This window comes from Microtus pennsylvanicus, chromosome 10 (genome assembly GCF_037038515.1).
Source record: "Microtus pennsylvanicus isolate mMicPen1 chromosome 10, mMicPen1.hap1, whole genome shotgun sequence".
Taxonomy (NCBI): Eukaryota; Metazoa; Chordata; class Mammalia; order Rodentia; family Cricetidae; genus Microtus; species Microtus pennsylvanicus.
Genome location: NC_134588.1, coordinates 25,930,815 through 26,073,259, shown reverse-complemented (window position 1 = coordinate 26,073,259; position 142,445 = coordinate 25,930,815). Strand labels below are relative to the sequence as shown.

Sequence of the window (142,445 nt, the reverse complement as noted above, 5' to 3'; positions counted from 1 at the left end):
ATTTTATTCAGGTGTGAAGAAAACCCCTAAATTTCCATGAAAATAAATGTACCTGAGGAGATGTGTCACCAAACATACCTTTGGGTCTATTCCTCTGTTCTTAAACCAGGCTTCTTAACTCTGTGTGTCATGAAGTTGCTGAAAGCGTTCCTTTTTTGTTTAAACAGAAAAAGGGGAAGTGATATGGGAGTGTCATATATCAATCTGTTGATTTCATTGGTTAAGCAATAAAGAAACTGTCAGGCCCATTTTGATAGGCCCACCCTTAGGTGGTTGGAGTAAACAGAATGGAAGGCTGGGAGAAAGAAACTGAGTCAAGGAGTCGCCATGATTCCTCCACTCCAGGCAGATGCAGGTTAAGATCATTCCTGGTAAGCCAGCTCGTGGGCTACAGCAGATTATTAGAAATGGGCTAGTCCGGGTGCAAGAGCTAGCCTAGAAGAGGCTAGATAGAAATGGGCCAAGCGGTGTTTAAAAGAATACAGTTTCCATGTAATTATTTCAGGGCATAAGCCACGTGGGCGGCTGGGGTGCTGGGGACGCAGCCCCGCCGCTCGTACTACTACAAATTCTACTCTGAGTAATATTTCTAAATATTCACAAGAGCTAAGAAACCAATCATGTTAAAATACATCTATGGGATATAAAAATAAAGTTCTGCTTCTTTGTTCATACGTGCACACAGCAGCCCTGGTTGATGTGGGAGTGTCATATATCAATCTGTTGATTTCATTGTTTAAGCAATAAAGAAACTGCTAGGCCCATTGGATAGGCCCACCCTTAGGTGGGTGGAGTAAACAGAACAGAATGCAGGGAGGAAGAGGAAGTGAGGTCAGACTCCGCAGCTCTCCTCTCCGGAGCAGACACTTCAGAGAGACGCCATGCTGCCCGCTCCAGGGAAGACGCACGCTATGAAGCTCCAACCCAGGATGGACTTAGGCTAGAATCTTCCCGGTAAGCGCACCTAGGGGCGCTACACAGATGATTAGAAATGGGCTAGTCCAGGTGTGAGAATTAGCCTAGAAGAGAATGGGCCAAGCAGTGTTTAAATGAATACAGTGTCTGTGTAATTATTTGGAGCATAAGCTAGCCGAGCCGAGCTAGGCGGCTGGGGATTTGGGGACGCAGCCCTGCCGCCCCTATTACTACAAATGACGCCCAGACGTGGGGCTAACTAAACCCACTTAAAAAACTTGAGAAAGCTTAAAAATAAGGGAGAGAGAGTTTAACACAGATTTTTGCTGTTTGTTGGTGGCGTGCTGTAGAGAGATTTCCTGATTCGGCAACAGCAGCAGAAAAAACGCTGTGTCATTTCAAAGCATGGCTTCCTGGGGCTGTGCCGCCAGTGCAAACTCTGGCTTTATGTTTGTGTTCCCGCTTGGGATCTGAAGGAGAGTGCTCTGAGACCTTGACGATGACTCAGAGCTCCCCGCCTGCTCCTGGGCAGAAGGCAGAATCAGGCTTAGGCAGGCGGAAGAGCATGGCGGATTCCTGCTGCCATACAGAGATGTGTTTTCAGACTGCGTAGTGCTCTGCGTGTCAGATTTGGATATAACTTGGATGAAAAGAATTTCTGTGCTGCACGCTCAGTCTCAGAATTAAAGTGCTGAGTGCCGCTCCTACCTGGTAGCCCCAAGAGGCTTCCTGACTCAGCTTTAGCTGCAAAGCCTGCAGCTCATTAAGAGGTCCTGCCACAAAACACTTAAACAGTGTTGATGAAAAGCTGAACACATGCTTTTTGGTTTTCAGCCGTAGCAGGAAAAAATCTCCGCGTTTAAAAATGCCGGCTTTCTGGGCCATCCTGCCAGGGCAAACTCTGACTGTTTGAGGCAGGAGGGCCGGCTACTGAGAGAGGACTTGAGTGTTGTCTGTTGTAGCTCGCTGGCTGGCAGGGACCTTGAATTGCTATAAACATGGCTACAGCCAGTACCTCAGCCACGAGGCTGGAAAGCTAAGGATCTAGCTGGCAAAGCCACGCCTTTAGTCCTACTGATATTGCTTTGCAAATTAAAGACTCGCGTGGTCAGAAAAAGAGAGATATACAGTAAAGAGAGATTCAAAGACAGAAAATTTCTGAATGGTTTACTGTGTGTTAAAAATATAGTCAGACTAAAAGTTAAAATTCTTAAAGTAAACCTCTGACTTCAAGGTGTGGTGGCACACGCCTTTAATCCCAGTGCCTAGAAGGCAGAGACAAACAGATCTCTGTGAGTTCAAGGTGTAGTAGTGTACGCCTTTAATCCCAATGCCTGGGAGGCAGAGACAGGCGGATCTCTGAGAGTTCAAAGACAGCCTGGTCTACAGGGTTATTCCAGGTCAAAGATATGCGCTCAAAAAGCAAAAAGTTAACCTAGAAATGTTGCAGCTTAGATTCTTAAGCGCCTAGTGATTTAAAGGTGTAAATCAAAAGTGCTCCTGGATAGTAAAAAATTGCAGATTCACAATAGGACAGATTCAGACCACTAAACGAGTCACACTGTTGGATGAATGTACGTAGGCTTGAGAGAGAGAAGAAAAGGAATATAGAGAATAAAGTTAATGGTTAAAAAAAAAAAAAGGTAAAGTCTTTAAAGAGACAGAATAAAGTAAAGTGATAGAGTAAAAATAAGCCGCGTAAAGATGAAAAATTCACAGAGAGTCTGGATTCTTTGTATTATTGTGTTTTCTTTAAAATTTTTGACTGTGAAGGAGCTAAGTACAGAGAGATATTTCATTACATGGGCTGCCAAGCTAAACCAGAATGGATATAAGGGTATTACGATTTCAGAATTTGGGTCTAAGGATATGATGCTTTGGAGAGAGTCTTCTTTTGTTTTCACAGAGGATGAGACTCTATGGATTTCTTCTATTCCGATTTGGTATGATGGACCACGTCCTCCTGAAGGGTTGCTGTGAACATCTTCAGAAAATTGCCTTGCTCAACTGCCAACTGAGATAAACCTGGCACACAGGTTACACCCTAAATAATCTGATTAACGACGCCCCCATTCAGCAGGAAGCAGTTTGGAGAGAAAAAACTGCGCCCATGTTCCCAAATATGGTTTATAAACGTTCTTTTACATTTAAAGGGGGATATGATATAGGTATGAATAATTTGCATTAGTATAGATTTTGCTTTATTTATAGAGATTTAAGGTCAATTTTGTTATATGTATAAATGTTTCTGATGTAACTTTTACTTGATAACTGTTTTGTTATATGTAATTTTGCTATGTTAAGGTTAAAGCCTTCCTTTTTTGTTTAAACAGAAAAAGGGGAAGTGATGTGGGAGTGTCATATATCAATCTGTTGATTTCATTGTTTAAGCAATAAAGAAACTGCTAGGCCCATTGGATAGGCCCACCCTTAGGTGGGTGGAGTAAACAGAACAGAATGCAGGGAGGAAGAGGAAGTGAGGTCAGACTCCGCAGCTCTCCTCTCCGGAGCAGACACTTCAGAGAGACGCCATGCTGCCCGCTCCAGGGAAGACGCACGCTATGAAGCTCCAACCCAGGATGGACTTAGGCTAGAATCTTCCCGGTAAGCGCACCTAGGGGCGCTACACAGATGATTAGAAATGGGCTAGTCCAGGTGTGAGAATTAGCCTAGAAGAGAATGGGCCAAGCAGTGTTTAAATGAATACAGTGTCTGTGTAATTATTTGGAGCATAAGCTAGCCGAGCCGAGCTAGGCGGCTGGGGATTTGGGGACGCAGCCCAGCCGCTACCCCCTATTACTACACCTGGTAAGCCCTGAGTATGAATCATATTTTGAGATATCTGTGAGCATTATCATGAGATATACCAGGGACAAAGTTTCAGTCCCGCCGTGCTGTGGTGACTGTATTTGCTGTCTGTCACCGACGAAAATGATGTTTGATTGAAGGCTGGTGTATAAATGTCCTTCTTCCCACCCGCCTTCTCCCAGGGTAAGAACTCACTGGGAGATGAGCTCCCAGGATCCTGTCTTGCCCATTTAGGTATCATTTAGAGTGATCTAATTCCAGTGACTGCCCCTAAAAGGTTTTTCCATGCTCTTTATGAAATTAAAAGGAAAATAATTGTGTGAATCCTGAGTCTTCCTGGTGCGGAAACCTAATTCAAAACTTCCTCTGAATCCTTGTACTTGACTCCTGCCTAAAGGAGATCCTTCCCAAAGACAAACCTGCAGGTGGAGTTGTGTAAGGGGTTAGCCAACTCCGGAACCTGAGAGACGATGCCAGAAAGAGGGTTTGTGCACGTAGAAAGGGAGGGAGCGAACTGGACTGGTGGAATGCAGCGTGATGTAAAGACGCAGGAAGGGGAAATGACGTCATTCACTTTGGCAGTGGGAGGACAGGGAAGTGAAAGTTCCCTTCTGACAGAGTCAGCTCTTTTCTTTATCCCTACCCTGCCTGTCTCCCCAACAGTCTGCAGCAAAATTCCCAGCGCGTAAGCAAGGGAGTGGTAGAGGCTTCTTTCTACCTGCCTGGGCACCCTGTGAGCTAGGCTTCTTCCTCCGGACGCAGAGATCCGTGTGTTTCCCTGCAAAATGATGCAACAGGGCGGGAAGCCCAGATGTCAGCAGTTATGACATCATGGACCAGGAAAACCCTGAGTGGGGAACTCGGAATCCAGTGTGGGAGAAGGAATCTCTAGGTTTCCTTCTTGTTGTGAATTGCTAGGGAACTCGGGTTTGTTTTATAAGAGGGGCTTCTCCCCCTTGTTTTTCTCTGAATAGATACGCACAGCCAGTTTAGAAACCCCGTTCTTCTAAATTGACTTGATGTGCACATGAAATGTGAGTTAGGATAGAAAGACAGGGAAAATTATGGATATGAAAAGAAAAAGGCGCCCCTCAGCCTGGGAGGCCTCTCTCAGCTGTGAGTCGAGAATCCTAACATAATTAACGACATTTGCTTAAGGTCTTTTCCCTTTCCTGCCCTAATCATACAATTTTCTTGGAACTAGAAACTCCAGTTCAAGCAATCCTGGTGACACCTGGTTTTCCCTCATCAGATCCTAAACCTTTGCGAGTCACCTCCGGAGCCACTCTGTGATGTCATTTACCAAAAAGAGAGAGAAAGGGGGGACTGAGATTAGGGGAGAGGGTGGAGTACTTCCAGGGAATTCCAATCCAGTTCAGTAATTCTGCTCTCTGTGCGACTATCTTTGTTCAGAGGGAACACGCAACCAGAGGAAGTCACAGCCTTATTCATAGCTCCATCCAGTCATCCCCTCAGGCAGGACTTGTTGAGGAAGGTGTTGGCAGGAACCCAGGTACAGTGAAGGGCCTTGGGACTTGAGGAAATGGGGTGCCATTCGACAGGTCCCAAGGGCTTTCCAATCTCACCTCTACCACCTCATTTCCTCCATGTGTCATATATATAACTCACTGGGAGCCTCTGTCTGAGACAGACTCGCAGGAGACCAGAGGTAGCAGCCTTTCAACTCAGGTAAGAGACTTCCTCAAATAATTCTGGGGATGAGCCCACCCCACCCCATCATTTACCCAGATAGATTGAAAGCCGTGCCCAAAGGAACGTTTTCCGGAATGATGAGGTCTCTTAGGGGACCAAGAAGTTTCACTGTTACCTCTGTATCTGTAGGTGATGGTGGCACATCTCTTAAAAGTGGGTGCCTGACAGATGCTGGTCTGAATTTGTGATTGTGTTGATGCAAAAATTGTAGTTCTCATCTTAAATTGAATAAGGGAGAGAATTATTAGGGAGCCACTTTAAGTAATCATGGTTACCCTAAATTCCATGTTCCAACATTTCATGAAGTTTTTTATTTTCACAGAACAAAGAAAGTAGGTTTTAAAAATAATAATTAAAAATATTTAAGGCTAGGGCCGGGCGGTGGTGGCACACGCCTTTAATCCCAGCACTCGGGAGGCAGAGGCAGGTGGATCTCTGTGAGTTCGAGGCCAGCCTGGTCTACAAGAGCTAGTTCCAGGACAGGAACCAAAAGCTACGGAGAAACCCTGTCTCAAAAAAAAATATTTAAGGCTTTCTCTTACATAGGCCTGGCTAAAATAAGGGTCTCGAAAGACCTGTTGGTTCATGTTTGTTTTTAAAGAGGCAATAGTGGTTAAAAAATATTCTTAAAATCCTCAAAGTGCACTACCATATATACAGAATCTATCTAAAAGCACAGACATGTGTTATCCTCTTAGTCTTTGGAATAAAGAGTTTAGTATCTGAAGGGAGAGCAACTACCCAATAGGAAAAATGTACTCTGGGGTAAGAGTAGTCATCTCACAGTGAATTTACCATCCCAAACAATAGGGACCATGTTGTACAGCCAGAATAGGGATAGGGACCAGGGAGATCACACCTTGACCAGAATTGTATGATTGTGTATGTCTTGCCCTTAAAAATAGTTTAAGTTTTTGTAAGTTTTAAAATCTCATGTCATTTGTCTGAAAGAAAGGTTTAGGACCATTAGCTATCTCTGTTTCTTTACCTGTGTAAATTAAATATACTTTTTTATCTTTTATCATTATTTGCTTCTGAAATTTAATTTTATGAAATTTTAGTTTTACTGCAAGCCAAAGGAAGCTGGGCCAAGCAAATAACGTTAATTCACATGAGCACTTACTTAAAAGTCAATTTGATACTAAGTAAATTATGTTAAAAATCAAAGAAACAAAAATCACATACCGACACTGTAGAGATACAAACATATATAATCACATGAAAGATATATTTTAAGAAATCAAGATTTTGAGTGTTATTGTTTGTTGGGATTATACTTTCTATATCCTTAAGGGAAATAACAGCCAAAAAAGGTGGTGGCGCACACCTTTAATTCCAGCACTTGGGAGGCAGAGGCAGGTGGATCTCTGAGTTCAAGGTCAGCCTAGTGAACAGAGTTTTAGGACAGTCAGGGATACTCAGAGAAACCCTGTGTCAACAAAACAAAACAAAACAAAAAAGGGAAACAAATGTCTATTAATTTATATATAGTTTAGCCTTAATAAAAAGCTAATACTTAACAGTTTTATATTAAGAATATTTTGAAGAAATTATATGAATTTTATGTTATTATATTATTAGAACATATTAATTATATTATAATATCAAAATTAAAATATATTATTGCATAATTAATATATTATTGCCAGTATATAAGATTAAAATTATATAAGTATGTAGTTATAATTTTTTTAAAAGAGTGTCCTTATCAAAATCTATGAATATAACATTAAAATTTTAGTTGAATGGAATCTTATGACTAACAAATGCTTTGTGTAAACAGAATTTTCAGGTTTGTGGAACATCTAGTATTTCCAATGACATCATCTTAGTAGGCTAAACTGTCTAGAGAACTCAGATCTATAAAGTGGTATGTATTCCTGAGGCCTTAATGTATGATCACAACACCTCCATTTGTGAAATCACATGGGCATTTTAAATGGGCATGCCAAAAAATAATTTTAGCACATAATAAAAAAATGAATTTACAGAAAAGGAGAACTGAAGTGGACATAGTGTGTTAAAACACCCTTTTGATATGACTTTATGAAGACAATCAAAAACATTCTAAAATAATGTTCATGGACAGTTATATGAATTAGGTGAACCTAGGCTAGAGGAAAAGGGTAGAAAGTTTATCTCTACTCCTCTAAGATGTGAGAAAGCCTTATTGATGCGGAAGAACCAAAAGTGAGCTCTCTCTCTCTTTCTCTCTCTCCCTCCCTCCCACTCCCCTCAGCCCCTCTCTCTCTTTTCTAGCTGAACAGCTGAGGAGGGAGTGTTTTTTTTTTTTGTAAGTGTATCTCAGGCCGCTTTCCAGGAATTAACTTGAAGGTTACAACCTGTGCCCTATCAGGTAGGGCCACCCTTCCTTAATAGGGCAGTTAAAAGCCAAACACACAGTGGAAAGTGAGAAAGAACATCTATTCAATAAGGTCACATTAGGAAGATGGACAAAGAGACCCAGCAAACCTCTCAAGTCTATCTGGAGGGGCTGAAGGGAGAACAAAGCTCAAGTAGAGAAACCAAGGGGTGCACACTTGGGTTGTCCAGGTCAGAGTGTGGTCATGCCATCCTGACTTGCTATTGTCCGGGCTTCAGTCTCATCCTGTATGGTGGTACAGTTGTTAGAACTGTTTGAAACCCTTTGGGAGAGATAGATGTTCTCTCCGGCTTGTGCACTTTCCTTTTCCCAGGATCAGATTTCTGGCAAATTCCCATCTTTAGGGTCCATTATTTCAACAATCTGATAGTTTGATCGAGAGACACAAGTGTCTCCTTAAAATATCTTTATTTCTGCAAGGCCACTTATGTGGTGTGTGTGTGAGAGAGAGAGAGAGAGAGAGAGAGAGAGAGAGGGAGGGAGGGAGGGAGGGAGGGAGGGAGGGAGAGAGAGAGAGAGAGAGAGAGAGAGAGAGAGAGAGAGAGAGAGAGAGAGAGAGAGAGAGAGTCCAGGCTTTACAATGATGTTCCTCGGAAAAAGCCATGTGTTGTTACTTATGACCAGGAGCCGAGTCTGGAAGGGTCTAGAACATCTATTTCTGGTGTCAATGGCACTCAAACGTTTATTGGGTTCCTGGTTAGGAAAACAGAAGCAAAGGAACACAGAAGCCGTATTTAGCAGGACGGATGCGTCAAATGACAGACAGGGCAGCTCACCAACCAGGCTTGAAGGTGGTCTCAGGATAAACCTCCAGGGATGTCGGGGAGGGACAGTCACAGATGGAGCTTCATTTATCCTTTCCTTTCCTCCTCCCACCTCTCTCTTTCTTTTTCGTTATTTTGAGACAGGGTTCCTCTGTGTAGCTTTGGAGCCTGTTCTGAAATTCACTCCCGGACCAGGCTGGCCTCGAACCCACAGAGATCCGCCTGCCTCTGCCTTCCGGGTGCTGGGATTAAAGGCGTGCGCCACCACCCAGCTCATTTGGTTATCTTTAATAACTGAGGAGTTTCTATAAGGGTCTGAGACGGTTGGCTTTCAGGCTGGAAGAAATTTCAGGACTGGTTTGTATACTAAATACACTTTGATATAAATATGAGCGTTAAAAGGAAAATAGCACTCAAGGAAAGCTGTACTCAGGGAGGAGATGAAGGAAGAAGGTCAGAGAAGGGGAAAGTAGGGAGCTAGCTCAGAATTCATCTTTAGTTTTGATAAAAACACTTCAAAAGCTTTAAATTAATTTTTACTTTGGCATCTAACTTAACTACATATAGCTTTCTCAAAGAGCTCTTTCTGTTATGAATTACCAATTTCATCAGGTTTTTTGCAGATCATTTTACATTTTAATTAAGGCAGGTTGCCTATTTGTGATTTTTTTAAATTTTTTTACTTTCATTTCATCACCTAGGACTTTGTTAAGGATACAAGATAAACCAGTTTGGAGGAAGTAAATGTTTCTCCTCATTTTTCCAACTACTTGCAAGTTAGTACTTACCACACATAAAGCCGGGTAAAGTACCAGATGGTAGATTATCTTCAAACCTTTTTGTGGAGTTCTCTCTCTCCCTTTCTCTCTCCGAAAGATTATAGGTGTGTGTGTGTGTGTGTGTGTGTGTGTGTGTGTGTGTGTGTTTCCTTTTCTCCTGGAAAATTCCCTCTTTATCTATACTAGTGAGTGAATTTGTGTTTTGAGTCAGTTTTTTTTTGTGTGTGTGTGTTGCTTGGGGAATGACTTTCTCAGTTTTTACCCGGAGATCGTCTTCTCCCACTGAATCTTGGTTATGCAAACACAAGGGTGCGCAGCACCTTGGTGACCAGTCCTTCATGCCTCTGCCTCAGGAATAGGGTTTATTTGTTGTTTTTCTGTATGGAGCTGCTGCCTGTCTGGGATGTTCCCTTTGACACCTCTGCACTTCTGAGTGTGGTGAGAGAGGGGTTAAGGGGGATGGGGAAATGGGGGTGTCAGGGGGTGACAGGTGCCTCTGAGATTCCTAAGCTGAAAGCTTGGCAAGGTCCCGGGAATCAGCAAAAGCTGCACAGAATTATGCTTAAGGAGAGTCAGGAGACAACGGCCAAAAGACAATAAAGCAAAGCATTTCAAAGACGAGGAAAACCAAGACAAACAAAAGAAAAACCAAACTGCTTTCAAAGTTCCAAAAGCAAACAAAATCCAAATGCCTTTAGAGACCCAGTAGCAAGAAAGCAAACACACAAAAGTAAAGCAAATGCTTAGACTAAATTCTTCTACAGCAGACAAACGAGGTAACCTTAAACCAGGGCCTCTCAACCTTTCCTAGTGCTGCGACTCTTTAATACGGTTCCTCACCTTGTGGTGACCCCCAACCTCAAAATTTTTTTACTGCTACCTCGTAACTATAATTTTGCTACTTTTATGAACCATAATGCAAATATCTAATGTGTAGGATATCTGATATGTGACCCCTGAGAAGGGGTTGTTTGACTCCCAAGGGAGTCGTGAGATGTCTATCAAATTAGGACAATTAACTAGCTCAGGGCAAGCACAACGGAGCAAGCATCCAGCAAGCCAACAGTGTTGGAGCGCTGGAAAGAACTCACCAACTCACCTGAGGAAGTAACAGCAGGTGGCCTGAGAGTGATGGGTCCTTCCGGGTGCCTGGCTTCCGGTCAGGTGACTCCTTTGAGAAAAAGTGGATCAATCTGGGAGTCCCACATCATGACACCTTAATTGTCCATGTAAAAACCACAGCTCTCATCTTGAAAAAAATCAGATTTTATTCTTGACTGCAACAGATTTAGGTTACCCCAAATTTCATTTTGTGATGAGGAAGTCATTTGATGAAGTTTTTATGAAGAGAAAAAGGGAGTCACAAATCGAGACATAAATCAAGATAAGTTTAAAATACATTGGTAGGTACCCCAAAGAGGCAGTCCCAGCACAGTGGGAATGCTGTTCTAGAGGACCAAGATGCCCTCTGATGCCTTCTTAGCTTTGGGGCTGGTGGAAGTTAGTGGTGTAAGTTAATACATTCCAAAAGGTTTCCATATATCAGTCTCAAAATGTTAGTTCAGACACAGAGGTGGGCAGGGAAGCACTCCTCCGGAGGGCGAGAACTAGCCCAGGATCAGTGACTAGCCTAGAGGCCTGCAATGTTCCGGTCTCACCACAGTACTGAAATCCTATCAGTCAGTCCCTCCAGACACAGCTCCTTTCAGGGATTCTTTTTCACGATAGACTTACTCTGTACTCACTATGTTTCAGGCAACAATGCCAATCTCAACTTAAAGTGAGTCATTCTCTCCCTGTGTGCTAGGTATAGATACTGTGTTTTACTTAAATAGAAGATAAGTTTTGGAGTAAGTTTAATAACCACCATTTTGGGATAAGAAAATGAAACCCAGAGAGATGAGTTGACATACAGATATAGTGTGCCCAGCTCATTCTGGTTTCCTTGTGAATTCCTATTGAAAAAAAATGTCGAGTTCAGTCTATGCCCCCAGTCTTGAGCAAACTGAGACAACTGACGAAAGTGGGAGCTTCTATTCTAGGAAATACTATGGTTTTTCCTACCCTCCAAATCCCCTAAAAGCAGCCAAACATATTGGGACATTAAGTAAGCTTATTACACTACTCAGTGATTGTGTGTTGGAGGAGGGGCTGTATGTTCATGTGGATTTGCATGTGGAGTGCGTATATATTTATGTGTGTGATGTGGAATTTCCCTCAGTATGCTGTGAATATGTTTTATTGCCATCAGTTAATAGAAGCTGTTTCAGCAAATGGCTTAGCAGAGAAAGGCCAGGTGGAAAATCAGAACAGAGATAGAGAGAGTAGGCAGAGTCAGAGAGACACCATGTAGCTGTAGAAGGAGACAGATGCTGTGGGAACCTTACTGCTAAGCCACAGCCTCATGTCGATACACAGATTAATAGATTAATTAATGGGTTAATTCAAGATGTAAGAGCTAACTAGAATATGCCTGACTATTGGTTAGGCAGTGTTGTAATTAATACAGTTTCTGTGTGATTATTCGGGTCTGAGCAGTTGGGAAATGAATGTGTGTATGTGTGTGAGGGGGTAGGAGTTGTGTGTTTGTGTGTATGTGCACATGGAGCATGTATGTGTGTGTGGTAGGACTTGTGTGTATGTGCACGTGGACTGTGTATGTGTGTGTGGGTAGGAGTTGTGTGTTCATGTATATGTACATGTGTCTGTGTGAGATCAACATTGAGGGTCCTTCCTCAGAGGTCATCCATCTTGTTTTTGAGACAGGGTCTCTCACTGAGACATGGAGCTCAGTGATTTGGCTAGGCTAGAGGGCTAACTATCCCAGCATCTCCCTGTCTGTGCCCTTCCAGCCCTGGGACTGCAGGTGTGCCCCAGCTCTTCATACAGGTCGGGGGTGGACAGTGAACACCAGTCCTCACGCCTGTGTGACAAGCACTTTACAGACTGAGCCATCCCCAGTCCCTCATCAACACTTAAAATTCAAATATTTTACTTAGACTCTCCAGATTTTGTCATAATTTTACCTGACTTATTTTGAGGGAAGAACATCTGTAAATAATATTTTCATCATGTACTTTTGAGAAAACTTTTAATTATGAGAATACATATATAAGGGTGTATGAGTCTCCTTCTGTTTCAAGGGCCTATAAGACACTGCCAAATTCTGTTACTACTTAAGATTTTGATATTGTTTGTTACAGAAAATTTCTTGCTTGATGTAGCATTAAAGTAGTCTGTCCCAATCCTAGGTTCACTGTCAGGGCCGGCAGATAAGGAGCAGCAGGCATTGGCCATGAGCTAACAGAGAACGGTATTTCAGGAGAAATGTCAAGAGGGTTGCGTCATTTTGTGGCAGAGGTGGGACTTACTTTCCTTATTTTAGGCTATGCTAATTTTATCTTTTAAGATAACGTTGCAATAGTCCAGTTTTTAAAATTATTTATTATTGAATTTTAACTCAGTAAGCATTGCCTTCTTAGCTGAATAACCTCACCCCAAGAATACACGAACTGTTTCAAATGTGTTTCTGCTTTTTGCCGGGTCTCATTCTTTCTGCCTAAGTCCTGAGATACCCGCCAGAGAAAAAGCACATTGTTATTGTATCTTTCCCAAGCATGTCCGACCATGGCTTCCCTGCAGAGGGCGCTGTGGAGCTCCAAGAGCCTCTAAAAGGAGACCCTGAGGCGGAGCCCTAACAGTTGCCCACCAGTTCTTGCCTTTCATGGGCTGTAGGGCTTTTGCGAAATAATTGACTTTGTATTTTGGCTTCAGGGCCTCAGTGAGTATATTATGCTCACTGAAGCACTCTGATCATGATAGAGCCAGGCTCTCTGCCCCGTGGGTGTCTATAAAGTCTAGATAATTTTCCCCTAGGTATTTTGGTGGCATGGTCACAGCTTCTGTGAAACTGTTTTCCCCTGTAGGTCTAAGGGGACCACAAAAGGAGTCGCAATGGCTTTCTGGAAGGGGCGGGTGTCTGCGTCAATTCCCTCAAACAAGTTTTGACATTTCTTCTGAAATGTCATTGTCTGTCGATTCACTGCAAGTGTCTGCTGCTCCAGGCCTTCCCTGCTGGCAGTGACTGTGGAACGGGGAAGATGACACAATAGAGGAGCCATGACCCGTGGTACTACCGGGCACCTAGGCCCAGAAGGTCCGGGACGGCTTCTGTCTGAAGCAGCTTTTCTTGGGACGCTGTGTGAGCACATAGCATTGTTTGCAGACAGAGAAGGCTGTCTAGTTCCCACCCAGGGGACACCTGGTGCCGACCGATTCTTGCTGGATTGACTGGAGCAGCCAATAGTTCTGATCTCTTTAAATTTCCACCTCTGCTTTCCAGGATCTAGGTAGAAGATGAGAGGTTTCAGTTTTGCCTTTGTTCTGTTCTCCGCTGTGGCTTTTCTCCTTTGGACTCCTGTGACTGGGCTCAAGACTCTCCATTTGGGAAGCTGTGCGATCACTGCAAACCTCCAGGCAATACAAAAGGATTTTTCTGAGATTCAGGATAGTGTGGTACGTAAAGGAGGGATCCATATTTCCTGTCTATCTGTCCTCTTCCTCCTTTGTCTGTCTGTCTTCTCGGGGTATCTCTGATAGTGTGTTAATGGAAACAGGAGAGACTCCAGTCCTGGACAATGTATTTCCAAGAAATGCCTGTACTTAATAGTTTAAAAATGCCTCTCATGTGTCCCTAGTGGAGGATAGGCCAAAGGTTGTGATAGCTAAAACCCTGGCAGCAGCCAATGACCTGTCTTTTCTTGTCCTTTCTCCTATTTAGCAAGCCGAAGATGAAAACATAGACATCAGAATCTTAAGAAAGACTGAGTCTCTGCAAGACACAGAGGTATGGACTTGATCTGGGGAACTCTGGGGAGGAGATAAAGCCAGAGCTCCTCCATCAGGCCTGGTCTTGTCTTCCTTCTCATTCATTCACTTCTTGGATGCTCTTTGCAGCATTCGGAGAGATGCTGTCTCCTCCGCCACTTAGTGAGATTCTATCTGGACCGAGTATTCAAATTCTATCAGAACCCTGACTATCACATCCTCCGAAAGACCAGCAGCCTCGCCAATTCTTTTCTGATCATCAAGAAGGACCTCTCGATCTGCGTGAGTAGACCTTGGATACATAGTTTAAACCATGTAGCAACCAAGCTTTGTTTTCCTATTCCTTTGACTGGGTAGAGAAGTTGAATCCAGCATCACAAATAAAACAGAACACCAAACTGAACCAACCAAACAAAAAAGGGTTGAACTATGTAACTCTTCAGAAGTACTCCATTTTATCAAATACATGTTCTATTAAAAAAGCACTTTAAGCTGGGCAATGGTGGCACACGCCTTTAATCCCAGCACTCGGGAGGCAGAGACAGGCGGATCTCTGTGAGTTCGAGACCAGCCTGGTCTACAGAGCTAGTTCCAGGACAGGCTCCAAAGCCTCAGAGAAACCCTGTCTCGAAAAACAAAAAAAAAAAAAAAAAAAAAAAAAAAACAAAACAAAAAACCCACTTTTAAAAGTCTGAAGAAATATAAAATGCTGGCTGTCTGATGTCTTTAATTATTATCTAGTATCCATGAAATGAGATTTCCCCCCTATGGTAATGCATTCTACAATCTTACTAGGGCATTTTGTGCTCAGGTGGTCAGTCAATAGGTTATTGGACAAGATCTTGGGTTGTGTTAGACCTTAGAATTGCATCCTTTCCATAAGGGACTGGGTTTGCTCTGGAGCCTCCTAGACAGGAGCTTTGGTAGGAAGCCAGTGGGGCACAGGAAGCAGAAGCTCCTTCAAATGATGACCCACGAAGAGACTTTCCTACAGAAATGTAGAAATGACTGTTTACACGATTATAGGTAACAAACCAAATTCTCTGCTTATGCCAAGCAAGGGCAGAAAAGCCAAGTTTTAAAATAAAATTAGAAACAGAGAGATGACTCAGTAGTTAAGAGCACTGACAGAGGACCCACGCTGGATTCCCACCAATCACATGGTGGCTTGTAACTCCCTGTTAACTCCAGTCTTAGGAACCTGACGCCCTCTTCTGGCCTCCACTGGCATGGCATGAATGTGGCACACATATCTATATGTATGAAAGTGCCATACACAGTAAAAGGTAAAAAACAAACCTTACCATTCTTTGGGTCTTTTTCAGCATTCCCGTATGGCATGCCATTGTGGGAAAGAAGCAATGAAGAAATACAACCAGATTCTGAGTCACTTCACAGAGGTATGCCCCACTTTTGTAGGGACTGTGCTAGGTGTGTTCTTGGAACTGAAACTATAGATACGTGGGAGGTATATTCACGTTGATAAAAAGCAGGTTAATAGTTCACTGTCGTCTCAGGGACCATTTCTAGAAGGATGCTCTCTCTACATGATGCCCTACCAGTGAAGAAAAAAATGTCTATCCAGAGACACCTGGATCTTCTGAGGGACATAAATGAGAAACAATATTTTTCAGTATGTGCACACATGCATACCTTCAAAACCACTCACTTACAATATCATATATACCCATCTGTCCTGTTTCTCACATTGAGACTTTTGCACATCTGCCTAGAAATCCTAAGTCAACTCCTCACTGACTTCTTCTTCCTCCTCTTCCTTCTCGCCCTCTTCCCCATTCAGGATTCAGCCTAGGCATTACCTCCAGGAAGGTAGTGGATGCTTCTCTCAGAGCTGCCTCCCTCTTACTCCTATCATTTGGTCAGTCATCAGGCTGCATCTCAGTTACTGCTCCTGCTTGTTCCCGTCCTCAACCAAGGATTCCTTATGGGCAAGGATTGCCATTTACTTCTGAACTGGTCCAGTGCTTGGCATGTCAATATTTATTAGATCTAAGTATGCACAGTAGGGAACACTCACAGACAGCACAGACATGCCCATAGACACACACACACACACACACACACACACACACACACACACACACACAATTCTTGAAGAAATGACCTTATTATTTTGGTCTGTGTGAGCCAAGTTTTCTCTGAGCCTCCATTCCCTGTGTAAGGCCAGAGCAGTGGGCTCAGTAGTCTTCCTTCCTTCTGTGAAATTTGATATGCTGTCACCTCTTGCAGTCTTTTCATCTTGAAAAGAATGCTCTTGTCACTAGCCCAGCTGACCTGATGATAGGAGGGAGGATTGTCCTTGGGCAAATGTCTTCTGCATCTCTGACAGCAGGCATCTACTCTTCCCTTCCTTCAGCTTGAGCTTCAGGCCGCGGTAGTAAAGGCGCTGGGGGAAATAGACATCCTTCTGAGATGGATGGAGGAGATGACATGGATGAAGTGATGAGGCTGCTGAGAACACTGGTACCCAAGAGTCCCAGTCCTCCTTACCAGGAAGACATGGTCCCAGATGCTGCTGAGAACACTGGAACCCAAGAGTGTCTGTCTTAAGTATGATGAGGACATGGCCCCAGATTGCTGAAAACATTGCTACCCAAGAGTTCCAGTCCTCAGTACAATGAAGACGTGGCTCCAGACGCTGCTGAGAACATTGCTACCCAACAGTGTCTGTCCTTAGTATATTGAAGACATGACCTCAAACACCACCTCTTTGTCATATAATTTATTGCTGGTCACAGTGTATGTTATTTATGTATTATTGGTTTCCTTATGTGGATGCCTTTGTGTGTCCCCAGTATTATCTTACATTGTAGTTTTGTAAAATTTTCTGTCTTTTCTACTGATGATTGTGTTTATTTATTAATATTGTATTTATTTTCTACTGAACTTCTATTTATTTTGTATTTAAACACAAGACATTAAAAAGATTATATTTATAACCTGCCCAGAATAGGTGCTGTATTTTCATATAATAAATGAGTCCTTTAAATTCCGGAAGAGCGGCTATGGGAGTTCATGTTTAATTAAGGGCATACTTACTGCTAAAGCCTAATGAGTCAAGTGAGGCAATGGCTTCTTGGTATGAATTTTGGGAGAAGACATAAGATATGAAATTACTTTTGGAAGATGATATCAGATAGGAAACGTTAAGTGTCTCACAATTACTGAGCATTCCAACACAACTTCCCAAACTCAGATGTGCATATCTTCTGGCTAGGGATGCCTTGGCCTGTATGTATTTCTAAATAAAGTTTTCTTTGAGTGATAGCTGCCTGAAGCTGGAAATACCCCGAGAGAGGGAAACTATTGAGGGTGATCTTGAATCTCAGTTTCACACAGGATCCTCTAGCTCCCTCGGAAGGAAGATGTGTGAGGATCTGGGCTCCTTTCTTCTTTCTCCTGTTGATCCATCTCCAGCTCCATGTCCTAATTCATTGCCACCTCCAATCCTGTGATTGACCTCAGTGAATGACACGGAATGAGGGGCTTGAGCCTTCTGGATCCCAGCTCTCCAGCTCTGAGCACTGCCCTCTGGGCATTTCTATTTTCTTTCTTACCCTTGGTTCTTGACACTCTTGTATCAGGCACCTTGATTATGTCACTAATTTTAGTGGGCTCAGGTTCTAGGACAAAGGTTTAGAACATGTGTATGTATTATTGCTCCAGAGTCTTCCCAGGGAAGGGTACGAGCCATCTCCCGGGGCCCTCCCAGTTGGATTTTCTCCAGTCATTCAGGCTAGTTTGTTGCCGTGTCAAGTCTTTGTCTTTGTGTCTTTGTTTAATCAAAATGTTTTCTTTCAAGTGCTCTTCAAGCTGAGCTTTCCTGGTCCCAGGAGCTAGCTTCTGACCTGGCACGGGTCCTTTCTTTCTTTCCCCTCCCTCAGAACGGTGTCCTCTAGTTTTGTAATGTTCGGTGTCCCAAGTCAGCTTGGCTCCTTGGAATCTACTGTTGCCTCTTTTTATTGCCTCCAATTTCTGCCTTGACAGACTTTTAAGAATTAAAATTTTTATATAAGTAACAACTAGCCAATAGAGAAAATTGGAAAAATGGAGGTAAATATAAAGAAGAAAATTATAATCACACTTATCCTCACAACCATAGAAAATGATTTTTAAATATTTATTCTCTCTTATTCTCCCTTCTGTCCCCTCCTTCTCCCTCTTCATCCCTTTCTTGGTTGAGTTTACATGACTGAATTTTCATTCTCTCCACAGGATCCATTCATCTTCACTGGGTTCTTCGTATGGTTGTACTTGGCTTATATGGTACAAATGAGAAATTCAGCCGTGGATAAGGGCTTGAGGGAGAACCCCAGGAAGGTAGGCTACTGGAGGGCACATACTAATGAGAGGCTCACAGGGGTTCCCTAAGCCGCAATGGAGGAATCAGTGCCCTCCCCATTCTCAATTCTTCTTTGTGCAGTTGAGTAAACCATGGTCTGAAAATGTTAAGTTGGAAATTCTGAAAGCAATGATCTGTGACTTTAAAATGACTTTTATTATAGTGTGTTGTTATGGCTGCTAGTCTTTTATGATGCCCAGTTTATCCATTAAGTTTTAACACAGGTGCGTATGTATGTATGTGTGTCTAGAAGAAAATGTAATGTAGCCAGGCTTCTGTCTGAGAGTTCTATACATGCAAATTCAACCAGTTCTGGATAAAAAAAAAATTGAAAAAAAAAAACACATCTGTATTGAACCTGCATAGGTATTTTTCTTCTTCATTCCCTAACAGTCTCTCAGCTATTCACATAGCTTTTGTATCATATTAAACATTATGAGTAATCTACAGATGGCTAAGGTACACAGGAGGATGTGTAGGTTGTATGTAAGCACTATGTCATTTTATATAAGGGAATTGGACGTCCATGGAGTTGAATGTCCATGTGGAGAGAGGACAGCCCTGAAAACAGTCTCCCACGAAAACAGAAGGACTGTATAAAGGGTCATAATAATGGTAGCTTCGGTTATCCAATGGAAGACTTAGAACAGTGGGAGGGGACTACTCTAGCCAAAACGAGTGTTGTCATTAAGTACTTATGGGAGGCTCGGTATTGGGAACTTTGTATACATCGTGTTATGTACTCCTTAGAGTAGCCCGGTGAGGAAGGCAGGCTCATCACCATCTACAAGTGAAGATGTGTCTGGGATGCTCACAGGCAGCAGAGCCGAAGGCGGCCTGATTTCCTTCGCACGGACACTGATGATGGGGCTAAGGTATGGCTGCAGGCAGGCGGTAGAGAACTGCTTCCCGATACCTACAGTCCAAGTTCACACGGCCCGGTGACGGGTAAAGTACGCCTGCAGACAGGAGGTAGAGAAGCGTCACTTTGGTGGGTGGGTGAAATGACCAGGGCGGAGACAGCACTTGACCCGACGGTGGCTCTGCCGGGGTGTGAAACTACCCATTGATTTCCCGGTGAAACCTATCTGTATAGCATCTCTGTTGAATTTCAGTCTCCTCCCTTTCTAGACATGTTTTCTCAACAAGCAAAATTGCAGTGGGTTTCTCTGCAGATTGCAGGAGAAATATGCTTAACTCGGAATGACCTACCAGCTCTGGCCACAATGAACTGCTAGGTTGTGGATGAACCACATCCCCTCTCTGCTTTAGTCTCTGATGAGAAATTGACATACAAATGGTAGCTAGACCATACATCAAAACCAAACTCTGGCCTGCAGCCTGCAGCAGTCACCCCAGGAAACCAGCTCAGCATCTTCAGCCTGAGGAGTCGCCTACTGCTAACCTTCAGTCAGATTTCCTGCTATTTAGGTAGCTTGTGCTCTCCAGCAACAAACTCAGGAAGCAACAACCCTTGCAAGCAATTGGCTCCAAATGACCAATTTATTAATAACCGACCCAGAAATCCTAATATGTAATCCCCAATCAACCCCCCAGGATGCCTGGTTTAGGCCTAGATCCCTACAGCCTCCCCAGGCCAACTGCCTCAAACCAGAGCATAGCTGATGGTGTCCTTCTTGTCCACAACAAATCACCCCACACTTCTGCCCACTCTGGAGTCTCTGCAAGACACAGGAGACGGGAGCAAGCTCTGAAAGTGCCTCTCCCTGTCTTCACCTGGGAGTTTGTTTTTGTTGCTGTTGGAAATATTTCTACAGAACTCTATCAACGTGGAAGCGGTAGTATCGTATAGGTGGTTCTGGATTTGTTTCCACACGCTGGCTTCACCACGTCTCAGGGCAGCAGAAGAGTCTGCTGCCATCTTCCCTTTCGTAGCCCAGAGGAGCCTGTGTGGTTCTGCTCCTGGAATGGGTGTATATGATCAGGCTGGCCAAACGGATGGCCCCTTGCTCTGAATGCCGGGAAGCCTGGATTCACTTTCCCTCTGGCGAGAGACGGGCTCCTTTTCAGAAGGCATAACATCCCACACTTAGGAGTGAGGGCCAGAGATTCGTGTCTCTAATAGAAAGGACTCGCTCTGTTCCTCGTTTCCACCATGACTTTGTGGCAGTCCAAATTCTCTGTTTTTTCCAGAGTCAGGCCTTTCCGCCTAATTTGCTCTGACTTGTGTGTGTCCTCTTCCATGTAGTTGGACAAGACTTTCATTTCCTAGCTGGAACCTTTGGTTCCTAGAGGAACAGACTGTGTTTCCTCCTCAGGTTTTAAATATTCCCGCTCCACCCGTATTACACACCCCACCCAATACTATGTCGTCAGCATAGTATCTGAATCCAAAAGTAAGAGAGGGGACAGTGTTTAAATAAAAAATTAAGATGTAAAAACAAACAAACAAAACCAAATTCTGCTTTGTTTGTTGTTTGTTGTGTAGCTGGACCTCTGCTGGGAACTCCGCTTTGCCCCGCAGACTGGGCTTCTCCCACGGCAGGCGGCACAGCAAAGGGCCAAGGCATGATGAGCTACGGCCACTCCCTGTTTCGCTGGAAGGCCAGGAGAAGACAGGTGACACACTCACCTCAGCTCTCCTGAGAGGAGTGAGTCAACCCTTAACTGGAAGGCGAAGACGCAGCTCCCAGAGGCCAGGAGGCATGAGTCAGGGGAGCCCGATGCCACTCAGAGCGTGTTCTCTGTCTTACTAACCGAGCACAGGGAACGTGCTGATCAGTTCAGAGAGCAGCCGAGTTTCAGAGAGGGAAAGTGGCTTGTCAAAGGCTGCACAGTAAGCTGTGGCAGAGGTGGGGCTGCAGTTAATGTCCTGGTGCTTCCAGTAAATGTAACCTCAATTCATTCAAGAATGAACTAACGCCATCCAGATTAGAAACACGGGCTCTCCGTGTCTGTGGAGGACTTCTTATCTAGGTCAGACTGGCCAACGAAAGCCACCACAAAGCTGCTAGTATAAGAAGTCTTGGTGAGAAGACAGAACTTACAAAGCAGATACAAAACCCAACTGTGTTTCTACATCTCAACAGCACCCTAATGGAACCGAAGTTAAATAAAAATTGCTAATTACAGTAATACCAAGACTTGAAATACTTGAAGATAACTTTTGAAAGAGCAGGGCTGGAGTGAAGGCTCAGTGGTTAAGAATACATACTATTCTTGCAGGGGACCAGGTTCCCTTCCCAGACGCTGAATCGGGTGGGTGGCTCACAACTGCCTGACTCTAGCATCAGGGCATCTGATGCCCTCTTCTGGTCTCTTTGGGCACTGCACTCAGGGTTGTTCAAATTCACACACACACACACACACACACACACACACACACACACACACACTTAAATTAAAATAGTGGGGCTAGAGATAAATCTCAGTGGTTTGTTTAGAGCTCTTACTACTCTTGTAAAGGACCTGGGAACAGTTCCTAGCACCCACATGGGGGCTCACAGTCACCTGTAACCCCAGTTCCAAGGAATCTGGTGCCTTCTGGCCTACATGGGGATATGCATAGACTCACACAGACAAACACATATGCCCATAAAATAAATAAATAAATCTTTTAAAAACTTTTAAGTTTGAAGGATCTATTTTTTCATCTTTCTATGTGTGGTACACACGTATGTGAGTATGCATGTCTGCACATGTGTGGGCTCATACATGTGGGGCTGTGTGTGTGTGCATGTGTGTGGAGACCCCAGGCTGGTGTTGGGGATCTTCCTTGCTTGCTCTTCCACCTTGTTCTTTGAGGCAGGGTCTCTCAGTGAAGCTGGAACTTGCTGGTGCCGTGGCTTGTCTTGTGAGTCATCTTGCTCTGGGGATCCCCTGTGTCCACCTTCCAGGCTAGAATTACAGATGGAAAGAGACACCCATCAGGCATCTTGTAGGCTCTGGGGATTGGAACTCCAGTCCTCAGGCTTTCACGGCTGCCTCTTCGGCTGCTGATCTCTCTTTCAAGGCCTGAGAGCTGTGCTGAAAGCTGTGAGCAGTTACGGGAGAAATAAGATGCAGAGCCGCGGAGGAGAGTCTGCCACGTTCATGAGCGAGAAGACTCCACAGTGTTAAGACGCCAGAATGGCCCAGGGTTACCTATACAGTGCATTACAATGACAGTGAAAGTCCTGCAAGTCTCCTCAGACAGGATGAATAAAGTAGCCAGGCAGAGGTGGCGCACCTTTAATCCCAGCATTTGGGAGGCAGAGGCAGGCGGATCTCTGTGAGTTCAAGACCAGCCTGGTCTACAGAGTGAATTGTAGGGCAGTCTGGGCTGTTACACAGAGAAACCTTGCCTGGAAAGCAAACAACAAAAACCAAGAAACAAACAACAATAAAACACTTACCATGGAACATAACAGAACAGATCATAATTGTATGAAATATTGGGATTTGAAAAATAAGAAAATGAAAGGATTAATACTATCTGACCTCAAACTTCTGCAAAATGCTAACAAGCGAGACAAGGTGAAACAAGTGTGAGGCCAGACAGAGCCCAGGACAGACGAGAAAGTCGGGGAAAGGCCTGTACGTGGAGAGACAACTCATTTTCAGAAACTATATGGAGGCATAGAACAGCCATCTTAAGAAATGGCGCTGCAATAATGGCAGCCAGGTCTTTAATCCCAGCATCTGAAGCAAGAGGTTAGGCAGCTCAACCCACCTGAGCTAGAGCAGGAGATCCTGCTGAAAAAGGGGGAAAAAAGATGGATGATTGGTAGATAGGTTGTCTGTCCAAGTGTTGAGAGGGACGTGGAAGAGCCAAGATGACCTGATGCTGCTCTGAGGGCTGTGAAGGGGACAACTGAATATCCATACAGAAAACAACTCCCATTTATACTCCATTCTTTAAAACTTCATCGCAATTGACTAAGTATACATCCTACTGTAAGCCTCGCTAAATGACTCTTGGATGTTTTGAAAACCTTTGTGGACTTTGAATTGCTTAATGTGCTCAGACATGACTGAAATCACAGGCCATGAAAAAACATGTCTGTAATCTGGACTTCATCAAAGGTTTTTTTGTTGTTGTTTTGGTTTGGTTTTTTGTTTTTTGGTTTTGTTTTTGGCTGCTCATTAAGGGCCATCTTTAAAAAATGAAAAGAAAATTCATTGTCCAGAGAACATATTTGGAAGCCCCCCATCTGAAAGAGCTTACGCCCTCTTTGAACGCTTTCTATCTGAAGAAACTTACATCCTAGAAGTACAGAACAGTCGGAATTTGACGATAAGAAAACAGTGCAATAAAAATTAGGCAAAAGGTTTGAACAAAACCCAAAATAGATAAAGAGGTGCCAGAAAGGCGCACAAGAGGCGCTCACCATTGCTCCCATTTGCGTAACTGCGAACTTAATGGTGAGACAGATGACACAGCACTGCCCTTAAAAGAGAATTAAGACTGTCTACACTGGGGACAGTGGCATCGGCCTGCAGTCCCTGTCCTTGAAGGCTGAGGTGAGAGGGTGGCCAGTTCAAACAGTGTGAGGTTCTGTTGAAGGAAGGAAGGAAGGAAGGAAGGAAGGAAGGAAGGAAGGAAGGAAGGAAGGAAGGAAAGAAGGAAGGAAGAGGATATCCCAAGTGTTGAGTGGGTGTGGTGTGGAAGAACAGAAGTAACCCTACACTGCGGTGGGGGATGTGAAGCAGATACAACGGCTTCAAAAAGTAGTTTGATGTTCTGTACAGTAATGGCCATGTTTTTGGTCTTGAATGAATATTAAGTTGTTAAGTTTGTGGCAAGCAAAAGTAGAAGTATAATTAACAAATAGCAGACAGAAGGAAGCAAAAGACAACCAAACACCATCCAATTCATGGCAATTCAACACTCAGTAGACGAACCGGAGTAGCCCAAGTGAGGGAGCCAGTGGAAAGCAATGGGAGCTTCCAAACACCCAGCAGAACCAGGGGGAGAATTGAGAGTTCCTGTGAAGACCGCCCCGGGTAGGGGCCTCCCTGGCCTCTAGGCAATGAGCTTCCTTCTTCCATTGCTGCCCCCCCCCCCCCCACAGTGAGCATTTTATATCTGGGACAAACCTTAGTAACCCCTGCTGGCAGTGTTTTACTTTTTAGCTGTTCTCAGGGACACAGCGTCTGCACCCTAGGGCTGTTTTGCTCTTCTCTCTTCTTGTTAACAGGCGGAGGTGGCCAACCTGACCCAGGACATCACTAGAGTTAAAGATTCTGGAGTCTGTGACAAGGGGGTCCTCCTTGCTCTTGTAGTCTGCTTTCAATGGGCTTCAACAGCACGCCATAAGTTACCAACATAGCGCATATTCCAGGCACTTTCTTAAAAGTCAAGCAAGCCTCTTCCACACGCCCGATCACCCACTTTCTAGGTATTTATCCAAGAGAAAACAAAGTGCATGTCTGTGCAAAGACTTGCACCTGCTTGCTTATTTGAGTTTCATTTTAGATCACGAATTATCAGAAACAACCTACATGCGCACCCATAAAGGAATGGCTAAGCTGTGGGATATGTGTGTGTTATCTTGACGCTGGTGAAGGTTTTGTAGGCTCCACTTATGTCAAATCTCATCATATTATATGCTTTAAATATGTGCGGTGTACTTCATGCCAATCATAGCCCAGTAAAACTGCTGGAAACAACTCAATTCAAAGCGACAGTCTGAAGGTACTAGGGTGGTAACAGGCAGGTGTAGCTCCAGGGCCAAGATTCAGAGGAGGGGAAAGCCAGAGAACGAACTGAGCCTTGCACCGGGGACCACCTTTCCCATAGGAATGCAGTTTAAATTCACAAAAGCGAATACAATTTTAGGAGACTGAGAAGCTACATAGACCTTTCTAAGAATTGACAGACCTAAGACAACAAATACACAACATATTCAGAACCTACTGAAGAAGAGCCCCGACAACCTCCTGGCTGGGCTTCAGGAGACCCTAAAGACCTAAGCCCCAGGAGTAATGATGATTCAGAAGTTGGCCAACTATAGTAGGATGAGAAAATGAGCTCTGGATAGTCTCAGGCTGTAGAATAAGGTGACTTGTGGTTCCCTGTCTCCTGACCTTCTCCAGAGGCAAAAACTAGTTTGCTGTAGAAGATCAAGCTGAGCTTAGATTTTACCTTTGTGAGCCTGCAAGATGGCTTAGTGGGTTAAGATGCTTGTCACCAAGCCTAAGGAACTGAGTTAGATCCTCAGAACTTGCTTGGTGGAAGAAGAGAAACAAACCCACAAACTATTCTCTGACCTCCACGTACATGCATACACACACATACACAAACACACATACTAAATTTAAAAACGTATCTCTATTGATCTATCTATAATCTCTATATACATATATGTTCAGATACCGATATAGATAGCTCTGAGATTTTCCAAATATGAAGACTGGACCTCAAATAGGATTTATTCCAGGTAGTTCCTGTTTTAGGTAGTTTCTGTTCTATGGGTTTAGGATAGTAACTAAACCTTGCTTTGGCTTCGGAATCCAAAAAGACAGAGATAATCTGTCTAATCTATCTTACAGGGCTTCAGTGACTATCACATTGTAAGATGTATTTTGTAAAGTGTTGCATAACTGCTGGTTTATTGGAGTAGAGCAGAGAGTCCCACCCACCCTCCCAACCTTGCCAGCAAGGGAGGCAACGCTGTCATTTACTTCCACTGGGTTACAATGCAACCAAAGAACTTGAAATCTGTCACACCTAGGGTTCAGGCACCCACAGACATGGCTCATAGATGTGGAGAGGGGCCAGACTGAAAGGGGCTTGGTGACAACCTTAATCTTCAAGGATGAATTACCATGAAAGGGAAACAAATTTGGCACTGTGGTCTTGATCCAGTAATAGGAACCAATGCCATGGTTACTGATGATCTTAATCACTGTCCTATTGCTGTGGGGAGAGACATCATGATGAAGGCAATTCTAGGAAAGGAAACCTTTAAATTGAGGGCTGGCTTACAGTTTCAGAGGCTTAGTTCATTATCATCATGGTGGGGAGCCTGGCAGCAGGCATGATGTACAGTAGTAGTTGAGAGATGCATCCTGGTCTACAGGCACACAAACAGATGCACGCACGCGCGAGCATGAGTATACACCCCCCCCCCCACACACACACAGAGATAGAGAGAAACACTGGGCAGGGTGTGGGCTTTTAAAAACCACAAAGCCCACCCTCAGCGACACACTTCCTCCAACAAGGCCATACCCCCTGACCCTTCTAATCCTATCAAAGAGTTCCACTCCTAGGTAACTAAGCATTCAAATATCTGAGCCTAAGAGGGTCATTCTTATTTAAACCACCACACCAACCCCAACTTCTTGGTGCTGCATGTGAGCGCTGAGTATAAGTGGGGAAGGCTGGTTGCCGACTCTGAAGCACTGAGTCCACATCAGGTGTGAAGCTGATCAGGTGTGAAGCTGAAGAGCAGCCTGTTTTCACCATCACTGGGGCACTGGCCCTGAAGCACAGGCAGGTTCATGGATTTATGAGGATCACACCTTTGGGAATTCTCCAGGAAATTCCGCATAAGCCTGATGTATTTAAAAGAATAGATGGACCACAGAGACTGGAAAATTTTCATTTCTAATTAAAAATTATTTCTCTTTGTGTGTGTGTGTGTGTGTGCATGTGCACATGCGCGCACATGCACATGCATGCATCTGGGAAGGCTAAAAGAGGATGTTGGATATCCTAAAGTCAGAGTTAGAGGTGGCTGTGGGATGGATACTGGGAACTGAATTTGGGTCCCCTAAGAAGAGCTAAATCAGTTCTTCAGCCTTCAACTCTAAATTTAATCACAGGCTACAGAAGCAGGGCCATTCAAGTTATCCTAGTCACCACCACCACAACCACCACCACCACCACCAGCAGCAGCAGCAGCAGCAGCAGCAGCAGCAGCAGCAGCAGCAGCAGCAGCAGCATCTCTGCTTTTTTGTGGGAAAACACTCACTTGAGCAGATGAAGCAACTAGATCCAGTGTGCTGTGGAGCCATCTCCAGGGCCTGGGGCGAGGGGTGGTCACTTTTCCAGGCAGGACAGACCCAGCGGAGGAAAGCACCCTTTCTTCCTTTTCCTGGCTAAAGAAGTTCTACAAGAGGACTTTCTCTGCATAGAGAAAGCCCCATCCATGGTTGTTTCGTTTCTCATCCTTCCTTTGATTTCCTGTGCCTGGTCATGTAGCTATGGGCAAAAGCTAAAGCTCAGGAGCCAAAAGAAAATGGGAACCGTATTGACCACCATTTTCCACCAGAAGGCTGCATTTCAAGCCTCACACTTTTCAGGGCAGGATCTTTAGTTTCTCTTCTTCTGGGGCAAGAACAGACTTGCTGAGCCTTAACCTGGTTTTCTTTGTCAGTTTTAAGAGTCTCTCCCTGTTGACTGAGCTAAGCCTCTGTTATCATCCAAGGCCTCTTTAAGTGTGCCCCTTTGGATGCTCACCTTACTAGACCTGGATGGAGGTGGGAGGTCCTTGGACTTCCCACAGGGCAGGGAACCCTGACTGTTCTTTGGGCTGATGAGGGAGGGGGAGTTGATTGGGGGAGGGAAATGGGAGGCGGTGGCGGGGACGAGGCAGAAATCTTTAATAAATAAATAAATTAATTAATTAAAAAAAGTGTGTCCCTTTGTCCCTCTCACCATGAGTCAAAGGCTCTTCTGGGTCTCAGCTCTCAGTCTTCTGCTGACAGCTGTGGAGCTGCTGTACCCACTCTGTGGCCCTGAGTGAACCACACAGGCAATTGCTAGATCAAGGCGTACGCTCTGTGACCTCATGCTGCTGAATGCGCCACCAGGCACTGTGCTCCGGGAGAAACCGGTGTCTGCCATTAAAGAGGGAATTGAGAATCTCTGACTCACACCAATCTATGTTAATAGCACACAGAAATACAGGTTTGCCTACAACAGAGCCACGTACCCTGTCGGAGCAGGCTGTGGCATTGTTTATAGCAATCTAAATTTGTTTCCCAGTGGTGGAGTTGAAATCCATTGAGATGCTTTAGGAGTGCTTCTGTCTGCCTCCCTTTCTGATATCCTTTCTTCAGTAGTTAGTTTAGGGCAACTTTGCAGCAGGAGCTATGCCTAACCTTGTTCAGGAGCTTAATACAACAAAATCATGTCTTACTTTTCTTAGCCATGTGACAAATATCAGCGTGGGAGGCTGATGAGGGAGCATGGGATACCAACTCAGTAAGAGCGGGCATGAGAGATCAGAGGAGTTGTGCATGGGCTTCAGCTGGCATGGCACACCTTTCCAGTCCTTCGTTGGTCTCGCCATCACTCTTCCATAGCTAACGTCAATGAAATGGCGGTGTATAGTTTTTCCTGCCCATCTAAAAAGAGGAAACATGTAAACATGCGGGAATGAGTGAAATGTCCATCACACATTCATGTGGATAGGAAATCTTAAGAGGCATCCTTGAAAATATGGAGTTAGTTAAGATTGGAGACATAGTTGTACTGTTTCCCAGGCTGACTGGGAACTCATCAATGTCCTCCCTCCTGAATTAACCCAAACAAGATACTCTCTCACAGGTGTGTCCAGAGGGTGACTCATCCCTCACAGGTGTGCCTGGAGGCTGGCCTCCTAGGTGAGTAGAGATCCCGTGAGGTAGACAGTGAACGCTAACCTTCACAAGATAGGTCCCCCTGATGGGGTGGCAGGGTGTGTGTGGGGGGACCATCCTCACTTCAACCGTCAATTGCAAGTCCAGGCAAACTCTGCTTCCGAGCAAACAACTAGAAAATTGAAGGTTCTTATTATGACCTCTGTCTTAGTCTTGAAACACCCGTAGAAATCAGGAAAACAGCTTATTTATTCCGTAACTGCCAAGTGGAAGAAACACGAGGGGAGAAGACATGAGCCAAGGCTCACAGAGTCTCCACAGCCTGCCTGAGCACACTGCCTTCAGTGCCACCAGGAAATTCCCTGAACCCTGCCCCTTGGGGTTTTCATTGCATAGGCATGAAGTGTTGTCGCCTGCGGTCTTGAATGGATTTGTTTTCTCTGCCAGTTAAAGATTTAAAAGGAAGGTAGCAGCAAAGAGATTTTCACAAGGCAAACAGGAGCAAGAGAATCAGCGGCCGAAGAAAGGCATCTGTTGTGTGTTGGGGGAATACATGCATCCAACAGACACATGGAGGAGAAGACCCTCCACAAAGCAGATGGGGGCTGGGGGATCAAAAATGCAGCCTCTTCTCCAAGGCTGGGGTTATAAAGTCTCAGAAGCGTCTTCCTCCCCCAATTTAGGGTTTGTCAGTTTGAAGAAAGACAGGATGGCTGATGGGCTCACAACTGTTGTGTAGATGTATCTTTGTTTGTTTTTGTTTTTTTGAGACAGGGTTTCATTATGTATCCCTGGCTGTCCTGGTACTCACTCTGTAGACCGGACTGACCTCAAACTCACAGAGATCCGCCTGCCTCTTCTGCATCCTGAATGATGGGATTAAAGGCGTTCGCCACCACCGCCCAGCTGTGCAAATGTATCCTGATTGGGCTTTGAACTTGTTGAGTCAGTCCGTTAGAAGTGGCCTATTGGTAGAAGAAAAAGCCCACAATGCCTTTGTTTTAAACTGCCAGGCTTTTGTCTCAGGTCAGGAGAGTGAGGAAGAAGCCAGCCATTCGGAAGTTTGTCACCTTTATTACCTAGCCATGGCCTCTCTCTCTATCTGCCTATCTGGGAGTGTGCCTAACTCTGAGTCCCTAAGAAGGATTGAGCCATAGGCCCTCAGTGAGGAACTCGATCGTCATCCTCTCTTCCTACCTAGAGGTGTGTGCATAGGGCAGGGGGTTGAACTTCACTTCTCTAAAGACCTGGTTGCTTCCACAGCAAGTAGACTCCATCCTAAAGCCTGTCTTAGTAGCATAAAAAAGACAATTGTCATTTCAAGGATTGTAAGAGTTGTGTGCCAGAGAAGAGAAGGAATGACGTCACATCGGTCATATGACATCCCCTTATCCAACAGTGCTGACTAAACCCCTGTCATGTACCAGAAGGGAATTCTGCGATGGATAAAATTCAGGGTTGAAGGATGGCGTTGATGACACAAAAACCGACCGTTGTTGTCATGGGAGCGCAAGACAAGGGGAAAGCAATGCTTTCTGTAAGTCTAGTAAGTAACTTGTAGGTGGGGAGGATGGATGGGACACAAGGAAAAGGGTAGCATTTTGGGACCGACCTTAGTGACTATGAGAATGAGCTACATCTTATTTCCATTGAGGCCTCCTCTCCCTCCCTCTCTTCATTCTTTCCTATTCTTTAGAAAAAGCAAACTTGAAGGTGATCCCTGTGGTCACCTGCTACAGCATAGGATCTGATAGCTTTAAAATATATTTAGAGTTGAGCAATCATCACCATGCTATAACTTTAGAACAGTAATTCTCGATCTCGACCCTTTGAGGATCAAACAACCCTTCACAGGAATCACCTCAGAACATCTGGATATCATATTACTTACATTACGATTCAAAGCAGTAGCAAACTTACAGTTATGAAGTAGTAACAAAACAATTTTATGGCTGAAGGGTCACCATAGCATGAAGAACTGGACTAAGGGGTCGTGATGTTAGGAAGGCTGAGGACCACTGCCCGAGAACACTTGGTTATCCCCAACGCGAACAGTGTGTGCCTTACCATTCACTCCTATTGCCCACACTCGCTCTGCCCCCACCCCAGTCATGGGCAGCAGCTAGCCTGTTCTCTGCCCCTGTAGCTTTGCCTTTTCTGAGCATGTCACACAACTGTATCATATTAATTCAGGCATTTAGGAGCCTGAGGCAGAAACATCAATAATTTAAGGCCAGTCTGGGGAGCCTAGTGAAACTCTATTTAGAAAGAGAGAAGAGGAGAGGGGGCGGTAGACTGGCCCTCTCTCGCTGGTTCCGCTGCTAGGGCAAAGGACTCATGGAATGCCCAGGTGTCCCACGTCATTACGGCATGGGTTTTCCCCATCGTGGGGAGATAAACATCTCTTAAAATAAAGATTAAGCTCAATTCGTTGGAAGAAAAGTGATGTCATGACTCTCTCCTATCTTTTGGCCTTCAAGAAATTATAACTAACATGCTCATTGCTCCTCTATTGCTGGGTATTTTCCAACCCCTTAGGAAGGGGCAATTCAGGTTTAGTAAGCTTTCCATTTCCTCCTGAAGCAGAGAGAAACTCAGCTCCAGCGTGGCTGAGTTCCTTTAGAGGAGTTTCGAGGGGGAATGAAATCTGAGTAAGTGTGGAATCTGCCCTCTACTGAGCGCCACGCGACAGCACTGCTCGTGTCTTGGATGACATGAGTCTCCCCGGAGAAGGCAGAGATGAGCACGGCAGGAGCTCAGTGGCACTCCAGTCCAGCCCACTGCATGTCAGTAGTGCCCACCGTCAGGACACCCAAAAGTGTTCCCAAACACTGCCCACAGTTGCCTGGTGACAAAACCATCCACCGAGAACTCCCGTTTTAGCTCTTTCTCCTTCAACTTGGACCCCCTGGGTCCTAAATGTTTTCCATGTGGATTGCACTGGGAGAAGCCCCTCGGGTGCTTTATGAATCCACGTCTCACAATGTAATGAGAGCCACCTTAGGCATCTCTTAAAATGAACGCTCCGATTCAGTAGCTTTGGGGAAGGCTTGGCACTCAATCAACAGAGTTAGTGCTTGCTCATGGACCACACTCTGGGGCAGAACTGTGTGCCACTCTGTCCCCATGGCCCACTGGGGCCTCTGTTCTGAAGATGAAGACAAGGCTGAGGGAACACCTGAACAGCTCGCATAGGAAGCCAGCTCTGTTACCGATGGAGCCTGTAGTCAGAATCCAGGGATCTGGGCCAGGGCTTCTGTTTTCTCTTCTCGTCTTCCTTTTTAGGGCAGCATGGTGAGAGGCTCACCCGAGAGCAGACTGTCACAGTTTTGTGCTCTCTTCCTCAGACAGAGCCGTGCCAGGAACATCAGCCTTCTGGCACTGTTCCTGCCTGCCCTGGAACCAGCCTAGCTCCTCAGTCAGACTCTCACAGTTTTGTGCTCCCTTCCTCAGACAGAGCCGTGCCAGGAACATCAGCCTTCTGGCACTGTTCCTGCCTGCCCTGGAACCAGCCTAGCTCCTCAGTCAGTTCTCAGTCCGTCAGCAGACGCTTAGGGCTGCAGCTAAGCTGAGGTCCTTGCCTCTCAGCTTCCTGCCTTCGCTGCCTAGTTGCCCCCTCCTCCCCTTGGCCTCTTGCCCTACTCCTTAACCTGTTTTTTTTTTTTCCCAAAAGCAGAAAGTAGGTTTTAGGAATGATGTAGGGATGGATGGAAAGGTAACTACGGGCTAGCCTTAGGTTCTGAGATCTATGTCCTATTACAACTAGGGCATGGTTATTGAATTCTTTTGACAGGAACGTGACCCTCAGCATCTCCAGAAACAAGAAGACTCAGAGCAACAGAGAGCAGGCTGCTGGTCAAGAATGCCAATAGAGCAGAGCAGTGTGTGTGCCGCTAAGAGAAGGATGCTGCTGGCACACAGCAGGAGACCATCCTCCCGCTCTGTCAACGGTCCACGCCACGTCCTGTCTGTTCTTCCCTCTGAGCGGATGGCATTCCACCTCTTGTCTGTTACTTTACTGTCCATGTCTTTTGACTGGACCGGGCCTAAGGAGATGTTTGGACCGTGCAGAGGGTGATTTCTAGCAGGGTGTGGTGAACTGCCGCAAAGGGCGGCAGAGTGGATGTTTTAAGCCTGAGGCTCTCACCGTCTCACTCCCTACTGTGTAACCACTGCTGTGATTCCAAAGCAGCCCGTCAAGGCGTAACTGTGACCTGCTCACACATACTTGAAATCTGAATATCACTTTGTTTTTCAACTGTCACAAAATAAAATTTTTCTTCTGGTTCCTCTTGCCATTGATCTAAGAAGCGTAAAGCTATTTTCACGACGCGAGCTGCTTGTAGTTGAGCAGTGACATGCTGGATCTGTCCTCAGCCTGCGGATGGCCAACCTTTGACTTCTTAGCCCACTGGTTCCCAGACTGTGTTCCTCCAGGACAGGGGCAAAAACCTATAGGAAGTGTTAAACCAATTTAATCACCGCCCCCCTACCCCGGTCTTCTCAGTCTGCACGGCTCTCAGGGACAGTTTCAGTTCCCACGACACACCTGTATACCCCAGGCTTCTGTGGCCAACCTGGTTGTGCTTTTTCTTGCTCCGTGTGTGTTTTCAGTCAGCCATTCTACATGCCCAAGTTCTGGGTATGCCTTTGGAGATGCATAGCCTCGGCGATGCCCTTGTTGTGAGCGTGGAAGAGATACGGTTAGGTCTCTTGCTTACACTGGTACTTCCATCATTCACCCTAGGCCTAGGCTAGCTTATCGGGGTACTAGGGTCCCCAAATTTGTGGGCCTGTCCATGCATACATTACTATTTTTCCTAGTGCTTAAGGAGAGATATACTCAGGGCAATTGTAACCCCAGAGACTGGGTGGATGCAAGTCAGGAAACTCCTAAGATGCCTGGCCCTGAGGATTAAAGAAAGGTATTTATGGGCTAGCCTTGGTCTCCGGGCTATTGCTCCAACACAGATAGAGCATAATTGCTGAATGAATTTGATAGTATATAGTATAACAGACAGGTAATCTGCATAGTAATGCAAAGTTTACTGTTGCATGAGTAACAAAAACCCAGAGACAGAAATCGGGGTTCAATCTGAAAGTCAGAAAAGCAAAGCAGCCAGCCACTGGCTCTCACCTCTACTTCAGTTTGAAATGGCGATCCTGCCTCCAGGAATCTCAGAATGAGACTGTGTCTGAGAGCTATCTCCTCCCGTCTTATATTCCTCTCTAGGGCTGGGATTAAAGGCATGCACTACTACCTGGTCTGTAAAGCTGATCAGTGCAGCTTTTTTACTCCTGAACTTTAATAAATAAATAACTTTATTTATTAAAAAAACAAATGAAATATCACTACAGTTTCCATGTATAGAGAATATACAGAGTACTTTTGTATTGCTTTTACATTTTCTCCTCACACCTTTTCTCTGGGAAAGTAGATCAGACAGACTATTTTGTTTGTTTTGTTTTTGTTGTTGTTTCTGTTTATTTTACTAGGAGCTCAAGTACTCAGACAGGTCTTAAATGGACTATGTAGCCAAGAATGAATTTGAACTTCTGATCCTCCTGCCTCTACCTCCCGAGTGCTGGGATGACATGCATGTAACACCGGGCATAATTTGGAATCTTTAAAAATAAAAATTTGTAGCTGTAGGAACTACAGTTCAAAGATGCCAGGAAAGTGACTGCCTCTGCTCCCAGACAGTGGGGAAGTGCAGACACCAGTCCCTCAGGTGACCTCACCTAAGGGACTGGTGTCTGCACTTCCCCACTTGTCTCCCAGCAAAGGGTGACTAGGTGGTGAAGTAATTCTCTAGGGAAGCATGACCAATTTTCCTTCCTCTGCATTCCTCTCTGCCCCCGCCCCTGCCTGCCAGACCCCTTATATACGGTTCTCCAAGCTCCCTTGCCTGCATACACAACTGAGACAGGAGCTTGCTACCTACATGGATATCCTCTACCAATGAATGCTGAGGAGCTTGCCTAACTTTTCCACCACAAAAAGAACCAGCCACTTTCATCAGCAGCCTCTAGCATCACTTCAGGACCTGAGGTGAGCCGTGGGGGCTGCCCGTAGCCTTTGCTCTGAAGCTTTAGGCTGTGGCCTTTTTTGGGGAATGCCGGCTTAAGGGCTGATTGGCAGATACCAACCTCTTAAAATAACGGAATGAGGAGTTGATTACTCCAGCTTACACCAAGGAGGATTGGGGTTGTATGGGAGGAAAGCCAGGGGGATAAGAGACCCAGAGATGGACTTCAAGAGGAGTTGGGAAGCCTATAGCACTTAGAAGAGAATGGGAAGATTTTTGACAATGGGCTCTGGCCTTGGGCACCTGTTCCCTACCCCAGGTATTTATTCTCTGCCCTCTCTGCCCTTCTGGGGTTGGGAGACAGTTTCTTCAGGTGTCAGGCTAGGACATGACTAAGACGGCTCCTATATGGTTGTAGAAAATGGGGCGGAGGAGTAAAGAGGAGAGAGAAGAGAAGCAAAGAGCCAGGGAGGCACGGCAAACAGTTTTCTGTGGTAGTCATGGAGGCACGGCGCTGACTCCCGCTTGAGCGGCTGCCACACAGTCATTCCTAACGGGCCCTTCAGAGAAGCATTTTGAGAATGACTCACCTGGAACTCATGCCCTTTCTTCTGATTTCGCTTACTGGAAAGATCAGTTCTTAGGAGCGCATCTGCCAACTGAGGTGGCAGACTTGAGCGTGTGACCCAGACTTGCCTCCTGTGCCTCTCCCTGTGGGCCTCTGTTAACAACCCTGGGCTACCTTGTGTTGCGGGGTGAAGGCTGCTTGCCTCCTGACGGAGAAATAGATCTGTAGAAGTTGCTCTAGGACTCAAAATCGGGTCCTAGAAACCAAAGGATGAAGTGAGCTCTTTCTCCTCCTGAGTCTGGGGTCTCTTGTGCTCTTGGCCAAATTCTTCTTCCTTCCTCTTGGTCCCATTTCTGTTGGTGGCCGGGAGGACTGGGATAGAGAAGGAAGGAGATGCAGGTGTGGAGGTGGATGAACACGGTGATGGAGGGCAGAGAGGTAGCAACGCCAGCAGCTATGAGCTGGAGGGTAGCAAGACCCTTGCTCCACTCCGGGGCATCCTACATGGCTTGCTGTGTTCTCACCTGGAAACCCACCTGTCTTAGGACCTGTTCTGTTGTTCTAATGGAACATCAGACACTGCATAGTTTATAAAGAAAAGATGCTTGTCTCAGAGTTCTGGCAAGTTTAATATCGGGGTGACATTTCCTCGACCCTTTTGGTTGATAATCCCAAAGCACAGCCTGCATACTCAGTCCCAGACAGTGTCTGGTATCATGGGACAAGAAGGCACAGGCAAGGCAGAGCTGAGCTAGCTTTTACAAAACTCCCTTGAACGCTAGCTATCCCATAGACCAGTAATCCACACAATCATGAATTCACTCAAGAAGACAAAGATGTGGTAACCTCATCCTCTTAAAGGTCCTGCCTCTATGTACCTCACAGGAGGGAGCAGATCTAAATATGAGTTTGGTGGAAACACGCAAACCACAGCATTTTTCTAGCCCCAGGCACCCCATTTGTGTGCTCCTAAGGGTGGCTGTATCACCTCTGGGAAAGTTGTTTGGGGGTGTGGGTTCCGAGTCAGAGGTTGGCTCAGGATAACGCCTCCTTTCCTTCAGCAGAAGCACCTGTCCTTTCCTCTGCCCAGATGAGCTCAGCTCTACAGACTCTGTCCTGTCTGACCCTCATCCTTCTTCTCTGGAACCAAGTGCCAGGGCTCCAGGGTCATGAGTTCCGATTTGGGCCTTGCCGAGTTGAAGGGGTCGTTCTCCCAGAACTGTGGGAGGCCTTCCGGGCTGTGAAGAATGCTGTGGTAAGTAGAGGCTAGCCCTGGATCCTTTCATGGTGCTCCCCCTATAGGGGGTATCTTTTCAGGACAATGGATCCCTTTCCGGCTCTCGGTTTCATACATAAGAACCCTGATGAGCTGGGCGGTGGTAGCGCACATCTTTAATCTCAGCAGTTGGGGGGCAGCCGCAGGCAGATCTCTGTGAGTTTGAGGCCAGTTTGGTCTACTAAGTGAGTTCCAGGACAGCCAAGGATACACAGAGAAACCCTGTTTCAAAAACACAAAACAACAAACAAAGAGAACCCTGATGAGGTCAGGAGGCTCCATATGCCTAGTGCCATACATGAGGAACCTGAGGCCCAGTCATTGTGGCCAGCCACCAGTCAAAGAATCAGAGTCCAAAGGGCGTAAAAGGGACCCTGAGTGATTCTTCTTCATCCTGGGTGAGTCTGGCTCAAGTTTAAGGAGCAAGGTGAGAGGCTCTGGGTTTTGGAGAGTCCTCCAAGAGTAAGAGGCAGCTCCTAGGTTCAGCCACCTGTTCCCATGTGAACTACGGAGATGAACCTTACCCTTTGTGGCTCCCTGAAAGGCTCCATTTCCTGTGTCTCATAGGACTAAAGGAAGCAAAGGTTTCTTTTCAAGTTTGTGGTCAGGCTCTAAGGACCCCTGGGGGTACATATGCCCCTTTGGGATGAGTAAGCTTAGTGGTTTTCTGTAGACAGGACCTGTACCACCTCCCCAGGAGCGAGCTCATTATGTCCCTTCCTGGGTCCTCCTCTGCTCCCTCTGGCCTCCGAAGCTCACAGATGGGATAGAGTTTGGAGTTGGGGGAACAGTGTATTAGCACGATTGGCTCCTACACGCAGATCCCTAACCTGGAGACATCTTTTCTTTCTGTTCCCAAAGCAAACTCAGGATGGCATCACAAGTGTCCGGCTGCTGAAGCCTCAGGTTCTTCAGGATGTCTCGGTAATCAGATAGTGGGGAATGGGATAGCTCTGTAAGAGGGGCTGATGGGAGCCCTTCCCTTCTACTCTGAGGTGACCCTACACAGGACAGGGCAGGACATGAGGCAGGGTGGTCTCTATTTGGTGTTACTACTCTGTTGGTAGGTGAAAGGGTGGGGGTTGGGGTTGATAAGCATCATTTTCCACTGAGTCAGGCCCTTGCCAGCCATCTTTCTTTTGCTTATGGAAATACAGCGGGCATTTACTGAAGTCAGTCGGCATTTCACCTCCATCCTTTTCTCTCACCTGCTACTATCTTCTTACCATATGCATAGACCAGTGGTTCACAATCTACAGGTTGTGTCCTCTTTGGGAGTCAAATGGCCCTTTCACAGGGGTTGCCTAAGACCACCAGGAAACACAGATATTTAATGACAATTCGTAAGAGTAGCAAAAATTACTGTTACGAAGTGGCAACGATAATGTTGTGGTTGGGAGTCACCACAAGAGGAACTGTGTTAAAGAATTGCTGCGTTAGGAAGGTTGAGAACCAGTGCTCCAGACAGTCTATGACATGCACGGAATGCTCCCTGAGGGTACCAAGCTTCGGGAGCAGAAAGGGCCAGACAGCACTTGCTGGGTTCAAGGGCATCAGGTGTCTCACTCTTCTCCTTCCAGTCATTTTCCTGTCTCAATCACAAAGTCCGGTCCAAATGCCTTTCAGGATCCACCACGTTAATGAGGTCATAAGTAGAGAAGGAAGGGAATATGGTCTGGGTGGTGAGCCAGGAGTCCTGGGAGCCAGGCTAGCATCTAGAATGGCTGAGTCACCTTGGGCGGGCATCTTCTTCCTGGGGTCTGGGATCCTTCTGTGAATCACTTGTTCTACAAGACTCTCGCCATTTCTTCAGATCGGTCTAGTGCCACCATCGTTTCCAAGGAGACCCTATGGCATTCATCTTGCTTTGAGTGGCACATGGGTTTTCTCTTTAGGGTTAGGGTTGGCAGATGCCTCAACGATTTGGTTCTTCCCCAGGATGCTGAGAGTTGTTACCTTGCTCACAGTCTGCTGAAGTTCTACCTGGACACCGTTTTCAAAAACTACTACAGCAAAATAGCTAAATTAAAGCTCTTGAAGGAGTTCTCCACTCTGGCCAACAACTTTATTGCCATCACGTCAAAATTGCAGCCTAGTGTGAGTAGATCAGGACTGGAGCCTGGGAAATGGTGGGCTTGAGAATCTGCCCCTCCCCCACCCAATCCTTCCATTCCCAACACCAAGTCCTGGGTGTCACAGAAAAGGGTTATAGGTTCAGGTCTCCATCTGCTCTGATCAGAGAGATAACCCATGCAAGGTGCTCCACTTCTCTGGGCTTCAGTTTTGTCATCTGTGAAATGGGGATGACGTTTCTACTGTAGAGATTTGGTGGGAAGAAAGGTACAGCGTGTCCTATGTTGGGACTCTGGCTCTGGCTTCCTTGAGAGTATGGGACTCAGTGCAGACCTCACAGGATCTGGGAGCCCCACCCTGACAGCACCGGGAAGAGCTGGAGGGGCAAACCTCCACTCTACTCTAACCTTAGGAATGTTTCTTGTTGATCCGCAGAAGGACCAGGACATGCTTCCCATCAGCGGAAGCGCACGCCGGCGGTTTCTGCTGTTCCGCAGAGCATACAAACAGGTGAGGCTAGTAGCTGGAACTGGGCCCACCCAACAGAAGCAGGCAAGCTTGAACTGTCACAGGGGAGTGCCCCAGAGACCAAATGCAGACTTGAATGCAGGTGCCTCCTCTGGGCTAGTCCCAGACCTACCTGACCCAGGAGGGAGACACGTATATTTGCAAAAATAAGCATCTGCTTTGCAGAAGTGATTTCTTTTCCTGTTAGTGGGGTGGTTTTTTTTTTTTTTTTGATTTTTATTGAGCTCTACATTTTTCTCTGCTCTCCTCCCTGCCTCTACTCTCCCCCCTCCAACTCTCCCCCAAGGTCCTCATGCTCCCAATTTACTCAGAAGATCTTGTCTTTTTCTACTTCCCATGTAGATGAGATCTATGTAAGTCTCTCTTAGTGTCCTCTCCTGTTAGTTTTCAAACAGAAATGCTATTGTTTTTCCCTACAAGATTGTTCACTATTGAGGACTTCCCTTAAAAGAAAGTTTTACAGGTACCTAATGTCAGAGTTGAGAAAGAAGGTGGATATCTGACTTTCCAACACATCTGCATCGTTTCTGCAATGTTCAAACGGTCTCATTTTGAATAAAACATATAGAGGATTACATTATATCTTTCTAGATTAACACACAAAAGAAAATCCAAATCTCAAGCCTAGTACCCTCACCCTCAAAGAAAACATGCTTGGTTTTGATCACTTTATGGGAGAGCAGATACACCAGTCTAAACTCCATGGTGGGATGTACAAAAGCACGCTTATCCGCCCAGTGAGCTCACCACATCTTCCCTAGGTGGCATCCCATGGTTTTATGTTCAAGGTCTGTGTTCTTCTCTGGCTCCTTACCCACTACTCAACAGCCCCTTTTCCTCACCCTGGAAACAAAATACACATGGATGGGGTACAAGTGATGGGTGGATGCATTTATCAGAGGCCATTCCCCAGGTGATTCAGCTAATTTGGAGTCAGGTCCCTTTCAGGCAAGCCAGGCTGGAAGGAAACTACTCTTGAAGTCAATATCCCTGACCCCTTTCTCTCCATTTACCGCAGATGGACACAGAAGCAGCTTTGGTGAAAGCCTTTGGGGAAGTGGACATTCTCCTGACCTGGATGCAGAAATTCTACCAGCTCTGACTGTCTGTCAGGATGATGTCCTCGTTCGTCCTCCGTGTCGTTTCAAGCCATTGTTTATACCCATGCTGTCCTCAGACCCTTGGACACAGACTGACTCCATGGTTGGCTCAGGCTTCCCTTTAGACTTCCTTCCTCAGCAGTCCACATGACAGTCATAGAAGGTGCCTTTGAATGCTGTAACTGATCCACAAGGCGGATTTGCGTATTTATTACAACTTTATTTAAATCACTGTCACTGTTTCGGTGGTAACCATATTTATTTGTGAACTTGGACGCTCCACGGAAGCAGCAGAATGTAGTGCCCCACGCTTCCACGGTATTTCCTGTGATCTGGCTACAGCGTGGGGGCAGTGGATGGATGCTCAGTAAATATTTAAACTGGGTTGCTTCTATTTATTTATTTTTGTCTGTTTTGAATTGTTGGGGAACAATGAGTGATGTTGAGTCGACTTTAGTGCTGGGGTGGAAAGGAAGGCACTGACTTGGGATTTTATTTATCTTCATGTGTATGGGTGTTATGCCTGCCTGTATGTTGATCCCCTGGGACTAGAGTTAAAGATAGTTGTAAGCTGCCATGTGGGTACTGAGGATCCAACCCAGGTCCTCTGGAATTGCTGCCACTGCTCTTAACCTCTGAGACATTTACTGTGGGAGAATGCTCTTGTACATTGATCTGTCTCTCGTATTGGCTCAATAAAACACCGATTGACCCGTAGCCAGGCAGGAAGTAAAGTCAAGGCGATCAGACTAGGAGAATTCTGGGTAGAGGGAAGACAGAGATGCAGTAGTCAGTGAAATGTAGAGGAAGCGAGATGAGAATGCCTCACTGAGAAAAGGTACCTAGCCACGTACCTAAACGTAGATAAGAATTATGGGATAATTAAGTTGTAAGAGCTAGCTAATAATAAGCCTCTGTGTGTTTCTTTGGGACTGAACAGCTGTGGGACCAGGCAGGACAGAGACTTCCATCTACAGTTATTGCTCCACCAAAAGACACTAATTTGAAGACTAAATGATGAAAGCTACAATGTGGGCTAAAACAGAGCCGATTCATCCCAAAACTTCACCTTTTCCTTGATTCCCCACCCACCCCACTCCCCGATTTCTCCAAGTACCCCTCTTTTCTTATGATACCATTCTTTCCTTATCTGTTTAATATGATGTGTCAAGCTGGGAGTGACTTCATGCCTGGATGCAGTGTTCAATCTGTGATGCTATTCCTAGTGAAGAAAAGCAGCTTGACATAGGTAGCCACTTCCTTCAATTTCTAGGAAAGTGTTCAGGGAGCTTGTGTTGTGTATCTGGGAAAGGCCTTCTTCTCAAATGCAAGAACTGGCATTCTCCTGCCTCATGCTATGCCTGAACTCTGCAGCTGATGTCAATTCCAGAAGTGCCTGACTCTACCCTTGCTCTAAGCATTAGACAAGAAGCATGTGCGGGTGGGATGTCTCTTCTTCCATGCTGGAAGTGCGGAGTCCTGACCTCGTGGGATCCCCCCGGGTGCTTTGCTCCCATGCCTTGCTATGAGCTGTCTGGAATTGTCAAGGAAATGGCTGTATTTCTGAAAGCAGAGAGAGGTGATAGTTTGGCTAAGATCAAAGTGAAGGTGCTAAGATACAGAAGAAGATAGGAGATAGCCAAGACTTTCTGAAAGAGAGAGATGCTGGAGTCAGGTTATTTATACCAAGTGATGGGGAGTTAAAGAGGATTCATGTGTGCGGTGTGTGTGTGTGTGTGTGTGTGTGTGTGTGTGTGTGTGTGGTGTCTCTAACCCTAACGAAAACTTAGTTCTAAAAATTTAGAATAAGTCATCATATCAAATAAGTTGCCCTTGACATGGGACTCAAGAAAAGTAGAAGCTCATTATGCCCTTTGGTTGTCTGGGAAGACCATCCAGGCTTATGTTCCAGTCTGATGCTACATGAGCTAGGAGTAAGGCAGCAAAGACCATGTGACCAATAGTGATGAAGCATCCCCTAGGATGTTAGGTGGCACAGAAGGGACAGGTGCCGCCATGACAAATGAATCCTCTGTATGCCCAGAGCGCTCCCGATGAGTGCAGGGGGCGTCAATGGGGTGAAAATTAAATTGTAACAGGACCATTCTCAAGGCATTCAGATAATCAGGCGAGACTCAAGTTGGGGTGTGGGACATGGGAGGTAACAGGGTTTCTATAAACACATCGAAAAGGTGCTGGATATCAGCAGACAGGCAGGACTCATTGGCACGAAGATCTGGGCCTTGGGGGACAGCTGGGGAGATGACATGGGCCAGGAATGTTGATGTAATCGTCTGGATCACTGTCTTCCACGTTGACAGCAGGCTGGTGGCCCAACATCACGTACTCACAGCTTGTCTTCAGAGGTGGGGTGTGAGGCCAGGGGGCTTCAAGTACCTGGGAACAACCAAAGGAGTGTCAGTAGCTCTGGCTGCGTGATTTTAGCATCTGTTTAGGTGGATATCCGCTGCAGGGAATGGAACGACATGGGCTTGGTTGCCGAGTTCTAGATGGTAACGACGCAGAATTGGCTGAACTCCATTGAGTGGGCCAGTCCCAGGGTTTTTCAGGGTGCAGTCTCACCCCCAAATAACTGGAAACTACTTCATTCTAACGTGGGCAGGATATGCTTTACATGGGGTTCAGACTGAAATCATACGGTGTGAAGGAGGCCCACCTGCAGAAGTCTCCCCTTGGGGACAGAGGGATATGACATGTAGGAAAAATATGCACCTTCTCTGGCAACTATTCAGAGGTAGGGTGAGTCATTTCTTAGACCTCTGCAAGGACTTGGAGAGGCTATGACATGGCACAAGACCGCATTCCAGAAAAGGGCTGGGCAGCCGAGGAAGGGAGATTGCAGGTCATGTGGGCACTAGGGTGCTTCTCTCTGCCAGGCAGAAGCTTTAGGACTTCTCCTTCATGGCAGCTAGTTCTCAGAAGACAAGGCTATGTCAAGACGCCGACAGGGTACAAGTTCTGTAGAGACCATAGGGCATATCCACAGGAAGAGAAGACAGACTCTGCTGGGCCAGTCACCCCCAAGCCTTGGGGACTATTGGGGGGTTTATGTGGGTGAGAGGACACATTCAAGAGGCTGGAGGTGACTACAGGTTTCTTCCCATTTTAGAGAGACACGTGATCATTTAATCAATATATTGCCAACCAGGCATGGCATTCATAACCTCCCTTGAAGGCAGACGTGCCTGTAAGACAGCTAATGGGAAGTGAGTGGAAGTGAGATATGAAAATTCAGGGTCATGGTCATAAACAGCCGTTTTCCCTGTGGGTAGAAATAAGGATTTGGTCTGGCAACTGAATACTGACCATGGACATGGAAGTTTGTGGGGGCTGTTAGAGCAAATATCCCTGGGTTGGTGTCCTGGGTTAAGCTACTTCTTCTGGTCCCTCTGGTTTGAACCTTGACTTTAGAGGAAGACATGGCCTCCGTGTCCTGGGCTCTGCATTTTTTAGGTCTGTTGTATTTAATTAATTATCACTAATTAACACACACACAGTGCCCTTATTAATATTTTTCTGACTACAAACCCCACTGTTTTAGATGTTGTGAATACTTAAAGAATTTTTTCTTTAATTTGGAAAAACAAAAGGACACACTGTTCTGTTTGAATAGCTGCATCTCTGTCCAGTCACTTTGGATAAAGTCTGATGGCCACATTACCGCCTCTCATTTTAAATGAGTTTTCCAGAATGTTCTCCCTCACACTGAGTTAAAACTGTCGGGGTACCTTCCACCCCCTCTAGCCTTCTAGAAACCTAAGTGTCCCTTTTACACTACGGTCGCTGCAGGGTTACTCATCTTTTATCATTCTCTACTTGACTAAAGCCACCCAGCATCCATTTATCCCAAGAGAAATGCTTGACCAGGTAAGTAAGGTAACCAGAGTTCTCCTGAGGGCTTCAACCTAGGAACCGGATACAACCAATTGGGGTACTGGGGACTAGAGGGGCACGCTTGCCCTGCTGAGCACGGATCACTGGCTGGGGTGGGCGGAGCTTACCTGCGGTGGGGCTGGGGGTGCTGAGGCTGGGGTACTGAGGAGTGGAGTCTCTGTTGGGCCTACCGGGAAGAAGAAAGCGGTGAGTGCTGGGCATCTCCAAGCCTGGCCGCCACCCGACCCCTGCGCCCCACTAGAGCCAGTCTCCACGCTTCACGCGTGCGTGCGCTCACCCACTCGGTCGGGTATCGGCGCACGCCGCGGGCAGGCGCTATAGACGTTGTTCTGCGAGCGTGGTCTCTGCGGGGCACCCGGGCGCTGTGCGGGGAACTGGCGGGACGCCTCCCGGCCTCGAATCCTCATTGCCACTCGGCCCACGCGCCTGGAAAAGGCTTCAGGGAGTCACCGGGAAGAGAAAAGGACATGGCATCAGATGCCGGTGGCCACCTGCATCTCCTCCCCCCTAACTGCACATCTCTTTGGTGTCTGGCAGTGTGTGACCTATGCATAGATGCCCAGGGTGCAGAGCGCAGGAGGAAGGGCAAAGCCCTCCTAGGCTCCATCTCCCATCCACGGTCCCTGGGAGTTCAAGCTGGATCTGAATGCTCTGCTCTATTTTGGTATCTCAGCTCTTCCAAACGAAACCCAGAGCCTCAAGCTGCTCACCTTTCCTTCTTTGAACGGCTCTTTTTACCATCAGTCCCAAAAGAACCAGCAAAAGAAAGCCCAGGAAGGCCGGAATCAGGATGTGAAATTCTAGGACGGGGATGTGCAGCCCTTGGTCTTCTCTCTCATACTGTGGGTTGTGGTGGGGTGTTCTTGGCCAGGGGGGGAAAGGGAAAGGAAGACAGAGAAGGTAAATGAGGAAAAGAAACGTAAAGACTCAGCCAGTGCGGTCACCCGTTTTGGAGATGACTCAGAGTTGACCCTTTGTGAACAAAACCCCCTCCATCACCCCACCAAGGAGATTTGTTTATGGGGTCAGGAGTCTTGGGTTCAAATCAAGTTCCGCATTTTACTGGTTATGTAGTCTTGAGCGAGTCTTAATTTCCCTGAGCCGTATTTCCTTATAAATGGGAACCATAAAACCTGCCACAAATTTGTTAGGGCTATAAAACAAAGGAGATATAAAGAATTGAAGGTGCCTGGTCTATAGGACTTTCTATAACAGCTCCTGTTCCCGCCGCTAGAAACCTTTTCACGGGCCGACTTGCATTAGCCAGACCTGGAGTCTTTTATCTTTTAATGTCTTAGGACACTGCATGGTGCCAGGCATGTAGTTGACATTTAGAAACTGTTTATTACGTGGATTTCTGAAATAGGAATCAAGAGTCCTGTTTTCACTGAAACCACTTAGACTTCATTGCCCCAGTTCCCTCGCTTATAGGATTCGAATGATTCTGGGAGTTCATCTTCGCTCAGACTATAAAATACTTGTGGGTTTTCTTGCGCATTTGCTATAAGGCTGCCCCCTAGTGGTTCATTTAGGTCCGATATTTAGGACCTAAAAAAGGAATTTAAAGTGTGTTAGCGGCATTAAAAAGGAAAGGAAAAAAGATGAGCGTAATTTTAACATTTATTAATTTGTAGCTAATTTTAATTAAATTAATTAAAAGTTCTTCTCATTTAGTTATTCATTAGAACAGACCTGAATGAATCTGTATGATTGAAAGACCCAAGCCTTTCTATAAGGTCAGAAATGGCTGTTGGCATGCCCATCTTTGTAAACAAAACTAATGCATTTTCATAGCACACTCAAAAACAGCATTTCTCGGGGGACTCCTGGAGACAAAGGCGAGAAGGGGCAAGCTGACTTCAAGGCTCTTGCAGCCAGGCCCTAAACACAGACTCTTACCTTTGCCCCTGGAGACTGGTGTGGTGGCTGTAGCTGGCCGCTAGGGGCCGGAGTGCAGGCTGAGCTGAGGTCTTTGAGGCTGTGGGAGCTGGCAGGAGGGCTGGAGACTTAGCAGCTGTCATGGAAGATGGTCTGGAAACTCTGGGATGGTGGGTAACTGGAACGGTGCTGGAGGGCTGGTGAGCTGGAGGGGCCTTGGTCCTGGGAGCTGGTGTGGTCACTTCAAGAGAGAGAAGGGAAAGGTAACAGTGGTGATCAGCCATGTTCTCCAGTCTGCAGGAGTGTCTTCCTCGCTCAGTCATTTCACCCCTTTTGCCCATACATGCTACCTTTGTCCTCGCAGCCCTCATGGCTTGGAATGCCTTTATAGCATGCCATATACACAGAAAATTTTCATGCATGCTTCTTCCAAATATCATTTTCTCCGACAAGCCTTTCCTGACGTCACAGGCAGAAGCACTTACCATGTACTGAGTGGGGACTGGGGGTGTGGGGTGGGGCGTCTCTTGCTTTTCTATGCTCATTTATTCTCTTCCATCCCATCCTTGTCAGTCACACTCGCTGATCTATGATCTGCCCAGTTACACTGTTTCTCTTGGCCCCAGCAGGGTCTCCTAGTGTAACGATGTTCAATTAGAGTGTCTAACTGATCTGGTATATGCTGACACACCATGGAAACCTTAGCGTGACAGTCATCTTTTAAGTGTCAAATAGAGTTGTTAAAACCACTAGCTACCAGCAGGCAGAAGACAGCCCTACAGGTAGCAGGAAGTGTAATGACCTCCAGCTGGGAACCAGCTGCCCTACCCGGACTTTGAAAAAGGAGCTGGCATTTGTCAATTGGGCACTTTGTTACTTTGGTTTGGTGCCACCTGGTGGTGATATGAGACTCCTGCAACTAGGGCCTGGTGTCCTAGTTGGAGAACGAAGGCCCTCTCTTAAGGCAGGGACAAAGAAAGCATGTTCGCTTTGCCAGCCACTCTTTGAACTAAAAAATAAGGAAAAAAATAAAAAAATAAATCCCTCTTCTGTCGATCTTGATTTGAAGGACTGACCTTCGGATATGGATTCAGAAGAAGTGACATGTTCAACCTCATGGAGCGGGCTAGGAATCTGCTCCTGCAGCAATCTGTGAAACCACGGTGGAAGCTCAGGGGGAGGCTCTTCTTCCCAGAATGGATCATATACTATTGGAGGCAAGAGGGATACACACTGGTGATCACGGGGGAGGAGAAAGGACTGGAGGTTCAAGGAGACACTGACTCGGGCGAGGCTGTCAGGAGATGAGCACGGTCCCCTGAGACAAGCAGAAAAGGAACTGAACATGTCCCCCTCCCCCGCCCCAAGGAACCGGTCTTTCCCAAGAGCCCACCCAGCATTCCCTATAAGACCGTCGGGCTATTGGGATTATAAAATGTTGAACCAGTCGTGTGCATGTTAGGAAGTTACTGAAAAGAGGAAAAGTCAGGGGTAAGAAGACATGAAGGGCCCGACCGTGTAGTTAACAATGTGAACTAGATATGGTTTGATCAGGGAGTCTTTCTCCTTTCCATTCATCTGAGACTTTTCATAAGTACATAGGACCATTACGGACCTTCTTCTGGTTCCCTCAGCCTAATGTCTGCCTCTCCACTCATGCCCTGGGTAGGCCAGGCAACACCCATTTTATTCCATTGTCCCCTGTGGATAGAAGGTTCTAGGCTGGGGTGTTGGTCTTAGGCTGTGTCGATCTGCATTGTCACTGGGCTGCCTAACACGGCACGGGACAGTCACAGTTAGAAAATTGCCTCCGTTTGCTCAGCTGAGAGTGTTTCCTAAGCACCTACCAGGATGGACATTCAGGGTGATTCTCTGGGTCTTGCCCCGGTCTGTGTGTCCACCCACACCGCAAGCATAGACTCCATTGTCACTTTCGGTCAGCCGCCTCAACTCCACTCGGAAATGCTTTTGATCCGACCATGGCAGCAGGGCGGCTCGTCCTTCATACTCCTTCCTGACGAAGCTGTTGGATACCACAGTGGCACATATCCTGGGGTCAGTCATCTCCCGGCACAGGTACATCCTCACACCTGTTTGAGGGTGAGGGAGTGGGCACTTGACGATAACAGATCCACCCCACTCGGCATCCAGCTGTACTTCCGGGAGGACCTTCAGCATTCCAGGTACTGTAGGAATCAGTACAGAAATCAATGCAGAAAAAGCTCTATATCTAGATGTGTCTCAACTTCAGCCACACCCTCAACCTCAGGCATCTCTCCAAACCTAGTGCCGACCCCAGACATCCTCACACGCTTCCCTAGATCTAGCCTATCCCTGCGTTAGCCAGGCTCAGCTCTAGGATGACCTCTGCCTGTTGACTCGTGCTCAGGTTCTTCAAGGTCCTGTTCTCTTTCAGGCTTACTCTGTGCCCATCCCGTGTCGTCAGCATCAGCCTCATTATTAAACCTGAGACTGTAAGGGCTTAGACACAACCACAGTGCCTACTCCAAAGAGAAACTGTATGCCTGGAATGACCCCCAGTGACACACAGCCCCCAAGTGACTTCAGTATGGGGGCGAGAAAGGTGACACTTTACCTTCCAAGATCCCCTTTTCCTCAAATCCTTTCTTCAACCCAGTCCCCCCTCCAACTCTATCAAACCATGCAGCCATCGGATGCCTTTCATGTGCATCCCTCCATCATAGATTAATCATGTGGGTAAGTCATCCCAACAGACTGCTTCTACAGCACATGGAACAGATTCCAGGAGAGAGAGAGCTCAGGGCTCCCCAAAGGGAGCAAGCAGGAGCACCTGATTCAGGCTGCCAAGGGGATGCTGTCCTAGGAGTAAGGCTTTGAGAGAAGTGGTATCCAAGCTGCACCCTGAGCCAACGGGCATGGAGGGCAACAAAAAAGGTGATATTCATCACTAGTGTGGAGAACTCGTGGGAGCCAAAGCAGGGTAGGCATGCGTGGGAGTGCGTACGTGTGGTTATGAACATACGTGCGTCTGAGGTGGGAGAAGGCGTCTAAAGGAACCTACTGATATGATATTAATGTTGGAGAGGCAATTAAATGGCATCTAGTTTGCAATCTTGATTTTGGTGACTAAATTGCTGGCGATCGAAGAGAGGGAGAGACGTAGTCTGAAAAGTCACTGTCAGTATACAGTTGGGTGAAAACACACCTTTGAGACGTGAATGATGCTCTGTAGCTTTCTCACAGTGCGGAGCAAGGTGAAATAAGGTCGGGCCTTGAGGGCTGAGGCCACTCCAGAGATTTTCTAGGCAGCAGTGGGATTCAACCCACTCAGGAGCAGAATGCTCGAAAGGAGGAAGACAACTGCTTGCGATTTGTGTGTTATCAAAAGGGATATAGGCTACGAGTGTGTGTTTGTGGGGCAGGCGCTCTCTCTACCTGGACCTGTAGCTCACCCATTCACCAGCAATCCTGGGCATCCTTTTGCCTCAGCTTCCCCAGCTCTGGCTCCTAGGTGTGAGCCACTGAACCTGGCTTTTTATGTGGCTGCTGTGGCTCTGAGCTCAGGGTCTCAAGCTTTCGTGGCCAGCGTTTTCCCTACCTACCCGCCCCGACCGTGAAATTCTAAATTCCTTTAAAAAGGACGAGAGGGCTGGTGGGATGGCTCAGTGGGTGGAGGCACAAGCTGACAACCCTGGCAATTTTGGTTCCCAGTGCCCCCGTGATGGAGAAAGAGAGCTGACTCCTTCAGGTTGTCCCCGACCTCCATACGCATGCTGTGGTACATGACCCAAATGTACAAAACCAAGCCAAACAAATGTATTAAGACATTTAAAAGCATGAGAACTTTCCACTCGGCGTCCCATTCCCATTGACAGCAGCCTGCACGTGAACAGGCCTGTCTCCTGATTTCAGTTCTGCCGCGGAAAACAGCCCTCTTTTCCTTTCCCAGGGCACTCCTTCCGCTGCAACCCGAGTCTACCCTTCTCTTGATTTAGAATGTCTGTCTGCAATGATCCCCCACCCCTTTCTGCTGCATCATCAGCTGAATTCTCTTCAGCACCGCAACAGCTCACACACAAGCCTGATAGCGGCACCTTGAAAACTGCTGTTTGCTCTTTCTGTTTTCTTTCTCAAATGTCTCAGCAAATTCATATCCATTCCTTCAATTTCTCTTTGATCAAATGCAATCAAAATTTGGTCTCTGAAAGTCCACCGACACTGCTCTCATCCACGTCAAGACTGTCTTCGTGGCTGTCTGTTGATCGCTTGTTTGTCCCCATCTTACTGGTCCCCTTGGCAGCATTTGACCCACCCGCGTCTCCCTTCTAGGACCCCTTTTTGTGCCCCCCTGATGCTATACTGCCATAGCTGTTCACGTGCTGGCTCCTCTCTTCCTTAGTCATCGCCACCTACCCCTCAATGGTGGACTCACACATAGCTCGGTACCTGACCGATTCTTCCTGTGTCTTCCCTGCTCTTTCCGCACTAACTCATTGATTCTAGGGCCCTTTAAATACAGGTGCTGGTAAAGTTTTAGCTCAGCACATGTTTGCTTGTAGTCTTGTTACTACCTTTGAGATCCAAACTGGCTCTGGCCCTTGGACTCCATTGACTATTTAAGATAATATCTAACAACAGCCAGAAGAGAACTCTTCCTAAACCTGCTCGCTCATAAAAGAGTTTTCTGTCTTGGAAAATAATGCTACCATCTAAGGGATGAAGACCAAACCCATCCTCATGCTAGTGAATCAAGAATAAATTGCTGGAGGTCCAGGGAGAGGGCTCAATGGGTGAACTGCTAGCTTGACAATCCAAGTTCGGTTATTGGAACCCATGCAAAATCCCAGCTATGCATCTGTAATCCTCTCATTCCTATGGTGAGCCAGGAGGCAGAGAGAAGAGAACTGTCTGGAAACGCACAGGCCAACTATCTTAAAGTATGTAGCATAGCAGCAGATACAATACGAGCCACCCTGCCTTTAGTAGGCAGAAGGTGTGAAGTGACTCCAAAGTCACCCTCCGAAGCCCACATACGTGCTGAAATTACATCACTACACCCTCTAGTTTGAGAGGTGAATTACCGAGCTCAAGTCATCTTTTCTATTGCACCATTGCAGAGTTGGAAGTTTCCCCTTGTGATGGGTTGATGTCTTATGTCCACTTGACACAAGCTAAAGTCACCTCAAAGGAGGGAAACCTCAATTAAGAAAATGCTTCCATGAGCTTCTGGACTTCAGCTGAAGAGAGGGAGGAGGAATCATATGAGCAAGGGGTGGGGTCAAGATCATGATGGGGAAAACCACAGAGACAGCTAACACGAGCTAGTGGGAGCTCACGGACTCCTGACAGCCTGAGAGCTGGGGAACCTGCATGAGACCAAACTAGATCCCCTGAATAGGGGTGACAGTTATGTGGCTTGATCTGTTGGCAGGGGGGCTGGCAGTCAAACCAGGACCTATCCCAGGTGCATGAACTGGCTTTTTGGAGCCCATTCTCTATGGTGAGATGCCTTGCTTAGCCTTGATACAGGGAGAGAGGCTTGGTGCTGCCTCAAGTTGGTATCCCAGACCTTGTTGAATCCCCAAGGAAGTCCTTACCCCCTCTGAAGAGTGGGTTGGGGATGGGAAGGGGAGGAGGGGGCCGGGTTGGAGAAGGAGAGGGAGGGGAAATGGGGTTAGTATGTAAAATGAAAAGTAATTTTTTAAAGAAAAGTAAATGGAAGAAAAAAAATTCTTCCAAATTGGGCTTCAGGCAAGCCTGCGGGGGCATTTTCTTAATTAGTGATTAATGGGGGGAGGGCCCATCTCATTCTGGGTGTTGCTATCCCTTGGGTGGTAGTCCTGGGTTCCATAAGAAAAGAAGTTGAGCAAACTTACTGGCTATGGGAGTAAGCCTGTAAACAGCACTCCTCCATGGCCTCTGCATCAGCTCCTGCATCCAGGTTCCTGCCCTGATGAGTTCCTATCCTGACTTCCTTCAGTGATGAACAATGACATGGAAGTGCAAGCCGAATAAACCCTTTCCTCACCAACTTGCCTTTTGGTCATGGTGTTTCATTGCAGCAATAGAAACCCTAACTAAGACAGCCCCTAACTGTACCAATCTCTTAACGAATCATACTTCTTCGCTCTATTTGCATCTTTAACTGAGTTCGCACTCCTTTCTTTGCCAAGCGGAGCATTTTCCACACATTTCTGACCTTTCTCACTGTAAATCTGGGTAAACACAGGGAGTCGTAACCATGCCACTGAGTGAATGCTACGCCACCTTTACAGTTCTCCTGTGAAACAACTTAGTCCATTTGAGTTCAGGATCATTCAGCGTATGGAGGCGCAAACAGAATGCAGACAGATTCTTCACCGTGTTATAACACAAATGGCTCCTACTCCAAGTTCTGATGGAGTCCTTGTTCTCCTGTGTGTGAGACTCTGGTCTTATGCACTCACACCAGAATACTCTAATTAACCTCTGCGTACAGCGTTCTAGACCTTCTTTAACCATCCCTGGTTCAAGACGCCTCCTGAAAATGAGTTCTGAAGGCCCATAAGCCACAGGTCAGATGTCTCAAGCAGGGGTCCCACATCTTGGCATAAAGTTCCTGGATTAGTTACTTTTCTTATTGTTGCAACCAAATACCTAACAGGAAGAAACTTCAGTAAGGAAAGGTCTGCATGGGCTCACAGTTTGAGGGTGTAGACCAAGTGGTTCTCAGTCTGTGGGCTGCGACCCCTTTAGAGGTTGGATGGCCCTTTCACAGGGGTCATCTGAGTGCCGCAGAAAACACAGATATTTACACTACCGTTCATATCAGTAGCAAATTTACAGTTATGAAATAGCACGAAAATAATTTTATGGCTGGGGGTCACCACAGCAGGAGGAACTGTATTAAAGGGTGGCAGCGTGAGGAAGGTTAAGAGCTGGTAGAGACTGCCATGGGATGGAAGCTACATGAAGCTGCTAGATTATATCACAGGGTGAGATGGTGTGGGGGATCAACAAGGAAGGTGAATCCCAGTGCTCAGCAGCTTCCTCTCTTTCCTGTTGTTATTCTGTCCGTGAAGTCAGCCCATAGTCCAATCCACAGGCAAGGTGGAGCTTCTCCCTCAGTTAACTTTCTCTGGAAACATCCTCACGACCACATCCAATGGTAAGCCTGAGTAATACCTGCACGTTTCTTAATCCAATTAGATCCTCAACAAAGCTTAGCTCTCGCAAAGAGGATGTTATTGATGGACCAAGTAAGATATAAGCACACTGAGCCAAATTATGATGTGACTGACTGGACTCAGAAGGCGCTGACGAACGAGAGGTAAGTAGGTTTGGGAAGAACCAGTGAACCGTAAACTGGGAGGGATGGTGTTCCCGTAGCAGGGACAGCCAGACCGAGGGCACTGAAGCAGGGATCTGTAGCATTTGTTCAAAGAAGAGCCTGTTTGGTTGGAAGATACAACGGAGTGTGGTGCATTTAGAAGATAAGAGTAGGTGTTGGAACCATTGGATGACAGTATAATGTTAGAGATGGTTAGGACAGATGGGATAGCTGGTTTGTATGGCGCAGTGAAGTCTCTCAGGCAAGGCTTCAGGCACATTGAGCTCCATATCTTGGTGACTGTTTAAGGGGGTGCTGGGTAGGAGGTTGTAAACTGAGCTATGAAGTTTAGGGAGTAGGTTAGGCAGTCTTCATTTGAACTCAATAGCTGTCAGTTCAAGCGTGCAAAAGAAAAGAAAGATCAAAGAAAGAGAAAATAGATGTAAGAAGATCAAACCTAGGAGACACCTATTTTCAGATCTCATACGTGACTATTTAGGATATGTGACACCTTCAGCCTTCGTAAAGCTAGCGGCTGCCCTGGATGGGAGTCGGGAAGAATGCTACGCGAGTTGGGAGGGGCCAGGACTTCACTGTCTCCAAAGGCCTGCTCTTGCTCTGGCTACAACTCAATCCTTGCAGAAACATTAGGGCTGGAGGTGGCTGGTGGTGAATTAGCCCTGGTTAATTCAAGCCTGGTAATTAGCCGGGAGTGTCCCCCCACCCCCACCCCCCACAGTACTCACCTGGCAGGAAGCAAAGTAACCAGAGCCAAAGGCACATGGTTCCTTGGAGGCCAGATTCCATACAGGAGCCCCTGGAGTACGCAGAGACACAACAATCGCCTGGGCAGCGATCACCTGGGAGAGCCTTCTACAGTCGGGTACTTGAAAGAGAGTCTGGCCCCCCTGAGGGGTAGGGGTTTAAAATGAGGAAATGATAATCTGTCCTGTTTGCTAACTGGCCTTTGTCTAAAAAAAAAATATCAGCAAACCACAGAGGAAATCGAGTGTTGAGAAAACATGTGTTACATAAAAATGGGTGACCAGTGTTCAAAGGGTCTCTAAGAAACTCAGGACTCTGGGCAGCTACCAGGCTTTGACACCTTTCTCAGCGGGGCCTCCCAGGATTCCTTTGCATTGACTGGTTTCTGGACTAAAGTCATTTATTGTTTCTCTGTCTTCAGGATAACACAGACTCATCTCCAGTTCTCTCCCGACAACAAAGGCTTTGTGGGCCGAAGCTCGGCTGCTTGAAGTCTTAAGGGGCTGTCAGTTAATTCCTCCGAAGAATACTTGTGAACACCCTACTATTTGTAGTGATATAACCACAGATTTTGAGCAATTCATTATTTTTCTCTGCACTCTTTCTAGAGAATAAATGAAAGTGAGATAGCACAGCCTCAGGCACCCCACCAGGCAGATAATCATTCCTCAGGGGTCTTAGCCACAGCCTGCCCAGTGCCCCAGCTGTACTTCGTCCCTTATTCTCCCACAACGGTCTCCAAAATGGTCTTCCCTCTCACAGAGGCACACTCCACTGACCAGTAAGAGAAGGGCAATGCTAAGAGTCAGGTGTGACAAGTCACATAGCAACTCCTGGCGTCCCAGCAGCCTGGGAGAGCCAGTCTTCAGGACACCTAGTGACAAGAATAAGGCCATTGATGAAGGGAAGAGAGAAGCCGAGTCTGTGAAAGCTCATGAAAACAACTTTGGATTCAAGACAGAATGCCTGAGGGTTTGTCCAGGCTTGACACGTTTTAGCCTTGGGCAAGCGTCCCTGAGCCCTGAGCCAGTGTTCTCACTGATAATAACGTAGGGACAGTCACTGTCTTGCCTGGTGCACAGCGGAAATCGCTGGTGTGGCAATGCTATTAAAGTCCTTTAACATGGAGATGTGCAAAGCGATACGGGGTTCCCAGGTTTTCCTTCAGGACCGCTTCATTGGTTAACCACAGTGCCCGGGGCCCCTGGTCTAGGCTTTCCAGCCTTGTGCCCATCCTATTTCAGGCTTCTTGGTGGCTGACTGCACCCCGCTCCCCAGTCACCCCCACACACCAGAGCTGTCACATGCTCTCCAAAACACAACACAATCATTTCCTCAGCCCTGGAGATTGAATGTGAGCTCAGAGCAGGTGCAGAGGAAGAAGAAAGAGGAAACGTGTGGGCGTGAGCAGCCTGCCCTGCTGTGCCCTGCCCTGCCCTGCCCTGGCCATCTCTCTCCCGGTCTCTTCTAGTTCAGAGCAACTGGCAGGTGATAGCCTTCGGCCAGCAAGTAGGCCTGCTGTCCGAAGGCAGCCTCAGGTTTCTGGTTAGAGTGGCTAACCCAGGTCAGCTTCAGCTAGGATCAGTGTTGACACTTCCTACTTAGAGAGCTCTTCCCAGTGGCCTTCACCGGCCAGGCAGCTAGCTGGGCTCTCTGTTGGCTGGGATTGCCTTGGAGTCCTGGGGCAGGCGAGAGGAAGGAAAGGAGAGAGGGAGGCAAGGAGGGAGAATGTGGGTGAATGTACGAAGCGTTGATGGTGGGTGTGAGAGTGTGGGTGTCAGTGCATTGTGGGAGTGTGAAGCCAGTGTCCTGTGCAAATGAGCAGCGTGGCATATGTAAATGGGTGTGGTGTGGTATGTAGGCATGTGATGTGTGTTCTGTGGTACATGATGTGTATTGCGAGTAGATGGTGTGGCTGTAAGTGTGTATTATATATAGTTGGTATGTAATTTCTGCGTGTCTATGAAGTTCTGGAATTTGCTGGCTGAGCCTGTCAGTCGGGGCTGAATGAAAGCAGAGCATTTAACATGTGCAACCTACGCAGATTCCCCTTAAGAACTCATATGAGGGGAAGAGCAAGAGTTAGCGTGTGTTGGGGGTGGAGAGTCAGCCGTCTGCAAACCTTCTGATCTGCAGTGGTGGCCTGCCTGCATGATAGGCTGGTATGACAGCGGCATAAACACCGTGGGAGTAACCGACCAGTATCTGACTGGAATGAAGGCCCCTTTCATGAGAGGGCGCCTGTACCTGGCACATAAACACTGTGGGAGTAACCGACCAGTATCTGACTGGAATGAAGGCCCCTTTCATGAGAGGGCACCTGTACCTGGCACTGCTCTGGTGGCCAGGGACCCGAGACTAGAGTGAACATGGGCCTGGGGGAAAAACAAATCCTGTTGTTCTACTAATGGAACCCTGTAACTAAGTGACTCCCGAGGACACTCTGCTGGATATATTGAGGTTGTGCTCAGCCTTATCAGAGAAGCCTCTTCCTGCTGCTGATGCCACCTAACACAGAGACCCACAGCTGTGCGACTTGCTGAGAGCGAGAGACCTTGGAACACTGAGTCCTGAATGGGGTGGCTCCATCAGTCCCCTCCGCTCAGGGTGCAGGGAGACCTTGGAACACTGAGTCCTGAATGGGATGGCTCCATCAGTCCCCTCCCCTCAGGGTGCAGGGAGTTAGGCAGAAGGCAGAAAGAGTGTGAGAGCCAGAGGGGGTGGATGACTCCAAGGAGACAGTATCTTCCGGATTCAACACGACTGACTCCATATGAACTCACAGGGACCGGCAGCATGTATAAAGCCTGCATAGGACCAAACCATATAAAATAAAAAATAAATCTTAAACAAAAGAATTACAAGTCTGTACTCTGCCAGGTAGGAATGACGAGAGAGATCCAAACTCTTAGGCCTGAATCTGATCAAATGCAGGGCCGCCACTTCAGGCACCTCTCCACCCCCCACTTTGTGACTCATTGTCCTTTCCACAGGGACATATAAATCAGCCAGCCAATCAATAGTAGTCATTGGCTGAATCTGTAGCTCAATAGTTGAGTGATTCCCTTGAATGCATGAAGTCATGAGGTTCAATCTCCAACACTGCAAAGAGGCCACCATTGCACTCTCACTGGTAAGTGGGAATTTTGTAGATAGGTGTTAAGTGTGGTTCATCTATAGTGTACTTTAGCTCTGGAATTTCTCTGTTAATTTCTAGTTTGGATGAAGTAGCTGAAGATGAGAATGGAGCATTGAAGTCTTCTCTGTTATTACATCAGACTTTTCAAGCGCTTTAGTGTTTGCTTTATGAAATTACAAACCCTATATCTGGTGCACACACACATATAATATATACACATATATATATGTGTTTGTGTTTTATACCTTCTTATGGGTTATTTGCTTTATTAACATACAGTACAGTGAGTCTCAACCTTTTTAATGCTTTGACAATGCTTTAATTTAATTAATACACTTCCTCATGTTGTGATGACCCGCCAACCATAAGATTATTTTGTTGCTACTTCAAAGCTGTAACCTTGCTACTGTGATGAATCCTAATGTAATTATCTGATATGCAGGCTATCTGATATGTGACCCCAGATGGGTTGTGACTCGCAGGTTGAGAACCACCAAGATAGTGACATAGTGACTTTCTTTATTGCTTCCCGGGACTAGCTGGCTTGAGGCCAGCCTTAGTGGCTATCAGACCAGCTAAGGAAGTTTTCAGACAGCTGACATTTGCTTCCTGAGTTGCCTCTGATATTCTGATCTCACAGTGCATGTGTTTCTTGGTGATAACAGAAAGCTGCCCTTTGCTTTTTAATGCGTTCAGATAGCCTTTAAATCTTTAAAGGGGCCACGTAGGCCATTTGTGTCAAATGAGAGACATTTGTTAGTGCTTGTGACTTTGCTAGTTGTTCTGGTTGGTTGGGCTCTTCTACGGTTGGTTCTTTGTCTCATGTTACTGTTGGAGGTTTCCTGGCTTACTGTGTTGGATGGGATGGATTCTTTCCTAGCTCTCCCTGGTTCATCTACTCATTGCCTAAAAATCATTCTTTCCTTTGTTTTTGTGAATAGGATTTTCTTTTAATATGCTATTTAAAATTTTTTTCAAGATTTAGAAAATATCAATGTGTGTATGTGTGTGAGAGTATATTCCATACATATGGAGGCCAGGAGAGGGTGTCAGATGCCCTGGGGCTAGAGTTATAGGCTGTTGTAAGCTGCTAGCAGTGTGTTGAACTTAGATCCTTTGGAAGAGTGGACACACTTGACAGCTGGTCCATTAGCCAGCCTTAAATATTTTCTACACTGCCGGCATAGTGGTCACGAACTGCTTTAATTTGCAAATGTCTTTATTTCTTCTTCAGTTTCAAACTGGCTTTATTGGATGTAGCCATCTTGATTGGCAGATGTGTATTTTCAGTGCTTGCCATATTCCATGCTTCCTAGTTCCTAGTGTTGCTAGTGATAGACCTGACGTTACTCTATTGTGTTTGCCTCTGTAGGTGGGGCCAGTGGTACACCTGATGTTATTGTGTTGTGTCTGCCTCTGCAGGTGGGTTGGCATTTCCCCCTTAGCGTTACAATACACTTCCTTTGTTTTGAAGGGTTGACTATAATCTATTCTTCCTATTTGGGGCTCTAAATCCTTCTTATGTTTGTCCATCCATTTCTTCTAGAGGATTGGGAAATTTGCTACTGTAATTGCATTGAAGGAACTATGGGAAATTTGCTACTGTAATTGCATCAAAGGAACTACACCTTTAGATTTCACCTCAACTTTTTCTTCTTTCTTGAGGATTCTTGGGCTCAGTCTCGTGAACATGTCCTGGGTTTTGGTCATGCTGACCAACTTTTCTTTTGTTTATCTGAATGAATTATCATCTTCATTTTGTCCATCCCTTGATAGTCTTGATCTTTCCTTGGCAGCATGGTTTTGTTTGTTGGTCCTTTCCACAGTGATTTTCCTTTGATTGATGGTCTCTTTGATCCCAGCATTTCTATTTGGCTGCTCGGAATCAGGTGCCGAAGTTTCCCTATTTTTCTAAGTTTGTTATTCATATTGATCACCTGTCCATCTGTTTCATTAGCTTTCTGTTGTAGCTGATTTCTAGAATCTAGCTGATTCTCTCACTTCGTGCATCTGCTTGTTTGAGGCGCCTGTGTAGTCATTAATTCTTTATGAAGCAGGACTCTGAACCATGTTTTCCAGCCTTTCCTCTATCATAGCCCTTGGTTTCTTGTTTGGGGGAACTGTGGTCTTGTGGCCGTTTTCTTATATTTGCTGTTTCTTTGTTGTGTTTTGCACTTCTGTTGGTGTGACCGCGGCCCTGGTTTTTCCTTTTCACTTTCTCCACCCTCTTTTGATGTTTTGCAAGTCCCCAGGCAAGCTGTTTTTGCTGGTGCTTTGTTTCCTGGACAATTTGGAAGGGATGCTGACGACAGCAGCAGGTGCAGAGTTGGCAGCAGTCTGGGTGTGAACTTGCAGGAGTGGACACTCGGCTTCCCCTGTGCTCTCAGTAGGGTTCAGAGACAGTGGCACTACAGTGCTGACTTGGAAAAACACAATGAATAGGCTTTTTTTTGAGTTGAGGAAAATTAAGAAATAAAAAGAGAGGAAATAAATAATTAAGAAGTAACAGGAAAGGGAAAGGAAAACATAGAGTTAAGTTTGAAAAGGAGGTAAGGGTGGGTGAGAGTGATAAACAGTGGAGAACATGTTCTAGAATAGGTGCAGAGAAGAAGGAAAGAAGGAAAAGAAAAGCCATAGAAGTCTGTTTGGGTGAGACAGAAGCTAAAACAAAAACTAAGCAGCTAAAGTGCCAAAGCAAATATTAAAGGTTCAAATGAAAATGCACTATAAAATAAAATGCAGAATAGTACTTCATGTTTCTATGCACTAGCACAGGATAGTAGCCCGTGTTTCTATGCAGTAGCACAGGATAGTAGCCCGTGTTTCTATGCAGTAGCATGGAATAGTAGCCCGTGTTTCTATGTACTAGCACAGGATAGTAGTCCGTGTTTCTATGCAGTAGCATGGAATAGTAGCCCGTGTTTCTATGCAGTAGCACAGGATAGTAGCCCGTGTTTCTATGCAGTAGCATGGAATAGTAGCCCGTGTTTCTATGCACTAGCACAGGATAGTAGCCCGTGTTTCTATGCAGTAGCATGGAATAGTAGCCCGTGTTTCTATGCAGTAGCATGGAATAGTAGCCCGTGTTTCTTGCTGGTAGAGATGAAGACAGTTTTCCCTGCCCCCCTTGGTCATCTTTCACTGCAGTGTTACAGGTGGGGTAAGGACTTTAAACAAAGTCGCCCAGTGTGTCTTCCCTACTGAAAGGGGACGGTATAGAAGTCTCGTTTCTTCAGCCCCTTGCCTGCCGGCTGCAGCTTCATCTCTGGTGTGCACGTAGGGCGTTCTGTGATGGGGTGTGGAAGGCACACCCATACTGTGCTCACCATTGCTGTTGGGCACTCTCTTTCCTTCTACATTCTGTTGTTTTTACTCCTCTGATAGCTCTTGTCTAGGAATTCTTGTGTTCAGTAGTAGCATTAGGCCAGGTTAAGCACTTTTCTCATATTCCTGCCTTTTCTCTTGCCTAGGCAGTGGCAGAGGGGTGTCCTCCTGTGTCCCTCTGGACCTTGCAGGGAGACTCAGCTTAAGACTCTCATGTGGTATGTTTACCACGGTCCCCATAGTTCCGCATTGCACTGGTTATCTTTTTGTCCAGCTTGTATTAACTCCTGACTGCAGCTCTGTAGTCTAGCCAGTAGTCTCTCTTTAGCTTGTCAGACTTATGGCTGCTGTGTTCAGCAGGCAGCGGCACCTCCCTGCCAGCTACCCCTGACTCCAGCCTGGCATGAGCACTGTAAAGTGGCTGTATACCAGTTGGCCGCTCCTGGCTGTTTCATTTCACCATGATGATTCTGTAGATGTCGCTACAGCTCGTTTCTTTTTCCTGTGTCACCTGTCTTTATTTTCCCACTCTCCTTTGTGTGTTTCGGATCTTCTCACATTTAACTCACAGGAATTCTAGTCATTTTTATCTTGATGCTTCTCTTTAACTAGGTCTCATAGAGGCCTTGTCTGTCATCAGACATAGAAATCTTAGCTATTGTTTTTGAGACAGAGTCTTGCTATGTAATATAGGTTGGCCTGGGAACGCAAAGGATTCTGGCCTCAACCTTCTTCATGCTGTGATTATAGGTGCGTGACATTAAATATAACCACCCTGGAAGAGACATCCTTGAGCTCCTTGCTTCATATGGCTGGGTGATCTTTTTCTCATTTCTGCTTTAGTTCCATGGCCACTTTTGCACCACTGACCTCAATCTTGTATCTGGTGTGCCCTTTTCCACTTAGAAAGTATTGTTTCTGAAATAACCCTTCATTATTATCTTTTAGGGTACAGGCTCCTCAGCACAGTTAAGTATTTCAGGGAAGTTTGGGTGGGGCACACTACATGTTTCTTTGTCTTGGGGTCCAGAGTCATAATCATCAAAATAAATGGTTTGTTTCTAACCTTGTGTTAATTAATCGATGTCCAGTGTTCTTAGAAGAGTTGTCTAGTCTTGAATCTAGAAACATCTTAAATGGGTAGAGATTATTTCACTTCACAAAGTAAGCTGCACGGCCAGGCGGTGGTGGCGCATGCCTTTAATCCCAGCACTCGGGAGGCAGAGGCAGGCGGATCTCTGTGAGTTCGAGGCCAGCCTGGTCTACAAGAGCTAGTTCCAGGACAGGAACCAAAAGCTACAGAGAAACCCTGTCTCGAAAAATCAAAAAAGAAAAAAAAGTAAGCTGCACGGTTATATCAAGCATCTTGGCACTGCTAGGTAGGGGAACTGCTAGGTGGGCCTTATTAGTGCATAGCCATACTATTATGTAACAGCTTTCCAAAAGATGATTTTAACCCACAGGAAAGGTTTCCTTGTCATCAGATATTTAAGTCACTCCCTGAGTGGTTGGTCATTGCCGATCTATTTATCATCATCAAGCTCACAATTGATTTTATTCTTTTGTACGGGTTGAATGCCATCCTAACAAAGTTCAGGTCCGCCTGTGACACAGCTTCCTTCCTGTAAGAATCTTCCTCAGGACAGAGTGTGTGGTGCACTTGCTGTCACCTATTGATAACACAACTCATTGCCTGTGGTTTTAGTGTCTTCTCTTGGCCTTTGAGAGCAGGGAATGGGGTAGGCTATGTAATAAGCCCAGGCTTGAACGTTTGGTTATTGACATTAATGGAGACAGTGAATCTCAGTCTCCTGGTGCCGGCAGAGCCCTTCAGTGATACCACAAGCAGAGTGGAGAAGCATATGGGATGAAGATATGTAATGTCTACTAACAAGGGGTACAGCATACAGTGAGTTATTCCTCTGCTGGGGTGACTTCCTATCATTACCAGGGAAGTAGGACTACACCCACATCACAAAGAAAAGGACCTACCATTCCTTGTCTTTTCCTCTGCCTCCTTTTGCCCGGGAAGGAGTCAAAGACTCTGTTCTAAGCCAGGGCCATGGAATTAAGACCAAGTCCTGCAGTTGGCAGCCCAAGAGGAGAGCAGAGGAGGATTGCACTCAAGGAAGAGCAGGTTGCTTAATATCTGTTCCTGTCCCCAAGACATCATGCTCAAGACCTCTTCAGCTCAGCCTCCGTAGGGACTGAGTTTATAGGGACACATATTCTGGGGCACCTGAAGTAGGAGCTGAGGTGTGGGGGACAAACACAGTCTGAGCCTCCTTGGTAGCAATCATAGACTTTAATTATTAATTGACATTCCTGATTTGTTGGTTTCAGCCTGTAGGTGCTGGTTGAAGTGCAGAGAAAAACAGTCTTTTAATTTGACTCTTAGAAGAACAGCTGCTCCCAGGCTCAATCTTCTTCCTGTCTGCTCAAAACTCTCCAAATACAAGACGGCGAGAGCATTTGTTCCTTTATCTGAGGTCCACGTGAGTGACAGGAAGGGGAAAGGTGACACCGGGGAAAGATCCATTTGCATTTCTTCTTCTCCTCCTCCTTCTTCTGCTTCGAAACAAGGTCTTCATTGTATCCCAGGCTGGCCTCAAACTCCCTACTTAGCTAAGGATGACCTTGAACTTCTGATCCTATTTCTATATCTCTTGAGTGCTGGGCTTGCGCGTCTACACCGCCATGCCCATTTTACTCACTTCATCTTATTTCCTCATGCCAAAGTTCACCCTCTAATAAGGGAAGAGGTCTTGAAGGCAGATCCAAGGTCAACAGCCAGGAGTTGCCAGATCTGGTTTGACATTGGTTTACCTCACGGATGCCATAGAAATAGTCTCTTCCATCTGAAAACCATGGTGCCCTTATGACTTACGTACGCCTCAGACGACAGGGATTTCTTATGTTGCCCTAACAGGTGCCGGGGCAGGAGGTATGCCCGGTACTGATGCCATGTCAGTAGTGAAAAGTCAGACTCTGGGAGGAGATGAGGCCTCTCCAGTGGTGTGTGTAGAAAGGCTGTGGTCTGGAGCTCAGCGTTTAGTAGGCGCCTGAATTCTAGTAAGCTCTCAGATGTGTCTTATCGAATGGAGAAGAGATGAAGGGAGGGATGGAGAGAGAAGAGTTACAATGACCTCCCATCATATAGTATAAGAAACTTCAAATGGCTCTCCCACCTGAGGTGCGCCCTACCTAACTCCTAACCCTCTTCTCTCAGAAATGTCTCTCAGGTTTGACTCCTCATTTCCACCTTAATTATTCCCTTAGCCTAGAAAAGCTGCAGGTTGGAACTCCTCACACCTCCCAGACAGGCGCAGCGAGGCCGGGCTTTGATAACCAAGGAAGGGACCACCACACCTCTGAGGACAGGAGGGAAAGGTCAGGAGACGAGTGAGTTCAGGCTGTGAGTGGATCAGGGTGATTCTCGGGTTGATTGTCACAGGCAGGGGTAGGTGGTCAGCACTGCCTAGACGTCCCTGGGACCATCGTGGACCTGTGCAGCTATGTTGCTGGTCTGGAGCAGGAAGGCTGAGTAGGCCAGGTCAGCTTCCTCCTTGGATGACTGGGGAGCAATAAGGGAGGCGTTAGCAGATGGCAAGAAGAGGGACGTCCTTGTGAAGTTTGCCCTCTCTGCTGGAGCAATACCCACTTCTGAGACCCTGCTTTCATTTCAGTCCAGCCCCCACGCTCAGCAGGAAGAGCGACATTTTGAGAAATGGAAAGTTGCAGCCTCTAAAAATATCTCCCACTGTCTCACTACCCCCTTATGCAAAGTGGAGTGGAACACCCTCTGTCGGTGGGGACTGTCCCCCAAAGCTATGCCCTTGTAGTCCACAGGTGATGCGGCTTTGGTTATTGTCAGTCGAGGTGTCCTGTGTTTTCTCTCCCTACCACCCTAGAGAGGTAGGGTGTTTTTTTTTTGTTTTTTTTTTTTTTTTTGGCAGCACTGGCCAGGGTATGGCAGGGACTCATGTCTAGGACTAACTCCACACCCTGACCATGCTAAATGCAGGGGTCTCTGATGGTATGAGGGGGAGCAGATACAGTAAAAGTATCAGTACCCCATGATTAGAAAAAAAAGGGCATCATAAGGAACCTTAGGAAGACAAGAAAGGATAACTTGCAACCCAACGGCAGGAGTTGCTTCTTCTGGGGTTTCTTCATACTGGTTGAGGTGGACAAGAGCTTCTAGTGATGATCAAGGTGCCCACCATGAAGAAATGTCTTCCACTCTCAGGCCAAAGGATAGTCCCGAGGAAGCTTTCAAAGGGGGCTGTGTGGCCCATGGAAAGGCACTGAGGCCCCCATAACTCAGGAAGACCACCCACTCAATTGTTACTGTTAAGATGTGACCCTCCTCCTGTGACCACATTTTCTGCAGGTTTACAGCCTACAACTGAGTTCCTGAAGTGTCACACCCAAAGGTCTGTCCCCTTCTCAGAAAGTTCTCTCAAATACGGTATTTATATGGTCTTCCCTGTTTGGGGGTTAGTCTCCATATGGGGGTGATTTGTCCTGATGTCCAACTGCAGTCTGAACTCTCTGACATGCAGTGAGGTATCCTTCTCCCTTACCCGTTTTGCCTTCTTGGATTCTTCTGGCTCTATGGCAACCTCAGTGGTAGTCACGACTTCTGCATGGAGAGAGAATGTCCTTAGCCCTAGCCATCACCTTTCCTTCCCAGATGGGGACAGGCCCAGTTCTGCTCTCCCAAGGGCTGGGTATTCTCCAAACACATACCATCTTTTCCTTCGAGGACTGTCTCGTGAGTATCTGGAGAGATCCCCATGTTGTCATTGCCTCCCAAATCGCTGGCGTTCCTGAAGTCTCCCATGCTAATGTCTGTCCTGTAGCTGTTGAGTGACATCCGGTCTGTTGGGCAGAGGAGTCGGTGAGGGAGTAAGGCCATGGGTAGGGAGAGCAGGGTGTGCTGCTCTTCCTGAGACCTGCCACATGCCATAGCCCAAGGGACACCAAGGAGTGGTACTTTTTGATGCTTACCTCCAAATCAAAATGAAAATAGTCTGACTCCCTTTCTTGGGTAGTCAAGACTCTAGGACCCTTGCCAATCTGTGGCTCAGTTCACAGCGCTCCATTCTAGCTTAAACCAGCCCTGTGAAAGGTGGTTGCCCTGCCTCCATGAGGAAATGGAGGAATAGAATGGGCTATACCAGAGTCGCATTGACCAATTCGCTGAACTGGAGGTGGGGTGGGGAGCATCCTGGGTACTCACCTACATTCTTCCGGTGTCGGACTCTTGCCACCCACACAGCCACAGCACCCACTGCCAGCACGAGACCCAGAGGCACCAGGGTGGAAAACAGCACTTTGGAGCTCCCGCTGCCTTGTCCATCAGTACTGCAAGAGGGATGAAGTCAGCCCACCACCCAGAGGGAGGTCCTCAGAGTGTGCTGGAAGGCTGCCCCAGCTAGAGGTTCCCCCACCCCCAGTCTATCTGCTCTGTCTTTTTGATGAAGTTCTCAACTCTCTTTTGCTAAGGACCACTCTGAGCCCCGAATCAGTAATACAAGGACCTGGCCTTCTCTATAGTCCAGGCTTGAGATATTGAAGTGGCCTGCGCTGGCTGTGGGGAAGGGATCTGCAGCCTCCTCTCCCCTAGCAAGCAGAAGCCGAGGCTGTGAGAACCGACTGTCTACTAGTCTCCTTCACACTCTACTGCTTGGTTCTAGCGGCTCAGACTTGGGGTTTGGCCTCTGCGTTGTTCTCCAAGTGGGGAATCTACTCACCTGCCAGCGTCCACCGACGCTCTGCTGTCCTGAACTTGGTCTCCCACACTCTCTTTCCCTGTCTTCTCTGCCAGAAGTCTGGGGTCCGGAGCGGCTTTGTTCTCGATCTCGCTGGCGCTGAATTCACCTACCTCCTCTTCTGGAGCAGCGTTCGCTCGTGCGTTGGCGTCTGCTGCGCTGACTTGGCGTGACCCTGAAGCAGAGCAAAACAAAGCTGGTTATGGCTTTTCCTCTGTGTTCTTAGGCCTGTGGGTTAGGGAGAAATCACAAAGCGAGACTTCAAAGCTACTGGGGTGGGCTCTGGACTGGCTCTGGACTTGGCAGTGAAGACCTGTTCTAGATCGCAGACACTATTTCTGCTCTTGCTGCGCCCCCCGACACAATTACCTCTGTCCAATTCTATACCCCGTTCTTACCAAGTCTGTTTCTATCACCAAGGATCTAGGTAGCAGATCCACCTGTGACAGCAGGCTGACAAGGGAGTTTCCATAGCATCAAAGCCTGCCCTAGGGCTGCCTCCAGGCAGTAGCACAGCGATGACTTCCAGTGAGCCAGTTTCGCTGGAATCCAGTGAGCCATTCTTGCTGAACTCAGCCTTCCTGAGATATCCAGGAACTGAAAGGCTCTCATCATACAAGACATCTTATATGACTTCTTCCTTCCTTCCTTCCTTCCTTCCTTCCTTCCTTCCTTCCTTCCTTCCTTCCTTCCTTCCTCCCTCCCTCCCTCCCTCCCTCTCTCCCTCCGTCCCTCCCTCCCTCCATCTCTCCCTCCCTCCCTTCCTCCCTTCTTTTTTTCTTTGAGGGTTCATGACAGGATTTCTCTGTGCAACAGCTCTGACTATCCTGGAATTCTGTAGACCAGGCTGGCCTCAAACTGACAGAGATCCACCTGCCTCTGCCTCCAGAGTGCTGGGATTAAAGATATACACCACTACCACCTGGCTTCATGACATTTTAAACAGAGGCTGGGAATAAGAATTTACTAGATGAGCTTGCATTAATTGTTCCCCACCCCCTTTTGTTCCTTTGGTGTCAGGAATTGAACCCAGGGCATTGAGCATGCTGAGCACCCGCCCTAACCCAAGCTAAACTCTCAGTGTTGTGCCTTAGTGTTCTCGATCCGGATGTAGGTCCCTGACCATCTTTGGAGAACAGACTTACACGGATGGGACTCTGAAATTGTTGTGTAGGATTCTGGATGGGGAGGGGGCTTCCCTCTGCTGTGAGAGGCACCTGTGAGGATTGTCTTGCTACTGAGATTAAACAGAAAAGCTCTTACTGTCTGCTTCGCTAATCCTTCCCTCTTATGGCAAAACCCAGGGGTTATTCCTGATGGAGAAGCTTCTAGTCAGGGACGTTTGGTAAGTCCTGGCATGGGGTGCTGTGGGTGCAGGCACTGGCTGCCCTTGGAGACTCACCCCCTGTCTTACCTTCAACTGCTATGTAGATGGCTGTAGTCTCTCCATAGGTCTGGCCTTGCTTCACCCCACACCAGTACCAGCCTTCATCTTCCTTCTCAACTGGATTCAGGGTCAGGGCGACGAGCTGGTTGTGCGGGTCACAGCTCACAGAGGACTGGCGAGCTTGGCTAGACAGGGTGTGGCAGCCCCCGTTGCTCCACTTGCACCAATATTTATCGTGGGAGTAGAGTTTACAGGGATAGTGGCAGTCGAGCGTGAGGGTCTCTCCTAGCACAGCTTCCACATTCTGTGGCGTCACCTCGAGGTTTGGCTTCCCCGGAGCTGGCAAACAGACAGGGACATTGAGACTTGGGGATGCTACAGGGGAGTGAAAGTGGCAGTTTCGGTGTGTCACGTGCATTGCCCCTGAAGACAGCACTGTGACGCACTTTTCTGAATATATAGGAAGCAGATGAAATGCGAATAGAATGACTATTGATGCCACTGTATCAGCCCAGAGTTTGATATAGAAATACAGCTTTGTTCGCTCACTTCTCTTGGCTTCCCTTACTTTCCTTTACTTATTTTTTCTAGGCTTAGCATCAAGACATGCGCAATAGCTTACTTCAGGGGACATCTATCTCCAGCAAAGGAGGTCAATATTTGTTATCAGGAAGTGTTGCAAGTGCTGATTGAAAGAATATGGGTTGCTGGTCGTGGGTATGGAAATGGGACCTCTGGACAAGTAGGTCCTTCCTACACCAGCGTGGAAGGAGGTGGCATAGTGGGAAAGATATCTAGGGGATGCTGCTGCTGGAATGGTCTTTGGCCTCCCACCTCCACGTCATCTCTCACCTTCAGAAACCTGGAGTTCTACCGTGGTTCTCCAACGAGAGTCACCATCCGTGAGACACCAGTAGAAGCCGGCATCCTGGGTGGTGAGCTGGTTGAGGATGATAGTGTAGGTGCCATCGCCTGGCTGATCAAACAGTGCCAGTCGGCCCTCGTACCCTTCATTCACTGTCCCGTGGCTCTCCACGAGCACCGGGCAACGCCCGTTTCCATCTGCTTCCCAGCGACACCAGGCCTTGAGGCTGCCGCTGTCCTTGGGGTTGTAGGGACAGGTAATGGCCACGGAGCCTCCTGTGACACCCTTCACCACAGTGCGAGTAGTGGGCATTGTAGACTCTGGAAGGACAGGTGGAACGGTGTGAATGGACAGAAGCACCCAAATAACCTTGGGTGTCCCAGGCAACTTTTCTGCCCATGACATCCACCATGGAGAGAGGAAAGGTTAGAAAAATCACTTCCTTCTCCTCAGAGAATGAAAAAACATTGTGTTTATGCCTGAGTCTGTAGCCAGAGTCTGGGGGCCAGACTCCAGTGACTTCAGTGTGGGTATCTCATCCCTCTCTTTCCACCTCATTCTCAGGAGGGAATGAATGACATTTAAGAGAGAATATTGGCCTCTTTCCTTTGGCTTCTTCTAAAATCTCCCTCTACATAATCTTTAAATTTGTTTCTTAGCATACTCTATAAAATAGCTAGATATATTGTACCTAAATTAAGAAAATTCATTTGGAATAGGTATACTTTAAAATAGAAATCAAAACAATATGGTATGATTTAATAAAGACCCCAAGAGTCCTCTTCAAGAACTAATGCAGAGGTCCAGGGGAACCCTTGGTGACTGACTATGTCAGGGATGTTGATGAAGACCCAGAGTTGGGAACGGAAAATGGTACATAGTCCCCTTAAAGAAAGGCCATAAGGACAGGTACTTTGAATGCCCAGTACTGGCTTGTTGTTTCTCATGAGGGTCAGTCTGTGCACTATGCTCCAGGGTGAGAGGAAGCATGGGTTGAATCATTCTGCTTTGTTGACAGCTCACGGAGTTGTAGCTGCTGAGGCATATTGTGCCAAATAACAAACATCTCCTTGAGCTGTGGGAGTAGAACATTTAGATGCTGGGGTATTGCCTTTCCTCAAAGCGTTAAGGTCATGGTACGCCAGTGTTCTCTTATGTGAGTATGAGGGTTTTGGTGCCCAACTTGCTCTAGGGTTGGGTGGGCTGGGAAGGGGACATGGGGGTATTATGGTACTGAATCCCATCTACCAGTCAAACCTCCAGCAGGGCCTCTACTTTCCTTATTCTTGTTACCCAGGGATAACCATCACCAGGCCCTTGATAATGCAGAAGAATATTTGGGAACTTGTTTAAGGCAGAGGTTGCATATTCTAACTCTCCTGAACTGTCTCCCACTTAGTTCAAGACTCTCCAGCAAGGAGATACCATGACTTATGTGAACATCAGTGAGTATATCAGATAATTAAGCTACTCTCTAATCTACCATCCCATGCCACCCCATCTTGCTTGCCTTTTGGAGGCTCTCACCTTTATTGACAAAGACTTGCCAGGCCTGGATGGGCCAGCCTTCTTGAGGCAGGCCAGAGTCACTGGCTCCACACAGGTAGTGGCCTTCATCTTCCTTCCTCAGGCCTGTGATCAACACACTGAAATGGCCATTGTCGTCCTTGGGGGTTAGCAGGATCCTGCCCTCAAAGGCTGAATCCCTCTGCCCCTTGGTGTTGATGATGACATCACAAGTTTCCTTGTTCATCCGGCACAGGTATTTGGGCAAATCTGCCACCTCACTGCCCAACGCACAGTCAAAAGTCGCAGAGGCTCTCAGATCTCTATAAACCAGCTCTGGCTCAGGCTCTAGCACCTGGAGGTCAGCGTTCTTTATGTCAGCATTAGAACCTTCCCCAGCCTGGCAGACATACAACCCAGTATCACTGCGTCTTAGGTTAGTAATGGTGACAATGAATTTTGACGCGCCAGTCCCGCCGGCCAGTTTAAGTTCTACTCTGCCCTTATAGTTGAGGTTCTCATTCTTATTAGAGTCAATGACAAGTTCACAGGTCTGACCTGTCTTCTTACACAAGGATTTCTTCTTAGGAGAGTTCGCCGTTTTGAAAGGACACTCGATCTTCACAGTTCTGCCCAGGTCCTCTGTGTAGACATGAGTGTCCTCTGGGAACTCAGGAACTGAGGAATGAAGGACAGGGGTAAATTATAACTTTTGCTTTGTAAAATAGGGTCATTTTTTATTCCTAGCAAGGTTTCTGGGTGGGCCAATGACCTAGAATGGCCTCCTCCCTAGAGGAACACTGTCAGAATTTTTCTGTTGGAGTTTCTACAATGATGCCAAAACAAAGGCCTCTGAAGCAAAGGTTTTACTTTGATTTTCTCCTGCCCATTTGTTTTGCATGCCATGATTCCCAAAAGTAAACCATAGAAACCAGAACCTCTTTTCCAGGGCAGACTATAGAAACCATAACTCCTTTATCCTAGCCACCCACAAATCCTAAACATATTACTTTAACCTCCCATTTTTCTTTGTAACAACTGAGCACAAAGGAAGCTCCATAGTTGAGGGGCCAAGGAGAATTTTAACAGATGAGTCTTGCTGGGGTTTTCACTCAGTCTAATACCAGTAGTTCATACCTGTCTTGTCCTGTCTCATCTCTGTATGGCTACCCCCGCTTCATGGCACTCAACATAAAGGTTGCATAGGAACAAGATCTTTGCATGGTCTTTGTGAAGGTTCTTATGATTGTAAAACTTCAATAAATGGGGACTGGAGAGATGGATCAGCAATTAAGAACACCGGCTGCTCTTCCAGAGGATCAGAGTTCAATTCCTAGCATCCACATTCCTAGTGACTCACAACCATCTGCAACTCCAGTCCCACAGGATCGGACACATCTTCTGGCCTCTGAGGCACCAGGAACACATGTGGTGCACAGAAAATGTATGCAGACAAAACACTCATACACATAACATAAATAGATAAAACTTAAAAACCAACTTGGTTAAATGAAATTATGTGTTCTCTCATTACCCTATCTTTTGTAGTAGAAGTGTTGGCTATGACTCATAAGCGAAGTCAGCAATCACCCATCCAGGTTCCCTCTTCCAGGGCCCTGCCTGATTTCCATCTCCTCGGGAAGGGTTTCTCTAAGCTTGAACTAATTTCTCCCTTCTCTGTGTCCTCCCGGACATCTTTATCAGTCATCATATCCAGTCTAGGCTCTACCTCTATAGATTGGAGGGTGGTGGTGTGGGAGGTCATTCTGTCTATGGTTGCTTTTATTGGTTAATGAATAAAGAAACTGGCTTGGCCTATAGCATAGGAGGAGGAAGGCGGAGTTAGAGAGAAGCCATGGAGCCTCCAGAGAAAGATGCTGGGAACTTTACCCAGTAAGCGACAGCCATGTGGTGATATACAGATGAATAGAAATGGGTTAAATTAATAAAAGAGTTAGCCAGTAAGAAGCTAGAGCTAATGGGCCAAGCAGTGATTTAATTAATACAGTTTCTGTGTGATTATTTCTGGTCTAAGATAGCTGGGCAGCCAGGAACCAACAAGTGGCCTTCTCCAACGGGGTAGAGACATTTTTTTTTTTTTACATTTTCCCTCTTTGCTGTGATTGACCACAACATCTGTTTCTGGTAGGTGCTAAATTAACATGTGTAGAAACAATCAGACTTGAACATGAATTGTCCAAAAATAATAGTCCAAATATTCTGAGTTGCCTTAAGGAGCAGTGTCTGCTATTGGTCATATTTATGGGAGCCTGCGTTCCCAGTCCTGTGGTAGTCTTCTGGGTATCTAGATGGGGTCCGCTGTGCATGCTCCTCATCTCTTAGGGATGTGGTATTGTGACTCTCCAGGAACAACCTTCTTGTTTAGGATAGAGTTAATGGCACATGCATTCCAAAGAGCAAGGCATACCCTCAGAGCCCCTGTGAATTTCCTCCCTCGAGTTTTCTCTTTTAACTCTCCTTGGACAATCAGAGGTGCCCTCACTGATGGACCAACTCTTATCAGAAACCCTTTTTTCTTCCTCTCTTTCAGTTACAGTGAGGTTGTTTAGTAGCCAGTCTCTTCAGGGGCCAAGACTTCAGTTAAAAAAATAATCTAATTGATCATGATAATTCTACTGGAACTATCTACAGTTAAGTAGAAGGTTTTAATTGTGAACAGGAGGGAGAGTACAGCCAGAGGCATCAGAGAGAGTCCAGAGGATGGAGAGAAAGTGGTAGACTAAACATGGCCATCAGACTAGGAGAGAAGGGGGAGTATGGTAAGGGGTGGGGTGGGAGCAAAGAAAGTGTGAGTCAAAGGTGGGAGCATAGTCCAGACAGCAGGGTATAAGGAGAAATGAGGAGCTGTGGTAGGGAGGCCCCTGAGCTGTAGCAGTTTAGGGTAGGGGAAAGTCAGGAAGAATAAATGAATAGCAGGTACTCCTGATGCTGAGGGAGCCTGGAGGCCAGCATGGGTTTTAGTATGCTAATAGGCACCTCAAATAGCCAGTTGTCCCTTCCGTCAGCTGTAAGGGAAATAGCTCCTTTAGCAGAAGGGAACTGGCTTCATAAGTTCCTGAGGAATGAGGGCTTTTGTCTGTCCTCCAGAATTTGGGGAAAGGGAGTTTCCTTTGAACCTGGCATCACGTCTCAATTCTATCAAATACAACAAAAGCTGTTCTCCTGGCACCCATCTAAGCCTAAGATGTTTGTTAGAGATCCGGAAGAAAGTTTCACCCATCTCCCCAGATATGCCCCACATGTCTTGATGTTCTACTATGAAAAAAGAGGCCTTTGCCTCAGGAGGGAGGAGATTTTTGACTTCGTGTCAGGAGGTATCTTCCTTGGATAAACTCCGTCATTGTACCTGAATTGATTTAAACTATTTTCCTCCCAGGGAGCCTGGGATTCTTACCTTGGCTGACCTCCAGGCTGACATCGAAGAACAGGGGTTGGTTACTGGTGCCCAGGCCACATTTGTAGCTCCCAGTGTCATCCTGGGTGAGCTGCGCAATGTTGATCACAAATGTATTATTCTCTGGGAAGTTGATGAGCTGGGCTCTGCCTGCATACTCCGTGGAGATGAAGCCGTTTGAAGAAATGAGGGTTGTGCATTGGCCGCTGGCTCCTTTCCGGCACCAGTACTTCCGGGTGTGTCGGTTGACAGAGGTGGCTGGGTAGTAGCATGTGATGGACACCGAGTTACCTACCACGCTGCTTACATCCTGGGGACCGAATATGGGGCTTTTTGTGATGACCGCTGTGGGAACAGAAGACAAGAGTTTTAAGAATGGAGAGAGGTCAAGTGGGCTGAAACGATTCTCATCTGGAGGAATGCAATTTTCTAATTAATGTGTACTCCCTGGCTATTTACATGATACAACAGCCACACAACATTGTATGAAATAAAATGGTTGCTTAATCATAATTTGGCTCCATTTTAATTGTAATGTGGTGGGTAAGTAAATTTCATTTTGTACCAGTCATCCACTTTAGGGCTGTTAGCCTCTGACCTAAATTCCTAAAAGCTCTGACCCCTTATCTCCTCCCTTAAATTGTGTAATTGTTATGAAATGATTAACAGTTTGCTCTGGCTTCTTTAAACATGCTTATTGCTATGGGATGGGGAATGGCAGTTTCTCATGTAGCTATAAATTCTGCAGAAGTGGATAATTGTGGTGTTCACTCTTAAAATCCTTCCCCCATCTGTTCATGTATGGCACACTTCTGATTTGGCTTAGAGATACCAGCCCTGCTAGCAGAAATAATAATTTTGGCTAATTATTTCTGCAATTGAGTCTGTGGTATTTCCCAGGGGCCTCAAACTCCATGACATTCTTGGAGGCCCCAGCGAGATTCTGAAATACCCCAGACTCAGGGCCAGGGATCCAGGATAGGCTCCAAGTGGGGGCAAGTGGAGGTAGACTTGGAGACTCAGGCACATCAAGAGCCCATGGCTGCCACAAATTAAGTAGTCATTAGTCAGGGTAGGCCCTAGTTGGGGGCAAGTACCACAACTGGGAGGCCCGGCGACATACAACCTTAGATGGGGCAAGGACTTCTGTGGACTCGAAGGTCCAGGGGTGTCTCAGACTGTGATCACTGCAAATTTGCACATTGAAACAAAAGTAAGGGTTACTGGGTAGTGTGTACTCAAGACAGTATTGATGAGTGAACTGTTCTGGGAAGTCCTGACATCTTGGGAGACATAGAGGAGGAGATTTAATGTGACTGTAGACTCAGTCTTCAGGGACAGAGGAGATGTCCTCCTGTACCCTTGGGGCTTTGGCGTATGAATTAAGGTGACCAGCGTACTTCTGTGTCTGACTCCTCGGACTATGTGAATGTTTTGTCTTCTTACATTGTTTGCATTTGGTGAATTTGTGTTTTCTGGTGTGCTTATGAGTTTTGTTACAGAAAGGAGAAGTTGAGAGCACACAGCCAAGTCTTCCCTGAGCTGCATGTGCAGTACGTCTAGGATGTCCATGAGGCAGATATGGAGTTAAGATGTCATCTCCAGAGCTCTGCATTCTGTGTGAACTTGAATGCCCATCTTTGCATGTGGGGTGGCCAAAGGTAGGGTCTGTCAACCCCCTAATTTCCTAGAGAGAACCCTACCCACCCAGACCAGTTTTCTTATATTGATTGCTGGTTCTTCCTCTTCCTTCTCAAACCCCTTCTATGGCAGGAATGTTGTGCCCTTAAACAAAGTTCTTCTGTTTTAGTTTCCAAGTCAATAAATCAAAGGCTGTGTAGAATCCTAAGTAAAATGCCTGGACTCTCTGGACTGGCCTGTGTGAAGGAGGAGAATCTTCCCCATGCATCCAGCCAGTTCAGGATCTGACTGTATCTGAGAGGGCCAGGCCACACTGTCTCAATGATCTACCTGGACCTGCCATTCCCTTCACATATTTTGGGTGGGTTGAGTTAGTCTCCACCTCAGCTAAACAAGACCCCAGCTGCGTTCCCTCTTAGGAAGGCACCCCTAGTGGGTTCCAGCCCCCACTGGCACAAAGAGTTTTTGGAGAGGAGAGACCCAGACCTCCTTCTCTAGTTTTTGTTCCTCTCTTGACCAGTCACCTGTATAACAGGAGGACTTAGAACCCTCCCTTCTCTGAAGTGCCTCAGCCCCTCATTGGTCTGTTGGAAACTCTTTTCTTTACCCACCAGCCCATCTGGGATGATTGCAGGCAACTTCAAGGTCTCCTTTTTACTATTAAGGAGAGGGATATAATCATGACTGTGCCTAGGAAGGCTGTGATTGGTCCATAGTAACCAGGGCAAATGCTGAAGAAAGGGTTGAGTGAATAATGCCCTCAACTTTGCCAAACTGGGATCCCAACATTGACCAATGTCAAGGCAGCACTAGACACCTATTACCAGGCCCTAGTGAATGTAACGAGAGTAGGAGCCCCAACTTATCTCTCAAAGGTATCTGGGGTAGTTGGGGGAAATTATGAATCTCCTGGTTCTTGGAACACCTCTGAGAGGCTTACTGGGAATTTATCTTCATAGATCTAGATGTCCTAGAAAACCAGCAGGTTAGTGATGCTGCTTCTGTCGCCAACCATCCCCTAATATTCACAGGAAGTGACAGAAATTAGAAGGGTGTGAAGGAATGAATAGGTCACAGTGGTTAGGAATAGCTCAGAAAACAATAGAGATCCAGATGAGAAGAAAAACAGAAGACTGGCCAGATAATAAAATGGCCATGGTAGAGAAGAGACTGATAAAAACCAAAAGCACCCCAGGTGGCCAAATCAGCTTCCATCCATGTTAGAGAAGGACCAATGTGCAATTGTAGAGAAAAGAGACATTGGGGAAAAGATGAATGCCCTCATTGCAGACAGAGAGGAGGGGCAAATCCTCACTATAACAGGATGAGATTGATGGGGTTAGGACTCCATACCATTGAGCCCCCAGGAACCCATGATCACAGGAAAAGCATGGGGCAGAGCTCTCTGGTTCCTAGTGGATACCAACCCCTACCCCCCTCCCCCACTGAGAAGGAATCACCATCCAAGGGACCACAGGACTAGCACCTACATTTGAGCCACCACCCGAGAAGTGGACCTTGGGCAAGGTACTGTGACTCATTCTCTCCTTGGTAAACCAGATTTTCTGCACCTCCTGATTGGTAGCGACTTGTCGAGCAAAGTTGGTACCATCATGGTCAATGAGAATAAAGCCACTTTAGACCTCAGGAGTCCATACACAGTAATTCTGGTGACTTGCTCATTATCAGAAGGATATAAAATGACAGAAAAGAGTAATGAGGATCTGGGAAGAGGTGAGATACTCCTAATGGGATTGATGGATGCTAATATTTCCCCGGAGTGTGGGCGGAAACCTGCTGCCCTGGACTGGCCTCACACTGGCCATGAGCTGCTGCTCAGCTCTTGAGCTCAGCCTGGTCTATAAGTAAAAGCAGCACCCTATTTTGAAAGACGCTAAGGCAGGCACCAGAAAGCACATCAGTTGCCTTAGAGATGCAGGGATTTCCCTGAAACACGCTTCAGAACACTGCTCTGTCATTAAGGCAGGCATCAAAGACTGCCATTCTGTTTAGATCTTAAAGGGAGACCGGAAATCATCCCCAGAGGACACCCATTCTGTACACTTTGCTCTGTCTGTTGCCTCAAGGATGAACTGTGCACACTGTCTTAGACCTGAAAGGTGTCTTTTTTCTCTGCTTTCAGCACATGAGAGCCACCTACATTTGCCTTTGAGTGGAGAGACCCTGAGTCAGGGTTTAGCAGCCAGTTGCCCTGGACTAGACTATCCACAGGGGTTTAAGAACTCCCCTGATCTCTGATGAAGCTCTTAGCATGGACTTGCTTGGGCACCTGCAAGGACACCTGAATGTCCTAGCCTCTTGCAGTATGCAGATGAGGTCACTGAAGCACATACCCTGGAAGAGTACCAAAAAGCCGCAGAGGGACATCTCAAAACGCTTCAGCTGCTGGGCTACTACGTGTCTGCAAAAAGGCCCAATTGTGCTCCCATAAAGTAATTTATCTGGGTAATGTATTGCTTTGGGGGCGGCAACAGGAGAACCCTGTCATCAACTAGGATCCAAGCTATCCTGAATATCTCAGAGCCACAGAACAAGAGGTAGGTGAGAGAATTCCTGGGTACAGTTGGATACTGCAGACTGGGTGTTAGGTTGGGAGCTTAGGTCCCAGTCCCTCGCATCTATCCCAGCCCCCAGGCCTGGTCTGGACTTCAAATCCCAGCAGGCCAGGTCCTGACTCCTCCCTGGTGATGGGGTACTTAAGTGATCCCCCGAAAGAAAAACAGGTGGTCTCCTTTTCTTCCTCCCAGGGGTCACGTTCCTGTGGCTTCCCGGTTTCCTCCTTGGGGCCACCCGAGAACACAGATCTCCCATTAAACCTGGATATTTCTTAATTTGGCTTGTTTTGATTTGGCTTGATTGGGAATTTTTGCGTCGTCAGGGAGCTCGTATTAGGAAATATTCCTAACACTGGGGACACCCAATTTTGCTGAAATAGCACAATGGTTATGTCAGAGCCTAGGAGGAAGCAGCCCTGTGAGCTGGGAGGGCAAAGAAAAGGAGAAATTCCAAACACTCAAGGAAGACTGGTGTCAGCCCCTGCACTCAGACTATCTGACACTGACAACCCCTTCCACTTGTGGGTGGGTGACATGGGGTAGCAAAAGGAGTATGACTCAACCCTTGGGGCCCTAGAGACGGCCTGTTGGTCTGAATGCCTAGACCCTGTGACCGCAGGATAGCCAGCTGGCATCTGGGCCACTGCTGCCCCAGTGCTATTGTTAAAGGAAACTGATGAACTAACCATGGGACAGGAAGGGGTTGGTTGTCCCCACTCCATCGAGATGCTCCTTCTAGGCGCCTCTGACACAGGATGTCAAACATACACCTCCCTTCTTAGCAGGCACTCCAAAAATGCACTTAGCCTCAAATTCTCACGTCTGCTGTGCTAAACCCAGAATCCCTCCTGCTGGACCCTGAAGAACAGCCGGTCCTTGCCTGTGCCCAGGTCACTGACCACCTGCAGTGTGGACAACTAGATCCCCGAGACCAGCCCCTTGGGAAGGCAGATGTGACCTTATTCACCAATGGGAGCAGCTATGTACGAGACAGGTTCAGGTGAGCAGGAGGGGCTTTAGTGACACTCCCAAAAGCGTCACTATCTGGGCACAATCTCTGCCCCAAAGGTCATCAGCCCAAAAAGCAGAACGGATAGCCTTGACTCAGGCACTAAGATGGGGAAATAGCCGAGCTGTCGATATCTGTGCCGAAAGCTGATACGCCTTTGCCACTGCACACGTCGGTGGTGCTTTGTCCAGGAACACGGCCTGCTGACCTCTACAGAGAAGAAGATCAAAAACCAGGGGGAGATCTCTGCTCTCCTAGAAGCTTCTTGGCTGTCAGAGAAGCTTGCTGTTATCCATTTCCCGGAACATCAAACGGGATTTGGTAGAAACCAGAGGCAACAGATTTGCCAATGCCACAGCAAGAACGGGAGCCACAAAGTCAGCGGGGCCACCGCAGCCATTGGCCCCCCCATATGCATACACCTGCGAGGAAGAAAACTGGGCCAGACAGTAGGGGCCAACTGAGACAGAGGCCTGGTGGATGCTTCCAGACAGATGTCCCCTCCTACCAGAAGCCTTGGGGTTCATCCCTTCTCTCACAAAACCTCCTTTCCTCTTTGGGGTCTACCAATGAGCAGGCCTTCATGGCCAAAGTCTTTCAGCAAGCAGTAAAAACACTAGGAATACATTGGAGATTATGTTTCCACTACAGGTCCCAGAGCTCAGGACAGGGAGAAAGAGCTAATGCGACTATTACAGAAATACTAAATAGTTCTGGGCAGAAACTGGCAAAAAGCTGGTGACTAGAGCTGCCTCCAGCCCTTCTCTTTAGGATCAGGTGCGCCCCCTACCGGGACAAGCTACACCATTTGAAATAATATTTAACGGCAGCCTCAGCTTATTCCTGCAAAGGGAAGCTTACAGACCATTGAAATATCTAAAGCTTCCTTCCTCAGCCCTAACAGGCATTGCTGCAAAGCACCTGAGAACCCAGAGTTGTCGATCACCCTCACCGCCGACACTGCTTTTGACTGAACAGAAGCACAGGTTCCAACCTGGGCACTTGGTGTGGATTCACCGCTTGCCCAGCAGAACCCTGGAACTTTCCTGGAAAGGGCTGTACCCAGCGATCTTGACAACACCCATGGTCATCAAGGTAGCAGGGACTGAGGTTTGGAGCCATCGCTCCTACTTTAAGGTGAACATGACTAGCCAAAGGAAGGTGACAAGCGGAGAGTTAAGGGGAGATCACTAGGTCCCCCTTAAGGTGCGGTTCATCGGCATCTCGGAATCAGACTGACACTAATGCCGGGAATCATGACAAGTGTCTTCTATGCTTGGACTACTGAAAATGTTAAGGTTTGGGACTGGGAGTTGTCCTGAGAACCATGCAAATTAAACCCATGGTCAGACTGAAGAAAAATAATGTATGTTCTACAAAATGCTGCCTCCCAGCCTGTGTTTAGAGTTGATCTCTATGACCTGTTTGCGGACTATCTATCCAGTCTGATAAAAAGTATCGGGACTACTCACTCCTAAGATGCCGTATGTTGAAGGCAACATCATGGTCATTCCAGGATGTGATAAAAATATAATATATGAAATCCTTTTCCATATATGTCCAGCTGATGGGCCAACAGACTGACGTCAGCAAAAAGGAGATTATCATTGTACTGATCCAAACTGTGAGGCTGAGTTTGCCCGAGAAAAGGTATTAGGCACCTAGACCTGTAATCCTTTTTGAGTGAGAAATCCCTCCCCGAGGGTTCACCCATAGGAAGTAAAGCTCCTCTTGTGGGAAAGCTGTGAACTGTAAAGAACTGAGCACACAGCCCTGGCTTAAGAGTCCATCCCGGGGGTTTCCAGCTTGACATCAAGAGTTTCAGTGGGCTGTGGAGTTCTCTCTATGAGAAAGAGTTAGGGTTAACACCCCTCCAAGTTAGCCCTATAGGCCCAGGTAAAAGCTAGATGCCTTAACCAAAGACTAGGGTGTGTCCTCTTCCCGTCTTCCTCTCCCCTTGAACCACTCCACCCATGGAAATAAACCAGCCTTCAGTCTCAACCGGGAGGGGTAATAGACTCAACCTAAGCCCGGATACAAAAATACACAAAACAACTTCATCTCCCAAAGGTAACCCTGAGCTTGAGACCGTAAGGTTACTACACAGCTTGATTAAACCAAACCCTCTCTAACCTGGGAAATGAATATTGGCCTTTCCTTGACTCTAGGCCTCCTTTTTATGTGGGGACAGGGGTCAATCTCTCTATTGTCTCGACTACTACCCAATCTGAGAATTTAAACTGCGACCCAGAGGAAGTAAGCGCTCCCTAGGAGACCTCCAAGGAGCCTCCAAATTGTTTAATCTCTTCAACTTATAGCGATTCAGCTTCCCTTTATGGCCAATCCTGTAGTTAGTATTCACGTGTACACCAATGAAGTCTGAATATATGAGAATGCACTTTCTGGCTCCTTTCGGGACATGGTGGGCCCGCACATTTGGCCTCGCTAGATGTGTAACAGCGGAGCATCCAGAATTCGGGACATAGGAAGGGAATCTCTGTATTCTAACCTATATCCTTCCCGAGGAAGGTATGTTGACTAGAGAGGAGAGTAGAAAACAATTGCTTATGGATGAAGGACACTCCCGCCATGAGGGCCAGGGTCTAGTTAGAAGAAAAAGAATAGTAACTCGGCTATAGTTATACCCCTCCTAGTGACAGAAGGGATCGGCACCTTTAATTCCTCAAGATTAGACTTTCAAAGCTCTAAATAATAGAGGTGACCAGGGCGTACAACATCTCGATGATGCTGTAGGACAACTTGAAAAACAAGTAGATTCCCTAACAGAAATGGTTTTGACAAAACTGTCGGGGATGAGATTCGTGCCGTCGGATGTGAAACATGCTGATTTGATGCCAACAGCTAGGGAGTTATCTCAGAAACATTAAACATGATCCAGGAAAACCTAGATGCAAGATCAGAACATGATGAGGCCTCTAATTGGTATCCATCCATTTTCTCTAACCATGGCTTACCACCCTTGACCGCCTTAGCTGAACCTTTTACCGCTCCTTGGAGTTATGATCAGCCTTTGAACTTTAAATTGGTTGCTAACATACATTAGAGAACCAACTCTATTTAAAAAAATTGATTCAGCAAGGGTCAATGGTTTGAATCTATGATCTAAAGCCAGTGGGGAATATGGTGGCTAAGAAAATTTCATTTTGTACCAGGAACCCACTTTTGTAGCTCTTGGCCTCTGACCTAAATTCCTAAAAGCTCTGACCCCTTGTCCCCTCCCCTAAGCTGTGTAACTGTTGTGCAATGATTAACAACTTGTTCTGGCTTCTGTAAACATACTTATCACTGTGGGCATGGGGAAGGGCAGTTTCTCATGTAGCTGCGGGGGAGGGGAGGGCAACAGTTCCTCATGGGGGGGCGGGGGTGGGGGGGAGGGGCAATCTTTTGCAGTTGTAAATTCTGCAGAAATGGAGTAATTGTGGCCTGGCCTTTAAAACTCGTTCCCCCATCTGCTCAGGTGCAGCCCATTTCTGATTTGCTTAGAGAGAGCTGCCCTGCCAGCAGAAACAATAAATTTGGCTAATTATAGTCTGAATTGAGTCTTTAATCTTTCCTGGTGGTCTTGAATTCCACTACGGTAACTCATTAACAAAAATCTTTTTTTAAGGACGGTGAATGACAAACTAATGGCCTCTTACACTACTTTTCAGGATATTGTGTTTTTGCATTTACTATATAATTTCCCTTGGTAGACTATTTCCTTCTTTTTTTATACTAAAAACATTAAGGGCCGGGAAAATTAGTTAATTTAGTTGATTTTTCCCAAATCATACAATTCAGAAAAGATGTTTGGTTTGGAGTTCAAAGTCTTTCTTATTTTTATTTTTTAGTCTCCAGAGAGGACTCTCTATCAGATTCCTTGTCTTAAAATCGGGAATTCTCATCCCTGTCTTTGATTTCCAATGCTATCAAAACCCATTTTTAGACATGTCTTTTCTGCATTGCTGTGGGTGACTGTGTCTCATAGGGATACACACCCTGTGAGGGACATCGCTGGGGATGACTCTGATGTCAGGGTCTCCATGGAGTTGGATCCTAGGAACAAGGAGTCTCGGGGAAAAGAGTGCGATCTGGGGAGCTGGGACAGCAAACCCACCTGGGAGGACAGCGAGCAGGATGGCGAACACGAAGAGCTTCATTGCTGGTGGCTTCCAGGGGGGCTGTGCCATTCAGGTTGACTTCTATGAGATGCTGAAAGAGAAGAACCAAGTGAGATGAAGTTCTTCTGTAGCACCTGGCTGCTTCCCGTCTGCAGAAACCATTGCAAATTCTGTTGAATTAATGAATACATGCATGAATGGTGCTTCCTCATTGCTAAGAACTCCCGGGTTCCCATCCCCGTCTGTGCACCTTCTCTGTCTCTGTCTCTGTCTCTCTCGAATCTACAACAAAAAAACTTCCTCTTAACCAACCCATGGAGCAGCCACATTGTCAGTTTATACAAAAAAAAAAAAAAAAATCAAAAGACAGTCTTGGACAAACAATTGGCTCTTAATTCCTCTTCAACAATCATAAGTACCTTTGTCTTCCTACCTAAACTTCGCGTTTCTTTGGGATAGCGATATTGATGACATTTCTTAGTCATCTTCCGGGACACAGTATTGGGCACACAACATGGCCCTGTCTCTCCGATATTGATGACATTTCGTTGTCATCATTTAGAACACAGCATTGGGCACACCATAACATGGCCCTTTCTCTCCGTGACAGTTACCTTCCCTATATCCCTGAGAGTGGAGGAGGCTGACATGCTGTGGGTGGGTGATTAGTAAACTGACAGGAAGAGGCAGACTAGAGATTCTTGTGTTTGGAAAGGCAGACAAAGGCTCCCGCATGCCCCACAAGGGTTAACTGTGGGATGGACAGAGTGAGCTGGGGAAATCTGAACCCTGACTTGTCTGTGCTCTCAACCTCCCCAATGATAGTATGCTTACACTGGATGCTAGAATGCCTATTGTTTGTCAACGACTGTCTTTGCTATCATTTGTATAAACTGACAAAATGACCACTCCGTGGTATGGCTAAGAAGAAGGTGTTTTTATTAGTTTGTTTGATTTTTGTTTTAATTGTTTGTTTGTTTGTTTGAGTCACAGGGTTTCTCTGTGTAACCCTGGCTATCCTGGAACTCACTCTGTAGACCAGGCTGGCCTCAAACTCATAGAGATCTGTCAGCTTCTGTCTCCCAAGTGCTGGGATTAAAGGCATGCACCACCATTGCCTGACTAATAAGAAGATTTTTTTTATTGTAGATATGAAGTGATAATTGGGGAGGGGGGTTGAAGAGAGAGGCATCTGGAAAAGTCTAGATCAGAAAAAGAAAAGAATAGACCAGACACGGCCAGCGGTCTGGACATGGTCAGGCCTATCTATGAGAGAGGAGGGAGTAGCAGCAGAGGGAGAACAAAAAATCATGAGGAGAGAAGCAGGAGCAGAGAGCTGCAGAAAGATAGAAAATTAAAAACAGTAAGAATAGCAGGGTTATAAGGAGAAAGAGTCGCTGGGGGAAGGACGCCTGTGAGCTGGAGGGATTTTAGGGTAGGGGAGGAAGTGAGAAGGGTGAGGGCTAGCTAGCATGGACTTTGGAATGTGTAACAAGTACTTGTGATACTGAGGGAGCCTGGAGGCCAGCATATGCTATGACATGCTAATAGGCACCACAAACCATATATCCCTTCTGTCAGAGAGGTAGAGGGGAACCAGCTTCACAAACTCCTAAGGAACGCTGGCTTTTATTTAACCACCAGAAATCCTTCTATAGTCCAGTTTGAGTTCATTCCTAGACATTTGGACTGCTTCTTGCAGTTTAAGGAACTGGAGTTTCCTTTGGACCTGGCAGTATTCATTGGAGTTGTACAAGTAGCCTTGAAATAAGACAGAAAGGCAGACACAGCAGCAGCAGCCGAGAGTGAGCTGGAGATGATGAGCTGTACCCAAGGTTTCCTATGACTCCACTCTGGGGTTGGAGACAAAAATATAGATGTTATCATGTTTCCTACCTGGTGAATTCCGGCAGACAAAGAGCGAGAATACAAGCCGTCATGTGGACTTCTGCATAGTCCAGACCTACAGAGGACTGAGGCTTGGGCCATGCATGGCTGAGCTATCTCAAGGGTCCAAATGATATCCTAGACTCTAGGGCCAAGAGGAAGAGAGGAGAAAGGAGAGGGGAGTCCCCACTTTCCAACAGAATTTGAGGACTTTGTTTGGCTATAATCTTTGGAATGGATTTAAAGGAGCTTTATAAGGAGAAAAACAATGATAATAGGCCCTACGCAATAATGAGTGACCATAAAGATAAGAAAGCTGTAAGCAGGAGGTAGCCTGGGCAGTATCTCTTCTCCCTGCTTGTCCCTAACTCCGCTTCTCAGAGACTTCCTTCACTAGCTGAGCCAAAGGCAATAGACTTGTTTATCTTGGTTATTTCTTTTCAGTGGGGGAATTTCCCAGTAAGAAACCCTTTTATTTCCTTGTGGAGATAAAGGTATTCTGTTCCTCTGGTTCTTTGGAAGAGTGAGGGCAGGGGGTGGGGACAGAGAAGGGTGTCAGATGGCAACTAAGGGTTTTTTTTTACTGGGGTTAGTGGCCTGCACCTTCTTACCAAGTCAATGATAAACTTCTGGAGTGGAGTCTTAGCCAAACTCAACTTAATTTGGGTGTGATCAGGTGCCTAGGGGTCATCTGAGAGGCAAGCAGCTCCTAAACAAGAGCAGCTGTGAGGCCTAGCTTTTCTGTAACAGTTGGGATGGGTGATGCCAAGTCCCCAGGGACAGAACACATGCCCCTTGTGCCAGTCCTGGGTGCAGTCACAGGTGGGAAGGCCAAATATTTTCATCTTAAGGTCTTAGTTTAAGAGCCCAAACTAGTGGTGGGTGTGTTGAATTCTCAATCTTGTCCTTGGCTCTAGAAAAGCAAGCTTCTAATACTCATGAGGCAAGACCTGGTCTTCTTCTGATAGGCTCAGCTGGGGTGCTACCCTCCTCTGGCCAGGCAAAGTGACACTCCTTTTGTTACGGAGAACCAGGTGCCAGGCTTTCCTTGGTGGGGGACCTGACTTCTAACCCAGGCCGCCAATCATTTTGTGATGCATTTTGGATGACTAGGTCAGTCAACTTGGAAGCAGGGAGAGATGTGTGTATACCTTCAACTTTGTGCATAGCTCAAAGTCAGGTGTGAGAGCATCAGGCACACATACCTGGAAGGAAAAACCTGTGAGAGGGTCACCTTGGCAACCTGGGAGAGGGTCACCTTGGCAACCTGGGAGAGGGTCACCTTGGCAAGGAAGTCATGAGTCTACTCCCAGGGAAGATGGTAGGCAGGAGACATTTTCAAACACAGGAATTCTTCTTTGTCTAGAGCTAAAAATTTGGAGCTGTTTCTCTGGTAGCCGCTAAAAGGATCCTGTATATAAGACATCTTTCTCTCAGTCAGACTTTTTCTAAAGCTCAGCGAGGTCCCAATGGCAGGGTGACTAAAAAGGGATTTAAGAAGGGAAAGAAAGAGTAAAGCTCTTTCCCCAGGTGCCTTGCTAGGATTCTCTTCCATGATCTTATGTATTGCCGCAGAAAACCCCGGCAGAGATGCAATTACCTTATTGCCGTGGATGGGAGACCTAATGGTCAGGGATTCCTGACCCCAACACCTATATCAGAATTGGAACCGGGACCATGAGTCCAGCATCACTTCTTGCACGAGTCCAGAGATCGGTTCTATGGGGTCGTAAATCTATTAGTGACTAGCTGAAGAAAGTTCAGGTTGGCCTGACTCCTCACCTCCCCCACTTGGAAGTCACACTTGCCTGTCAATAGAAGAGTGCTTCTCTCTCCATCTATGCTGAGAAAGGGTCCTGGCAGGTAAAAACAGTTTGGTGCCTCGACCTTCCTAATGCTGCAACCCTTTAGCAGAGTTCCTCATGGTTTGGTGACCATATTTTTGATGCCATGTCAAAACTGTAATTTTGCTACTGTTATGAATCGCAATGTAAATATCTGTGTTTTCTGAGGGTCTTAAGCGACACCTGTGAAAGGGCCAGTTGACGCCCAAAGGGTCTCACCCCCGCCATGTAGAGAACTGCTGCTCTAGATGGATGCCTTGTGTGATGGTTGACAAGATCAAAGGTGACATTGTGAAGACCCATAGCCTACACCAGGTATGATGTGATTACAGCCTTTTGACTTTAAAAACCCTACCCTCGGCCGGGCGGTGGTGGCACACGCCTTTAATCCCAGCATTTGAGAGGCAGAGGCAGGTGGATCTCTGTGAGTTCGGGGCCAGCTTGGTCTATATAGAGAGTTCCAGGATAGGCTCCAAAGCTACAGAGAAACCCTCTCTCGAAAACAAACAAAACAAAAGAGAGAGAGAGAGAGAGAGAGAGAGAGAGAGAGAGAGAGAGAGAGAGAAAGAGAAGAGAAGAGAAGAGAAGAGAAAAAGGAAGGAAGGAAGGAAAGAAGGAAAAGAAAAAACCCTACTCTCCTTTGGGTACCAAGTGTCTTTCCCCAGGCAAGGTTCTACTCTTGCTCAGTACACTAGAGGACTCACTACACTCTTAGTTGGCTAAATAAAGCAAAAGCGTGGGGATCTACACCCTCCTCTTGCATGGGTTATTCACTAGTACACTTGCACTTAATCTAGGGTCGAGCTTTTTTCCACTAATGAGGCCGAGGTGTTCCACATCGTTTGAGGTTTACTGTTGGCTTCCCAGTGTGTTTATAACCTAAGACCCCAAGCTTGTAGATTGGGGCACGAGTATGGGCCACTCAGTAAGAAGACTGAGTTTGTCTCCTTATAAACCTAATTTAGATAGTGCCCCTTTGATTAAAGTGACAGATTTTCAGTTTTGGGGACAAACCTGTCTTCATCTAACCTCTGATGTTCCTTTTCTGAGGGAGAGACAGCTGGGCCCGGAGCTTAGCTTGGCTAGTAAGCCATCTATTCTTACATCTCTGAAGCAACCTAAAGCTTTCACCTCCCAGGAGAAGGTAATGTGGGGTTCTCAAAGCTCCAGGGCCTTCAGTGGGGACAGAGAATGTGAGTTAAGAAGACCAGAAGCCAGCTGGGCGGTGGTGGCGCACGCCTTTAATCCCAGCACTCGGGAGGCAGAGGCAGGCGGATCTCTGTGAGTTCGAGACCAGCCTGGTCTACAGAGCTAGTTCCAGGACAGGCTCCAAAGCCACAGAGAAACCCTGTCTCAAAAAACCAAAAAAAAAAAAAAAAAGAAGAAGAAGAAGACCAGAAGCCAAACGACAGTTTCTGACAACCCAGGAGTACGAACTTGGAGTAAGATGCTCTGGAGTTGAGGATAGGAAGAGGATGGCTTAGCTTTGAAGGCTTCCTCCCCATTTCTTCCTTAGCCTGAGGAACAGCATCTTCTATTACAGGAGAGGCACTGCCTAAGTCCATTTGGGACTATCATGTTCGTCTCTCCCAGTCCAAGCGTTGAGCACAGGGTAGCATGAGCCTGGAAACTGTCATGTGAAGGAGAATGTTGAGGATGGAAGAGAGTGTAGGGGTCTGCATCCCATACTATCATGGGGTATAAGGAGCATCCTATCTCTTGGATGGAATATACTGACTTAGTGCTTTCGTTGATAAAATGAGTGTAAGAGTTCCTGACTCTTCTAACTTGGAAGGGAAATGCCTAGGGATGGGAGAACACGGGGAAAGATGGAAGAATAATATATATGAACACATTTTTAATGATATTAAGGGCTCCTCAACGGAAAGCAGCTACGACTGCTCTAAAAGGCAGAAGGGTTGGGTAGTGTCTGATCTTCATGGGAACTATGCACTGGGCTGAGTGGTAAAACCACTTATTCTTCTACTTGGCTTTCCACTCTCATCTAGGGGCTGTGTGGATTTTCAAGCTGAGCCCATAGGTCCCCCTCTGTAAACTGGAGATGATTCTGCATCATAGGAAATTGTTATACAGACCAAATGACAAAGTCTTTAGCAGAGCGATGGGATTGGAAGTGTTAATTCGTCCACATCTCCTCTCTAAAGTCATTGTAGTCTTCTCTTTCTTTTGGTCAAAGAGTGAAAGAAACTAGAAGGCTTCTGGCTGAGCATCCTATCAAGACTAAGAGAGAGCTGTAGGTTGAGCCCCGTGACTCCAGAAGCAAGCACTGTGACCTGGGTTAGAAGAACACACAGAGAATTCTTTCCAAGACCTTTACTGATGTCAGCTTTTTAGTTTGCACAGCTACCCCAGGAAGCAGGGCATAAAGCACAAACATGTAAGAAAGCTGCCCAAGGTAGGTGCCCAAGTGAGATGGATAGAGGACCACAACCAGCCTAGATTCTCTGGCCTCTGTATGCACAGGCACAGGCTGTGCACTTGCACACACACATGTGTATATACTATGCACACATGTATACCACACACACACAAACACCACACACATGCCAAAATAGTAAAAATAATTTTTGCAAACGAGCATACAAGCTTAGTCACCCTTCTGTGCTGGGTCTTGCTGTTAGAGGAATCAGCAGAAAGAAGAAGGACTGGGAAGGCCAACTTCAGAGAGGGAGTAAAATGATTCTCTCCTCCCCCACTTTCATAGGAAAGGCAATTCTCACGAAGAGTCCCTTGGACGGAGAGGTGGTGCCAAGAGTTCTTCCTGCAAACACTAGCTGCTATTTATTTAGCATCGGGCATGGATGGGGAGTGTTGCCTTTGTTTCCTGAATCTGGATGCAGCCATGCCAAAGCTCTGTTACTCCTGCCATGCTGTATCAATGCCAGCAACCCTGGAACCCAAACTTCCTTGTACCCAGAGTCAGAGAGAAAAGGAGAACACAGATAATCTCCTAATGCACCAATTTTATAAGCTGAGTGTCCCGGATCAGAAGAGGCCTTCATTTTAATTTTTGGAATATTTTCAGATTTGTGGTAAGAGATCTTGGGAAGGACCCAAGTCTAAACATATCCTGAAAGTAATTTTCTATATTTTTACTGTGCCTATGTTTTTGATTGATGCCTGCTACCTGAGGTCTGGTGTGGAACTTCTGCTTGTGTCGTGTTGGCTCTTAAAATTCAAATCATTTCAGATTTTAAAATAATAGATTCAGGAATACTCAACTGTAATTTCATTTATTTGTTTGTTTGTTTATTTTTTGAGGCAGCGTCTCTCTATGTAGCTGACCTCTAACTCACAATCCATCTATCTTCCCACCTTAGCCCCACAAGTGCTAGAATTATAGATGTGTTCTAGTTGTAAACATTTTTTTTAGGTTAAGTGATTTGTTCTGATAGGTGATAAAGTCATATCAGAAAGGATGCACTCACGTATTGTTCAGATGAGCCTGGGAACTTGACATCATTCACGTTAACTCATGAAGTCTTAGCTGCCTCAACTGTAAGATGGAAAGGGATGTCTACCCTTCCCAGCTCCCTGGTGTTTGGGGGTGAGAATGAGGTGAAGTTATGAAGTCCCAAGGCAAGTGGACTTACTAAATGGAAGCCGAAGTTATGGGTTTTTTTGTGAATGAACCCCACAGATGCAGAAGTGTGCTAAGAAGTGGGCCACGGTCATAGAGCTGGGTGTTCTCCTGACCCCAGTTCATTGGCTATAACACGGCATCCATTCTCCCCGTTTAGGCAGAAGCACGACTGGAAAGTTCTGAATCTGACTCACAGCCGAGCCTCTACTTTCAGCCACTGAATAGATGCCTTCTACCCAAACCCCCCAAACTGGCACACCCCTATTTATATATTAAGAAATCTCTAAGTCCCTTAGCAGCAGGGGAAAGTGTTAGCAGAAACAAAATGTGTATGTCCTGTCCTAGGTGGCTCCCAGTCTGCAGGCAGTTGTACAGGTGTAGCTGGCGGAAGACGAAGCTGAGCTGTCACACTGTCCTCCATCACTGGCTTCTGTGCTGGCTAAGGAACAGTTCAGGATAGACAGGACTGAGGATGCTGTCTGATTGTGTCTGGGTGTGTGTTAGGGGGCGCATCGGGGCATAGGGCTGATACCTGTACCTAGAATGTGGCTCTGCCCCCCCCCAGCTTATCACCCCACAAAAACATCATTCTCCCCATTTAAAGCAGCGCCAAGTGACAACATAAAGCATGCTTGTTCCTAGTGACACAAATATGTGGGTGCAAGTCTGGACTGCGAATAGAAATGATTTCAGAACCTCGCAGAAGCCCAGAAAAAGCGGCTGAGGGTGGCCCGCTTTGAAAGGTAGCTGAGGTGCTTTACTGCATAATCTGATTCCAGACCTGCCTGCCATTCAATTCGTTCTCAAGTAATTGAACTAAATTGAGATGCACCAAGCCATTGTTATATTGCTACACTTTGCACTTACTTTCTCATTTGAACCCCCCTGGACCAGCAGTGATAGCTGTTAGTTTTAAATCCCCATTTTACAGATTGAGACTGACGTTCAGAAAGATTAGGTCCTGTATAACGGTAGGGGGTTAGTAGCAGTAGGAGGATTAGGGAATTTGGAAACTAAGGGTAATGGGTGTGCTGGCAACAGACGATGCTTTCTTCTCACCCAGACTAATTTGCAGAAAAGGCATGCCCATACGCATGTCTGCCTTTCTTCGTACCACTGGAATATGCCCCTGCAATCCCCTGTGACATACAGGCACACAGTCTGCCCCATCCACCTCCCCCTCTCTGGGAGGTTGGTAGTTGAGGGTCAGGGGATCATCTGAACCACGATCCCAAGGAGCATCCTAGCCGAGAAGCCCAGGCAGCACACTTACTTTTAGCCACTTCCTTCTCCAGCTGCTCCAGTTTCGGGGCACAGCCTGCCAGCCAGTGTGTACCCCTGCTTTTCTAGAAGCTTCCAGTCAGGCACTGGTTACTGCTGCCAAAACCGAAACTGTGCTCTGTGCTTGACCCGCACCTGGCTCTTAAAGGGCCTGCTGTCCCATTAGGCAAAGTAGCCAGTCTGAGCACGTGACTCCCACAGATTCCAGCTTCCCTGGTTGGCTCCATTTGTCCTCCCCTGTACTTGGGGAGACTATGTCACTTCTGGATCCTCCATGGCTGCAGCTTCAAGATACGGGACAGAAGGTCCCTTGGTGTTTGGCCTCACATCCCTAGTCCCTATGGATTGCTCTGTTCCCATGACCCCAGCACATGGAGCCTGAAATACCACCGTTTAAGCACCATCTGCAAAGAGATCCTTCTCAGCCCAGAGCCTTCAGGATCTTTTCCACCCTAACTCTGCCTACACTCCCTGATGCTGGGCTGGACGGAAGCTGTGTTAGGGCTACACAAGGACTCCCACCAGCTGAGTTGAGACAGCCACCTCCTTCCTCACCACAGTTAGTTAGTCCATGGAACCTTCCCGGATCATGATCTGTTTGGGTCTCCTAGATATCCTCCAGATATCATAGACTTCCCGTGCCACACAAAGAAACCCATTGTTCCATACACCCCATACCCTCACGAGCTCCCCTTCCCCTTGAAGGGCTACGCACTGTACCTGCGCAGGGCTCACCGGCTCACTGGCTCTTCCTCAAGAGTCCTAATGCAAATGCCAGAAGGGGAAGGGGAAACAAGGGCTACAGAAACAGGAGGGCCATCTGTGCATCTGGGCTCACTTGTGTGGGCTAACCCACAACACAATCGCAGATTTTGACGACAAGAAAAGAAACTGTATTTTTTTTTATTATGGAACTCAACTGGAGACGGTAAATCCATAATCTGATCGATGAAAGAACAAAGAAAACCATAGGCACTTCCAGGAAAGCTCGGTCCAATTCAGTGGTGTTTCGGATCGGGTTTCTTCCCTTTTGGTGTCCCTTTTCCTCCTCTGAATGGCAACATAACCCCTGGGGCAGCAAGGGGACACCTGTGATTTTGTGGTTGGCCTGGTGTGCTCCTGGGTCGTGTCGGTCTTGTTCCTCCAAACGAAAAAGTGATTCTGTGAACCAAGATAGAACTTGACCCCCATGGTCGGTGGGACTTCTTATCCTTGCTCATTCCAAGGGCTCTGTAGTCCATTCTGTCCTCTCTTGTCGCTACCTCTCAGTTCCTTCGGTGGAACTGCAAGGCTGCTCAGCCCTCCTTTGCCCTTCTTGTGCCTGCAGAGTGGATTGACTGAGCTTCCTGGGGTCTCTTGGAGAACTGTGCTCCCATAATGCCTATGTATCCTTTCAACTCATGTATTTGGAGGGGCAATGGGTGATGTTGAGATTGTGGACCACTGTCAGTTTAGAGAGGACAGGCAGTGCTGCAGTCTTTTGACTCTGGACTTTCCAAACTCTCTAGATATCATTGTTAACCTTTTCTCTTCTACCGGAGCTCAGGCTTGGAGCCATGGTGGCAGCGGGAGGTCACAGAGACACACTAGTGACCAACTTCTTTTTCTTCCTCATTAGCAATTTCCTCCTCCCCGTTCCAGGGTGGATGGTTAATACGAGGTGTGCTGGGAGAGGGAGATGCATGGGGACAGAGGTGGCACAAGCCTGTTTCTGCCATCTGAGAGCTCCTTGGACAGTTTCTGCTCTATGCCTTTGTCTATTTAAACGCAATAGTCAAGATACTTGTAGGATGTGTTTGCTTCCCTCAAAGCAAGGAATAACTTGTGTCTAGTTGTCTGAGATGCAGGAGGTGCGGAGAGAGGCCCCTGGATACTAGCACAGACACTTGATAAAGGAAGATTTGAGAGGCGGGAAGGAAGTGTATCAACTAAAACACTGCTTTGTTTGCTGCCTGGAGGTGAGGACTGTTCTCTTTGCCTTCTCTGTAACTCCAAGATGGTGGGTGGCTCTCTAGATCATGTACTGGTAGCACATGCTCCCAGTGGTACCCGGAAGTGTTTTAGCAGACCCATATTAAATGCATGCATCCACAGAGAAACGTGTTAGGTACGTTCCCCACATACCCATAGCCCACCTCTCCCGCTTCGGGATCTGGCTTTGGGAAAGAGGAAATGTAAAAGTAGAACCCAATGATTAATCAGGAAGTTAAATTCTTGTGGCCAGTTTTGAGTTCAGCCACACACTGGTGGATGGGTACAGTGGTTAGCTCCCCCTCCCACTGCCGTTTCTCTTTCTAGAACCCAGTGAGTGACCCCGGTGTCCAGCTCTGAGGGAGGAGGGACTGGCCCATGGCTGAAGAATGTGTCTAGTGTTCAACTTAGTAACAATGGTGACAACGATGCGTTCCAAAACTTTTTTCTCTTACTCAAGCCAACCGTATCGTAATATTAAGAAAATATGACCTAGATTTCATCCAGTGTGGGGAGGATCGGAACCACTTGGCCCAAGTCGACACACCTGTATGCTAGCTTTGGCTCTGCCTCTGCCAAATCACTTCCTCTTTTGGTCTGTGGACTTTTCATCTATAAAATGAAAGAGCGGGGCCAACAGGTTTGCAAGGCTTTCCAGTTTGGGGCCTGTGTGTGTCGGTTGAGCGCTGTGTGAGTTTGTTGTGGCGATTGTGACAGCTGACCACAATCTTAGCACCATTAAGCAACAGAAATACGCTCCTCTTCAGGTCTGAAGAACAGAAATCCAAGACCAAGGTGGCAGCAGGGCAACCCTCCTTATGGCGTCTCAGAGGAGGATTCAATCCTTGCCTCTTTCAATTTCTAGCTTCTGCTGCTGTTCCTTGACGTTCTTTGATATGCCGCGGAACCTCCCAGGCTCTCTGCCTCTGTAGTCACTCTGTGTTGAGTGACTGCTTCCTTTGCCTGTTGCTCTTATGATGACCCTTGGGGTAGCATTTAAGGGCCAGTCTCATAATCTGGCATGATTTCATCATCTGATCATCCTGAATTTAATCCTGTCTGCCTACAAAAACCCATTTCCTAACTAAGGCCACGTTTACCGGCTTCTGGGGTTAGGATGTAGATATAGCGTGGAGACTGTGTCCACCTCAGGCATCTACTCTGACTACAATCAGCTGGCCACCCAGGGAAACTGGAGAACTGCAGACGTGTGTGCCGTTGTTTCCTCAGGGTGTATAACCATCACTCACGCACGACAGTGTCCTGCACAAGCTGGGAGGAAGCAAGCATGCTGAGACAGTGCAGCCTGTGAGAAGGGACAGGCTCTGTCCCAGACTGTCCTGGATTCATACCCAGGCCTTTCCATCTGCTAACCAGGAAGGCTTGGACAAGAGACATAATGTCTTCGGACCTGCTTATCCTAAATCCGCAAAGGTGTTACAAAGTTACCATGTGTGATAGCTGGAAGGTAGCAGATACTTGTCATTCATGTTTGATTAAACATGGGACAGGACAGGAACTCAGAACTAAGGAATTCTGCACCGAACACTGAAGATCCATGGGCACAGATGTGAAATGATGCCCAAGTGTATTGGAAAAGGAGGTGGCAGAGATAGGCCCTATAACCAAGATCTTCCTGCACTGGGTACCTGCCACCCCACCCCACCCCACCCCACCAAAGCGTTCACAGTGAGGATGACTACTTTGTGTTCCATTTACATGGACAGCAGGGGGTTCCACTTGCCCCCTTGGTTGACCCAGTGGATTGTAGAAGGTCAAGGCCCCACACAGATCCAACCTCAGCTTGTCTTAGCTTGATGCTTTAGATTTGCTAGAGAAGTTCCTCAAACCATACATCCGTCCTCACTTCGCTCTCCCCATCTGCTCCTGGCCGGGAGTCTTGTTCAGGTTCACTTTTCTCTGCCAGTTAAAGATTTAGAAGGCAGGGGAAAGTCTCAGATGCAGCAGACAGAGTCAACTAGTGAAGACAGGTTTTCATTAGAGGCCAGGAGACACATAGAGAGAAAGACACCCTGCAAAGTGGAGAGGGGACTAGGCAGCCGAAGTCTCTGAGAACTCTGGGTTCTAAGGGTCTTCATCCCCTAATTTAGGGTTGATCAGTTTGAACAAAGACAGGTAGGCTGCTAGGCCCACAGCTTTGGGGATAAATATGTCCTAACGTAGCCTTGAACTTGTTGGGGCCATGCAAAGGCAGATGGCCCTGCTGATGGTAGAAAAAGCCCACTAGGCCCTTTAGGAATCAGAAGTGTAAGGGAGAAGCTAGACGTTTGCCGTCTTTGTTATCCACACTGTTCCTTCTTTCTCTGTGTCTGCCTCTGATGAATCTATTTACCTTCCAGTCCTCCACATCTGGCAGGGGATGGGGCCTGTGACTGCTGCTTTGCAAGGTGAATGGCAGAAGACTGAACAGATGAAGTGCTGTTTACCACCAGCTCTGCTCCCAACCGTAGCTCTTTGGCTAAGTCAATGTTTAACCCTTGTCCTGGAGTCAATGTTTAATCCCAGGATGGGCCAGTTGTATAATCCAGCATTCCCTATCAAGTTGAGAGTATAGTCCGTGTACCATTAATCACTGAACAAGAGCATTGAGGCTGTGACTCTGCCAAGGCTAACTTTCATCCTCTTCACATTTGAAAGGGGCATCAGCTGTTTAGAATCTTTCCCTCCACAGTAGCCCATCAGCAGGTAGTGGCGCAGCTCTCTGACCCCAGCTGCTTGGTGCAGTGGGAACACAGTGCTCCTTCTTGTTCTAGTTCTGCCTGCGGCCAGCGGGAAAGAGCGTGAATGGGACTCTTGCCTCTGTTTGTCCAGCTGGCAACCAGAGAGAGCTGCTAGCTAGCCGTAAACTGAGTGTGCTCCTTGTTTTGAACCACACAAAGGGAGTTGGAAGTGAAAAAGTCCACTTGGCTAGTACTGGGCAAGTTTGCTGAAACTTGTTGAGCCTAGACTAAGGCCTATTTTTTTTTCTCTCCACAGGCAAATCTTCCTTTTAAAGGGCCAGTAAAGAGAAGCAAGATTGATTATAAGCATCCCCTATTTTCCCGAATATTGGGTGATATATAAACTGGGGACATGATCACTCCAGGTTTGGTTGAGGAGGTTTTTTTTTTTATTATTTTTTATTTTATATTTGAGGGAGAGTACTGTCAGAGGCTTCTGGAGGAATCCAGAGCAGAGAGAGAAAGTACTGAACTCACAAGCCCCAAAGACTGAACCAGAGGAGAGAGAGAGAGAGAGAGAGAGAGAGAGAAAGAGAGAGAGAGAGAAAGAGAGAGAGAGAGAGAGAGAGAGAGAGAGAGAGAGAGAGCACAAAGAGGGCCAAGAGAGAGAAGACCAAGAGCCAAGAGAGCACACAGACAAAATGGCAGGGTTATATAGGAATGAGAAGTTAGAGGAGGGAAGCCCATGAGCTGGAGAGGTTTAGGGTAAAGGTCAGGCTGAGAAGAGCTGAGAGGAGCGGGGATGAGAGCGTGGATCCTGTAACATATTTTCGATGCTGAGAGAGTCTGAAGGCCAGCAGGTACACTGATATACTCATATGTACCACATTTAACCATCTGTCCCCAATTTCGTCTGGGCCTGACAGGTAATTCTTTAGCGGCTCTGTGAGAACTTGCCCAAAGGTCTCAAGGCATGTAGTCTGCCATCTGGCAGTATGGCGCCAAGGAGGAAAACGAGGCTGGCAAGTGAAGAAGCAAGGGTAGGAGAGTTGAGGAAGGAAGAGGGATACTGGCATCCACTAATCTTAGCGGCTCTCAGAAGAGTCGCTTATGGGCCAAAGCTACATTCCCGCCTTAGCATTCTCTTGCCCAGATGAACACCTGGAGTTACCTCTTCCATGACCATCTGCCTGCTGTGTCGTTACATGACATACGGTCCTTCACTGTTTGCCCAGCGTTGTTGACTCCTGACAGCCAATCAGAGAGCGAACATAACTTCTGGGGCCCCTAGGATGGCAGATTGTGGAACCCTTTATCAGTTTGACTGAGGGAGAGATAAATGAAAAACACTGTGGCAGAGCCCCTGAGGCAGGCTGTTGAGGGAAAGACAGGACAAAGCAAAGCTGAATGCAAGAATGCAGAAGGAGCTGGGCAGAGCTCGCACCTACTTTAAACCCAGCACTCCGGAGTCAGAGGCAGGTGAATCTCTGTGAGTTCAAGGCCATCCTTGTCTATGGTGTGAGTTCCAGGACAGCCAGAGCTACACAGAGAAACCTTGTCTCAAATAAAAAAAGAAAAGAAAAGAAAAAGATAAAAAGAGAAAAAAGAAAGAAAGAAAGTTGGCTGTGACCCAGCAATTCCCCTTTAGGGATCTCTCAGCCTCTGAGGAGTTTCCAGTTGTCAGGGACAGACGAACAAGTCTTTTCTGAGGTTACAAAACCACTCTCCTTCCCCCTCACCTCTACACTTGGCTAGGGAGAAGGAGGAAGAAGTTTTGAGTAGACATCCAAAGTCAACAGGTGAGTGCCAGGTGACAGGGCCCAGCCTCTCTCATAAGCAACTGGGGTCCCCCTGAAGATTTGCTGTTTCCTTGTTCCTGGTCTGGGATGTCCCTGTAGACCAAGGTGTGCCAGGTAGGCAGACGCTGGAAAATTAGCCTCTGTAAGACTGCAGTCTCTGTAATACCCTGCAGCCTAGGTGATATCCTGCAGCCTGTGGGATACCCTGCAGCCTGTGGGATACCCTGCAGCCTGTGGGATACCCTGCAGTCTCTGTAATACCCTGCAGTCTGTGGGATACCCTGCAGCCTGTGGGATACCCTGCATTCTGTGGGATACCCTGCAGCCTCTGGGATACCCTGCAGCCTGTGGGATACCCTGCAGCCTGTGGGATACCCTGCAGCCTGTGGGATACCCTGCAGCCTGTGGGATACCCTGCAGCCTGTGGGATACCCTACAGCCTGTGGGATACCCTGCGGCCTGTGGGATACCCTGCAGCCTGTGGGATACCCTGCAGTCTGTGGGATACCCTGCAGCCTGTGGGATACCCTGCAGCCTGTGGGATACCCTGCAGTCTGTGGGATACCCTGCAGCCTGTGGGATACCCTGCAGTCTGTGGGATACCCTGCAGCCTGTGTCCATGTTAGTTGCAGGGCTCCCAGCTATAAAAGGAGAGTCTTCCTGGTGTTGAATATTTTCAATTGTCTACACTACGCTGCCGTGGTTGGGAGCTGGTTGCATGTTCTAACCAATCTGCCTTTCTTGTGCCACCCTCTAAAGAAGCAATTTTTCCATTCTTTGCCTTCTGTTTTGTTTTGTTGTTTTTATATCCTTTGAGGCAGGGTGTTACTGTGTAGCCCAGAGTTTTCTCTGTGACACAAACTGACTTTGAACTTGCTCCATCTCTCTAGCCTCTGCCTCCCATAACCTGGGGTTATGTCCATCCACCTTTGTCCGAATTCTTACCAAACTGAATTGCCACATCTTCCCTAAAGTGTCTCGGCAAGTGTTCAGTGCCTCAGGGCGTAGTCTCCTGACTCTCCGCTCCTCTCTAAAATACTCTGAGTTGGGTAGCAGGAATTTGCAGCTCGGAGAAGTGTGTGTCGACTTCAGAATTACAATTCTCAAGAGCCTCTGGGGTGTGTGTGTTGGGGGGGCGGTCCTCATGTGGCTGCCACCTCTCTGCTAGGTTTCAGCAGAAGCTCCCGTCCAAGTGGGCAGTTGAGTTGGGCTTACTTTCCTGCTGACAGCGAGGGGAGCAGGAGGCCAGTGCCCGAAGCCAAGCTGCGGCACTTATGAAGAATGGAGAGAATGGCGCTCCTGGGTGCCACGCACAGGTGTTACAGAGTCCACTTCCAGTACCGAGTGTCCAGAGCATGTCTGTGCCAGCAGCTATTAAATTGTTTCTCAGAGCCTCCTGTTTGAGGCAAAGAAACCACCTCCGCCATGTGAGCAGTGGTCCAGTCTAGGGGTCTTGCGATTATACCATCTAAGGGTCCTGACCAGGTTGGTTTTTCTCTGCCAGTTACGGAACTAAAAAGCAGGAAAAACCTGGAACGCAAACAGGCAGGCGCAGAGAAACCTCAAGCACCACAGACAAAAATTGACAGTTGGTGTTTATTGGCAGTGAGGAAACACACGCGTGCAGCAGACACCCAGAAAAGGACCCTCAGCAAAGCCGAGGGGGATCTGGGAAAGCTGACAGCTCCAATCTCTTCTGAGGGATTGGGGTTTAAAACCTTGTCAAGATTTTTCCTCCCTTAATGTAGGGTTGGTCAGTTTGACAAAAGAAGGACTGTTGATTGGCCTACAACTATTTTTTTTCTCTTTTTTTTTTAATTTATTTATTTATTAAAGATTTCTGTCTCTTCCCCGCCACTGCCTCCCATTTCCCTCCCCCTCCCCCAATTAAGTCTCCCCCCAGCCCGAAAAGCAATCAGGGTTCCCTGTCCTGTGGGAAGTCCAAGGAACCCCCACCTCCATCCAGGTCTAGTAAGTTGAGCATCCAAACTGCCTAGGCTCCCACAAAGCCAGTGCGTGCAGTAGGATCAGAAACCCATTGCCATTGTTCTTGAGTTCTCAGTAGTCCCCATTGTCCGCTATGTTCAGAGAGTCTTTTAGTGATCCTAGAGAAGCTAAATAAGGAGAACCCAAAGAAAAACATATAGGCATCCTCCTGAATATTAACCTTCAGCAAGCGATGAAAGGAGACAGAGACAGAGACCCAAATTGGAGCACAGGACTGAAATCTCAAGGTCCAAATCAGGAGCAGAAGGAGAGAGAGCACGAGCATGGAACTCAGGACCGCGAGGGGTGCACCCACACACTGAGACAATGGGGATGTTCTATCGGGAACTCACCAAGGCCAGCTGGCCTGGGTCTGGAAAAGCCTGGCCTACAACTATTGTGACATGTCCTGAGTAGGCCAGTCTGCCAGCAAGTGGCCTGCTGCTGGGAGACAAAAGCTCACAAAGCCTTTGTTTGAAGTCGCTAGGCTTTTGTCTCAAGTCAGGAGTGTGAGGAAGAAGCTTGGAGATTTGCCACCTTTATTACCCAGTCATGGCCCCTCTCCTTTTCTGCCCACCAGAGAGTCTGTTTTACTCCTAGTCTCTCAGTAGGGTGTGGCGAGAAGCACCTGGGATACATGTACCTACACTCTTACACACCTTACACGCTTACACTTTGGCATCTGAGCTCCATTTGTCTAAACACCAGCAAGTACCTCAGGGCTGAAGTTTCAGCTCTCAGTCTGGCTTCGTGAACTCCCCCACCCCACATCCCACTAAGATTAGACAAAAATAAACCAGTTAGTGATTAAAGAGAACCAGTGACTGGAAGTGATTGTGTAACTTGCCACACAAAAGTATCAAGGAGAGAAACAAGCAACCCCCTGAAACTCTAAGTAGGGAAAGGCCTGACTAGAAGACAAGGTTATTGTCAGGTAAAGGAAACCCCAGTTCCCCAAACTCCAAAGGGTAGTGCAGGTGTCCAGAAATGACAGTCTTGGTGCAGCTAAAGAATACTGTCAGAATTCCTCAGGAATCCCTGAAAGGGTTTCTGTCAACCAGAAAGAGGTACATCCCTATCTTCCTTTCCACTGGTAGCTGAGGCATCTGGCTTCCTACTGACACACGCCTATGGTGCATCCCAAAGCCCAAGCTGACTCTTCATATAAATGCTATACATTTCAAAGTCATTGCTAGCCTCCTGTCCCTTCTCACTTCCCTCACTCCTCCTCCACTATGCTAGCCCAAGGCTGTGTGTTCACAATCCTCCCTCTTCCCCATACCGGTTTGTCCTGTATATAACAGCAAGAATTTCCCCTCCCTGACCCCAAGTGTGCTATAGTCACCATTCTCTCTCTTCCCTGCTGTTCCCGCTTCCCTAGCCTTGCTCATGTTCTGTCTGCTTCTTTCTCTCTGCTCTGGAGTCTTCCAGGTGCCTCGGGACGTTCTTTCTCTCTTATCACAATAAAAACCTTGTCCCTAACCTTGAAGCAGTCATATTAGTGTTTTTTTAACGGCATCGTCGATTTACAGCTCTTAATAAATATAATCAGGATGGGGAACAAAATAGTAGTGATCAAGGAAGGAGACTGCTGGTGGGCCACATGCCCCAGCTTACTTTTTCCTTGCAAGTATGAGATGTTTCCTCTGAATGTCAGCTTTCCTCATCCATAAAATGAGAAGGGCCATAATTACCTTTCGGAAATATTGCATCTAGTGCACAGAATGAGCTGTGTGGTAACATGTGAATGAAAAGTTAACTACATTAATTAATAAGTAGAAAGAGAAAGAACATTCGAGGGCTGTGCCCTGCTGTTTCACTTTGTAAAAATCAGTGGCAACCCCGAACACTGGATTGGACGTGCCTCTGATTCTAGCACGGTAAGGAAGTACTGCCTGACCTCACTTCAGCGGCAGGAACATGGTGCTGGTGGAGCTGACCTGCTCTGTGTGGTTTGTCGCTGGCCCTTTAAGCACAGCCTGCCCCATTTGTGGAATCCGTTGGGCCATAAAGGAGAGCTATAAACCCGGGCTATCCCACTTCCTTCTCTGAGGCTTCTGCCCAGCTCTTCTCCCTCCTCTCTTCAAACACTAGGGCCCAGCCTGACTCCGGCAGCTCCTCCTGGTGGATCTCAGGTTCCTCTGGAACACCAGTACTCCTGGAAGCTTCCCCGGCCTCAGCACCTGACTGCAGGGGCTCCTTCCCTCTCATTCTCTGTCTTCTACTAAGATGGGTAGGGTACCATAGCTACCCAGCTCAGACAAAGAGTATCAGAGCAGTTCAGAGCAAAGAGAAGGCCTGCAAGGGGTGGCAGGAAGCTCCTGAGAAGATAGATCTGATCATTCAGGTCAGATATGTATCTAAAAGTCTTGTGTAGTCTTACGACTTAATGCAGGCATTGAAAATTAGTTGACACGGTTAAAAGCCAAATGCAGCTTCCTGTTTCTCTGAGAGTTCTGCTGGAACAAAGGCTAGCCAGTGGTTTGTGTACCTTTTGTGGCTGCAGAGGTGGAGCTGAGTGACTGCCTCAGAGGCTGCCGCGTTGCCAAATCTAAGGTGTTTGCCTTTGGAGGAGAAGTTGGCCATGTCTGGGTTTAATATATTGGCTTCCATAATGAAGGATGTAAGGAGACCCAGTACAGTGAGATTGCTTGGCCAAACACAGTAGTCCAGGCAGGTGACGTGTCCACTCCCAGTTATTTACCGTGTTCTGTTGGATAGTTAAGGCTCTGAGAAGTCCCGCATATAAGAATCTGTTGATTAGCCTAGCATTCCCCAGACTTCTTTGAGCCACGACTTAATTTCCTCCAACTGTCTCTTAACATCCCATGAAGCAGATGGCCTATGGATATTCCTGGCAAAGACTGACGGGTTAGACCAGACACCCTGCATTTTTGACGCACCGCAGCCATCAACAAACTAGGTGGTCTTGGGCTGAACTGTGTTCCTGTGAAGAACTGCTTGCTCAGTAGTGACTTTTCTGCCTCTCTTACTGGTTTCTCAGACAGGCTGAGATAGCAGGCAGAACACAGTCTGGAGTGACGGTTGCAACGGCTTTTGGCAAGTTCTTAGTTAACACCAAACAGATGAAGTGCAAAGACACTGGGCCAGGGCCACGCACGCTCTAATCTTGGCTCTCGTTTTACTAGCGTGGTTACCTGGTGACTTGGTGACTTCGAACAAGAGACTTCTTTCACTGGGCCTCAGATTCCCTCTAAATCAGTGGTTTTCAACCTTCCTGATGTTTGTGACCCTGTAATACAGTTAATCATGTTGTGGAGACCCCCCCCAACTATAAAATTATTGTCTCTGCTACTTCATAACTGTAATTTTGCTACTGTTATGAATCATGATGTAGATATCTGATAAGCAGGGTATCTGATAGGTGACTCCTATGAAAAGTTTGTTCCACCTTCAAGGGGGTCGTGACCCACAGGTTGAGAACTGCTGCTCTACTTAAGTCTCTGTAACTCTGAAGTTCTGTGTTTCTAATTGGCTAGCTGCACTCAACCTGCCTCCTTACCTAGGACACGTCTCTCATAAGCCCTGAGGGTATCTCTTTGGGCTTTCTTGGTTCAGTATCTGGGGGCATGACCAGATATGAAGATGTATTTCTAAAGGACTTCCATGTCACTGATAGCTTAGAAGGTAAGGCCGAAACTTCTGGAAATATCAACGTCACAGCTCTTAAATTGGTGTTGGCACTTTCTTTCCCCAAAGCTTCTGTTGCTCAATGCCTGTTCTGCCCAAATACAGAATACAGACCCCTGCTAACACGCCTGGCAAAGAAAAAAGAGCAGATATGATTCCTGAAAAGATGGTGGGGTCAACAGCGGGCCAAAAGTTCCCCGACAGATATGGTTAGAAGGCAGAATCCACATAAAATTCCTCTCATCTGTCCCTGTCTTCTTTCCTAAATCATTTCCAGCTTTGCCCACAGCCTTTGATATCAAAGATTCATAAACAGGGCAACAAGAGGGGATTGATAATGAGGGTGAAAACCTATTGAAAAGTACCCTCTTCTCCCGTCGTTTAGGAAAATCCCGGAAAATCTTGACCTGACCGAAGATTGACAGCGTGACGAGGAACAGTGTCAAACGGGGAGATGCGGTGAAACAGACGGGTGTCCTTTCCTCCCGTCTCACATAGAAACCACCCACTGTCGTGGTCATCCAAATCACTCCCAACCAAAAGTGGTAGAGGCCGTTGGGGATTCATACCTCTTACCCAAGTAGATCCCCAGGGTCCACCAAACCCATGCCATCCCCGGCCAAACAGGCATGGGCCTTTTAACTGGCTAGGGTCCCACCGAGTGGCAAGTTCTCTGGAGATGTAGTGAAATGGATAAGATAAAATCACTGTGTTTAAGGAGCAACGGCTGTGCTTGCTCAGGGCAGCCTGGCACTTGAGGATGCTGTTGAGTGTGAGCGGCAGGCTTAGTGCTAACAGGCATAGGGGAAAAAGGGCACCCAGAGGGGCAGCGGCAACAGAATGGAGATTCTCCTTTTCCACACTGCCAGGAATGAAGAGATTCTGTATACATGCATCCCCCCACCGCCTGCCTCCCTCTTTCTCTGGGAAAAAAAAATAGGCAGTTGAAAAACAGCCAGACCACAAAGCCCTTTCTTGAAGCCTTCTTTGAGTCAATGTACTGTCTGTCACCTTTGGCTGCTGAGAGTGCCTGACCCTCTGAGGCCTGCGCTGGCATCCTCGGTGGAGGCTGAGCTTAGTCAGCTTAGCTAGTACTCGTGTGGCTGAAGGTGAGAAAGAGGTGAAGAAGCCGTGGAGATAGCTGGTCTTGGTTCTCCTTCCGTGGTGACTGAGCTGTTTATCTTTCCGTCCTCAGGGTCCTGAGTCCTTCTTTAGGACAGTCAGGCTGGCTTGGGCAGAAGGAGGGTCACCTTGCTGCAAGCTCTTTCCCACATCGGAGAGCTTGTCTGGTAGGAAATGTGTCATCTGAATCAGAGTGATCCTTGGTGACCTTTCTGTCTTCTGAGCTGTAGAGACGCAAGAGAAGGCTGTGAGTGTCCTGGGGCACACAGACAGATTTGCCTTCCTAAGAGTGGGAGGCACGGTTCTGAGAATTTCCCAAGACAGAAGTCTGGTAGCTGGCCATTACAACAATAATGATGGGTCCAGATGACTTGATTTCTGGCCCTGGGAGCCTCAGCCTCTCTCACTGCCCCCCCCCCAGAAAGCCTCAATCTCTTTTGAGCAAGATGTGCCCTGTGGAATACTCGCGTTAGCAGCCTGCATCTCTGGGATGGTACTAGGAGAGTCATTAGCGCAGGCTGCACAGAAAGTGTGCCAGTGTGGCCCCACACCTACGGCTAATAGTTCTTGTCATCCTCCACGTCTCCTTAAGCTGAGGAATGATGCTGAGGCATGAGAGGAGGAGAAGGGATTTGATGAAGCCACGACCAAGCAGAGTTCAATGGTTCAGAGTAGAATCTACCTTTTCTACATCCAAATGTCTGGACACTCAATCTAACCTAACCCAGCCCTGAGGGTATCAGGAAGAAAGGGTCGTTCCTCTCTCTAGTTTTGGGGCTACGTAAGCTCAACTCACAGGTCCTCCAGGGTCTCCTTTTCAAGAGGACCAGAGCCGCGAGCAGAACCAGGGCCAGCACACTGGAGACTGGAGTCAGGATCCAAGAGTTGCTTTCTCCTTCTGTAAAAACACTGCAGGGGGAGGTGTCACGGTAAGGGTGAGAGGAGCCCGGAGCAGGGAGCCTGTCTCTCTCATTTCACAGGTGGACAAGATGAGCTCCAGGCTAATCGGGCACCCTTGTCCCTGTAACTGGCTCGCAGCAGGGCTGCTCTGTTCAGCTCCCCAAGCCCCAGTCCTTTGCGTCACTCCACCCTCCCGTGCATGGGCCACAATGTGCCGTATTGAGGAAGAGGATGAGTGAGGGTCAGGAGGTCGGCTTTGGCATTTGGCTCTGTCACAAGTTTTCCTTGTGTCTTCAGCAAGTTGTTTCCCTTTCCTGGAGTTCCGGCCCTCACATTAAATAGAGTTCCAAGGGTATCAGCCTAAAAATTATTTCATCATATCATTGAGATTTTTGCTTGCAAACCACCAGAAAGCATTCAGACAGCCTATCACTGCAGGGGCCCTAAGTTTGGAGGGTGGCAGTTGACGCTTACGTACCCCGTCCCACTCTTTACTGATCTGTAAATACAAGGGGAAAGAGGTCCACAGGAGGAAGGGCTGGCCTGGAAGCAAAGCCAACAGGGACCTAAGGCTTACCTCTTCATTGATGATCTCTTGCCAGGGGTCCACATTGGGCCCCAGGATGAAAGTTGGCTTGGTGTTGGGGGGCTACTTTCTCCACCAGTGTTTTCTAGGGTCCTACCAATGCTTCCAGATGCCACTTGTATGTGTGTAGCATTCAACGTCCATGCACTTGGATCTGGGGTTGCCTCTTCTGCGGAGTACAACAATCGTTGCTTAGAATCATCTGTTGCTTCTTGGAGAGTTTCCCAAGTCACAGGCTCTGAGATCAGGACTGATGGCCGGGTGGTTCCTGTGATCTTTCCGGGTGCTCCTGGAGATGCGCTGACCTCTGTTTCCTCCTGTGGTCCTTTAGCCTCCAGAACTGTACCTGTCCTCCCACCCTCCCTGGTGCTGGCACTAGTTGGTACTGAGTTTTTAGCACCCAATACCCAAGCACCCTGTGTTGTACTGAACATGCTTCCTGATTTTGAAACTGGACTCTCTGGAGTGGGGACTGTTGTCTTGATATAGACCTCCTCTCTGTTGCTTTTCCCTGGAACTGTTGTCCTGGCTATTCTTGGGGTTGATCTTCCATTGGCTGAAACTGTAGTTTTGCTTATTCTTGTACTTGGAGCTGTTCTGTCCCATGCTGATCCTCGACCTTCTAGAATCTGGGTGACTCCTGGGGTCCGTCTGTTGGCTGTAGCTGGGGCTGTTCTGCTCCATTCTGAGCCTTGGCCTTCTAGAATCTGGGTGACTCCTGGGGTCCGTCTATTGGCTGTACTTGGGACTGTTCTGCCCCATTCTGAGCCTTGGCCTTCTAGAATCTGGGTGACTCCTGGGGTCCGTCTATTGGCTGTGGTTGGGGCTCTTCTGCCCCATTCTGAGCCTTGGCTTTCTAGAGTCTGGGTGACCCCTGGGGTGCTTCTGTTGGCTGTAGTTGGGCCTGTTCTGTCTGGTTCTAAGCCTGGGCCTTCTAGAATCTGGGTGACCCCTGGGGTCCATCTCTTGGCTGTGGTTGGGGCTGTTATGTCCCATTCTGAGCCTTGGCCTTCTAGAATCTGGGTGACCCCTGGGGTTTTTCTGTTGACTGTAGTTGGAGCTGTTCTGTCTGGTTCTGAGCCTTGGCCTTCTAGACTCTGGGTGACTCCTGGGGTGCTTCTGTTGACTGTGGTTGGGGCTGTTCTGCCCCATTCTGAGCCTTGGCCTTCTAGAATCTGGGTGACTCCTGGGGTGCTTCTGTTGGCTGCTATGGATCCTATCCCAGAAGATGCTGTGATGAGCTCACCAGAAGCTGGAACTTCTGCATAGGTGGTGTTGGAAGGACCTGTGTGGACACACCCAGAGAGAGGCCGTGAGGGAATGTTCTCTATGCTACCTACTAGATCCAGCAAAGGACATTTGATCAAAGTGCTTATTAAGTAGGATGCAGCTCATTAAGAGATGAACTCCTCTGCAACAAGTCAGATAAAAATAGAAGGTGACAATCTCAATGTGCTTCTATGGTTTTGGAGATATTCACATTTTATATTCCTACTTCCGTCCCTCAAGCCTGCATATTCCCTATCCAGATACCTTGAAGCCTGTGCTACTGTTCAACAAGGGAGTAAATACACCTTCAATTGCATCAGGAAGGTAGACTCCAGCATCCAAGGGAATTTATATGCTCACTTCTGACTAGGTGTTCTGCAGAGCAATCTTTTTGGAGTGTGCGCGCATACACACACACACACACACACACACACACACACACACACCCTGCTTTAGACCTCTATGCCTGAACCTGAAACCAGCCTTTGGAACAGAGCCTTGGAGCTACAGATGTCTGCAGAGGGACTCAGCAAGGTGCTACTGTAGGAAAGCCTAGCCCCAAACCTTCTGTCCTCCCGTGTAGGCTGCACCAGCGCTACCTCTTCTCTGCACGTCTGAACACCAAGTTTTCTGGAATCAGAGAAGTCTACCTCACAGTGTTTTTGAAACATAGTTCAAACATTCCTTCTGCAGCATTCAGGATAGAAAGAACCAGGCGGATGACCTTGTATGTCCTCCACTGGGCACTCTTCCTGAGTATTTGCTTCCTCAGAGATGACATCTATCTAAGCCGAAAGCACACCTCTCAGAGCTGAGTCATCCTTGGGCTTTAGAGCCTTCTCTTGTGCCCATTTCTTCTCAATCTCAGCCTTACAAAAACTGGCCCGTCAGCCATCAATCAACTCTTACCTGGAGACACAATCAAATTCATCCTGAAGAATAGCTTGTCGTTTCGGTCCCCGATACCACAGCGGTAAAGTCCCGTGTCATTTGGAGACAGTTGGAACAGCTTCACCATGAACAAAGCACTCTGTGGAAAGTCAGTGAGAGCCACACGCCCCCTGTAGTCACGATGGGTGTAGTGGTTGGTGGACACAACAGTGTAGCAGGTCCACAACGGAGGCGCCAGGCGGCACCAGTATTTTCTTTGATGCCTGTTGACCGAGGAGGGGACATAATGACAACGGATGGAGACAGCTCCTCCAGGCTCCCCGGATACCAGCCTTGGGCCTCTCAGTGCATTTGCACCTGCAGGCAGAGAAATTGTCAAAGGAAGGGATAGTGAGCATCACCACTGTCAGGGAGGTAGCTACGAACTCTGCTCATCAGAAAATAGCAGCTGTGAAGGCGGCGTGTAGAACGGAAGAGCTCAGCCACTGAGGAAGCAGACCTTGCCCAAAGTATGGAAGGGAGATGGACTCAAGGCCTCATCTCAAAGACTCTTACCCAGCATTTAGCTAGCACTTGTGTGCTAGGTGTCCTCCTGCAAATCTGTCCGGAGCCTGCATTCCAGCCACTATATTCCATCTACAAGCTTGTAAGGAGAAGGCAAGCCCAGGCAGAGCTCTCTGGTTTGCAGAGCCGGTAAAAGAGAAGGGTTACTAGTGTGGATGTATCAGTGTGCTTTCCTCTGAAGAGAAGCCCATTCTGCTCTGCTGGGTTGATATGCCCTCCAGATCAATGGCTGGCATTTTCCCACACTGGCCTCTTCTCTATAGAACAGAACACTGCACACACGTGGCACACAGTTGCTGCAAGAGCACAAGCAAGAAGTATCACGAATACACCTGCTTTAGCAATATTAGCTGAGCTGGGTATATATAAGCCAGCATGTAGGAAGCCTTTAACTTGATTCGGTGTAAGCAAGAACAAGGTTTATTCTTTTACTGACTTTCCCCACCATCTCTAGACTCTCTGCTCCTTCATGAGATACCCGGAATAATCTGTGTACAGTAGATTCGCTGCCTCTTCTGGCACACAGAGTCTAGTCTAGCCTAAAATTCTACATCCAGACCAATGTGAAAGCAGACAGTGTTTCATCTAGCTAAAGGTTTTTTCTTTGTTCCCACTAGGCTCAGAGACTGCCAGGGAAGAGATAGACAAGTTGGGTCTCTTGCTTTGCTTTCTTTGGTTCCTCAGAGCTGAGGCCTGGGGACCTTCCAGGACGAGCACAGAGAAGGGAGTAGTGTTACATAAGACAGCCTTTCTTTACCTGGCTAGTGTCCAAAGTAGTCTCTTTTTTATTTGCTGCCCAGATATCTCTTTGGCGGCTTCTGTCTCTAGTTTTCTCATTGCACGGATGGTTTCTCATTTTGCTGGCCTTCTATGAATACCATAACAGCCCTGTGACTTCTGGCTATTTGTACCTCTTTTGTGGTCACAATCCCCTGTGACTGGTTCTCCTTGTTGAGGACCCTAAACTGGGTCAAAGGAAGCACACTTTGCCCTTCTGTCAGAGAAAACCTGAAGTATAATGGCAAATTTATTTGGTCTCTCTCTAGACATTCTTTCCCTCAGATTAGAGCGAGAGGAAGTGGCCCATCTCTGTCCAGAGTAGTTCTTACAGGGAGCTCCTCAGCCTTCCTAGGAGGGTTCTTTGCCCTTCCTTAGGAGCCAGGATGGCTGCCAGCTGGGCTATTATTGAAATCAGCTTCATAATTTCTTCCTACAGAAAGGCCACCAAACATTTCGGCTTGGGACATGAGTATGTGGTAATTTGTATTGTGTTTAGGGCTTCTGACCCCGAGAAACTTTGGATCAGTATTCCCCTGCTGGGAACAGTTAATGAACTTGTGGATCCTGGCACAAGGGAAAAATGCGAGACTCCTTGTCCGAATTATCTCAATTCAAGGTGAGGTTGCATATGACAGCGCATGCTGCAATCTCATCAAGAAACAGGAACAGGAAAAGCTTTGAATTTAGTGCCAGCCTAAGCTACAGAGTGAGGCCTGCCTCAAAAACAACACTACCCAGCTCATGAGGATGCCAACAGACACATCTGGAAATCAGCCCCTGGATGATCCAAGCTACCTGGGCAGCGGCCGTGGAAACCACCAGAGACGTGATTTCCTCACATTCCCCTGGCTAGCCAACAGCCGAGTGAATAAGAACTGGCTGTTTAATTGGGCAAAAGGAGTTGGCTAAGGTCCCTGTGAACCTTTACATTTTCAAGAAATTTTGAAAGGGATGCCAATCCAGATACAGGAGACACTTAGAACACCAAACAGATGAGACCCAGAAGAGAACTCCTCTTATCATATATAGAGAACAAAGGGAATGCATAGGAAACACCCAACAAACATCCAGGCCCATATATATGCAGGCCCATCAGAGTAATAGAAGATTTCTCCATAGGAACTCTAAAAGCCAGGAGAGCTTATAATACTATATTTCAAGTCTTGAAAGGTAACAATTGCCAACACAGACTGTGATCTCCATCAAAGTTATCTGTCATTGAAGGAGAAAAAAATTTCCACAATTAAAATGTGCTAAAGGAAAGTATAACTCCTAGCTCAGCTTAGTGGAAGATACTCCAAGAAATCCTTCTGACTGAAGAGAAAGCCACAGGAAAGGATAAACCAGTCTTGAATATTAATAGTTAAGCAAGAGAAGAATAAGAAAACCCCAAACAGAACAAAATTTAACAGGAATTAGTACACACGTTTCAATTTCTCATAAAAGATGGATTAATACTATCTTAGGGCAACTCCATGGGGAAAGGTGTTCTAAGCAAATTGATCTTGGAAACAAACAAGCATCATTTTTCCAATACCATCCAAATAGATACATTTCATGATGATTGAGGGAGCAGTTCTCAAGAGGATATTTCAATTCCAAACACACAGAACACAAGGACATCCAAATATGCGAAATATAATGACATAGATTAATCCTAATACAGTAAGACTGGGTGACATCACTATCCTGCTCGACAGACAGTCATGTTAACACAAACAAACAGCAACATCTGAGAAAGATGACATCATAGGTCAAATGGACCAGCGGATCCGGCAGAGAGCTACAGAACATTCTGACCAAATCTGGCATAATACATGTTCTCCTCAGCAGCCCAATGAGTCATATGTTAGGACACAAAGCAAATCTTAATAAATATAGGAAAATTGAAAAAATCCATTGTATTCTAAATAGATACAATAGAATAAAATTAATATTCAATAATAACTAAAGAAACTACAGAACACTCCAGGCAGTGGTGGTGCATGCTTTTAATCCCAGCACTCAGAGAGGCAGAGGCAGGCGGATCTCTGTGAGTTTGAGGGCAGCTTGGTCTACAGAGTGAGTTCCAGAAAAGCCAGAGATACACAGAGAAATACTGTCTCGAAAAACCAAAAATCTTAGAATTCAAATGAAGACACAACATAGAAAAACCTATGGAATACAACAAAAACTGTTCTAATAGGAAAATTTCTATACATGGGTATTTCAAATGTCTTGACAATATGCCTTAGGTTTTTGGAAAAAAACAAACTAAATCCCAAATCAGTAGATGGGAAGAAATAATTAAGATTATGGCATAAATTAGTATAATAGAAATACAGAAGATTTTCATTATAATAAATTTTTGTTATAGTAATAAGAATTTTGTAAACAGGGAGCTCGCTTTTTGATAAGATAAATAAGATTGACCAACTCCTAGTCAAAGTAACAAAAACCAAGAGGAGACCAAATCAATGCAGTTAGAGATGAAAGGGATCTGTTAACAAAAAACACTACTGAGACGCAGAAAGTTATTAGTACATACCTTAAAAATATGTCCCACTAAACTGGAATCCAAAAGAAATAAATATATCCAGTTGTATATTAAATTAAACCAAAAAAAACTAAACAATCTAATGTGTCCGTGAAAGGCAGTGAGATTGAAGGAGGAATAAGCAATTTCCTGGCCCCAGTGGATTCACAGGTGGATTCTCCCAGACCTTCAGAGAATTAACACCAATGCTCCCCAAACCATTGCATGATATAGGAAAATAAGGAGCACCTCTAAACTCTCTGCTAAACCATTGATATCAGATATCAAATCCAGTTGGAGACCCAGTAGAAAGGAAAACTCTCAGCCAGCCTTCCTGATGAACGCAGACACATGAATTCCTAGTCACTGTAAACAAGGCTGACACCAGAGCCGGTCTGCGGATATTCTAATATGGAGATGAGAGGGGCTCAGGAGGCCCCACCCTCCGTGAGGACTTATGGTAGTTAATGCCTGCTGGGGGAGGGCCGCGTGAGGTACCCTTCTCTGAGGATCTATTGGTAGCTAATGGTTGGTGATATAGACACCAGTAAGCTGACCGTATTCCTGTAAACAAGCCTTCATGCTCCTGCAAGCCACCCTAATTAAAGTAATTGGGATGAACACACACACACACACACACACACACACACACACACACACACGTGTGCGCACTTGACATGAAAGCTAAAGGTGACTAGTTAGGAAGAGGAAGGGAATCTTCTAGAATGGAAGAGGGGCCAGAGAGGGTGGTAGAGTGGAGATGATCAAAATACATAGACATATATAAAACATAATGAAGACCACTGTTATATATAACTAATATATACTAATATAAACAAAACTAAAAAAAATAGACTACGAAGACAAAGACAAACCAGCAATAGCAACAAAAGATTTTACGATAGCAAGAGCAGAGCATAAAGTCAGCCACCTTCTGAGTACAGATGGATTTGTAAGTGGCTTGTCTCTTATGTGTGACCTAAGGTCTAATTACAGGAGAGTAGCAATCAGCAATCATGACCGCTTTGGTTGTAGCAATACCACTGAAGGCTTAACTTAACAACATGCTCCAAACCACACCACTCACGATCAAGGTTTCTGGTATTACTGGTATTACATTTTATATTTAAAAAGCAAGAATATTATTCTGCATTAAAATTACTAAAATTACTATTATTGCAATGTTCACACCCTAGATTCTAGGGGTTCTTGTGTTCTAGAGTTGGCACATTTAAAAGGAGCACTGCACCATTAGTTGGGGGGTGAGCCAGTCTAGCTCTGCTTATTGAGAATCTTTGATTGACTCTTGTACACATAAGTTTTCATTATTACCAGAATTAAGAACCAATACCTCAAGTACTCAAGTGGTGAGTGACTAACCAGTTGTTCTTGGCCTTTATAACAATGAAAGGATTTGAATTCTGTACCAGTCAATTGTGAGAACTAAAGAATGAGCTGACATTTGGGATCAAGGTACCTGGAGAGCCTGCTGCTAATTCTCTGTTTCCTGGTGGATGTAGGGGACCTGGGATCTCACTAATCTCTATCATTACCGAACAGCAGTGTGTTGCTATGACTTCCCTTGGGGGTAGGGGTGGGGATGGAGACAGACCTTACACAGGACCAGGACTTGGTTTGACAAAGGAGATCGTTGGCCAGACCAAGGGAGAGGAGGGGCTGTACCTGTAAGGGAGTTTTTCCAGCAGCAAGGGGGTGTTGAAGGCCTGGGTGCTTCCATAGTGCAGAGAGGGGTCCTGGAAGGGGGAAAGCCAGCCTGCAGCTCTCCAGAATGGGGTCGTCTGTGTGGAGGGGTCATGGATGAACCTGGGCAAAGGGAGAAGCCAAGCTATCAGAGAACACTAAATGCCTACAAAGCCATTCTATGGAAATAAATGTGGAGTCACCTCTAATTCCTGCCCTGGATCCCATGCACTAAGAGCTTCACACTGACTCTCATCCTGCTGGGTGTCAAGTGGCGAAGCAGAGGTGGGGACAGCCAGAGACTACACATCTTAATTCACCGTCCCTATGGGGATGCAGGGACGTGTCCCTGGATGAGTTTTAAAGTACTGACCAAAATAGGTATTGGAATACTTAGGAGAATTGAGTTTAGATTACACGAAACATAAAGAGGACTGTTACCTCTATGTGAACAGAGAGCTCCATGCCTTCCAGTGAGAGATTAGGAGTTCTACACCACACACCAGACAGCACCGACTGTTGGCTCACTCTGATTTGTTGATTAGCCACACATGGTTAATCCATTTTTAGTGTTATTGTAATGTTCTCACTCATTAATGAATTCAATAATGATTTGTAAAACACTTCCCTGGACTAGAGTCTAAGTAGCACACACACACACACACACACACACACACACACACTACATACTTCAATGGCTCACCATTACCATCATAATAAAATTTACACAGCACTGCATGGGGAAAGAAAGGCTCATTCACCCCCTTGCCTGGTCTATTCCTGGCCTGCCTCAGCACGGCAGGCTGCGAACACTGTTAGGACTGGATTCTATCTCTCATCTCATTGTCCTCCACTCCTGGCACACACTAAGCCCTTCATAAACACACCTTAAGTAAGTGGCTAAATGCATTTGAACTGCTTTTCATGTCATTTCTTTGCATACTGACTTCTTTATGCATGTAGCACAAGGTCTCCATTTTTATATAGCAAATGCTGTGTCTGGCATGGAAGTGTCTGTAAAACGAACAGAAGCGAAGGCTGTAACATTTGTGTTTTGCATGCCTTGGGACCTTGGCACACCTTGTAAACAAACAGCTAATTTTCAAGTCATCCATTTCAATAAAAGAGAGCAGGTGTGGATGGGGGTAGAGGGATGGAGTTGGGGGCCTAGGTAGTGTGTGTGTGTGTTGGAGTGGCTGTCTAAACAATGGCTGTTTTAGATGTCATTGATTGAACCAGGCATATGCAATCTCTGGTGATCTCTCACGTCTGCCGTCCCCTGGTACCCATAGCCACAGCAATTCAGTATTGAATCCCAGAAGAGAAGACAACCATCTGCCTGGTTGGGCTGATTTCCACTGCCAGGTTCCCAGCAGCCTCTGAAGCCTGACGCTGGGCTGTGTTTGTAGACTCACTGTGGAGCAGGCAGAGTATGAGCAGGAGTATTTTCCACCTTGTTCTTTGGCTGGAGACCTGCAACCATAGACAAGAGGCCCGAGGGAGATGTATGAGAAGCTAGAGTGAGTGGCGGGAGTGGGGTAGGGAGTTCAGGGTTGGGCACTCTCGCTGTGGAATCTCAGTTTGCTCCAGTAGCTACGTGGGTCTACCTGAAGGGCAGAGTCAGAGAACTGCCTGTGCTGGGAAGTGGGGCTCTGCAGAGCAGTGTAGAGCTGGAAGAACTCATTCAACCCGGGAGCACTGGTAGAATCATGATGCTCAGAAAGGGTGTTCTCAGGGACCTGGCTCTTCTCTGAGTCACTGAGGGATACTATGTATGGGGTACCACATTCCTGGGATGCAGGGCATCCCTCCTCTTTCGCTTTTCATTCTTTCTTCTTGCAGAGAGGAGTTGTTTCTTCAGCGGGAGCCTGTGCTTCCCTGTACAAGTACAGCTGAGTTAAAACTAAACCTTCACCCTGTGGGCACTAGGGCACCATTCTGTTTCTCTCATAGACTCCCTTGGACCCTCCTGATCTCCATCCGACCTTTGGTTTTGCATCCTTCCGCTGGCCTTGGGAACTCACTGGAAGCAGAGCCTTGTGTCACAGACTTTCACTTTTAGGCTTCAAAACTAGACTGAGCATAGTGTGAGCCCCGTGGGCAGCTACTGGGAGCAGGAACCCAGTATTCTGTCAGGGAACCCCAAAGGGGTCACTTCTCAGTGATTAAAAGGCCGAGATTGTACCTCAGCCACAACGTCTGTGTTCTTTGAGGATTTTCATCGGTGTTTGACTGTGGTTCTCTGGACTCTCGGGTGTCATTGTTTTTTCTTTCAATGTGAACATGTATTTTGCCACTCTTAAGAACGATCAGCGCATCAACTTTAAGTCAGTGGATAGCACACAGGCAAGGTACCCTCTTGACTCCCAACTATACCCAGTAGTGCGGGGGTTGGCTCAAAGGAGGAGAAAAGGGAATGGGAGTGGAAAGAGAGAAAGCAGGAGAAAGAGAGAACAAAAGGGGGATAGAAGAGAAACGGAGAAGGGAAGAGAGAAGAGGAAAGGAAAAGACAAAGACTCTAGACCAGGCTCCTAGCAGCTACTTGTCACCTTGTTTGGCTCTAATCAGTCATGTCATCTAGAGCCTTTGGCTGCCCTACTGACTAGGGACCCAGAGCGGTTAGTTTGAAAAAACCTAAATTTCTAACGTCTTCCAGCTCCCTCCACCTCACCCTTTAGCGAGTCCCCTCCCTTGGGCGCTCTCAAGGGCAGTCTCTGCCCTTCCCTGCCATACCCCATCCTCTCCAGGTTTTCCCAGGGTGTGGCTGCACCTAGTTCCTAGTTTGATTAATATTCACCACATCCAAGCTCCTTCCAGGCCTGATACTCTGACTGCCTCAGGCTACCGTTTCCAAAGTGCCAAGTCCTAATACAGTTCACATAAAGGCCAGTATCACCATGCCGCCCAGTTCTTCTGAAGCTCAATGTGTGACAGCTTCATGAGCAAAGCTGCCTCCACAGGGCAATGAGGAAGCACAGTACGCGATAAAATAAAATGTTCCTAGCTACTTATCAGTCTTGATTGGGGGCTGAAAGGATATCATTCGATGGAATGTGTCCAGTCACCTTCCCTGGCAATGACCTTCAGGAATCCTTTCTGCAGGAGACTGAGAGTCCCACTGCACCACAATTAGAGTTGTAGAGCCCTGTGCCCCCGAGTCCTGCTGCAAACACAGCCACCCCCATTTTCACTACAGGCCAGTGTGTGACTTCCCTGCCCTCCCTTAGCCCCTCTGAATGCCACTTTTCTTCTACCTTCATCCCCATTCTGTGGGATGATCTGGCCTGTGCAGAGGGAAGAGCACAGTGTCACCAGGCTTGGCTTTGCTGGAGGCTGCTAAGTGGACCCTGATGCTTATTCCCCTCCACTGTAAAAGAAGAGCCTTGTCTGGGCAGCTATGTGCTCTGCATCTAATATGTGCTGGCTCTGCCTTCCCGGGGTTTCAGACTCAGAGCACTTGGCTGTAAGTAGAGGGTACAAAGGAGAAATGCTGGGGCCTGAACTCCTGAGTCTTCTCCAGCCTCTGGAGAGAGCCCATCTGCTCTGAGGCGAGACCCCTAGAGCAGAAGTCACAGTGGCTGCTGCAGACTGCTTCCCGCTCTTAGAGTAAGAACCAGACTGCCAAGAGAAAGTCATGTTACCTTTTGTTCTCTGTGTTTAGCAGGGGAATCTTGATCCATCTTGGTCCAGAACAAAATCAAGTTGGACTTTTTCTTTTATCCAAGGTGTTTCGGTGTTGGCCAGCTGCTTTCTCTAAATGTGGAGAGCGAGCAGTCAGGATGGCGTAGGGATGGTAACAGGGGCTGGAACTGGAAGACCGGGGCTAAGGAGGTAACCCTACCACTCACCTCTTGCTGTTTGTACCAGGGTCCCTTCTCTTGATCTTACTGCCGAGAGAAAGTCAGTTCTGGCCTCTTGTCCTCACTGTCACTTCTTTCTCTGGAATCTTTTCCAGGGCTGGTGACAGTAGCTTCAGGGAAGTATATCGGTCCCTACCTTCTCTTCTCTTATACCCTGTTAGAGGTCCAGACTTTTAGGGGGCCCCATCTCAGAAGCTTTCCTGGGAACCTCCAGAACCAGTGATGCAATGACCTGAGCAGGAGAGAAGGGGATTTCAGGGTTCAGGAGAGGAATTTCCCGAAAGCTGGCCATCAGCTGCTGCCCCACTGCTGACCTGAACTCCTGTGAAGAAGGCATTTGAGGGGTTTGCTTCAGTGACTTTAGTTTAAATGCATGCTCTGGTGCTCACCAACTTGCAAACTGAACAAAGGACAATAAACTTAGTGAGATGGTCTTCAGAGAAAGAGAGCGTAGACAAGTTTGGCCTAAGCAGATGATGTGCTTGAAAACACCACAGGAATTCCCCCTGGGAAACTGTCTATAGAGGCTCTTTTCATTGGGAAAGATACAGTGCTCCTACTCGGTCTCTTGGTCTGAAACTGATACAGCCTAAGCACTCAAAACAAAGGTGCCCAAAGGAGGAAGGATGCTGTAACCTATGAGGGCCATTTCCAGCACCCCTCATAGATAATGACACCCTTGGGTCAAATCAAAAGGCCCTTCTTCCTTAGAATGAATTCAGTTGGCACTTTGCTAGACAACATGAGCAACCGTGGGCAGCTGTGGATATTATCCAGTGCTTGCCCAGGCATGAAGAGGTGGAAGTTGAAGTGGGATTCTTAGAGTATAGCTAGGACTCTCTCTCTGTCTCTCTCTGTCTCTCTCTCTCTCTCTCTCTCTCTGTCTGTCTCTCTCTCTCTCTCTCTCTCTCTCTGTCTCTCTCTCTCTCTCTCTCCCCCCCCCATCTTTTCCTCCCTCCCCTAGTGTGTGTACACGTGTTCTGGTGACTGTGACAACCATATCTATTGCTACGCCAGTACTTGGCCAGCATAAGTTCCCACTTGGTTCCCATTCCAGAGTTCCTGGTCTTCACACACCCACCCACCCCATAGCCTCTTGGATAATTTTGAATGCACCTGCATCATGAGAGACATTCTCTTGGAAGAGGCACCCTTGAGTAGTGAGGAACTGCACGAGGCGCTGCCCTCGGAGGCTCATTCCCTGAACTAATCCCTCTCATGCAGGTCACAGAGAGGTAGTTAAGACCTGGTATTCCCCTCTCCGCTCCTTAGGACCCAGTATCACACTGTGTTGAATCACGTTGGCTCTGAAGCCGGGCTTCCCATCCCTTCAAGTTTTTGAGGGGAAAATAATATGGGCCAGATTATTGATTCTCTTTAAACCTTGTTTTTCTAATGTTTAGGAAACCCTGTTTTCTTATGTTAATCAAGAAACAGCAGCTGTTGCTTTAATCATAAAGGTAGTATGTAGAATAAAGGTAAAAAAAGTTGTAATAAATTCCCAGGAAACATAAGCCAGTGCTGATATCCTTTCCTGAGGTCATAGCAAGAGGAAGCAGGCGTCTTACTCTAATCAAATGCTAAAACAAAAACCCCTTGCAAGTTTTTATCTGTCCACGAAATTCTCCCTTGATTCCTTCCTTCCCCCTCTTTTCCTCCCCTTCCCCCTCTCATTTTGGTATTTGAAAGACTAAAATTAAAGCGGTTTCAGGATGATAGTGAATTAAATTCACATTGTAAAGTCAGCATCACACTTTCACCTTATAAATCGTGCATGTTAAAGTGTGCCTTCAGAATGTAATTAACTTAGCAACGGTTTGAAGACTTTGAGGCCACTGCAGACACATATAGTTGCATAACCCTGGGCTACTTCTCAAAGCACAGCCCCAGAGCCAAGATGTTCTGGCTCTGACATTTTATGGGGAGAAAACTTTGTCCTGGCTTCTACTGTACTGGCTCCCACCTGAATGAGGGTGTAACTGCATTTCCTTGCCCAGAACAAAGTCTAGGCTGGCTTTTTTACATTGGCTTTTGCCGTGCCATATACCATGGTCCCCTGAGTTCAGAATCAGGCTAGATAATCTTGTGGCCTCTTTCTACCTGCGCCTGCATCCCCTAAGCTCCCAGTCCTAGGTTCAGTACACGGCTGTGTTTACTGAACATGTCCACAAAACTAAAAACAGCAAACAGTGAGCTCAACTCCGAAACCCAAAACAGGGAGCAATGAGTGGAGGTGCTTTGGGCAGAACTTTTCTCTTCCTTACCAGTCAAGACTTCGACTCCTGCTGCGCCGTTGCAGTTTTTCTACCTCTGATACTTGATGCTTTGAAGTGCTCTCCCCTCCCTTGTTATCTGCTGGAAAGATACCCTTTCCCTTCTGGTCAGCATATCCAGGACTGGAAAAAAACCAACCCCATCACTACATGTCCTGATCACTCACTCAAACTCATAAGAGAGGTTGAACTATGAGACTTGTCACAGCTCCAAATAACAACGAAGAAAACTGTTTGGATAGCGCAAGTAATCATTTTATAATGGCATTTGGCAGATTTTTACAACTGCAACCATCATTTAGCTGATAGTAGAGCCTGTGATCCAGCAGTGTCCAACCCTGAAATGCATACGGCATGCTAAGGGCAGTTAGGAGACAGAGGTGGAGCAAAGGATCCTAGGAGAGCCGTTCAGGAGTAGAAGCAAGTTGCTTGAGACCTTCCAAGAATGTTTGGTGTGGATTCCTGTGATAAACAGTCCCCAGCTCCTACTGCCCTCTTTCCAGAGGGACTTGAATCTGGGAAGTGAGAGTGATGTGTATACTGGTTGGGAGAATTTGATTAAGAGCACCGATTTTGCCCTGTGGTAATGAACCATCATCCTGGCAAGATGGAAGGGGCGCTAAGTAGTTGAGCTGCTATTGAAGAAGCTGATGGTTTCATGGAGGAATGGAGCTGTATTGTCGATTCGATGTTCAGCTCTGTTGAGGGCAGACATTTGATAGCAAAGTAAACACTATGGGACTGGGCTTGCAATAGGTATTCAAGCAATTGCCTAACATACACAAGGCCCTATTCCATTCTCAGTACTCACAAACTGATGGACTAACAGCAACAAAACAGTAACTCACTCAGCTTACCTTAGTTGAGCCGTTTGCTAGGGCCATGCACAAACACCAACAGAGGGCTCTATCCCCCATGCTAACGCCAAGTTGTTAGTAGCTTAAGATGGCTGATGTCATATGGCCAAGTCCCTGTGTCCACTTGGGGGTTCATTGTGTCTTTCTCTGTGGGTTCTATGCTGTTGGCACTGGCCTGCACACATTTAGCCTACTCCCTATACACCTACATGCCTCTACCTTGTTTCCTACTCTATGCATGTAGGCTCCCGTAGATTTCTTAATATGAAGCAGTGGCCAGAGGAGGACACCGGATCCTCCGGAACGGGAGCCACCTGGTGGAATAGCCTAGAACTAAATCCAGTCCTCTCCAAAACAGCTGAGTATTCTTAACTGCAGAGCCATCTCTCTAACTCTTATCAGGCTATCCTTTGTTTCACGTAAAATAGATAACTGCCCACTCTATCTAGAGCTTGATCCATTGGATGGACTTACTCTGCCATTGTCCTCAAGGCCTACTTGCATATGTCTATTGTTCCTTTTCATCTTGACCCCAGATAACAAACTAGCTCATCTCTGCACCAAGCCTAGGACCTCTGTCTCTTCTATCATCTTTGTTAAAAATGTATGCTCCAGATGTGTTAGGAAAATAGAGAGGAGGAACACTGGGGGTGGAAAAGCTGAAGTGGGGAGTGACAGGTGGAAGATTGTTATGGAATAGTCCTTTACACAGTATGAAGATGTGTCACTGTGATTGGTTAAATAAAGAGCTGAATGGTCACTAGCTAGGCAGGAAGATGTTAGGTGGTACTTCTGGAGACAGAGAAGTAAAGGAAGAGTTGCTAGCCAGATGTTGAGGAAGCGGAATGGGTGATACAGAGTAAAGGTAACCAAGTCACGTTAAAGAACATAAATTAAAAGATATAGGTTAATTTAGGTTATAAAAGCAAATAGGACAAGCCTAAGATAAGGTAATCTTTCATAATTAATAATAAGTCCCCATGTCATATTTTATGAGCTGGTAGCCTAAAGAAAAATCCATCTACAGAAGATGGAGAAGAGAAGAATGTAGAGAGAGGAGTGGAGATGATTAGTCAAGAGTAGGGATGGATGAAGAAGTCATATGGAAATCTACTTGTCTGTAAGATAATTAAACTACATGATGATAAGGAGGGGTTTGAATGGAGGTGCCGTGAGTGAGTGAACAATGTGGCTCCAAGAAGTCACAGGTTATTATATGAAGATAATATGTCAGGTAATATATATGAAAATATCAGTGTCAGGTGAGTTATTTCCCTATGCACTTTTGGCCAGGGAGACTCCAGGGCAGTCACTTCACACACACCCCCCATTCAGGTTATTTTCCATTGCTCTTGGTTGTGTAACAGAAATAGATGACATGACTGTTGCTGAACATACTACATGCTTTGGTCATAGCTTATAAAGCAAACAAGTAGTAAATGAACTGGATTTTCCTCCCTGATCGCTAGCTTTGATGATGCCAGAAGATGCTATGCAGGCTGTTGGAGGAGAAAAGTCATCAATGGCCATGCCTAGCAATGGGCCTTGTATGCTACAGTATTGACCTGCCAGGCAAGATGTGCCTACTGTGCATTAGTGACACAAGTGTTATGGGAGTTACCACCTACTTTCAGCTTGGATTTGAGGCCGATTCCATAGTAATTCATGTCTGGTACTGTAAATCTGGTCAAAAGACCATGACTTTGGGGGTGGGTGGATCTTAGGCCCTAGAGGAGGTAACTACTAATGTTGTTTGGTTAAATGGATATATTGTCAGTCTGCTTTCTAAATATTTGTATTTATACCTAAAGATCAGTGTTACTTTCGACCTTAGTCAGAGAACCTTTTCTGCATTGTGCAGTAGTCAATACATAGACTTGTAATTGGTCAAAGTGCTGAGAATGAGTGACTGCTGAGAGTTCTCCTTAAATAGGACATCATAGAAGAGAGGACAAAATGGGAAAGAGTGCTGTGGAGTACTGTCTTCTGGATATGGTATGGAGAAAAACTTGTTGGAAAGAAAAAAGGGGTGCAGTAGAAGTGGGAAGGGGATGAAAGGGTGTATGTGTGTTGTTGGACCACCAGCTCCAAAATAAGGACATGGAGACTTCTTATTAATCATGAAAGCCTGGCCTTAGATTAGGCTTTTTTCTAACTAGCTCTTAAAGCTTAAATTAATCTATATATATTAATCTACATTCAACCACATGGCTCATTGTCTCTCCTCCACACTGTTTGTCTAACTTGCTCCACATCTTGCTGCCAAATACTATGTACTTTATGTTCTTCCCAGAGTTCCTATCTCTGCCTGGAAGTACTGCCTATCCCCTCCTTCCTAGTTATTGGCTGTTCAGCTCTTTATTAAATCAAATAGAAGATGCCTTGGCAGAGACACATCTTCACAGTGTTAAAAAAATATTATCCCACAACATTTCCCCTTTTTGTCTAAATAAAAAGGAAAGTTTTTAACTTTAACACAGTAACATTATATAAAATAAAAACAATTACATTCACAATGTCCAGTTCATTTGTATTTGGCACGTTTGGAGAGAGTACTCTGTTATCTATTTGATTGTAGTGAGTCCAAAGTTTTATATCTGAAATACTTTCTATCATAACTTTTACTACCAGTCTAAAAATATCCTTAGACTTTAAATTTTTTAGATAAACAACTAAAGCTTTTTTGTCTCTTAACTTTTATAAAATTTACACCTCTTTTTTCCATTTCTTCTTTTAATTTAGTAACAAGAAAAACTGTAAGACTGTAACTATCTAGTCTTCCACACCATTAGAGACCTGAGAAGAAAAACAATATTACATGAGTAAACAGGCAGTGCAGAACAAGCAATGTCCAAAGTTATAGAAATGACAGAGACAGCTGTCTCCCTGAACAGTCACCCAAGGTCCCTCTGGAGTGTTTGAAAATCCATATTTGGCCTATAGGCATGGAATATCTGACAGATTTTTCTTTTTCGTGAAGCAGAAAATTTGAAGGACTATCCTATCTTGTCTTGGCAAAGTTCAGCAATTGACTTCCTTTGTGTCCTGCTTATCTACTTTGTACAGAATACTGTCAGCACTCCAGAAAAAGACAGTTTCTTGCCCAGGGGCTAACTTTCCAAATTGAAATCAAACTCCATATTGAGGGTATTTGATGCCCATCATCTTCTCTGAAGTAGATTGGTACTGTCAGAAGTAAGCATATCTTACTGTCATGAAAAGTTTTATGTTATTAAAACATTTAAATGTTACATTCTGTAGATCTATGAAGTGTTTGAAGATAACCTATCTATCTAAAATATCTGTTTAGCATTGGTAACATACCTAACATGACTACAAGTTTATTATAGATGACTAACTACTAACCTGCATTTCTTAATAATCTTAAACAGTTCATAATAATAGCTTTCAAAGACTAGAATTTTACATTATATTTTAAATAAACTGCGTAAGAGTAGAAACATATATGCTGTATGTTTTAGAAAAATAACCTTAAATTTGTATCAATATATAAAAATTCATACAAATGTAAAACATTTGAGACTAGAAATTGCTTTTTTGGTAGAACCAATAATGTACCCTTTTATCCTAACATTACTATATCTCCCCTTTTCTTTCTTTACATCACACCCCATCTTTAAATACTAGATAGAAGATAAATAAAATAGATAGAAAAGAAAAATCCCTTAATCTAACTTCCTTTGTTTAGCGTTATTCTGATCACAATCAATCACAGTTTACAACTAACCACTAAACATTTCATAATCCATTGAATGACAAAAACACTCCCACCCCACCTTTTGGGAATATGGGTACCATGTTCTTAAAATTACTTACTGTTGTCTGGGGCCAATGGCTCCTCAGAAAATTGGGATAATGTTCAAGTCCTGGGAGAGCTAGCTGTATCATTTGCTGTTCAGTCTCTGTGTGATGGGAAAGTGAAGGACTTAATTGAAGTCCTGGCTAGAGTGGTCTATGAAGCTGGACCATCTCAGTTAGCAGGTTTGAAGTTGTCCTGAATGAAAGACTTTTAAGGAAACTGCAGAAGAGGCATTCTGAGAGGCTGGACTACCTGGGCTACTTGTCTTTATTGGTGTCTAGTCCTTTTTTTCTGAAAAAATATGTTTTTAAAGGTAACATAGCTATCTGCCTTAACATAAGTATGGAATGTATGGTGAGCAAAAATCCAGTAAAGATTTTTTTTGTTCTACGTTTGAGGTAAAAGGCATTTTTTCAACTTTATAAGTTTGTTGGAACTATATAACCAAACCGTAATATAAATCTCCACCCATGCCATATGAAGTGATGGCATGTAATAGTAAGTCATGAAAACTCTATAACAAACAAGATTTATCATGTCTTATCTAGTCTTGGAGCTCATCTCATAGTAGAGGAATCAGCATATACATCTCTGCCTTGTAGTTTTCCTTGGTTTCTTTTTTCATGTCTGTAGCCAAGATTTTCAAGAGATCTCCTGTGGTCAAATTTGTTAATTTGTTCTTTATTAATTTTGAAGAAATCCATAGCTTTTTATTTCCTGTCAAAACAAAGGCACAACTTTTCTCACAACACAACATATTTCCTGAATTCCATTCTGAAGTTAAGGCATCACAAAAATACATAGGGTAGCTTAATTTAACAGTTTTCCACAATCTAATGTCTCTCAACAGCTGTTGTCTTTTGTTCACTAGCATTTAAAGATTTAAAGTTAATAAAGCCCTCTAGGTTCCAAATGAGCTTTTCTAATGTTTCCCAACCTTATGTGGCTTATTCTTATATTGCTTTGTTCTTTCTTTTAAAAAATTACTTATTTTTTAAACTATTAATTTTTTCTGTGACTGTCTATACTCATTTTATTTTCTTTCTTCAGCACCTAAACACATTGTCAAGCATACTGTACCTCTTCAGAGGTTTTCTTGGTCTGGACCTGGCATTTTGTGTGGCTCTCCGACTATATGAGCCAAGTCTTAAAGTGCAAGGCTACCTGCCAACCAACCTGATGGGAAGGAACAGTGGCATGCAGTAAGTATACAAGCCCACCAGGGAAACTATGGCATCTGCACACTGGAAAAATGTTGCAAAAATAATGTAAAGTCCTTCTGTGTGTCTGTAGGTTCCTTCTGTGTGTCTGTAGGTTCCCTCTGTGTGTCTGTAGGTTCCTTCTGTATGTCTGTAGGTTCCTTCTGTGTGTCTGTAGGTTCCTTCTGTGTGTCTGTAGGTTCCTTCTGTGTGTCTGTAGGTTCCTTCTGTGTGTCTGTAGGTTCCTTCTGTGTGTCTGTAGGTTCCTTCTGTGGCTCTGCTTAACACACATGGCATTGCTGGCTGTCTTTGCCCTACTCAGGTTCATGAGAGATGAGCCTTCTATTGTGTTTACCCTCCTGAGCTCTGGGAATATGCTGGGTTGAGCAGTGGCATCAGCAGGATTTGTGGAGCTGGATGATGTGACCTCTCTATTCATGTGGTGGTGTTATGCATTAAAGCACCAAATATTATTATCTATGTTGTTCTATAAAGACTCAGGAGTCAGATGTTATGATGAAAAACCAACTAGATCAGAGAAGTCAAGAAGCAACCAGCTAACCTTCATTTTTGGTCAGAGACCCAGCAAGAGACTATCCACTCAACTCAAACCAAAAAAGTCAAAGAATTTCTAAGTCCCTTCCTACTTCTTCCTGTGTGTCTCTCTATTTGTATTCCTGGGTCCTCTGTAATCTCTATATCTAATTCTTAACAACTTGTTGCTGGCTTCACCCCCCCATCCAAACTTGATTTTATTAACACAGGCTCAGGGTTTCATAGTGTGATTAAATACCCTGCAATAGTGTGTGTTTGTGTATGTGACAAAATGACCAAAATACATGATATATGTATGAAACTGTCAAACATTAATAAAAATAGAAATAATGTAAAAGAAAAAAATGACAGAGAAAAAATATAGAAAAATAGAAAATGTATGTCTATCTGGGTTTATGGCATAAGGAATGGCTATGGTATCTCTTGTGGGGGGCTATCAACTCAGATTATTTGTCCTCCCAGACTTTTATGTTCAGTCCCAAAATGTACCACTTAAAACTTATGATGAGTAGCTGCTGGACTTGCTTGACCTTGTGTTTTAGCAGGTGTAACAGCTCTCAGCTAATGAGTGGCTTGCTCAGATTCAAATTCATTTGGTGTTTTGTGTTCAGGCATTATATTTGTACCAAGGGTCAGTATCACACTAGGATCCAACTTCAAAATGTATGTGATTCTCCGCTGCAGGTGAGCTTCTTTTCAGAAGAACCACAGAGGAATGTGTGACTTGTTCACAGTTCTCCCACTGGATTTGCCATGTGTGCCAGATAACATTCTTACTACCACCTGTATACTTTGGTTGGTAAGCTGCAAGGCTGGACCTGTTCCATATAGTTCTCCTGCCCTAGGCCACATCCAATGGGCCTCATTTCATGTCACTTGTTGTGTGCACCTCTGAATAGCACTCTCCAGTGTGGAAGATGTCGTTTCCTGAGCCAACAATATGCAGCAGGCTTGTTGCTTTCTTATTTGTATTAGAGGGTATAAGATAAATGTTTTTAAAATTGTACTTTGGTAGATAATTCCTGGCAGGCAGACTCATTGGATCCTTGAAAATTCTCCTGATCTAGCTGGTTTGTTCTGGGGAGTAAACCAGAGATGACCACTCAGACACAGTTTATAGCCAGCTGAAGAGCTATTCCAGCTGTCGGGGGTACACTCAGGAAACTGTAATGATATTTCTTTGTACTTTTATAAATAAATCTTGCCTGAAGATCAGAGAGTAAAACTGATCAGCTTTACAGACCATGCAGTAGTGACATTCACCTTTATTGTTTTTGTTTTTAGAGACAGGGTTTCTCTGTGGCTTTGGAGCCTGTCCTGGAACTAGCTCTGTAGACCAGGCTGGTCTCGAACTCACAGAGATCCGCCTGCCTCTGCCTCCTGAGTGCTGGGATTAAAGGCGTGCACCACCATCGCCCAGCGACATTCACCTTTAATCCCAGTAGTCACACTATTTTGCCATAGAATCCAGGCAGTAGTGGTGCACACCTTTAATCCCAACACTAGAGAGGAATATAAGATGAGAGGAGATAGCTCTTAGGCACAATCTCGTTCTGAGGATTCCTGGAGGCAGGATTGCCAGTTTGGACTGAGGTAGAGGTATAAGGCTGTTTGCTTTTCTGACCATCAGGTTGAACCCTGTCTCTGGGTTTTTATTAGTAATGCGACATTTGGCACCCAACATTTGAGGTGTGAATTCATGAGAAAACTGTTTGTCTGAGGCTTTTTAGCCACTGACATAGGTCAAAGCTGGACCAAAACATAGCCACCTGTGTTCGGTAGAAAAACTAATACTCCCAACTCCCATCTACCTGATTTACCTTCCTCTCCTATACTTGTTCGCCTGTGGCTTCCCCAAGCACCCGTGGATTACTGCCACCCCATGTAGCACCCACACAGCTTCCCGTGCCTCCCCTGCAGCTTCACTGTCCCTGTAGCTTGCATGCAACCCCATGTGTGGCTCCCATGGTTTTCACGGCCTATGTCCACCCACTATATGGTTGCTCTGATGGGTGGGTTTTTTTTTAAACAAAAATCTATTCAGTTTTGTTGAGTTCTGCTTAGGAAATACAAAGGTTAGCTACATTGGAACAAGTAAAATCAGAGCTCCAGCATCTCTGGACTGCTGTAGCAGTATAACTGTGATACCTGCTGTTCCACATCATTATTAAACGTTAAAATTCTCATCTGAGCCAAGATTTTAATGGAGGTAAGTTATCTGATAATGGCAGATAGTATCACAATTCAGGAATTTAAAAACTTTTTTGTTTCTATCATGGAAGGAATTCTAGGAGAGGTATATGATCTACCTGGGTTGTTGGAGTTATTGGAGAGAGGAAGCTAAGGTCCTTGGACATCAAGGTAGAATTAGGTTTTGAGGTCTCCCAAAATCAAATTCTTGGTGAGGGCCATTATGCTGATATGGATAGTCAAGCTATATACAATGAACATACCTTGTCCCGATGTCATACAGCAGCCTTGACTACCTAGGACAGGATTCAAGAACTAGAAAATATAGTTGAATCATATACTAAGGTTATACTACGCCCAAGAAGGACATTTAGTGACTTTCTGCAAAGATTAACAAAAGCCGTACAAATAGGGGTAGCAGATACAGAAGCATTGAATCTCTGACTTTTGAAAATGCTAATTTAGAATGCAAAAAGATACATGGGCCCTTAAAGATCAGATAATCACCAATGGTTGAATGGATCCTGCACAGTCAATGTTGAGTCCTTTGACTATATCACTGGGGGTTGTGTAGGAAGAGTGATTTATAAAGTATGATGAGATATCAAAATACTAAATGTTTTAATTGTGGCAGAATAGGCCATCTGACAAGGGGTTGTAGACAGGGTATTCCTAGAAACAATGTTTCTTTTGGGAATGACCCAAATAGAAGGCCCCAAACTTTTGGATTATGCAGAAGATGTGGCAAAGGCTGACATAGGAACAATGAATATAGATCAGAAAGAGACAAACAAGGTAACCCATTACTATTGAGAAACTCCTTGAGGGACCTCTCACAGGCCCCCAGATTACTGTGGAGGACACGCCTCCCCAGGAAGATTAAAAAATCCAGTACCTGGTGTAAAAAACAATACTCTGAATAATAGAATAACTATGGTGGTTGAATCAAAATTTTTAATAGAAAATTAGAAAATGTATATTTTGGCAGACTTCTATTAATGATCAAAGACAAAAACTGAGAGTATGAATAAATAATGTTATAACTGAAGGATTATTAGACACAGGTGCAGATGGGATTATTATTACTCCAGAATCTTGGCATACCAATTGAACTCTACAGGAGGCAGGTATTCAATTCCTAGGTATTATAACCCTATCTCAGTTAAAATAAAGCAAGAAATGGGTTGAATGCATAGGGTCAGAAGAACAGAGAGGAAGGCTGAGGCCATATGTGGTTAATAAGCATGAAATCTATGGGATCATGATCAGATATAACAAAGGAATATCCATATTAACATTCCTGCAATTCAAGAAACAGACCGCAAAGCAACTCATCTTTCTGGAAATGGTATTATAAGAGCTGTTAATAAGGCAGTTTAGCCAATGGGCTCTGAACAATCTGGAATTCCTTTGCCTTCTCTATTACCTAAATGATGTCTTCTCTTAGTTATTGGTTTAAAAGATTGTTTTTTCACTATACCTTTACAAAAAAAGACAGAGAAAAATTTGCCTTCCCAGTGCCTACTTATAATAATTCTCATCCTGCTAAAAGATATCAATGGAAGATTCTCCCAAAGAGAATGTTAAATAGCCCTACTCTATGCCAATATTTTCTAAGTCAGCCATTGGAAATTATATGTAATTTTCTGAATCTATAGTTACATGGATTACATAGATGGAATTTCACTATCTGATTCTAATGTAGATACTTCATATAGAATGTTTGAAGAAGTAAAGGAAAATTTGCTTTGTTGCTAAAGGACACTTAAAAGAAATCCCACACTAGCTCAGAAATGAGTATAATAGAGGGTTATTTATTTAGGGGTAGACTCACAGGTCACAATCCTCTGCTGGAATGGGGAACAGTAACCAAATCCCACAGCTGGAAAAGAGGCCAGACACATGCTTTAACATCAGCATATATAGTATAAAAGGCCATGCCCAAGTGGGTGGGTAACTTAAAGGCTACTTGCAGTAGAAATTCCTACAGGACCTCCCCCTTTTATTTAAATAAGAAATTTCTAAGCTTAATACAAAGTTATATACAATAAGAACAAATATCAGGTATAAAAATTAGAATTACAACCCAGCATAAATAATATCAAGCAAGAAACATATAATAAATGTTTCAATAAGTAGCCTCTCCTAATGAGTTCAAGCCTTGTATAATAAATAACTTGGCAAAGACAGGAGAGGAGAGTAAGTACAACTATCTAGTCGTCAACCCTATTGAAGATCTGAGAAGGGAAATAATATTACTTGAGTAAGCAGGAAGTGCAATCAAGCAACTTCTAAAATGTGCAACAAATGACAGAGACAACTGGCTACCTGGGCAATCACCCAAAGTCTCATTTGCAATGTTGGAGGAACCCACTTTGACTAAGGCCTAGAGTAACTGACAGACAGTTTTAGAGGTAGGAAAAAATTTCAAAACTGTCTTACCCTGTCTTGGCAAGATTTGACAATCTTTTTTCTTGTATCCTGCTTGTCCTGTCCAAACATTGTGCATTTTGTCAGTGGTTGATGCATGGACAGTTCCTTGCCCAAAGGCCAGTTTTGCCAAGAAGAAAAGAAGCTCCAAGTAGAGTGTCTTCAGTGCTCAACATTCTCTTGGGAATAGAACAATGCTGCCAGGAGCAATCATGTCTCACAGCAACAGAACCCTAAGTTATTTAAATGCCATATTCTACAGTTCTTTGAAGTGGTTAAAGACTGCCTATCTATGCAGAAAACAATCTCTACATATCTAAAGAACCTGATTAGTCTAACTATAAGTATGGCAAACTTGGATGACTATTGACCTATGAATCTTAATACCTATATAACTTAAAGACTAAGACTTCATATTAGAATATTAAACAATGTTTAAACAACTATGCAACAAATTAAGACAATGATCACAAAATATAAATGATGTATAAGTATCTTGATCAGAGGTAGAAATCCATAGTGCAATATGATAAATATACCCTAAAATTGTATCAATATACAAAATGTTTTAAGCATGCATGCATACAATATGACAAAATAACTTTGCCTAGGTATTCAAATAGTGTGGATGAAAATAGGAACATATTCAATATAATTTAAGCTTGTATCAATATACAAGAATCTATACCAATGTCAATTGCTTATAAATAATAGCTCACAAGTATTCACTCTATTACTCACTATTATTTTTAATGTGAGTAAGCTCACACTAATCTATTATCTCATCCATTTTTTTCTTTTTGTCAAGGAGATCCCTGAGCCTACATAATTTTCCCCAACCCCCAACATTATACCAATTATAATCAACCCCTAAATGATGTTCCTAATTCTGAGGACAAACTTTGTTGGGAGAAGGAATGTCATCTTCTAGAATTACTTCCAGCTGTCATGGTGGCGATGTTCTTTCTATGAGATCCTAAAAAGTAAAATGATGATTAAGTTCCAAGATTACTGTTTGGCATAAATGCAAATAGTCTCTAAGTCTCTGGGTGTTTCTGGGGTTCCTATTTGGAATTCTGGCCAGAATGTTGTAAAAAAAAGTGCACCATGCACCATTTCAGCTAACCAAGTTGGAACCATCTTGAGCAGCTGGTACCCAAAATGGGTCTTATAATAGCACTATCAGCATCATGATGTCATATCAACCAGGTGGAGTTGTTGTTGTGGAGCTCCATCTTTTTCCTGGAAACTTCAAAGATTACTGCAGGAAAATTCATTCTTCATTGTGGAAAACTTTAACATTATTTATATAGACATATACAGACATATATATCCAATGAAATGTATAATAGAAGGTCCAAATCAGGAGCAGAAGGAGAGAGAGCATGAGCATGGAACTCAGGACCGCAAGGGGTGCACCCACACACTGAGACAATAGGGATGTTCTACTGGGAACTCACCAAGGCCAGCTGGCCTGGGTCTGGAAAAGCCTGGGATAAAACCGGACTCTCTGAACATAGCGGACAATGAGGACTAATGAGAACTCAAGAACAATGGCAATGGGTTTCTGATCCTACTGCATGCACTGGCTTTGTGGGAGCCTAGGCAGTTTGGATGCTCAACTTACTAAACCTGGATGGAGGTGGGGGTTCCTTGGACCTCCCACAGGACAGGGAACCCTGATTGCTTTTCGGGCTGGGGGGGGGTCTTAATTGGGGGAGGGGGAGGGAAATGGCAGGCGGTGGCGGGGAAGAGACAGAAATCTTTAATAAATAAATAAATTTATTTAAAAAAAGTGAAATGTATAATAGAGACAAAAATAGGTACGAAGAACAGTAAAAATTTTTATAAATGTGTTTTTCTTTCTGTCCCATACAAGACAGCTATTGACATGAGACAGAAACTCTAAGTATTTCTTTTAACAACATGCTTGGATTTAGAGAAAGACAGAGCTGTTGTCCAACTCTAAAGGCAGCTCTGTATATTCATATATGTTTTTATCACCTGTCCTTACAAGCCATATTCCTTTTTCTTGATGATCCTTATTAGATAATTATTTTTCCTCCTGTCAGCATCCAAACATTTTGGGTCTCTTGAATTTTTGAAAATGTATATTTTCCTGTAAAGACAAGAGAAGAATTCTGCCCCAACCCTATATGGTTTCCTTACCACGTGTTTGGTTGTCACCTCTGTGAATGAGCCATCATTTCTCTTTCTCAAGAGATTTATTTTCAAACAGAATCTTTATTAATTCTGATGGTATCCATAATTTTTCTTCTCCTGTGGGAACAAGAGCAAAGCCCCTTCCCCAACACAGCACATCTACTGGCTTCCATTGTGAGGTCAACACATCCTTGAAATACACAGGCTGATTTAATTCAGAAGACTTTTCTAATATTTAATGTTTCTCTGCTGCTGTTGTCTCTTTCTTATTAGCATTAAGAAAATTCAATGTTAATAATATATTATGTGATATATTTCTGTGGTTATTTTCCATCCTTTTTGTTTGTTTAACATATCCTTTATAGTTTGGTTTGATCTTTCTACAACTGCTTGACCTGTAGATTTGTGTGGTATACCTTTAATATGCTTTATATTATAATAAACAAAAAACTGTTTCATTTTCTTAGAGACATATGCCTGACCATTATTTGTCTTTATTTGTGCAGGTATGTACAAGATGGCCATAACTTCTAATAAATGTGTGATTGTTTAATCAGCCTTTTCTGAGCTTAAAGCAGTTGCCCACTGAAAACCTGAATAAGTACCAATGATGTGGTGTACATATTTTAATTTTCCAAATTCTGTAACACGTCCATCTGCCAGATCTCATTCCTTTGAGTACCCTTTGGGTTAGTCCCTGCAGGTAGCAGTGTTTGGTTATAGAAAGAGCAAGTAGGCTATTTCTTTATAATTGTCTTAGCTTGTTGCTATGTAATAGAAAACTCTTTCTTTAAACCTTTGCTATTGACATGATGTTTCTGATAGAATTCTGAGGCCTTCAACACATTTTCAATCAGTAATCAGTCAATTTCTTCATTACCTTCTGCCAGAGGACCTGGCAAACCCATATGGGGTCAGATGTGTGTTACGTATATGGGACAAAGCCTATTCCTGATTATATGTTGAATATGTTGAACCTGTATGTATAATGAAGTCAATTCTGTATCATCTGGTATAAATTCAGTGGTTTCAATATGCAAAACAACTCTTTCTGCACATTGTGAATCAGTAACTATATTAAGAGTTTCTTTAAAATCCCTTAGCACCATGAGAATAGCATATAATTCTGCCTTTTGGACAAAATTATAAGGACATTTTTGGACAAAATTGTTCCACCTTATTTAAATCTTCTGATTTGTAACCTGCCTTCCCTGGTTTATTTGCATCAGTATAATATGCATTGTCTGTCCAGGACAGGCTCCAAAGCTACAGAGAAACCCTGTCTTCAGAAGCAATTTGTAATCCCCATTTAAGCAAAACTTTCTTTACTTCTTCTAACATTCTTTCTAAAGTATCTATGTTTGAATCAGATAGCAAAATGTCATCCATGTAATGGAAAACTATAGATTTAGAAAAATTTTTATATATTATTTCCAATGGCTGACTTACAAAATATTGCCATAGGGTGAGCTATTGAGCATTCCCTGTGGAAGAATGGTCCACTGGTATCTCCTAGTAGGTTGACAATTATTATAAGTAGGCACTGTGAAGGCAAATTTTTCTCTGTCCTTTTCTAGTATAGGTATAGTGAAGAAACATTTTTTTAAATCAATAACTAAAAGAGGCCATTCTTTTGATAATAGAGAAGGCAGAGCAATTCCATATTGTGGAGGGCCCATAGGTTGAATTACCTTATTGATGGCTCTTAGACCTGTCACCATTCTTCATTTAGCAGATTTCTTTTTAAGAACAAATTCAGGAGAATTCCAAGGGCTGGTTGATTCTTTAATAAGGTGAGCATCTAGTTGCTTCTGCACTAGCTGTTCTAAAGCCTGCAGTTTATCTTCTGTTAACAGTCACTGTTTAACCCATATTGGTTTCTCAGTAAACCATTTTAAAGGTAGGGATGTTGGTTAAGGTTTGCTAGTTGCTTTGTGTTCTTGTACAGCCTGAATGGCTAGTGACCTTTTTTAAAATAATATTTTATAATATCCTTTCAAGAAACATGCGTTTCAGGGACTGCATGAATGTTAATTTGGGTATTCCATTGCTGCAGAAGGTCACGACCCCATAAATTCATTGCAATATTAGCCACATATGGCCTCAGCTTTCCTCTCTGTTCTTCTGGTCCTACGCAGTCAAACCATCTCATGTTTTGTTTCACTTGAGATAGGGTTCTAATTGCTAGTAATTCAACATCTGCCTCTTGAAGAGGCCAATTTCAATGCCAAGATTCTGGAGTAATGACACTCATGTCTGCACCCATGTCAATCAAGCCCCCAATTACAATGTCATTTCTACACACCCTTAGCAGTCTTTGATCATTTATAGAAGTCTGCCAGAATATATATTTCCTATTTCCTACCGGAATTTTGATTTATCCTCCATGTTTATTTCATCATCTAGAACAGTATGGTTTTTTACAGAAGGCTCTAGATTTTTTAATTTTCCTGTTGAGACATGTCTTCCACAGTGACTGGGAATGACTGGATCACTTTTGACTTGGGGGCCTGTGAGAGGCCCCCAAGGAGTTTCCCAATGGTATCAGGTTGCCTTGTCTGTCTTTTGTTGGTCTGCATTCATTGATCCAATATCAGCCTTTGCCATACCTTCTACATATACCTGAAGGCTGAGTCTTCCTATTCTTGCCATTCCCAGAGGAGACATTATTCCTAGGAATTCCTTGTCTACAATCCCTTCTCAGATGTTGTATTTTACCACAATTCAAACATTTGGCATTTTGATGTCTCCTCATACCTTTGGAAATTGCTTCTCCTACCCAAGATTCAGTATTATAGTCAAATGTCTCAATGCTCATTGTATGAAGGATCTATTCATCAGTATGTGCTAATTTATCCTTTAAAGGCCCAAGTATGTTTTTGCATTCTAAGTTGGCAATTTCAAAAGCCAGAGATTCAATAAGTACTCATCTAGCATCAGGGTCTGTTATTCCTATTTGTACTGCTTTAGTTAATTTTTGTAAAAAGTCATTAAAGAGTTCTCTCTGACCCTGTTTAACCCTGGTATATGATTCAATTTATTTTCCTAGTTCTTGAATCCTGTCCCAAGCATTTAAGGATGCTTTGTGGGATAGAGACAAGATTTGTTAATCGTAAAAAGCTTGAGCCGGTAAGTCAGCATACATGCCCTCACCAAGAATTTAATCTTGGGAAGTCTCAAGTCCTTTTGCTTTCCCCTGTTGTTGTAAAATTTAGCCTCTTCCCTGAAATAACATTTAAACATCAGTTGAGGCCCTGCATCTAGGACTGCTGAAACTAACATCTTGGTTTTGTCATCAAATCATTTTCTTAAGGATATAATATAAAGAAAAAAATGAGTCCCAATATCCAATAAATGGATGTATCACAATAACCGTATAAGTCTTGCAGAATACAATTCATAGTATTAGCAAAAGAGTTGCTAAAAGTTTCAATAGTAATGTTGTCTGCAATTATATAACTTTCAAGTTTATTGATTTTTAATTAAGAATATATTTACCTGGTATGAAGTCAGGTAAATTGTTTTAGGTCTAATAATGTTTATTGTCCAGTAGGTGTCATGGTTGCTGAGTCATGACTAGCAGCACAACCTGGTGCCACAAACAGTCTTGAGCCTCTTTGGCTTTCTCACCTTGGTGCTGGTTAAATACTGAGAAATATGCTTTGCTTGACAAATTTAAAGCAATTAAATCAATTCTGTACATGCAGCAAAAAGCCTAGAACTCCCGAGAGAGCACAAACTAGAAGCTGTGCAAGTCGTCAGGTGGCAGGAAACTGCACCAGGGAAGGCAGCAGTGGGGGTGTGTGTGCACTTGGGGAATTTCCGAGTTGCCACTGCACAGTTAGCTCTACTGTGGTGGAGATTCTACAAAAAACTACTGAGGTAAAAGCAAGCCAAGTGGGTAGGGATGGGAGCCTTTCTTGGCTGTGGGCCTAGGCCTTTAAGCCAGTCTACTTGGTAGGTGTGGAGTTCATATCCACGTGGGTGCCATAAAGAAGGATGCTTAAAAGAAATCCTATACTAGCTCAGAATTGAGTAGAATAGAGGTAGACTCACAAATCACAATCTTCTGCTGGAACGGGGAACAGCAACCGAATTCTATAGCCAGAAAAGATGCCAGACACATGTTTTACATGGGCATATATAGTATAAGAAGCCATGCCCAAGTGGGCAGGTAACATAAAGGCTACTGGCAGTAAAAATTCCTACAGCATGTTTCAGATTACAAATTGTTCCTGAAAAAATAAAAAGAGGATATGCTATTAATTATTTAGCTTATAAAATGGATTTACAAAAAATTAGACCACAGTAGGTACAAATTAGGCAAGATTAACTGTAGACTCTTAATGACTTCCAAAGATTGTTAGGAGATATTTTCCCACCTCAGCCCACTATTGGGATAGGTTCCGATGACCTGCTTAATTTAAACAAAATTTTAGATGGTGACAAGGACTTAAATAGTCCCAGGAAATTTTCAGCTAAAGCTGAGAGAGAATTGTCTGTGATTGAAGAGAAATTATGGAATGCACATGTGGATCATGTAGATCCAAATCAGAGATCTACAGAAAATGGCATTTAAGATGGTTTAATAACATTGATTCTCTTTAATGACAATGAGGCATGTCTGCTCCTGGCAGCACAATTCTACTTCAGAGATGATAATGGCCATCAAAGAAAGTCCACATGGAGTTTACTTTCTTTGTGGCAAAAGTAAGCCACTAAGCAAGAAAATGTCCCTGCCTTGACTGCTGACAGTATGCTGTCCAAACTGGATAAGCGGGACATAAAAGAAAATGACTCAAAGATTGTCAAGACAAGGAGCGAGAGTCCTTTAGAATACTCTGTTTCACAGAAAAGTTTGTCAGATATGCTAGGCCTGTAGGTCGAAGATAGATGTCCCAACATGACAGAAGCGCTTTGGGTAACTGTCCAGGCATTCAGCTGTTTCTGTCATTTCTCACATTTTTTGGATGTCACTTGCTTGTATTCCCTGCTTACTCAATTAATATTCTTTCCTTCTTGGGGCTCTGAGGGAGTTGAAGATTAGTTGGTTATAGCTATAGTTTTCCTTGTTTACTAGATGCAGAAAGCAAGTTATGATAGAAAGTAAATTAGGTACAATTCTTTGAATTCACCAAGATAGGATATATATGGAGCATTTACTCTGAATTTGTCAAAGCAAATGAACTAGACATTGTTGATGTATTTATTGCCTGTATATATTATATATAGTCATTGTACTTATTGTATGTAGTTTTTCTTATATTAGTTATAGCCTTCTCTTTATTTTAGACAAAAAGGGAAAATGTAGTGGTATTTCATTTGTATTTTACTAAATAATGCTTACCTGAAGATCAGAAAGCAAAACAGCTGCCCTGATCAGTCTTACAGACCAGACAGCAGTGACACACATCTTTAATCCCAATAGTCACACTAGTTTGCCATAGAAACTGGGCATTAGTGGTGTATGCCTTTAATCCCAGCACTAGAGAGGAAGATAAGACTGAAGGAGACAACTCTCCAATGTAGCCTCATTCTGAGGATTACTGGAAGCGGGAATGTCACTACAGACTAAGGTAGAGGTAAGAGCCAGTGGCTGGCTGATTTGCTTTTCTGACCATCACATTGAACCCTAATATCTATCTCTGAGTTTTTATTCATTGTGCTACAGGAAACCAAGTTTCCTAACTAATTTCTTTAAGATTATATGAATTTCTTGGGCCTTACATTGGAAAACAATCCGTTGGTAGCTGAAGTTCCCAGAAACAAACAGACAGGCAGACAAACAAACCTAAAACATCATGATAAACATTTTTCAAAACTAATTAATTAGAATTTTTCAATAATGGTGCATTGAAAAGTTACAGATACAGAGTCAAATTATATGTTGATTCAAACAATATATATTAATAATAATATATAATATATACTAACCCCTTTAATAGTCATTCATTGCCCACTCCTGTGTCTTCTCTAATGTTCTTGTAACTATTGTGTAAAATCTCTGGGATACATTAACAGATGATTTGTTCCTACCAACTCACATGCCAAGAATGTGATCAAACCTATGGGAGAGATCTCCTTGGTTTACTGTAGTTTCCAACCTGATTTTGCACCAAGGTGTTTGAAAAAATTATTTGATTTATGACTTTTGTTCTATAATTGTAAAATCATTTCCAAATTAAAACATTTATTTGGAGCATTCAAAACCCATGCTTCTGGGCCATGGGCACTCATGCAGTTTGAAGTGAGAACTGTGCTTTGGGTAGACAGTCTTCCAGCTTTATGATATACCAACTCTTGCTGTCCCTAATCGTTTTCTTTGCTTCTTCTGGTCCCTGCTGGATTGTACTGGCATTTCGACTCCATCTAATTTGGCTCCTTATTTACCCTTCTAGGAGAAATATGAATCATCATGTTACATCATCTTCTAGGTTCTTGCCAAGATCATCAATCTTGGCTCTACAGACAATTCTGCCAAATCAGTAAATTTCCCCTGTCCTATTTTGTGATCTAGACTGCTCAAGATCCATCCCCATACAATTTCCTCCTGCTCTGCTGGATTCTGGTAGTTAGGGCTGGCTGCTTTCTTGATGTCTAAAATATATTTCTTCTCCTTTCAGACATGACAATTACCCTATTGGGTTATGCAGCTATTCAATCTTAGCTCAGAACAGCACAATGCTAGGAGAAATCACTGTAATGTCTTCAAACTGTATAGAGGTAGGAGTGTTGAGAAAGGAGAGAGCTGTTAGCTCTTCCATAGGCACAGATTTGTAGAATTTGGGCTTTCAAAATTTGAGATCATCCTTCCCAGATGTTCCTGACAAATTACAGCATTCAATTTCTCCCTAATGTTTCCATTCTCCTTGGATTTCAGCCTGTGTAGTCTATGGACTAGAAAGGACAAAGTCAACTGTCCTATACAGGTATCCTAGCTTGCTTTTTGTTGCTGCAATAAGACGCTGACCAGAACCAACCTGAGGAAAGAAAGGGCCTATTTGGCTTTATAGTTCCAAGTCACAGTTTATCCCTGAGGGGAGTAAGAGCAGGATCTCAGGCATGAGCCTAACCCAGAGGCAGGAACTGAAGCAAAGACCATGGAGGAATATTTTTTATTGGTTTGCTCAGCTAACTTTCCTATAATTTACACACTCCAAGGCCTACCTTCCCAGTGATAGCACCACCCACATGAGTTGGACTCTCCTACATCAGTTAGCAATTAAGAAAATGCTTTGGTAACCAAGAATCAGAGACTAGATAGCCCAGAGCCAGAGGGTAAATCCAAACACTACTGGTCTAAATTAATCAATCAATCAATTAATTAATTAGAGATCAAAAGAGAGTGAATTTGGGGAGGAGGGGAGGTGAGGAAGAACTGGTAGGAGTAGAGAGGAGGGTAAACTATAATCAGGATATATCATATGAGAAAAGAACCTATTTTCAATAAAAGGGAAAATAGGAAGGAGGGGGAGAAGAAGAGAAAATGCCTCAAAAACATACTCACAGACAAATCTAATGGAAGAAATTCCTCAGTTATGGCTCACTCTTCCCAGGTGTATCAAGTTGACAATCAAGAATATCCATTATGGGGAAGTTGTTAAATATTTGCTAACTTGTCTGAAATCCCTCTCACTTGGAGCAATAGTTAAAAGATATCAAAGACTATTCCTCTACCAATACCAAAACAAGCAAATGTACCTTGTCCCCAGTTTTGTTGCAATGGATCAGCTTCTACAGTGATGGGGAATTTCATTCTTATTTAAATTTTAAACAATGATGATTGCTTCCATATTACCTTTGTCAGTTAGGGTTACTATTTGCTGTGAAGAGACACCATGACCACAGAAACTCTTATAAAAGTATTTAATTGGGGTGGCTTGCTTACAGTTTCAGAGATTCAGTCCATTCTCATCGTGGCAGGAAACATGGTAGCAAGCAGGCAGATGTGGTGCTGGCTACATCTTGATCAGAAGGCAACAGGAAGTCGACTGGATAGTATCCCAAGCATAGGAAACCTCAAAGACCACCCTCACAGTGACACACTTCCTCTAACAAGGCCATACCTCCAACAAAGCCACATCTCCTAATAGTGCCACTCCCTATGAGATTATGGGGGCTAATTACATTCAAACTACCACATTCCACTCCCTAGCCCTCATAATCTTGTAACAATATCATAATGCAAACTGCATTCAGTCCAACTTCAAAAGCCCCCACTGTCTATCACAGTCTTGACAACATTTAAAAGTTCAAAGTCTCTTCAGAGATTTATGCAATTTCTTAACGCAATCCCCTATAAAATCAAAATAAAAAAGCAGATCACATACTTCTAACATATGATGGCACTATTCCAAAAACAGGCAAGAGAGCACAAGGAGGAAATACTGTACCAAAATAAGACTGAACACCATCTGGGCAAACTCCAAAGTCTGTATCTCCATGCCTGATGTCAAAACACTCTTCAGATCTCCAACTCTATTCAACTTCATTGACTGCAACACTTTTTTTTTCTCTTGGACTGTTTCCACTCCCTGTTAGCAGCTGTTCTTGGCAGGTATCCCATGGCTCTGTCATCTCTAACATCTTGGGTTCTCCAAGGCAGTCCAGGCTTCAACTTCACAGCATCACACAATGGCCTCTCGACTAGGCCTCCATTCAGGGACACCCCGACACATGCCTGGCCTCAGTGAGAAGGCAAATTCCATAACCTGTTTCTTCTATCCTTAACCCTAATGCCAGAACCATGTGGCTGAAGCTGCCAAGTTTTGTTGCTTACTGGGACCAGAATATACTCC

General features: G+C 45.6%; 5 protein-coding genes across 5 annotated transcripts; 2 read left to right on the top strand and 3 right to left on the bottom strand.

The window, feature by feature from the left end:
• Positions 1-13,718: 13,718 nt before the first annotated feature.
• Il20 (interleukin 20) lies at positions 13,719-16,653 on the top strand. Its single transcript, XM_075989561.1, has 5 exons — positions 13,719-13,877; positions 14,143-14,208; positions 14,319-14,471; positions 15,515-15,589; positions 16,567-16,653. Exons 1-5 carry the CDS (start codon positions 13,719-13,721, stop codon positions 16,651-16,653), a joined length of 540 nt encoding a protein of 179 aa, XP_075845676.1.
• Positions 16,654-35,055: 18,402 nt separating this feature from the next.
• Il24 (interleukin 24) lies at positions 35,056-40,790 on the top strand. Its single transcript, XM_075987847.1, has 6 exons — positions 35,056-35,137; positions 36,744-36,937; positions 37,820-37,882; positions 38,897-39,055; positions 39,467-39,541; positions 40,578-40,790. Exons 2-6 carry the CDS (start codon positions 36,773-36,775, stop codon positions 40,659-40,661), a joined length of 546 nt encoding a protein of 181 aa, XP_075843962.1. The 5' UTR covers positions 35,056-35,137; positions 36,744-36,772; the 3' UTR covers positions 40,662-40,790.
• A 68-nt stretch (positions 40,791-40,858) lies between these two features.
• Fcmr (Fc mu receptor) lies at positions 40,859-54,673 on the bottom strand. The gene is made up of 8 exons (XM_075987845.1): positions 54,490-54,673; positions 48,300-48,638; positions 47,529-47,660; positions 46,474-46,693; positions 45,285-45,436; positions 44,852-45,010; positions 44,682-44,740; positions 40,859-43,056 (listed from the first exon to the last, which is right to left on the bottom strand). Exons 1-8 carry the CDS (start codon positions 54,548-54,550, stop codon positions 42,880-42,882), a joined length of 1,299 nt encoding a protein of 432 aa, XP_075843960.1. The 5' UTR covers positions 54,551-54,673; the 3' UTR covers positions 40,859-42,879.
• An 8,584-nt stretch (positions 54,674-63,257) lies between these two features.
• Positions 63,258-92,032, bottom strand: Pigr (polymeric immunoglobulin receptor). The gene is made up of 11 exons (XM_075987844.1): positions 91,877-92,032; positions 83,265-83,359; positions 73,922-74,266; positions 70,528-71,184; positions 68,988-69,320; positions 68,163-68,474; positions 66,731-66,923; positions 66,217-66,341; positions 65,724-65,855; positions 65,558-65,616; positions 63,258-64,545 (listed from the first exon to the last, which is right to left on the bottom strand). The coding sequence occupies exons 2-11, from the start codon at positions 83,335-83,337 to the stop codon at positions 64,450-64,452; spliced, it is 2,325 nt and encodes a 774-aa protein (XP_075843959.1). The 5' UTR covers positions 83,338-83,359; positions 91,877-92,032; the 3' UTR covers positions 63,258-64,449.
• A 7,885-nt stretch (positions 92,033-99,917) lies between these two features.
• On the bottom strand, positions 99,918-118,301 carry Fcamr (Fc alpha and mu receptor). Its single transcript, XM_075987843.1, has 9 exons — positions 118,149-118,301; positions 117,942-118,053; positions 115,716-115,773; positions 114,283-114,423; positions 108,759-109,097; positions 106,572-107,865; positions 105,891-106,003; positions 100,710-105,318; positions 99,918-100,121 (listed from the first exon to the last, which is right to left on the bottom strand). The coding sequence occupies exons 2-8, from the start codon at positions 117,978-117,980 to the stop codon at positions 105,164-105,166; spliced, it is 2,139 nt and encodes a 712-aa protein (XP_075843958.1). The 5' UTR covers positions 117,981-118,053; positions 118,149-118,301; the 3' UTR covers positions 99,918-100,121; positions 100,710-105,163.
• Between the last annotated feature and the right edge of the window lie 24,144 nt (positions 118,302-142,445).

Coding starts and splice junctions, on each gene's coding strand:
- Il20 (XM_075989561.1), top strand. CDS start 13,719: ATGAGAGGTTTCAGTTTTGCCTTTGTTCTGTTCTCCGCTGTGGCTTTT. Junction 13,878..14,142: donor CTGAGATTCAGGATAGTGTG/GTACGTAAAGGA, acceptor TCTCCTATTTAG/CAAGCCGAAGATGAAAACAT. Junction 15,590..16,566: donor TTCTGAGTCACTTCACAGAG/GTATGCCCCACT, acceptor CCCTTCCTTCAG/CTTGAGCTTCAGGCCGCGGT.
- Il24 (XM_075987847.1), top strand. CDS start 36,773: ATGAGCTCAGCTCTACAGACTCTGTCCTGTCTGACCCTCATCCTTCTT. Junction 37,883..38,896: donor AGGTTCTTCAGGATGTCTCG/GTAATCAGATAG, acceptor GTTCTTCCCCAG/GATGCTGAGAGTTGTTACCT. Junction 39,056..39,466: donor CGTCAAAATTGCAGCCTAGT/GTGAGTAGATCA, acceptor GTTGATCCGCAG/AAGGACCAGGACATGCTTCC.
- Fcmr (XM_075987845.1), bottom strand. CDS start 54,550: ATGGAATCTGGCCTCCAAGGAACCATGTGCCTTTGGCTCTGGTTACTT. Junction 45,011..45,284: donor AGCCGTTCAAAGAAGGAAAG/GTGAGCAGCTTG, acceptor GACTCCCTGAAG/CCTTTTCCAGGCGCGTGGGC. Junction 44,741..44,851: donor GCCGATACCCGACCGAGTGG/GTGAGCGCACGC, acceptor TCTTCCCGGTAG/GCCCAACAGAGACTCCACTC.
- Pigr (XM_075987844.1), bottom strand. CDS start 83,337: ATGGCACAGCCCCCCTGGAAGCCACCAGCAATGAAGCTCTTCGTGTTC. Junction 69,321..70,527: donor GCAAGTCTTTGTCAATAAAG/GTGAGAGCCTCC, acceptor CTGTCCTTCCAG/AGTCTACAATGCCCACTACT. Junction 68,475..68,987: donor AGAACTCCAGGTTTCTGAAG/GTGAGAGATGAC, acceptor TCTGTTTGCCAG/CTCCGGGGAAGCCAAACCTC.
- Fcamr (XM_075987843.1), bottom strand. CDS start 117,980: ATGGATCAAGATTCCCCTGCTAAACACAGAGAACAAAAG. Junction 115,774..117,941: donor CTAAACACAGAGAACAAAAG/GTAACATGACTT, acceptor CTATGGTTGCAG/GTCTCCAGCCAAAGAACAAG. Junction 114,424..115,715: donor CATACTCTGCCTGCTCCACA/GTGAGTCTACAA, acceptor CCCTTTGCCCAG/GTTCATCCATGACCCCTCCA.